At 49.8% G+C, this 121,473-nt stretch overlaps 1 protein-coding gene across 5 annotated transcripts; it reads right to left on the bottom strand.

Moving 5' to 3' along the window:
* Positions 1-12,669: 12,669 nt before the first annotated feature.
* Positions 12,670-120,486, bottom strand: CARD11 (caspase recruitment domain family member 11). 5 transcript variants are annotated; one of them, XM_068524500.1, is made up of 26 exons: positions 120,330-120,486; positions 107,894-107,962; positions 50,472-50,593; positions 42,675-42,887; positions 40,965-41,102; positions 39,573-39,898; positions 36,541-36,720; positions 35,439-35,591; positions 34,841-34,966; positions 34,086-34,283; positions 32,065-32,241; positions 31,072-31,123; positions 29,387-29,469; positions 28,243-28,343; positions 27,171-27,223; positions 24,931-25,063; positions 24,196-24,397; positions 23,642-23,768; positions 21,068-21,308; positions 20,329-20,425; positions 19,897-19,992; positions 18,243-18,378; positions 17,277-17,456; positions 16,801-16,925; positions 15,246-15,361; positions 12,670-13,347 (listed from the first exon to the last, which is right to left on the bottom strand). In XM_068524500.1, exons 3-26 carry the CDS (start codon positions 50,476-50,478, stop codon positions 13,143-13,145), a joined length of 3,465 nt encoding a protein of 1,154 aa, XP_068380601.1. In that variant the 5' UTR covers positions 50,479-50,593; positions 107,894-107,962; positions 120,330-120,486; the 3' UTR covers positions 12,670-13,142. The 5 variants fall into 5 exon arrangements, with proteins under 5 accessions (XP_068380601.1, XP_068380605.1, XP_068380602.1 ...); XM_068524504.1 differs by having other exon boundaries at positions 28,243-28,340; XM_068524501.1 differs by lacking the exon at positions 107,894-107,962.
* Positions 120,487-121,473: the final 987 nt, after the last annotated feature.

Below are 121,473 nucleotides of genomic sequence, written 5' to 3'. Positions count from 1 at the left end.
CAGAGAGTAGCAGCATGAGCCTGTCGTGGGCCCCCCGCCTTCCAGCTCCACTGAGTTCCAATGTTTCCCGTGCAGGTGCTTTCCCGGGATTTTATGAAAGAAATAGACAATGACAGGTGTGCTGAAGCCCCTCTCGCCATGTCCCTTACCCCAATCCTTTCCCTTCTCTCCCCTGAGAAAGAGCCACATTCCCCACCGGTTATTTACTTCTCCATTGCATGAATGTGTATTGTTACTGTATATTGTATGTAACCCTATATGATATACGCTGTGTTGCTTTCCAATGTCATACAGATCCATGCCCATTTGACAGTTGGAACTACTGAGACAGTTGTTCAAGTTCACACAGTTGTGAGGGGCCAGCCAGGCTCAAATCCTGTTCCTGGGGCCTTCAATAATCACGGTGGGGGGGCCCCGGAGAGAAGCTTCCCCTCCAGCCGGGCCACTCTGGGCCAGCGGTGGAGGGCACGGGATTTATCGGGACGACTTTCAGGGTCTGGGGACCTCCTGGGCAGTGCTGGGTCTCAGAGGAGGGCAGGATAGCCTGCCCGTTCTGCTCCGTGTTGTTTCCCAGAAAGTGAGACACCGATTCCTGCTCCAGGAGCCGGTGCGGGGCGTCTGCGGCCCCGGGGGTGACCAGGCGAGGCCCCCTCTCCGCAGATCCGGGGAAAGCGTCATCTTGGGAGGTTTATGTCACCAAGGACTGCAGAACTCTGGGTTGGGGGAACGGGACCCCAGCCACCCCTCCCTCTCGCTCTGATGGAAAGGTGGGCCATGGGCCCGAGGGAGAGGGTCTGCAGGAGGCTGGGTTTGCCAAGCTGGCAGCAGCCTGTTTGGGAGAATTTGAAGAGGGTGGGGCGCATTGGGGGGCAGGTGGCGGGCACAGCCTGGAGGGAACTGGGCCACTAGTGGGGCTGGGGTCCTCATGCACGTTTGTGACCTATGACTGGGGACCCAGCACCCAAGTGTGCACCACCACAGACCTGACACCCCACCCCCCAGCATGAGCAGACGTGTGTGCACACACACCCAAACAGACGTGCATGCCTGTACACGAGCACACAAACACAGAGATCACGTGCACACCCCAAACACACACACACGTCTGTGCATACCCAAACACATGTACATAAACGTGTACACACTCCCAAACACACATGTGTACACACCTACACAGCACAATGAAGCCCTTCTCACCACTAGAGGGTACTAGACGTCTTTCCAGCCTAGAAACTCATTTTGCTGAAATTGACGCACACACGCGTAGGCGCACACACACACACACACAGAGTCAAAAAAGAAAAAAAAAGAAAGAAGGGAGGACAGAAAGAAAAAGAAAAGAAAATCCTTAGAAAAATATAGCAGTTGATGGTAATTCAAGCTGCCGATGGCTATAAATCCTGCAGGCTGATCATAATAAAGCATGAATGGGGCTGTGCCACATTAACAGAGATATTTAATGCTTTCCCTCCGAGATCAATTGGCTGCTCTGAGATTTCTCCCAACACGTACACCCGCTGCCTTGGCCCCTCCTCCAGGTGTGGGGCACCCGGGCACCTCCTTCCCTACCCGCCTCCTAACTTCTTTCTGCACCACTAAGAGCCTGAGGGGCGGTGAGTAATTGCATTTCAGGTGGCAATGTCTCTGGCTCTTAGCTGGCCATCCTGCTTCCCACTTGCGACCTGAAATGGGTCCAGCAGATGTTGCCGTGTCCGGATTCCCCTGCCTGGGAGGATGCAGCCCAGGTCCCACCCGCAGCTTGCCATCTCTCCAGGAGAACCAGGACCAGCACGAGCTGTTCTTACTTGACCTGGGCTTGCAGCATAACTTTCCTCCCTCCCATCTGGTGCTCAGGGCAACGGTGAGTATCTGGGTAGTTGTTTATTTTAAGCTGTCAGGGCTCCAGGGACAGGGAAGGATGGTCTTTCTCACAGTGAGTTCTGGGCCAGGCCTCCCAGGCTCAAGCTCTGTCTGAAAGTCTGCCTTCCTTCCTGCTTAGGGGCCCCCAGCCATGCTCAAGTTCAGACACACCCTCAGGGCCACTTGTAAGGAGGCTGGAGGGGCCTCTGCTGTGGGACCCGGGCTCGGGGACCGAGCGTGCGCTCGATGGGCCCTGGTTCCGTCCTCGGCTCTTCCCCGCACGCCAGAACTCGTCTCTCTTCCCTGTACCGTGGGTACAGGACTGGCTCCCTGCCCCCATCTTGCCACCACTTCGTGGTTCCAGGCTTTGCTAGGTTTGGGGAACAGAAGGATGAAAGTGACTCAGGAGGGGGTCCCAGGGATGTGGGGAGTGGCAGAGCCAACCCCGACTGCAAACCCGGCCCGGGTCCAGGGGGTGGTCAGCACTGAAAACCGGTGCCTGTGTCGCTGAGGACAAAAATACCGCCCCTGCCGGGACGGAGGTTTACATCTCCGGAAACGCATTCACCCTTTCCGAACACTTCATGAGCACCGACTGTGTGCCAGGCATGTGACTTAGTGACCGAGAGGGCAGCCCAGGCTCTGCTGGAGTTGACGTTCTGTGTCTGTTCCTTGTGGCCGCCGCAACAAATTACCACAAACCATGGGCTTAAAACAGCAGAAATGGGTTCTCTGGATGCCACCAGTCTGAAATCAAGGCGTCTGCAGGGCTGTTCTCTCTCCAAGGCTCCAGGGGAGGATCCTTCCTGCCTCTTCCCCCTCTGGGGGCCCCCGGGCGTTCCTTGGCTTGTGGCTGCATCACCCCAATCCCTGCCTCTGTCCTCACAGGGCCGTCTTCCTTCTGTGTCCCTGTATCCAAATCTCCCTCTCGTTTCTCTTATGAGGACTCCAGTCATTGGATTAGGGCCCACCCTCAATCCAATATGACCTCCTCTTTCCTTTGTTGCATTCAGAGAAGTTCTTTGACATATAAAAATTGTATACCTCAAAGTGGCACAACTTGATGTTTCGATAGATGCATTCATTGTGAAAAGATTGCCATAATCAAGTTAAATAACTAATCCATCACCTTGCATGGTTGCCAGTCTGTGTGTGTTGTGAGAACTCTTAATTTAAGACGTATCCTCTTAGCAAACTCCTGTATACAGTGCAGTATTTTTACCCATTCTCACTGAGCTATACATTCCCAGAACTCATGCATCTTGTATAACTGAAACTGTGTGCCTCATCTTAACCTGATTACATCTGCAAAGATGCTATTTCCAAATAAGGGCATCTCCATGGGTATTGGGGGCTAGCTCCTCAACCTATCTGGGGGGACATGGAGGGTTAGAGAGGGCTGAGGGGGTGCATCCCTGGCAGAGGGAGCACGACCAGCGTGGCTGGATGTGGAAAGCAGGAGGAAGAAGTTTCCGGAAGAGGCTGGATGGGGCCGGCTGCTGGGCCAGGGTCAGTCACTCTCATCCAACCCCAGCACCTCCCAGGGGGAAGGTCTAAAGCAGGGGAATGATGTGACCCAGTTGTGTTCCAGGGAGACCCCTCCGACAGGGGTTCTGCACTTGGGTCCATGCACAGGATCCGGGTTGGGGGGGGCATGTCTGTGAGTTTTGACTGGAAAAATTACAACTTCGTTTTCCCTAACCCCTAACTGAAAGTTAGTGTTTCCTTCCACTGTGAACAGACGTGATGACCACAGGGCTGTGGGCGCAGCTCTGGGACTTGCTCACTGACAGAAACCCGGCGTCTTTGTGTCTCCTGTGGCTGTCACAGGTGACCTGAAATACCGCCATGCTCATCACAACTTTGGGATAATGACAGTGGTCCGCCCCATCACTGGATCTTCTTGTTGAATATTGTTATTTAACGCATTTACAACAAAGGCATAAATTACCAGATTATGGGTTTGCTCTTTAAATATTTTGATAACTGTATTTCAACAAAGACAGTTTCCTTTGCAAGCCTGTGCATTTTATTTTATGCATTAAAAAATGTCATTTTGAAGCTGGAGAGGGTGTGGAGAAAAGGGATCCCTCCTATACTGTTGGTGGGAATGTATATTGGTGCAGCCACTACAGAAAACAGTGTGGAGGTTCCTTAAAAAACTAAAAATAGAGTTACCATATGATCCAGCAATCCCACTCCTGGGCATATATCTGGAAAAGACAAAAACTCTCATTCGAAAAGATACATGCACCCCAATGTTTATAGCAGCACTACTTATAATAGCCAAGACATGGACGCAACCTAAGTGTCCATCAACAAATGTATGGATAAAGAAGATGTGTGTGTGTGTATACACACACACACACACACACACACACATATATATACACACACATACACACACAATGGAATATTACTCAGCCATAAAAAAGAATAAAATATTGCCATTTGCAGCAACATGGATGGACCTAGAGATTATCATACTGAGTGAAGTCAGACAAAGACAAATATTATATCATATCACTTATATGTGAAATCTAAAAAATAATACAAATGAACTTATTTACAAACAGAAACAGACTCACAGACATGGAAAACAAACTTATGGTTACCAAAGGGGAAAAGGGGGGGAGGGATAAATTAGGAGTTTGGGATTAACAAATACGTACAACTATATATAAATAGACAAACAATAAGGATATACTGTATAGCACAGGGCACTCTATTATTCAATGTCTTATAATAACCTATAATGGAAAGAAAAAAAATATAACTGAATCACTTTGCTGTACACCTGAAACTAACACAATATGGTAAATCAACTATACTTCAATTTTTAAAAATGTTATTTTGAGAGAGTCTCTGGGTTTTCAGATGCCCAAGCGTTCATGGCACAAAAATGGGTTAGAATTGCTGCTGGCCGACCAGTCAGAGGGTGATCCAGTCAGGAGGGCTGGCTGGGGGGTGAGGGCTGGAGAGAAGCAGGTTAAGCTGTGAATTGAGGCTGAGTGTTAGCCTTCCAGCTTGAGTGACTGGTGAGGGGGTGATGCCATATACGGAGCGGGAAGAGGAATAGGTTGGGGAGGGAAATGGCACATTTGTTTGGGTTTGAACATCTAATTTGGGCAAATGCCACTGGAGGAGCCAAGGGGCCCTGGCCTCACTAGACCCGCAGTTAGCAACAGCTGAGCCAGAGATGCCAAGTGGAGGGCTCCCTGTGTGAGCTTGCTTGGTCCTCACAGTGACTCCATGTGGTACATCACCCAGGTTTTATAGTCTCACTTTACAGATGACCTTCGCTGGGGTGGGTCATAGAAAGTTATCTTAGAACTCAGAAGTCTCCATTCCATCCCTGGGATGCTGCATCTCCGGCCCACAGATGCCCAAGGACCCCTCACTGTGCAGCCACACCTGAGCACACCTGTCACCGAGATGCCTGCTGTCCCCGTGCCAGGTCTTGGGCTGGGGGCACAGAAGGGGAAGAGCGGGCCTTGCTCTGGAGGAGATGAGGGCCTTTCAGTCTTGAGCTCTGTCCCTCTGTGTGTCTGTCTCTTTCTGTTTCTCTGCTCCTCTCCATCTCTCCCCACCTCCACCCCGAGGCAAACACAATTTCACAGCCTCACACCCACATTCACGTTCAGTCGGAGACACAAATGCTGGAGGAGACACGCAGCATCGGTCAAAACAAGATCAGAACCGAGCATGACATGTGATAGGAAAGAAAGAAATTCCTGTATTAGAGATTCATTTCCAGTCACCCCGACTGGCTCGGAAACTTTCAATACAATTTTTAGCCAAGCACCTGGGGTTTCGAAGCAGCCTGGGCTCAGAGGACAGTGTGAGCCCTCTGCCCCCTCATTCACCAATGGCTAATTTTAGTATCCAAACAAACCAGAAAGCCCCAAACCTCCTCTCCTCTTTCTCCTCCACGCCCCCTCCCTGCCCACCCCCTTCACAGGCAGCTGCGGCTCTGCCCACGCCCGGGAGCCCCAGACTTCCTGCCGCCTCGCCCTGCCTCGGAGGGCAAACCCCGGGGCCCAGGGACCCAGCCCGAGTGCTCTTGGGGGCAGAGGGCTTTGTTGGCGGCAGGGAGAGTTCAGGGAGTGAGGGCACTGGGTCAGCACGGATGAGTGGCCGGTGAGGGGACAGGACGGAAGGAGGCAGCCCCACCTGCATCTCGGTACCTGTGGCCTCTCCCACAGGCCCCCTCAGCACAGGGTTGGGGCATCCCTCTCTCTCTTCAGCGCTCCCTCCCGAGCACTGCAGCCTCCCTGACTTTTGTCTGACCTTGACCCCCGCCCCTAAACTGGAGCCTGATAGGAGCTCCAGGTGATCCGCACCAGGGAAGCCCCAGGCAGTTGTGACAAGCGTTTTGAGGTTTCCCTCTTCAAGCCTCAGCTCTGCCCCTTCCTGGCGGCGAAGCCCCTCCGAGCCTCAGTTTCCCCATCTATTAAATGGGATGATATTTGCCACCGGCACAGATGGGTGCCAGGCTTGGAAATGACATTCGTGAATGTGCCTGGCACACAGTAGGCGCACTGGTCCGCTGGAGGGGGTGGCACTCTTCGGCTAGTTTGGAGGGTCTTTTTTTGAGGTCAGAGGTCTAACGCCCCCAAACCAAAGGGAGCAGCAATCCCGCAGAGCTCACCCGAAGTGGTGCTCAGAGGCAGGCGCGCACGAATAATTAATGGGAGGTGATGGGGAATCGATGTGGGTGTGGGAAGGCGGCCTGCGTGGGCCATGGCGTCCCCACCCCAGGGCTGCTGCTGCATCCATCAGCAGAGCTCTGCTAACAAGAGGCCGGGGAGCTGCCTGGCACAGGGCAGCGGCTGCTGGGCCGGCCAACTGCATACCCGACCCAGCCTGCGAGGGGCGGGACTTGGCCCCTTAGGAGGAGCCCAGCCGGGCCCAGCTCCCCGGAGACCCCCACGAGCCCCGTGAACAAAAGTGGCCTCCACCTTCAGTTTACATTTAAAAAAATGTATAAAAATTCAACAACACAACTGGGCCCAGAGAAAAGTTAGCTGTGAGTGAGCCCAGGAAAGGTCACGGAGTGGGTGCGGCCATGTGCTGCCTTTTTTCTCTCTGAGCTGCATCTCTGAGCCGCCCACGTGGAAAATTATCCCTCTGGTGTCTTGCTTGGATTTTTTCTCCTCTGAAGGCTAAGGCCACAAGGGAAAGCCAGAATCACAGAGTGGGGAGCGTCTTTGGGGCTTGTGGGAGTGCCTTGGGGGCCTCCACTTATGACTCCTTTTCTGCAAATGGCAAGTCCCCCAACCCCAGCCTGCTGGTGCCCACAGCTGGTCACACCAAGGGTGGATGCCTGACGCAGCCTGGTCCAAACTCTGTAGGAACATTGGGGAACGCCTCTGTTGAATAATCAGAAGATCTGGCAAGACAGGGTCTTGCTTCTTACACGCAACCAAGCAACTGGGGGTGAGTTCCAACTGCCCCTTTTAGATGGATTATGTGTTTGCCAGTTTGCCATGGTCCCCATCTGTCCCTATTGCCTTATTCTGGCCCGCATCACTCTTGAACATCCTTGCTGGACCCTGGGAAATTCCAATGGCAATGCAATGACTTGCTTAATTGTGTGTCCATCCCAGCAGGCCGCCAGCACCCAGGCACTGGAGGCGAGGGGTGAACGAAACAGGCATGCTCTCCACCTTTGTGACGCTCACAGTTAAGACAGACAATCAACAGTCATTCCAACATGGGAAGATGAGGGTTGTGACAGGGTGTGGACCTCAGCTCAGGCCAGGGAGGGAGCCTCTCCACCTCCCAGAGGTGATGGTTCAGCTGACACCTGAAGGGTGAGTGGCGGTTAATCAGGCAGAGTGAAGGGAACAGTGTTTCAGAGAAGAGGAACAGTGTGTGTGAGGTCCCAGCGTCCAGAGGAAAAGCAAGAGGGCTGATGTGGTTGGGTGTGGTAAGTGTGGTGTGGGAGGGTCTTCTGGCCGTCCTGTGAGAGACAAGGACCACCTGGACCAGGGTGGTGGCCGGGGGAGTAAAGGGTTTAATCAGTGAGATAAGGTGACAGAGAATGCGGTGATGTGAGAGTGTGTGTGTGTGAGAGAGAGAGATGAGAGAGAGAGACAGAGAGAGAGAGAGAGAGAGAGAGAAACGGAGACAGAAACAGAGACAGGAAGACAGAGAGAGGCGAGAGAGAGAGAATGAAAACCAGGTTTCTGGCTGAGTGACCGAGTCAGGGGCGGGTGGGGTGAAGGCGTGAATTCAGTTTTAGGCCTGTGTGGACGAGTGTCTCTGAGAGGATGGGGAGGGGTCGGCCTGTACCTCGTGGAGGTGGACTGGGGTCCCAGCACCAAACTCCCCCCCCCACCCCCCGAGCCCCTGGGAGGGACCACAGTTCACAAACCGAACACACCGTTTGGCAGCAAAGAACAGCGCCAGATGTCACGGTCTTGGAACCGCCAAGTGTAACCGAGGCACGAAGGTGGTGGCGAGTCGGCCCTCCAGAAGCCAGCGGCCCCTGCGGGTCGGATGGGCCCGAACGGAAGAGTCCCAGAGCGGGGCGCCAGGCCATCAGCAGCAGAAGCCCCAGGCCACGAGGACCCGCACCGCCCGGCAGAGGGCAGTGTGGACCAGGCAAGGGAACTGCAAACCCCTCTCAGGGAAGCATGTCCTGCCGGGCCTCCGGGTAAAGGGATGCAGAGGCACAGCTGTTCCCTGGGTCATCAACGCAGGCGGCCGAGGAAATGACGGGATCCAGACAGGGGACACTAGACAGCTGTGAGAAGGAATAAGCAAAGAGCCCCCAGAAAACAGGCTTCAGTAAAAAAAATAAAATAAATAAAGGCAAGCAGAGAACAGTGTGAATAATGTGTTTTCGGTCGTGCAGCAGAGGGGGAAAAGGAGTGGGTATCGCTTGTCTGTGCATGAAAACTGTGAAAGGCACACAGACCTAAGAAAGGTGGTTTCCTGTGTGTATGGGGCGGGGAATGGGGACGGGCAGAGGTGAGAATTTTAAATGGATGGCCTTTTAGAACGTGTAGCTTTTGAACTCTGGATGTTGTATTAAAAATAGATAGAAAAATTCCAGATTAAAAACGAGGGTGAACCACGTTTCCTCGATGCCTCTCCCCTCTCTGAGGTTCCCGGTACCGTGCAGGTGACGGGTGGATGGCCTCATGTCCCCGTGTCCCACGACTGCCTGGGGACGGGCCCAGCAGGTGCTCTGCACTTGCTGCTTCTTTCAAGCTGGTCACAGCCCCTTGAGGATGGAGCTGTCCCCGGGGGCTCTCTTCTTTTCCCCAGCTACCCACAGCCCGGTGACTCCAGAAGGATGGGGGTCTCTGGGGCAGCAAGCTGGCCTGAGTGGGTGGGAGGGTGGGAGCCAGAACAGGGCGGGGTGGGGAACACTTCCTGCTGCTTTCGGTTTGGGTTCCTGGGGTTTGAAATTGAAACTAAAAGCCAAGGTTCAGCCTCAGCCGGAGCAGCCCCTTTCCCTTCTGGAGTTTGCATTTCTCCCCTTCTGGTGCCAGGCCCTCAGAGCACAGAGGCAAGGCTTTCTGGAAGTTGTTGGAACCCCTGCAGAACACTCTGGATAATAAAATGGGCTGGAGCAGGGCACTGGGAGCCGGGCCTCCCCATCAAGCGGCCATAGCGTCCTGGCTGACCTTGGCGGGACTGCCAAAGACAAACCTCGGAGAGGGAGCAAAACAGGGCTGGGAGGGGGACACCAACCCAGGCGGACACACTTACAGGAGAACAAGGCCCTCGGGTGCAATGGCTTTTGAGAGCAGCGTGACAGCACACGGCACTGGAGCTCAAAGACATTCCTTTCCTGCATTCCCACCCACCTCGCCCCCAGACTGTGGCCTGATTAGGTAGAAACCCAGGGCCTGCCCAGGTGGTATTGCTGGGCAGGAGAAGGCTGCCTAGGTCCAAGAGAGGAAATCCACATCCTCTTGATGTGATCACTGAGTGACCTGGCCCCAAACCAGACACTGCCCTGGACACCAACCACTTCCCCAGTCACTGGAAGAGCAGAGGAGAGGCACACAGATGTCACCAGGGCCCCAAACAGCACCTCTGAATTGGAAGATCCAGTTGAGAGCCTGCAGGAAGCCAATCAGCCAGGCCTGGGTGGAGTTCCAGCTATCAGCTGTGTGACCTTGGTCAAGTTATTTAACCTCTCTGAGCCCCGATTTTCTCCCGTATAACATGGAGAAGAGTTTTGGGATCAGTAAGTAGAAGAACATTTAGGAAGTGCTTGGCACAGAGTAGGAGCTCAAAAACTTGTTAATATTTGCCCAACCCAAGAGCAATTGTCCTTAATCTTTTGGGGATTACAGGACCCCTTAGGAATCTGAGAAAGCCTGGACTTTCTCCCAAGAAAAATGTAGGTCTACACATACAACATGCTTTCTGGGGCTCTGAGCTGCGTGGCTGATGCCCTTGGAGGTGGACCAAGCGTTTGTCAGTGGTGTTATCTGCCTGGCACAGCCCCACTGTGTGGCTCAGGGCAGCCTCCCGGAGTCCTCCTGGGCTGGCTCCAAAGGAAACACTGACCTTGCAGGCCCTGGTGTGGTAATTCCAGCTGCAGCCAGACTTTGCAGAGAGCTCCGCGCGCGCGCTCACCACCCAGCCCCACAGGCCCCTTTCCTTCCCAGGCCAGTCGGGAGCCCGGAGCTTGAGCAGATGCTGTCACGGGTCTCCTTTGAAATCCTCACGTGGCCTGACTCCCCGGGGTACCAAACCCCAGCCTCCCACCGCCTTCTCCTGACTTTCTTTCCTGCAGGGAGTGACCCAGGGCACGGAACTCATCCCTCACTTCCCTCCTCCCACCCCAGCTGATTAACATATATACAACCCTGCAGCCCTGTGTCCTGAAGCCTGGCTGAAACTACTTGGGAAAAAAACCCACCACATGTTCTTTAAGGTATTTTCTCCAAGCGTGGCCTGTCTTCACCCCTTCTTGTCCCACCCCCCCGCCAACCCCAATTACACGCGAGCTGCGGGTTTGGTTATTCTGCACAAGCCTGAGAGTTCTGAAGTTAAATAAATAAATATAAATAGATCAGCAGGCCTTTTACTCCGGGACTCCTTTCCAGTCACGTCTGTCCCCTTGGCTCTAAGTACTTACAAGGAAGCACGGTTTCTAAGTGGAAACACGATTGCCTGGGCTTGGGGAAAATTTACTGTTTGACTTAGAGCTCTAACAAGATGGAAGCAGAAGACCTTCCAGCTCCTGCATCTCCTCGTGTGGCAGCTTATCTGGCCCTAAATAATCACGGCTGGACCTCTGGAATCACGGCCTCTCCAGACCCAGCACATCCAGCTTGTTTCTGGGGGCCGTTTTGAAGAAAGAAGCATCGCTTACTGGCTCTTGGAGAAATTTTTTTTTTTTTTTTAAGGCATCATACTCCCAGGCAAACTCAGACCCTGTGCTGTAGAGATGGGTCTTCACAGGGAGGAGCGGACCCGACCCCCTCCTAGGAGCCCCCACCCCCAACTCACACCTCCCAGGGCTCTGTGGTGCTGATGCGATTTCTAAGAGCTGAAATGCTAGAAACTGCTACAGGATACACGCTATTGTTTTAGGATGAGGTATTTGTTAAGAGTTCTTTTATTAATAATTCATATCTTCCATATGTGGCAAAAACCTACCAGAGGGTCATCAACTCACGTCCATGGTATCTGAAACCATGAAGCAATTCAAAACTGTGTCTGTTAAGAATTGCTCGAGGCTGCAAGTAACTGAGAACCACAATAACAGCCATTTAATACAAGATAAAAATTTATTTCAGTCTCATGTAAAAGAAACCCAAGCAGCAGTCCTGGGCTCCAAAGTGTCATCAGTGACTCTGGCTTTCTGTTCCACCATCCTCTGTGCAGGGTTTCCCTCTTCAAGGGCACCTCAAGATCCAAAATGACTGTGGGAGATCCAGCCATCACGTCTGTATTTTAGGCAGGAAATGGGAGGAAGGGCTGTTTGTCTGCTTTGTCTCTACCCTAAACCTTGCCTTACATTTCCTTGATTACTCCAGCTGTCAGGGAGGCTGGGGACTATGGTCTTTTAGCTGTGCATGTGGTTTCCCAGGATACAATCAGGATTCGGTTGGTGAGAAAGGCAGCATAGACGTGGATTGTCAACGAGCAGTTGCTCCCACAACTCCCATGAACACACAGACCTAGGTCTGAACGCCAGCCTGCTACCTACCAGCTGCTGAATACTCGCCATGGTGCCAGGCTGGAGCTGGCCTGGTTTGGCTGTGCCTGTTGGGGCTGTACTCAGGAAGTTTGCATTGAGAGGGTCGAGGAGAAGAATGGTTCTAGAGCCCATAAAGCCTTTGCTGTCTGCTGTGGAGGGAGTGTGGCTCCTGGGCCGTGGGCAGTAAGCCCACCGGAGGGCCTTAGCCCCCGTGCTGCTTCCTGAACTGAAAGACGGAGCGAGGCTGCATCACGTAGGATACCTGCCCAGAGAGCCGGAGCATACGTGCGGGGAGCGGAGTCAGGAGGGCCTAGCCTGTGGCTGCAGCCGGGGGACGCACGGGTGTAGACAGCGAGACCTTCCCGGCAGCCTATGAAAGGGGGGGGGCCCTTCCCAGGGTGAGGATACAATTTATCGTCAAATCAGGACGCATCTTAGTCAGAGGGGGTGCTGTTAGTAATCAGCCTCAAACCCAGGCGTACATCAGGCCTGTCCTGGGAAAACTGGGATGCACGGTCACCCTACCTTCACCCTGCATATGACACGGGGCCTGAACTGAGCTCGCTGGGGGTGGTTTGTAGGTGAGGAAGGGTGCAAGAGCCGAAAGCCTCTGCAAACTATTAAACAATTGGTTGAAAACAAGGAATTGGAGAAATTTTAATGCAAGAAAAATAACAGCACGGCACACCTCCCCTTCTGCCTGGGAATGCGCTTATCCTGTGTCCCGAGGGCTGGGGGATGCCTGGCTTTCAGGTCCCCTCCCTACGGGCAGCACACCTATTCCACGCGTGACATTCAACTGCTGTTCCGGCTTCCAGGGGCCGCTGGCCTCCGACCTGGCTCTGTGTCCTTCGTGGGGTCCTGTCTCCCGACTCACGCCCGCAGGGCTGGCCGTCTCAGCGGGTCAGCCCTGGGTGGAGTGGACCGCTCCCTGCTCCCTCCCGACCAGCATCTGCCCCCGGGGGCCTTCCTGGAGGGCCTCCCTCAACGGGAGGACGGAGCCCCCAGGCCGTCTAGGCAGCAGGACGCCCCTCGCCCCTCGGCGCAGCCCCGCGGGATCCGGACCCCCTCCCGAGTCCCGCTGGGACTCAGCGGTGCCCCCGCCTCACAGCTGGTCCTCGTCCACCCAGACGGTCTTGCGCTGTTCGTCCCCGATCTTGTCCTTAATGACGCGGAGCAGGTCCTCCACACTGCCCCACATGTCCGCCTCCACGCTGGCGTACAGGCACGGCAGGGCCTCCAGCTCCTTCTCCTTCAGCCGGCACAGGCGCAGGAACTCCTCCTCCGTCTCGGGCCGGGCCAGCATCTTCCTGCGGGCGGGCGGAGGGCGAGGGAGACGCACAGGGGCGTGGTTTGGCTGGGCGGACCCGCGCTGCGGGACCCCCCTGTGCTGCCGCCCACCCCCCGGCCACCCCACCGACGCTGCCTTCCCTGCTTTGTTTCTCCATCGCGTCTACCACTTAGCACCTTACGCACTGTCCCCTTTTATTCTGTTCATTAGGGAATCCTAAGAGGTGGGGACTTTAAAAAAAAAAAAAAGTCTTTTTAATTGTGGTAAAAGTACACGTAAAATAAAATTTCCCGTCTTGACCACTTGTAAGTGTGCAGTTCAGCAGCGGTACGTTATTCGCAGCGATGTGCATCTCCATAACTTTCTCATCTTGCAAAACTGAAACTCTACCCATTAAACAATCACTTCCCCCTCCCTCTCTGGCACCCACCCCTCTACTTTCTGTCTCTGTGCATCTGACTCCCCCAGGGACCTCGTAGAAGTGCAAGTGCACAGTGTCTCTCCTCCTGTGTCTGGCTTGTTTCACTGAGCATCATGTCCTCAAGGTCCAGCCATGTTTCACCATGTGTCAGTTTCCTTCCTTTTTAAGGCAGAATCATATTCTCTCGTAGGGATGGACCACATTTTGTTTATCCACTTATCTGTCAGTGGACACTTGGGTTGCTTCCGCCTTTCGGCTACTGTGAATAATGCCGCTGTGAACATGGGTGTGCAAATACCTCTTGAAGACCCTGCTTTTAATTCTTTTGAGTATAGACCGAGAAGTGTGATTTCTGGATCTCATGGTAGTTCCACTCTAATTTTTAAGGAAACTCCTTACTGTTTTCCGCAGCAGCTGCACCCTTTTACTTTCCCAACCAGCAGTGCGCAAGGGCTCCAATTTCTCCCCATCTGGGCCAACACGTGTGAGTTTCTGCTTTTTGGACAGCAGCCGTCCTAGTGTGTGGGAGGTGGTGAGCTGGGGACTCTGCCCTCTTTTGCTCACTCATGGGGTCCCGGGCCTGGCACTTAACAGGCGCTCGGTAAACATTTGGGGAGAGAATGGAGTGGCCTGACCTCTCTCAGTGTCAGCTGCAGTTGTGTTGCAAGGAAGGGTGGGGATCAGAGATGGTGCCACGTGACAGGCAGGCCACGCCCCTCCCCAACCTCAGCATCACCCTGATTTCCTCTTCCTATCAAATCTCACCGCTAACCCTTCAGCAATCACACAGGCCCGACCTTGAACACGGACCCAGAATCGGGCCTTTCCTCATCGCCCGCCAGGCAGGATGTGGTCCGAGCATCGCTACCCCTCGTGTGGGTCGTCACGATGCCTGTGTCTCAACGTAGCAGCCAGCGGGGCCTTTACATCCCTTAGTAGATTAAGTCACTCCTCAAAACCGTCAGTAGCTCCCGTCTCACTCAGGAGACGTCACATCCTTCCGTGGCCGACACGGCCCGGTGTGGTCTGGACCTCCTTCGGCCCCAGGCACCTCTCACCGCTCTGCCCGGCACACTGGCCTCCTCTGGGCCATCCCCGCCTGGGGGTCTGGGTGCCAGCTGTGCCCTCTGCACCTGCCCGGCCTGGCCTCGCTGTGGTGGGTCCTGCTCCAATGCTGGCTTCCCGGACCACCTGGGTCCCAGGGCGCCCCCATCCCTCCCGGCACCCATCCTCCTGGACGTGTTTTACGTGTGTGTGTGTGTGTGTGTGTGTGTGTGTGTGTGTGTGTGTGTTACTGTCTCCGTTGCTGGAGGGGTCAGGGCCATGTCCCCCTGGACTGGGGACTGACCCTCGATAAGGATTCACTAAAGGGGTGCTCGGGGGAGGGGTGGGCCCAACACAGCCAGCTGTTCTTGGCGGGAACCCCAGAGGCTTGGTGAGGCCGGGGGAGAGGACGGCCGCTTTAGGGCCCCTGCAGGCAGGTCCCAGAGCCCTACCTGAACTTCTTGATGTTCTTCTCCGACACCCGGACGAAGAGCACGATGGGGTAGATGCGGGACTTGATCAGGTCCCTGGTGCAGCTGATCCCGGCCTCCAGTAGACAGTGCTTGTTCTGCGGACACAGTGGCCGGCGGTCGGCGGGGGCCCATTGCCTCCTCGGCCTGTGTGGGTGCCTGGGGCGGGTCCACCGGGCAGGGTCTGGCTCCACGGGACAGAGCCGGGGGCGAGACAGCCCCGCGTGCCCCCCGCTGAACCAGAGAACGACCCAGGCAGAACCCAGCCTCTGAGAGACGAGGCCCCCCGTCCGGACACCTGGCTCCCCCTGCACAGGGATGGGTGCTGGCAGAGGCCCGGCACCCAGCCCGGGGTGAATCAGGCAGTGTGCGTGAGTCTTAATAAAAACCCAAGTCAGTGCGGAGAACACCTGCTACTCTATTCTGCCTGCGGAGGCGCTCTTGGTACTAGGACGGGGGTGGAAAACACAGGGAAGGTGAGGCCGGCTGGATGGTCCCGGGAGGATGTAAGGGTTCTCAAGCACGACTCCCTGAGGCCCGAGAGCGCATCGTTTCTGAAGAAGGACGATCCCTGTTTTGTTGAAGGTGCCACTTAAACCTCTGCGCTGAAACAGAACTTGAATATAGGAAAGTGCACGTTCTCCTAAGCCTGCAGCTCAGTGGATTTTCACAAAGTGAACGTGCCGGTGGAGCCAGCACCCAGGTCCAGTGGCAGAGATGGCCAGCCCCAGGCCCCTGTGCCCCCGGTCACTGCTCCTCTGTCTCGCCAGCATAGCAACTGCGGGATTTCTAACAGCACAGATTCTTGGCTGGTAACCCCTTCGCAGCTAAAATGTTCTCAGCTCCAGCCCTGCCCACTCACTGTCTATCCGGTCCGGCTGTCACAATTCCCTAAGCTTTAATACCCAACAAACTCTGCAAGGCTGGCTGACAGCTCTGCCCGTGCCTTGATCCGTGTGACAACGCGGGAGGGGGCGGGAGTGACCGTCAGCTGGGCGGCAAATTCAGAATTTCCGGCTGGACTCCTGCTCCTGCCGTCCCCCAGGTCACCGTCCCAGACTCCGGGGCCGTGACCATCCTCGTGGGCCGAGAGCCCCGCCTTCACCCAGCCCTGGAGCGAGGAAGAACTCCACGCTCAGGGCCGGCCAGGGTCTCAAAGCCTGGCTCCAGAAGACTCCAAACTGCGTGCAGACGCCTTTTCTGCATCACTGCCAAGAACCCTTCTGATGGCCCACTTCCCCCATCTGGCGAACACGGTGCCTGTCGCCCGCTTGCTCGCTGTCTCTGGCCCCCGTTATCACAGCCAGGCGCGCACACATCCCTGAACAACGCGGACCAGAGGACCGGCACCAGGAAGCCATCAGAAATACAGGAGGTTCCAAATATAAACGCACGGCAGAGCCGCAGGACAGGGCTTGGAGATGTCAGCACACGATAGAGGGAGAGAGGAAGAAGGTTCCCCGCGGGAAGGTGACAGCATCGCCCTCTCCATGGCGCACGTGGCTCACGAGCCCTGCCAGCCTCCAGCCGGCCTCACCTTGGCCGCCACAGCCTCGATGTGGGCGGGAACGACACATTCAAAGGAGTTGGGGTTCTTCTCTCGGGAGTAGATGATGGTCTCTGTCTTCTGCTTTCTGAGGAACTCGTCTCTCGTGACAACATCTGTGGGGAGAGGGGCCAGTCCTGAGGGCAGCACCGGTGGTCTCGGGCCGACTGTCTCGTCCAGGCTCCTCCGCCCTTCTTCCTGGGCTCGCGAGAGCTGCATGTCTGACCCCTTTCTGGCCACGTTTAAGTGAATCTCGTCTCCTCCACTAGACCCCGAGGCGTCTCAATTGAGGGTAAGGTCAGGGTCACACTTTACAGTCCCCACGGCAGCCAGCCATCCACACCCTCCCATCCGCTCCTGAGCCCTTGATGCAGGAGGAGGGGGAGGAGGAGGAACAGGTCGAGGAGGGGGACGGGGAGGGGGAGAACGAGGAGGGGGAAGAGGGCAGCCTGCAGCGGGGAGCCCACCTGGCTTGCACATGGTGAACTCCATCGCGCCCCCTGAGTTGAGCAGCTTCTGGACCAGCGCCTTGGCCAGCATGGTGGGCGTGAAGAGGACGGGCCGGCGGCGCTCGCAGTGGAAGGCGCGCACCAGGCTGTAGGGGATCAGGCTGAGGTTCCTGCCGAGCTCGCTCTCGGGGTCCAGCTCTGGGAGGGGACAGGGAAGGGCTGGCACTGACTGGGGCAGGGGCAGCCCGGGTGCCCTCTCGGCTCCATGGAGCCTTGAAAACCATTTGGGAGTGGGGATGGGACACTGGGAACTAGTTCTCAAAAACCGCTGTACAAATCGATGCAAGCCAGCGGCCCAGGACGCCCTTCCGCCATCCAGGCAAGTTTACGGAGTGACCTGTGGACCGGGCTGTTTCGGGAGCTGGGCCAAAAGCGCTGAGCCAGGGAGACGGCCCTGCTCACGGGCCAGGAGGCGCCGGCAAGAAGCGTGTAACGCCCTCCAGGCGCTAAGCTGTCCAGGGAGGGCCTGGGCTGAGGCTGGGGTGGAGAGGCGCCCCTGGCCCTCGTCACCGTCAGCGCCGGGGCCAGCGTGGCCCTGGGAGGGCTGGCTCGCCGCCGGCAGGGCCTTCCACAGGGGACTGCGCACCGGGAGGCCCCTCGCTGGCTTCACGATAAACGGCAGTCGGTGTTCAGCGGGGAGAAAATCAATAAGTAAACGCTCCACGGCAAACAGCTCCAAATAACACGGGCGTCTGGGCTCAAACCAAGTACGGCGGGCGTCGGTCGGGGGAACTTGGCAGGATGCGCCCAGGCGGCTGTCAGGCCTCCTGGCCAGGGCCAGGCAGCTCCTCCCCAGGCGGTACCCTTGCTTTGGAGGGAGCAGCCGTCCCAGCCCCCCTCTCGGGGGTCCCCACGGCCCGCCCAGACCCCTGAGGCCACCGGGCGTGCGTGGGGCGGGGAGGGGCGGGGCGGTCGGCACCACACCTTCCTGCTTCTCGGTCAGGAGCTTCGTGGCGTCCAGCGAGGACCGGGCCAGGCTCCCCCGCGGGCTCCCCGAGACGATGCGCACGCGCTCGTGGCTGTTCATCCGCTTGTACTTGTTCTCGGACCTGCTGACGAACTGCGGACAGAGGGGAGCGGGTGGAGGACAGGGAACCCGGGCTCGGGAGACCCCCGTTCAGATCCGGGCTCCGCCCCGGGCGCCTGGGTCAGTCACGCCCCCTCTCAGCACAGGGGACACCTAGCAGGTGGCACACCTTCTTTAGCTGTCTGGGACGCCGTCAGCAGGCAAGTAAGCGAACAAATGCTCACACCCTCTTCCCCGGCTGGGCGTAACCTGCCAGGGGGCTGGTCCCAAGCAGGCCCTCAGTGGAGCCCCCCCTGCAATCCCACCCACATCTAGGGGATCCACGGGCACTGTGGGGCCTGGAGCGCCCTGGCTGTGGAAGACCCCTGGCCGCCCCCAAACGGCCCACCTGGCGGGGGGTGCAGGTGACTTCACCCCCTGCCTCGGCGTCCCCGAGTCTTCCGGGGGAGTGCCTGCGCCCTTCCACCATTCAGAGTTGAGTCCTGGAGGGCGGAAAGGGATGCCCAGCGGTGGACGCCTTACTCCCTGGGCTACTTTGAGACTCTCCACGCCCTCCCTCTGCGGGGAGGAAGGTCCAGGGAGCCGGGATGTCAGCCCTGCTCTGTTGTTAACCGGCCTTCGAGCAAGTCACCCAAAAACTCAGGGTTTTGGACTCATGCATGACGTGTGGGCACAAAAACGTGTGGTCTCACGTGGTCTTGCCTTCAGGGGTGCCTCGGACTTCACCAGGGTTCCCTTCCACCTCCGTAGGTGTCTTTCTGCTACCTGTTTGCCTCTGCCTGGGTTTTAGGGTCACACCGTGAACCATTTCTCTGGGTTTCCTATGTTCCAACATTAGGATGGAGCAGTGGAGTGACACACTAGCTCTGCTGGGGCCTAATTAGCACAGCGCCAACACAGGAACACCCTCGCGGGGCTACATCTTAATAGTACTCTCAGCTTTTGTCAACTGGTGATAGAGAAAAAGGCTGCACGGAATGCTTCTGAGTTTATGTGAAATCACTTCTGAACACATCACCCATGAGGCTGTTCAATGTTCCTCGTATAACGACCCATGCCAAAAAAAAAAGAAAAAAAACCTCTTAGAATCAAGTACAAGGGAAAAATTTTTCCTGGTCCCAAAGAGCTAAAACGTTTTGGCACCAGATAAGATTTAAAGATTCTGCTGGGTTTCCCTTTCTTCCCTGGCTGCTAGGATGCTCAGAAATAAATTTAATGCTCAATCTGAGGACCTGGATATCTGGAACGTTTGTTTTCCTCTCCTCACTTTTCCATTAATATTTGAGCAGCTAAGATGTTTAACTTTCTTTTAGCCCTAAGTTTGCTCAAATCTTTTATGAAAGCGAAGTTTGCTTCCAACAGGTGCAGACTGTCTACCGACCCGTCACTGTGAGGATAAAATGGGATGGGAGATGTAAGGTGCCGTGAAAAGCTGCAAGTGAGAGACAAACACGGAGCACTGCTGTTCTGATACAGCCTCTTCTCGGTAGGGAGAGGGCAGGGCTGTGGCACAACGTGGCTGAAGGTCAGCAGGCGCTCTGAGAGCTTTACCTGAAGGAGCTGGCCGAAAAGGAAACTCGCTCGTGAGAGGCGGGGGCTGACCCGGGGGTCCGCAGTGGGAAGTGGTTCTTCGGGCTGCAGGGTGTTCTGAAATCAGTTTATCAACGGTCAGACCCTCTGGCATACTGATGCCGCTGAGAACGGGAGACGGCTCCCAGCCCTGCTCCGTGCTCACGGCGGGAGAACATCCGTCGTGCATCAAAGCACTCCTGACAGGGAAGCAAGCTCAGGGGGTGAGAGGGGCCTCGGGACTTGTTCCAGCAAGGACCAGGTGGGGCTCCTTCTGGAGGGGGCGGCCCCTCCCTGAGGAGCCCGGTTCCCTGCAATCCACCATCCCACGGAGACGGATAGCTCCCACTCGGGATCCCCTCCAAAAAGGGCCCGGGAGGTGGTGTGAAGCCGGCGGGGTGCTGGGTGACCTACCCGGAGGGCCCTCAGGGTGTGGTGGGCCGTGTCCACCTCCTCCCGGCTGCCCCGGTGCATCAGGCGCTGCAGCTTGACCAGGAGGAGCTGCTGGGCTCTGGGGAGGGGAGAGGGGAGGGCGGAGCCTCAGGGGCTGGAGAGACCCCAGGGCCGAGGCTGGGGAAGCCGGCGGGGGCCTGGCCCGGGCACGGAGCTCTAGGCAGGGTGTGAGCTCTGAGCCCCAGGGATACACCAGAGAGGACTGGGCACTGAGCATCGGGGCTTGAATCCTGCCTCTGGTGCTGACTCATCGTGGTACTGGGGCAAAGTCGCCTAACTTCTCTGAGCCTCTGTTTCCTCATCTGTAAATCGGGTCTACTGACGCTGGCCTTGCAGGGCTGGCCTGGGCAGCAGAGTCAGAGCCTGTGGATGCTTTATAGATGCCCGGGGCGTCTAACCAGGGGCAGGCTGATGTTCAGCCCTTGGCGACTACTGCTATATAATTACAGAACGATGTTGGGGAGATGGGCTACGGAAGAGATGACTGTCGAACACAGGGAGCATGAACTCAGGCTCTAAGCTGTCCAGTAATGATAGAAAGACGGAGCTCTGGGATTTAGTGAAGCAACGGGATTTAAGAGAGCAACATTCCTGGGGGGCTTCAAAGAGGAGGAGGGAATGGGGGGCGGTCACTGGTCAGCAGGCAAAGGCTCCCCGCCGTGAGCCCCTCTGCTGAGCTGCATGGCCCCCTCGGCCTCACCGGCTGTAGCTGGGGATGGTGCCCATGTCCAGGTCGTGGTCCGTGAAGGGGTCGACCCGCGCACACAGCCACTCGTGCTTGTCCTGGTACATGGTGTCGCGGACGTGCACGACGTCATCGCACTTCAGGGACATGGAGCAGGCGTCCAGCTGGCTGGAGATGTTCAGGTTGAGCCGGATGTAGAAGGAGTCCCCCGACGTGATCAGGCCCTCCTCCATGTCCTTCAGCAGCTTCCGGTACCCTGTGGAAGGAGAAGACGCAAAAGCCATCGGTGAAGGGCCTCCCACTGCTGGGCTCCCCACGGATGACACCCCTGTGATGCGGTCCTCCCATCACGGGGGCGTGGTTAGGGAAACGTCTGTCCTCCCCGATGAGTGAGCCGCTGAGTTACTGATGGCTTTCTCTCTTCGTCTTGGCTGCCAAGAAGCTCAGAGAGAAATTTTGTGCCAAGTTGCAGCAAATCTAGGACCTCTGCTGCGATCTCCATGTCCCTCCCTACCGATACACAGTGCTTGTGTTTTATCATTTTTTTCTTCAATTGATAGGTAACTTACACGCAGTAAACCCCATCATCCTTAAGCATTCCACACGATGGATTTTCACAAATGTCTAGACCTGGGTAACCACCACTCAGAACCTTCCCTCATGCCCATGTCAGAACCCTGCAGTGGTAACCTCTATGCTGACCGCCAGCAGCACAGGTGAGCTCTGCCTCGCTTCATATAAGTGGAAGCAGACGGCACGTGCTCTCCAGCCAGAACGTGCCTGGCATTCACTGCACAACGTCACGCCTGTGAGATTCAACCGCAATGCTGCAACGTAGCATCGTGTGTTCTTTTTTTTTTTTGATGTGGACCGTTTTCAGAGTCCCCATTGAATGTTGCCTCTGTTTCATGTTTCGGCTCCTTGGCCACGAGGCATGTGGGATCCCAGCTCCCCAACCAGGGATCGAACCCACACCCTGCCACATTGGAAGGAGAAGTCCCAACCACTGGAAAGTCCCGTGTGTTCTTTTTCATTGCTGCAGAGTATTCCACACGGTGCTGATTTATCCTTTCCCTGGTGTGCACATTTATCCCATTTCCAGTTTTCGGCTACTATGGATACCTCTGCTATGAACACTCTCATACCTTTGTGGACGTATGTACTCATTTCTCTTGGATGTATTCACAGAAGTGGAATTACTAGGTCACTGACCGTGTATACATTTAGCTTTAGTAGATACTGCCAAATGGTTTTTCCAAAGTGGTAGGACCACGGCACACGTTTTAACCTTAGTTAACACCATTGCCCTTTAGTGTGAAACTTTATGATTCCTTTTGGAAGGAAGTGGGGCATAAAACTATGAATACAATAAATGCAGTAACTTTCAGCAAACGTCCAAGACATAAATCCATAATATAAATCCTGAAATCAGCCCCACATGCAGACAGCCATAACACAGTGGAAGCTAAAGCAGTCCTAATCACCAGGCCCAGAAACAGTTCCTCAAATGCTATTTCTCACAGGCCACACCTCACACGCCAGGGAGACTTGAGCCAGCAGGCCTGTCTGATCACCTTTCATGGAGAGACCGGGATTCCTGGTTGGGCCCTTCCCACCCACCTGGGCGGAGTTAACACCAATCACCATCTGAGCGCTCCACCAGCGGGGAGGAAAGGCCCTACAAACGGGATCCTGCCAGAGGGAACCCTCCTTCCACTGAATTCCAGACGCAGGGCTGCTGCTACACAAAGCCAGGGGGCGCTGCTCATACTGGGCTCTACGGCACTGGGGCTGGAGGGCAGGGCAGCGCCCGGAGACTTTGGGATGCCAGCCTGGCAGAGGGGAGGAGCCCGCCTGCAGGAGGAGAAGGCTGGGCCCTGTGTTTGGGGACAGAGCATCATTATCATCTTCCGCACTGACCGGGCACTGCCGGGAAGGGGCACGGGCGAGCAGGCGGCAGTGGGGAACGGCTGGAGAGAGAGTGGCTATTTATGCTCTGTTGAAACATTCATGAGCCCCTGGTGGTTAAAAATAAGATCCAGCTGCAGAGATAATCATGCAGGAAGAAACCCAGAGGTGAGAAGGAGAACTCAGAGTTTGGGAGAAGACAGACGCTGCCGAGGAGTCTGGGCCGAGAAAGAGGAGACACCGTGAGAAAGCTGCCGGGGGGCCAGATGAGAAGGGGGTGAGCCCCGGCTGTCCCGCAGCAGGCGGCCTGGCCGCGGTGTGGCTCAGTGGGCCTGCGGGTGCCGGAGCGGCCACCCCAGAGTCACTGCCTACGTCAGGGCCGGGAAGCCCGAGAGAGAAGACAAACCTCAGCCTTGCAGAGCGAGGGAGGGGCTGGCCAGGCAGGGACGTGGCCATTGGCCAGCAGTCCGCTTGTGGCTGGACGTGCCGTCTCCACCGTGAGTGGGGCAGAGGCCCGAGGCATGCCGGGGCAGGTGTGTGCCCTGCCCACGTGTGTCCCCGCGTCTGCCCTTCCCGCCCCACACCTGCCCCCTCAGTCCTCCTGGCGGGGCCGGGACTGCCCTCCTCCTGCTGAGCAGCTGAGCGAGGGGAGGGACCTCCCGCCCCGTCTGGGGTCTTCACCTTCCTGGTTGACCTTGTAGTGCAGCGTGACGGGACCACTGCACCTCTGGATGGTCCAGCGCGCCTCCTCCTTCGTGCACGTCTCCAAGGGGACGCTCTGCTTCTCGCCTTTGATGCAGCCTTCTAGCTAGATATCAAAGACACATTGTCCTGCTTGGGCTCCGCGGCGAGGCGAGCGGAGCCGCAGGGGTGAGACTGCCCCGCCGGGAATAAAAGCGCCTCTCCCCAACAAAGACCAGCTCAGCGCGCCGCTGCGGGAAGAAAGCATCGCGCCGAAATGGGGCTCACGTGCCTCCCGCCCGCCGCCCGGAGCACGTGTGCGCGCGCACGGGCTCTAGACACACGAGCAAAGAGTCGTGGAGAGAAGGGCGCGGGGAGGGGCTTCCCGAGAGGAGCTGACAGGCCCGCCCCCCGGCAGCCCCTCCTCCCGGCCGGGAATCCGCAGCTCAACGCGGGCGTCGGGGTGGGGGTTGGGGTCCCTGCGCTGTCAGCCGCGGACGCGCGGAGGAATCAGAGCTGCCGCCTCCCCCGGCCCCCAGCCCCCAGCCCCTCACCAGCAGCAGCTGGAGGCCCTCGCGGAGGCCGGCCTTCTCGGCCAGGGAGCCCGGCCTGACCGAGTGGATGAAGCTGCCGCTCGCGTTGCCCCCGAGCAGGGTGAGCTGGGACGTGAGGCTGTCGCCGCTCAGCGTGGTGTGCTGCACCGAGGGCCCGGGGCCCCGCACGTGCCCCACGGACGTGACAGACGGCCGGAAGGGTCTGGGTCGGGAGAGAAGGCGGGGTTAGGCCGCTGTCGTTAGGACTCCCGGCCGGGACGCCCGGAGAGCGGGGCCTGGGCTGCGGCGTCCCCGCGAGTCACAGCAGCAGGCACCTTAGGAGAGAGCTGGCGACCGGCTCCTGCGGTCACAGCACAGACGAGAAGCAGGGGCCCCGGGAGACACTGCCACCGTGGGCCTGAGGTCACACGCGCCCCGGCTGCTCACCGGGAAGGCCGCGTGGGCACAGCCCAGCGGGCTTCGGGGAGTCACCGGCGGGGCCCGGAGCCGGTCCGACATCGGAGTCCCGTTCCTTGCCTCTACCAGGCTGTGTGGCCCCGGGCAAGCCCCTTCCTACATGGGCCTGACTGGGGGTCGGGGCAGTGGTTTCTGACTTTGGGACACTATGATTCCCAGACTCTGATTCTAGAACACGGGTGATGCGGACGATCCCCTCTGCAGGGGATTGAGGGGTGAGCAGCCTTCCCCTCATCCCTGCCCCCCACCCCAGCCTCCCCTTTCCCGTGACCTCGGTACCTTTCTAGAGAGAACTTCCTAAACATGAGGTTGACCTGCTCCAGGTCATAGGCGTCCAGGCCCTCAGACTGGTGGGAGGAGGAGGAGGAGTGGATGGAGGGGGGTCCAAAGGAGTACCGCTCGTGACTGTCATCTGCAAAGGAGCAACGGACCCTTCAGGCCCCCGAGTGGTCGATGGAGGAGGGGGGGCGGCCCATGGACTTCCTGAGATGGCCGAGGGGGGTCAGGGCGGGCCCTCCAGCCCCTGCTCCTCCCTCTCTGCCTCCTGGGAAATCCTCCCTCCCCGGATGAGGGAGCGGCCCCAGTCAGCTGGGTCCCGGAGACCCTGGGGGGCATAGGGTCCAGTCCTGACATCCTCTCCATCAGAGTCATTCCCCCGCCTCCGGGGGGAATCTGGAAGGGGGTCGCCATTAGCAGGCACTTGTTCTGCTTTGGAATCGGGGTCCAAATTTTCACTTGGGGACCTCAGGTCTAACCACCATCTACCGGCCTCTATGGGTCTGGGGCGGAGCTGCAGGAGCATCGTCTGGACGGAGTAAGGAAGCCCCCTCTCCTCCCAGCTCAGCGGAACCCCGAGCCCCCCAGGGAAAGACGCCCACCCCACACAGCTCAGGCCGCTGGGATGGGAGATCTGCAAGCCCTGCTCTGGGCTGATAACAAAGGCTTCTCTGCAGAGAGAATTTGTCCCGACACTGCAAAACGCTTTGGACAGCTGCCCAGGATTCTCTTCCCAGCTCTCTCCTTTCCAGACTCCTTGAGTTCTTCCCATTACCCAGCCTCGATTAGGTGCCGACCTCTCTTTAACACTTGAAAGCTTCTGATGGTCCCCAATTAAGGAGAGCCACTAATCTTTCATTTTATCTGCTGGCAGCCTGAGCTGGCGGGGGGTAGAGGCAGGCTGGCGGGGGCCCTGGAACCGAGGGGGCTGGCAGACCACACCCGGAGGATTCTGAGCCTGTCTCCATGCTGCCAGCTCCACGGGGCCCGAGGACGCTGCCACCATCCCAAGGCGCCAAGCCATCTCCCGAGAAGCCGGAACCCTTCCTGTTCTTCTCTCTCCCGTCCATCCAGTCAGAAGCTCAGGTCTGGGGACTTCCCTGGTGGACCAGTGGGTAAGACCCTACTCTCCCAATGCAGGGGGCCCAGGTTTGATCCCTGGTCTGGGAACTACATCCCACATGCTGCAGCTAAGAGTCTGCACGCCGCAACTAATAGATCCCACGTTCCGCAACTAAGACCCAGTGCGGCCAAAATAAATAAATGATAAAATAAATAAATATTAAAAAAAAAAAAAAAGGCAGCAGCTCAGGTCTGCAAATCTGCATTGGTCTCCCCACTGGTTCTCAACTATGCCACCACAGTCTCTGCCACAGCAAGAACTCAGGGACACAGGTTTCTGTGTCCCATGCAGCTGTAACAGGGCCTGGTGAGGTGCAGGAACTCAACATGTGCTGGGCCTCGCGGCTGTGAGGGGCGGTGGCTGGCGGGCGCTGCGTGCACGCTTACTCCCCGGAGACGGAGCCTTCGTTTCCGGCTCTGTGTGGCAACATGCTGGGCCAAGGGAATATCCCCTCCATCACACCAGCTCTGCCCGTGGGGCGGGTTCAGGGCGACCACACCCCCTCCAGTCTCCCCAGTGCCTGCCTGCCCCACACCTACAATTTCAGGGGATGAAAACCAACCTTAACTGCCGCCCCATCTCCATCCCAGGGCCCCGGCCCCAGGCCTGCCACTCGTCTCGCTGAGGTTGGTTAACAGCTTAATTAACACCTGGCTTCTCAAGAGGTCTCCCTGCTTCCGGTCCCTCCTCCACCACACTCTGCCTTAGTCTCCCTAAGACTCTGTTTCTTCATCTGCAAAACGAGGACAACTATGGCATCTCTGAAAACAGCTGCCGAGAGTCACTGGAACTGAATCACAGTGCTTGGCTACAATCACGAGAGCTATGCTTTCTTAAAAACCCGGACCTAACTCTGCTTCTACACCCAGCATCGGGATGGTTCCGGCTGTCTGCACACCTTGGGCCGGATGCCTCAGGCGCTTCCCCGCCCAAGCCGCTCAGCGGGCGGAGGCCTGGCTTCCTTGTGCACAGACAGCCCTCTCGGAATCCACTCGGCACACGTTTCCTGAGGACCTACTGTGCGCAAGGCTTCGCCCCAGGCAGGCCCTGCTGGAGGGTCAGGACGTGGCCGACGAGGCTGCCACACCTGTGGCGCCTCTCAGATCTTCTGGGAACCTACCGTCAAGGTCTAAGGCATCGAAGCCACCGCTGTCATTGTCTTCTTCAACTGTGCTGCAAGACATAAGGGGGGGACAGGGGAGCTCTCCTGTGTGTGCAGGTGGGCAAGGGAGAGCGAAGCTTCCGGAACGTTCCGGCTGTCTGAGAGGCTTTGGTTCTGAGAGGGCAGGATGGGCGGGAGAGGAAGGTCAGCAGGTGGGTGGAGGGCTGTGGGCCATGGGAGGGCTGCACGAGGCTGGGTGCTTTGCTGGGAGGGCAGGGCGGCCCCAGAGCCTGCAGAGGCCACATGAGCTGGTGTGAGGAGAGACACGAAGACCTGGTGAGCAGAGTCCCCGACAGCCCCACCTGCTGCTTCCCACTCATTCCTCTCCCTGGACGCAGAGCGCTTAATAGCGTTTATACTCGGACGGGCTGCACCGTGTGACGGGCGCCCAAAGAGCTGAGCCTCCCTCGGACAGGACTGGACGGGGGTGAGATGTGTGTTCCAAGAGTTCTAAGCTGTCCCTGTGTGGTTCCTGCGATGCAGTAATGAGGCCCCAGCCAGGTGGCTGGCAGGACCCAAGATGGAGATCCAGCCCCGCTGGCCACTCCTTGGTCTGGCCCTTCTAGGAACCACCACCAACCTCTGACTCCGAACGTTTAAGATGCGAAGTATCTGGCTGATTGGAAACATCTGGATGCCCAGGCATATCTCAACTGTGGTTTCCACACTGGGGACACTGATGGTCTCCAAGTGGTGAGGAAAGGGGAGAGGGAGTAGGAATGAGGGGGACATTCGCCAGGGTCCCTCACTCTTTGGCAGAAAAAGCCAAGCTCTGGAACCATGGGATGGAGAAACCTGATTTCTCGGTAGCAGGGGGCAAAGTGATGTTGGTTTCATCGTTTGCTAGCTAGCTGGGCGGCCCTGGGAAAGCCATGTCCCTTCTTTGAGCCTCAGCCTCCTCATCTGTAAAATGGGCACCATCCTGCCTATATTTCAAGCTTCCCTTAAGGACTGCAGAGTTAGTTCAGGGTCGAGCGGCACAACAGGCACCAGGAAAATGTCCCACCTCCTCCTTCCACCTGTCACCCACCTCCGATGAGGCGCATCTTCCTTATAGCGTCTGACGATGGAGTCGTTTCCTGGGGGCTCGGCCATGATTGACATGATGCTGGAACGGCTTCGATGGGGCTGCTTCAAACACAAACACAGATGTGTTACGGGGAGCTAGATATTTATACGCTGCGCCTCCGCGGGCATAAATGTTATATACACACGGGCTAAATTTAACTCAGATGCGTCCCCGCCTGCTACACAGGCAGTGTGGGCCCGCAAGCCGGTTCTCAGCGGCGACCTTGGCCGGAGAAGGCTCGTGCTCGGCCTGGGGCGGCCGGAGCCACCAAGCCTGGTGCACATCTGCTCGCCCCGGGAACAGGAAGCGGGGAGGCGGGTGGGAACCCGAGAGGCGGTCCCCAGCACAGGCTGAGCCCTGTCCCCAGAGCTGCCCAGCCTTGGGCACCTGCTCTGGACGAGAAGAAGACCTTTGGGGCTGGCGGATGCCCCCACAGACAGCTTGGCTGCTGGAGGGTGGCCCTCTGAGATGAGGCCCGCTGGCTCCCGGCAAGGGCTGCCTGAAATGAGAGCCTGGGATTTCCCCTCCCAGAGCTGGGCTCAGACAGGAGTCATTCCTTATCACATCTCTCTCCTCCAGGGCCTGATGTTGGGAGCTGAGCTGACCAGCTTCCCAGGGCTTCCCCTCGGGGTTAGAATTTCTAATCCCACGCCTCCTGCTGCCTGGCCGGGAGAAGTGACACCACAGTGGCCGCGGCGACCCTGCCCGGCTCCGCGCAGCTGGGCTGGAGGGAGGCGCGTGGGTGCTTGGCAGGCCTTGCTCTGCCGCTCCGGCCCCCCCCGCCCCCCCGGCTGCTCCCCTCCAGCGGCCGGAGTCGCCAGGGGCTGAAGAGCGGCAGCAGGGTCGTCAGCCGCCTGCGCATTTCGCCGCAGCCCCGCGGAGGCCCGTCTCTTCCGCCCACCGAGTGTTAAATTGGGAAAGGAGGCGGCAAAAAGGTGTAAATACATTGTGAGGCCAGGAGACGTCAAGCAGGGCCTGGGCTGCAGCCCCGGGAGAGGAAAGCAAGTGGGCCGGGCCCGCGGGGCGGGCGAGGCCGGGGTGGGGGGGGCCTGGCCCAAGCTCCAAGCCGGAACGGGGAATGGCGCTGAGGGCCCTCCCTGCTCACCATCTTGGAGAAGGAGGTGGTGACGGGCAGCGACCTGGAGGAGCTGGGGCTGGCGTCCATGACATCTTCTTCGTGTCCCCTCCCTGTCCTCGGCGAACCGGGCAGGAGGCGCAGACGGAAGGGGCGGGGGAGAATGGGGAGGGAAGGGTCAGTGAGAGCCCCTGAGGCACTGCGCTCCTGGGGGCCGTCCTGTCCGGGGGGGCGGCCTCCTCTCCCCTCTGCTTGAGGAAGAGCCGGGTCTTTTCACCACCACGTCCCTCCCCCAACACCTGCCCAGGGCGGCCTCGTCAAGGCTGGACGATGCCCTGTCCTGAGGACCGAGGTGGGCATCCCGGCTGGCACTCCGTGTGGAACAGCGGGAACTGGGGCCGGAACATCCCCACTCAACAGGCCGACTGGGGACCGGGGCCGATGGGCGGGGTGTGCTGCCTCCCGCGCAGCCCCTGGCGCCCCTGTGCTCCTTCGAGGCTGCCTGGGGGCTTCTGCACACTCCTTTCAGCCCTCGTCTTGCTGGAGGGGAGCGGTCAGCTCCCCCATCCACAGCCCCACGCGCTGGTGCGTGTGCGTGCGTGTGCGTGTACGTGCACAGCCAGCCGCACACGTGCACCCCGGTCCGTGGCGCCCTCGAGGGGACGAACCACAGTTCCCTCCCTGGCCCAGCGCCCCACGTCAGGCAGCCGGCAAGGCTCCATCTCCGCTGCACCCCTTTCCCTCTCCTCGGCACAAACGCCCTCTCCACTTCTGCAGGCCCCAGGCCCTTTACACCTCCCTTCTGTACAAGGTCCCTAAAACACCTGGTCTAGCCACCAGGGAAGTGGCTCGGCCCCCACCCTAGGGCTCCCCTTCCCCCGGTGTCCCCACCAGGCGCAGCCCAGATCAGGACCCCTGCCTGCCCTGCTCTCCTTGGAGGGATGAAGTCCGTGAACTCGGGCCTGGCCGTCAACCTCTGCGGGCTCGTTCCCGGCACCGTCCTGCTGTGACCCCAGGAGGCAGCACAGCTTTCTGTATCACACGCTTTCCAGGCTGCATGTCCGTGTCTCTGCTTCCTGCTCCATCCCGGGGGGCCCTTCTGGAGGCCGTGCCCAGCGGCCTCAATTCTCCCTTTTCTAGGCCCCGTCTACACATGCCCTTCTTGACAGATCCTTCTCCAGCCTTCTTCCAACCGCTCTCTTGGGTGTCCAGAGCCACATTCCACCTCCTCACCAATGGCCCTGCCCGAGTACATGGGCTCTGGAAGCATCTACGTGCACCTGCCAGCACCTGGCACACAGTAGGTGCCCGGTTCACCCAGGCAAACCCTCGCTAGTCAGCTGTCGCTCCAGAGTGGCGCTGAGGATGAGTGAGAGGAATTCTGAGGACAGTGTTCCTCGGAGAACCTGGGGCTTAGGGGTGAACTGGTCTCCCACGCCGGGGACTGCCTGGCCGGAAGTCTGGGAGGGAGGCCAAGTATCGGGGCTCCAGACGGACCCACGGGGAGAGGACCTCAGATGTGACGTTTCCGTGGTCAGGGCTCCCGCCCTCTCCGATGACAGCAAACCGTAATCACCATCTGGACACCCTGCCGCCCCAGGGCCCCCGAGACCCCTCCCGGGTTAACCTTGCAGGATCGATGCCTACGATGGGAGAAACAGATGGACCGAGAGTCAGAGTGACAGACAGGAGACGGATCCGGGCGTCTCGCTAACCTTGAAAATCTGATGTTCGCTTCAGACTGATGGGGGATTTGGCTCTCTGCAGCTGAAAGGGAGGGGAGGGCAAGAAAGGAGACAGAGGACACGAATCAAACAAGGCCTGACACACACGTCACCGGCGCTAAGGAAAGAAACTGAGGCGAGCCCACGCCGCCCTCGTCACGTGGCTGCAGGAACCATGGAGGGCGCAGGATGCCCGTCTCCACGGCCGCGGCTCCCCTGGCCCAGCGCAGGCAGCTGCTGGTACAGACACGTTTGCCCCACGGGAGGCGGTGCCACGTGGCTCGGATGGTACAAGGGCCGAGAGTGGAGGTGGGGTGGTACTGTGAAGCTGAGCAGAACTGGCTACACGGCACGGGGGAATTTTCAGGAAAGGATGAGGCTTCCGGGCAGCGGCCCCGGCCACCCCTGGCATTAGGTGCTGGAGGTTCCAGGCTGGCCTCCAAGGTGCTGCCCTAGGCCTTCCCGCTCCCTGTGTGCGAGGGCGGGCACAGCAGAGGCACTGCCAGGCCCCATGAGTGAGACCGTCTCATTCACTCACTCACATTCATTCATTCCTCGGCTGATGGAGTGCACTAGGGACAGAGCAAAGCAGATAGGATAAGTGCTGTAACTCCAGCTCCATCGCAAGCCACTGACGTCAGTAAACACGCGATAGGCACTCAATACCTATTCGTTGAATAAACAAATGAATTTGGAGATAATGCTTATGTCATTCTCTCTCCTCTCTCTTAACTTGTACTACATCCGTAAGAGATGAAAGAATTAGCCAAAACAAACAAGCAAAAAGCACAAGCTGGCACGGCTTCCGTTCAGAGGGCTGACGGCGGTCAAGTCGCATCAGGGGTCTGAGACCCGCCCCAGGACCACGTGAGGCCCTGCTGCCTCCTCGCCCACCTGCAGGGGGCCCCCAGCTCCCCGGTCCCCGCCCCCACCCCAGGATGGCCCGACAAGGGCCCTGGCGCCTCCCCGGCTGCGTGCAAGCACCTGGATGCCCTTCAGGTTCATCCTGCGCTTGGGCGGGTGGTAGGGCAGGAAGTAGCGGCTGTCCTCCGGCGAATCCTCTGAGGTTGAAGAATCGTCAGCCTCCTGACCGTTGGTCCTGGGGCTGGTGTCCCCGAAGTTCTGAGAGATGATGGTCACTGGTAGGTTCCTGGGCAAACTCTGGACACAAGGAGAGGCCGTGTCCGTGACGGAGCGCGGAGGAGCAGCTGCCACGCGCAGAAACAAGCTCTGATGGCGCCATCACTCCCTCGGGCACCCAAGCTTGAAGCTCAGGATGGCCTCCTCCTCTTTCCTGACCCCCGCGTCCACTTCGATGCCAAGACCTATCATTCTAGCTCCACTCTCCTCCTCTCAAGACCCCCGCCCCCATCTCCCTCCCGCCGGGGCCCTGGCGCAGACCCTCGTACTGTGTTCTTTACAGTAGTAGACGGACTGCCTCCCAGATGGTCTTGGCCCCGTATCTGATACACCACCATCAGATCCACAATTTCTAGCCCTATGCCTAAGCTACAGATAAAAGAAATGTTGCTGAATGACTGGATAATGATACACACAGTGCCAAGTACTGTCCTAAGTGATTTATAGCCATTATCTGAAGCTGAGGTGCACGAGTATTCAGTAACTTCTGGTTGATCCCCTCAAAGCCACGTAACGCCCTCATGCTACGTTGCCTCCAAACCCAAAGCTTTTGGCCTTACTTCCCCGCACAAAATCCTTCACGTCCAAGAATAACTCACGACCAAGCTCCTTAGCCGACAGGCCCACTCTGCTCCCTCCTGCTACCTGCTCCAGCCCACCTCCTGCCGGCCCCGCCTCCCACTCCATGGATGACGGACCTGCCAACCGCGGCCTGCCGACGGCATGCCATGGGTGTCACACCTCCAGGCCTTTGCTCGTGGTGTCCCCGTGGGCTGGAATACAGCCCCATCTTTCCTCACCTAGCCAGGCGCCGTCACAGCTTTCGTTCATAAATTCAGCAGATGTTCCCCGAGGGTCCACTCTGTGCCTGGCACGATGCTACGTGTTGGACAAACAGAGGGGCCTACACGGAGCTTCTGCGTAATTACAAACTGTGGGAAATGCCCAAAAGTTGAGGGCATGACACAGAGGCTCCTGGTTTCCATTAGGAACCAGTGAAGGCCTAGCTGAGGAAGTTGACACTTCAGCCAACCCCAGAAGAGGGGTCAGAACTTGGCCAGGTGAAGTCCGGGGACAGCACTCCAAATGGAGGTCCCGAGGCTGGCTTCTCCTGCAGGGAGTCTTTCCCGGAACCCTGACAGAATGGAGGCCTCCTCCCCTGGACGCCTACGGCACCCCTTCGACGCGTAATTTACAACATTTGCGTTGGAATGTCACGCTCCTGGATCTGCGTCCAGCACTAGATCTGAGTCCTCTGGGCGAGGGGCTGGGAGGGTGGGTCTTATCCTGGTTTCCCCAGGTCACTGACTAGCGATGCCCTCAGGCAAGTTACTCAGCTGCTTGTTTCTGGATTCTACCCTTGGCAAAGGAAGACAGCGATCTTACTGTCCTGGCGGGCAGTCCCGTGGCACAGAAGGCACTTAGCACAGTACCTGCAGACAACGGCACCCAAGCCCACAGCTACGAGAGTGATAGTACCATCTGCCTTCACCATGGCATCGTTCACTTCGGAGTGCCTGGGGCCCTGCTGTGACACGTGCTTGAACTTCGTATCGAGATAAATGACGGTTTCCTTATTGACCCTACTGACTTTAATGGAAGTGGGGCATCTTACACCCGATGACCGTCCAGAGGGGCTTAAGGAAACCCAGCGGCAGGCTAACGGCCGCGGAAGCGACTTGCCCGAGATCACCCGGCCAGCAAGCGGCCAGGCCAGGGTTTTGTCCCGCCTCTCCTAGCTTCAAAATGAGCGGCTTCTACTCATCACGACCCAGACACACGACGGTTCAGGGGCACGGCTGTGCTGGGCGTGGGAGGGAAGGGTGCGCTTCCTCGCGGGGGCCCACGCGCCCGGCCAGCCCCACCTGCTCGAGGCTGCCACTGTCCTTGGAGAGGCGCCGGAGCTTGCTCTCCAGGTTCACGATGCAGGCTTCCCGCCGGACCATCTCGATCCTCATCTCGTCATTCCTCTCCTCCAGCTCGCGGATCTGTTTCCTGTACTTGTCCTTTTCGATTAAGCACTGGGAGTACTGGGTCTGTGCCTCGTCCCGGGAATGGAAGGCCTGCCCGGGAGGAGGCGGAGGAGAAGGCCGCTTGGCTCTTCGCCCCGACACTCCCAAGTCAGGCCCAGACGCCCGCCCCCCAGCCCCCGGGTCAGCCACACGGCCTCCGGCCCTTTTCTGGACCCTGGCCCTTGGGCGTTTCAGCCGATACCATCCTTAGCAACACGCCACAGCCCCCGTCTGTGCAGCCCCGGCTGTGTCTCTTGGAGCCCACCCTCCGCCCTAGCGAGTGGCGCTACTATTATTATCATTATTCCCATTTCACAGACGAGGCTTCCAGGGAGTGGCAGCTTGCCCGCAGCCACGCGTCTGAAGGGTGACAGGGTCTGGACCTGGCCCTCTCACTCTAAAGCCCAGGCCACTGGGGTCCAGCTCAGGCCCCCAGGCTAGTCAAATGAACTGGGATAGAACTCATTCTGGGAACGGAAGCAGGAAAGATGGATTCACGCGTGATTCCGGCAGAGTTAAGGACACTGCCCTGGACACAACATCCTGCTGGACCCCACGGCTCGGAGCCCGCGGGCCTGCGGCGCAGCGGCCCCGGGGCAGGCCCGTACCTGGTCCCGCTCCCGCTCCACCTCCTCCAGCTGCAGCATGACGGTGTTCATGCGGTGCTTGTACATCTCGCAGTCCTTCCCCAGCGTCGAGCACTTCAGCTCCAGGTCCTCCCTCTCCTCCAGGTACTGCGAGCACAGGGAGAAATCAACACACGCGTCAGGCCGTCAGCACATCGGGGCCGAGAGCCATTTTCCAGCTGTGTCTTCCCAGAGCCGGCCGGCCCCTCCCCACAGGGCCTGACCTTCTGAGAGTCAGCTCTCTGACCAGGAGGGACCAAGGTAAAAGGCCAGTCCATCAACGGAGATTTGCTGTGGACCTACTATGTGCCAGGGAATGAGCGGGAGACAGGGCGGACGCCACGTGTGCCCTCCTGTGGCCTTCAGCCAGGGGGCAAGACAGGTGCCGTGCTGACGCTTAGTAATTCACAAGTAACTGCAGGTGCTGACGCACCGGGAATTTACACCAGGGGTCAGACCTGGTCCCTGGAAGAGAGTGTGGGCTCTGCAGGTTCCACTAACACACATCAGTGCACAGGGGCTCCCGGCCCGAGGGTGCCAGCTGGGTGGGTGCTGCCCCGACCGCCCATGGGGGTCCCACCTTGTCCCTCAGCTCCTCCGCCTGGCGGACCTCCTCCTGCAGGTTGTAGATCTTGTTGACAAGCTCCTGTCGGTCCTCCAGGGCCTCCTTGCGGTCATGCTCTAGGATGTCCAGGATGGCCTTGTCCGAATCTGGCAGGCTGCGCTTCCCGGCCTGGGCGGGTGGCGGGTGCGGAAGGGGGGAACGTTTAACGGTGCTGGGGGCAGGGGAAGGGCAGGGAGCATGGGGCCCGGGAAGGCGGCAGACAAAATCGCCAGCGACACACTGAGCAAGCAGACGGTTTTGTGCCAGGGAAGCAGAGAGAGGCAAGAGTCGCTGTCTCTTGGGGTCCTTAAGCAGCTTATTATTTATGAATTTTATCACCTGGAAAGAAGCATAAAACCCACTTCTGCTCAGAACTATCCCGATGCCTATTGTTCTGCCCTAGCTCTTATCAGAGCTCAGAGGAACAGTTGCTGCTTTTCCACACACTGCACAGGTGACGACAAAATGAGGGCTGATCTACCTTCCGGATGCCTCCCCTGAAATATCAATTAATCTCTCTGACTAAACCGGGACTCGTCCTCTGCTCTGAACCTGAGCCTTCCACGCCATGCAGCCAATCCTGGGGGCCTGGGGGAATCATTCTGCAGGAAGGGGCGGGTGCCTTTTTTCTTTCCCTGCAGGTGTATTTTGGGATATTACTTCTCTGTACCCACAGATGATTCTGTGATGGCAAAGGTGGGGAGGCTCTTGAAGATTTAACAAATCACACAGAGCTGAGAGTTGAGTTTCTTGGAATCTTTAAGGCAAGAAGATTTCTCGGATGTACTTTTCTCACAGCACCCAGGGCAGTGATTTTGTGTGAGTGGTGATTTTCACGGAGTGATTCAGCCAAGGGAACACCGTCACAAGTTTCATCTCACATAATGTCGTGTCTCTGAGAAGTGGGTGGTGTGGTCACCCCCGCTGACAGAGGAGGGACTAAGGTGCCCAAGGACGACATGAATTCTCTGTGGTCCTGCGGTCAGCAGGTGGTGGCTTTGGGACTCACGGCCAGGCAGGCATGTCCGTCCCCGGCCCTCGTCCTCCCTCCCGCCCACTGTGCCGCGCGGGCCCTCACCTGGATGATGGACTGCAGCTCCTGGATCTTGGTCTTCAGCATCTCATTCTCCCGCTCCAGCTCCAGAACTTGCTCCCTCTTGGGCCGGTTCTCGATGTCGTTCTTTAGTTTCAGCGACTGGTTCCTCTCCAGCTTGCATTCCTCCTCCATCTTATTCAATCGATGCTTGAGCTGGTCGATCTGAAACACCCACAGGGTGCCGAGGGGAGAACGCAGTTGGCAGGAAACGTTCAGAAAAGGCAGTGCGCCTCCCAGATCCTACTGGACTTCCAGCATGACCGGTGCTCTGCCCCCCTCTCTCCTTCCTCCAGTTGGCGACAGAGAAGGCCTCAAAGAAACCTCTTCCAGTGAAACAAACCACCCCCCTCCTTGTTGAGGAAGAGGTCCTGATCCATTAATTTAGAATAGTTCTAAAGCAGTTATGTCCCCTGGAAGACTCCCTCAGGCAATTTTTTGGGGTGGAACAGATTACAGACTAGGATAAAAGGTACCCAACCTGGTGTTTCCCTGAGGTATGTTATCCATTTTAAAGGTCTTTTAGGATGGGTTTCAAACTCTGAGCCTCAGAAGTCAAGATTCCCTGAAGAACCTTCGTGTTATCGAAGGGAGCAAAGAGATGGGGAGGGGGGAGATCCGGGCCCCACCCTGACTTCACACCCCAGAGTAGTTCTGCATGCACATGTTTTGGCCTCTTGTGTTTCACACAAGATTTTAGTTGAACAAATGGCATTGCTGCCATTGACAGGATCTCTGGCCTAAAGGACCTGCCCAGACTTAGTGTGTAAGAAAGAGTGGCTTCCTGGAGGAGAAGGCAGTTACTACCCCTGGAAATGGGACAACTTCTCCAGTTGTGCTGAGCTTCACCCAGGAAGCAGCTTCTTAAACCTCTGTGACTTAGCCTGTCTGCTTCCCCAAACTGATCAGCCTTGGCAAAACACCTAGAATAAGAAGATTGTTTTCAAGGTCTGCAAGGAAGAGGGCACCAAATGGGTGAGTGTCCTTTTTCAATTCTAGGCTTATGGGGGGAACATCTCAAGAAATCTGGCAGGTAGAGGGTGGTGGCTTTAGCAAGCAAGGGACCTCGGCTGGACGCCTGTGGTCTGAGGGAAGGAACAAAGGAATGCAGGGAAGCAGCCTGGGCCTGAGAAATGGCCTAGGACTCAGCTGGCCAGACGTTCCTTCAAGTTCTAGATATGGTTTCTCACTGTTACTATATGGCCAGAAAAACATAAAACAGGAGAAAGTTCTAGGAGAGAAAGTTTTAAAGCCCCGCCACAGGTTAACACCTCCAAATCTTAGATGAGACAGCACAGAAACCCTGCTTCTTGGTCACGCAAAAAAAAAAAAAAAAAAAAAAAAATCCTCCTCAGAGTCTTGGACGATGAACCCAAGTGACCTGTTCTGGGTCTAGATCCCCAGTCCCATCCAAGTGGACACAAAGTGGGTGCTTACTAGGTCAGCCATCTTGCCAAAGACATATTTCAGTATCTCAGCAATCCTAGAGCGTAGGTATTATTTTCATTTCCATGTAATTGGCATTTACAAATGAGGAAACTGAGGCCAAGAACTAACTAAGTGGTAAAGCCAGAAGCCAGAAGTCAGATTTGAACTCAAATCCAAAGGATTTAAAAGCTTCTGCTCTTTGCCTGCTAAGCCACTGACTCAATTCACCTGAATTCTAGTGGACTGTTTACTGATCTGTCTGGTTCAACTAAATTGTGAGTGACCTGAGCACAAATCAGGTTATTTACGCCTATGTCCCCCACAGTGCTTAGCACCGTTCCTTACACATGGCAGGTGCTTAATAAATATTCTGAGAGTCTATTTTCCACCCAGCAGCCAGAGTGATCCTTCTAGATATACATCAGTTGTCACTCGCAGCTCTCAATCCCTCAGTGGCTTCCATCACTACTGGAATAAATTCCAAAGTTCTTACCAAGCCCCCAGGATCTGGACCCTGGCCATCTCCCGCTTGCTCATGTGGCTCCAGCCCCACTGGCTCTCCTGCTGTTTCTCAAGAACACCGAGCATGGCCCCTACCTGGGGCCTTTGCACTCGCTCTTTGCTCTTCCCCTGAGACTTGCATGGCTGGCTCCTCCCTTTCCTCAGATCTCTGCTCCTGTGTCTGCTTCTCGGGAACGCTTCCTGACCATCCTATTTACAACAGCACCCCTCACGCGCTATCCCTAAACTCTTTTCTCCCTCTTCTTAATAGCGCTTATTACTACCAGCTACTGATGCATTTTTTTCTTGTTAGAATGTGAGCTCCATGACAGCAGGGCTTTGGTTTTGAGTTACGTATCCCTGGAAAAGAGCCTGGTGCAAGGCAGTGCACGATAAAAGGAATGAACGAGTTAAGCCAATTCCTTTCTCCATCTCCCTTTTGCAGGTGAACTCATTAATGACGTCTATCATTTGGCTACTGGATTGTTCATTGATAAGTGACTATTCCACTGTGTCATGTTAAGCTTTGTGGATACAGCTGTGAAGGGCAGAGTCCTGGCCTCAAGGATCTCATGAATCCACAGGCCAGGTGCTGTGCCCACCTCCTCGCTGATTTTCCCGAGGGCCATAGAGCTGGGCAGGCCCCTTAATCCTCCATCTTCCCCCCCACCCAGCACAGGTGCAGGGCCCATGTGCTCGGCCCATGTGCGCATCTCTGGTTCAGGCGCCTGGTGGGTCCTCCTTCCGGAGCAAGAGGGAAGCTCCACCGGGTCCAGGTGCGCAAGTCTGCACATGGGCACAATGGCCCAGAGGGCTCCTGCGCAGGACGTCAAGCTCGCTGGGTCTGTGTGCACCTGTGCACACATGCGCAGCGGCTCTGGGCACTAAACTGCGGCGCCAAGCCTCACTGGCTTGGCGTGCGCATGCGCACAGTGGATCTAGGCCCCCAGAACTCCTGTGTCCTCCTTCCTCCCTCACCTGGCCAAGTGTTAAACCCTGCCCTTGCCTGCCTGGTGGTCTCTGCCCCAGTGGCCTTCACGTCCCCCTCACTCACTTTGGCCCAGCAGCCGCCGCCACGTGCCCCTCACCTCGAGTTGCAGGTCTCGGCTCCGCATGACCGCCATGTTCTTCTCTTCGCTGAGCTGGGCGTAGCGCATGGCCAAGCTGTAGTTGTCGTCCTTCACCTTGACCAGCTCGTCGTTGTAGCTGTCCCGCTCCTCCTTCATCTTGTAGTACCGGTCCTGGAAGGTCAGCAGCTCCACCTGTGTCAGCGTCAGCTGCTTCTTCTCGTCCTCCAGCTGTCGCGACTTGGCCAGCAGCTCACATCGCTGCAGGTCTTTGGCCTTCATCTGCTGCTGCAGCTTGATGACCTCGTTCATCAGGAAGTGTGTGAGGCCCTCGTGGCCCTCCTCCACTGTGGAGAGGGGGCACCCAGTCAGGCCTGAGGACTGGGGAGGGGAAGAAGGGGGTTCCAGACGTGGGGCAGGTGTCATTCGTTCACTCATTCACTCAGCAACGTTTTACTGAGCTCTTACTACCCATTAGGCACCGGGGATTCAGGGTGCGCAAGACAGCATTGGTCCCGGTAGAGCTTATGTCTGGTAAGGGAGACAGACATTAAAAAAGCAAGTGATCACACACAAATATAACTACAGATTGAGAGGACTGCACAAAGTAAAGGCTATGAGAGTGTGTAACGGGGTGGGGAGGACCAGATCCAGCTGAGTGGACAGAGGCATTAGAGAAGGCTCCTGATGGATGAGCTCAAGTATTGAGGAGAGAAAACACATTCTAGGAACATTGCCAAGGTCCTATGGGAAGGGAAGAGGAACCTGGCACATTTCAGAAACTGAAGGAAGACCAAAGTGGCTGGAGCTTAGAGAGAGGGAGAGGCAGAAAGGTGAGGCTGGGGGTATCATCAGGGGCTGGACCATGTAGGGTCCTTGTGGGCTGCACTGGGGTCTTTAGATGGAAACAATGGAAAGCCACTGAAAGGTTTTAAGTAGCGGAGGGTAACATGAGGAGTAGAGAACTCATTGGATCAGAGCAGGAATGGATATAAAGAGCTGATAGGATTGTATGGGTCTTGACTAGGATAGTGGTGTATATGGAAAAAAGACTGATTTAAGAATATTTAGGAAGGAAAATTAAGATGAGATGACCATGGGCTTTGGTTCATGGGATACTGGCAGGAGGGTAGGCAGGGCAAGGACAAGATCCAGAGGGTAGGGGGAGTTCCACCCCACCAACATTCATGGGGGATGTTCAGTAAACACCCACTTCTCTTGGCTCTTGATTCAGTTTGTTCCTCTGTCACCTACATTTCATCATCAGGCAGAAATAAGTGGTTGACAGTTCATAAGTGCCACTGGGGCACTGTCCTGATGTCACAGATCCGTAACCTTAGAACTGTCCCACCACTGGACACACACACACCCCCCTCCCATCACAGTCCGAATGCTGATGGTAAAGCCACTTACCCACAATGGTGGAGAATCTACGAGTGGGTTCCTTTCCAGTCACCAGTTTGTACAATTCTGGGTAGTAAAATTCCAGACTCTCCAAGAAGACCACATAGCCCCTTTGCCCCTTCGTATGTAGAATGTCCAGCAGTCGGCCTAGAGGAAAGGCCAAATCACTCAAGTGGGCAGGAGCGTACACGTCTGATTGGATGCAAGTCTCCAAATCCAGTCTTATGCTGGGCTCACATCCGTCAGGACACTCTTAAGAAGATAGTCTCACCACATCCTGTCACTCCTGAGTTATATCTTACAGTCCAGATAATGTAAATCAAAGTGCCAGGCCCTCAGCTGGGATTGTGAGTGTTAGTTTCCTTTCTCCAAAAGACTGGTAGAACCAGAGCAGCCATAGGAAACCAACAGTCTTAAAGAGCTTCCCAACTGACCAGGGCTAAAATTAACCATACAGGCATCAGCGCATCTGTGATTGAAGGAGGACGGATGTACAGCAGTGGTTACAGAATAATATATGGTTCTCTGGGATTCAGACCAGGAAGATAAGCATTTGGGTGGGGAGCTAGGAAAAGTCACAGGAAGCAGGAATAGCTCCATGTTCTTCGATGGGATTATCACATAGTCTGGAAACATTTTTAATCTAAGTGTAATTTCCTTGGCAGTTTTCAATTTTTATCCTACTGGTTCCACTTATTGTTTACCTTTCTTGCCCCTTCCTTAAACATTTTATTTTCAGCTGTTTCTTCCCTTGAGGTCCTAAAACTCAATCCTTCCCCTAGGGTAGACATAATAAATAAATTTCATCTTGTGTCAACTGATTGTTTGTCAAAGCTGCCTGGAGCACTGTGTTGAGAGGGATTCTAAAGTTACATCCAAGCTCAGTAGGAAAACACGCTGTGATGAGTGATGTTTGTCACGTATGCAAAAGAGAGTCATAGCATATGAGCTACTTATCACCAGTCATACTGTGGGTAAGTGAGTTTCAAACCTCTTAAACTGTGAGCCACAGAAAGAAATGTATTTTACATTGTGACCGCATGCTTACACACAAAGACATATTTTGCTACAAACATATGTGTGAATACACACACAGATGTATATAAAACCAAAACAACGTTCACAAACCACACTCACTACCTACCTTTAATGAATGTGAGAAAGTGTCATGGACCCCTAGGCAGTCTGGAAAAGCCTATGGACCCTTTATCAGAATAACATTTTCAAACAGATAAAATGCATTGGATTACAAAGGGAATCAATTATAATAAGATACAGTTAACAAATATTAAATTTGTGACTCAGTAATAAATGTGCTTCTTTATTAATGCATTAAATAACCCAATCTCTTGGCAGGTCTAATGACTACTATAATTTCAAGGGAGAGATGAGTGTAAATGATATTTTGGAAATCTGTAATAGCTGTAATGTGATAAGAAGATATCTGTAATGTTTACTGTGGACAAAGACACAAGTATTGCTAATCATTGTGATTTGTTGCCTACCTGCATCCATAATTGAAGGGAATGCTAAGTCTTAGGTTGGTAAAATAAAGATGTAATTTCCCCCTGTCCAAGTTAATAGACCCTCTCTACCGCATGGACAGTTTGGTGGGGGACCAGGGGTGGGTAGAGGGGTCTGTGGACTCTAGTTAAACATCCCTGACTGAGAGAAACTTCATTTTGCTACAGCTAACGGTAAGTTATTTCCCGAGGTTACCTGCCCGGTTGATCTTGGACGGCAACATGGGAGCGTTAAGCACTTCATCTTCATCTTGTTCGTCAATGACCTTGCACTGGCGCAGGTAGGGGGTGAGCTTGGCTGGGTTGATATAGCGACTCAGCATGTGCCGGTTGCACTCCACGTTCTCCCACAAGGCGTCCTCCTCATCCTTCAGTGTCTCCATATAGTCATCCATCTCTGGCGCTCCTCCTTTTAGACAGAAACCCCAACAAGGTTAATAAAAGAGCCTCACTGGAATAGCTCTATAAACTCTGGAGAGATCTCCAGTATCCACTGTGAAGTGAAAAAAAAATAGAGAAAAGCATATATAGTCTTACTTTTATTTGAGAAAGGAAGGGATATGAATAGACATATATTTCTTTAGGTACTGAACACAAACAATGGACGGATAAGCCATAAAATTAAAAAAAAAATTATAGGGAGAGAGGGAGAATTCTGTAGTTGGAGTATATCCTTTCCTTCCAAGTTTTTATATCTTACTAAGAATTTATATTTCCATAAACAATATATGCTATACTTTTTGTTTTACAGTTTCACATAGATGGCATCATACTATATGCTTTCCTGTTTCCTTTTTCAACTTGCTTTTTTCTCTCTGCATTTACTGAGATGTATCTAGATTGATACATACAGACCTAATTCATTCATTTTTAAAAACAGCTTTGTTGAGATATAATTCATGTACCATACAATTCACCTTTTAAAAGTGTACAATTCAATGCTTTTTAGTATATTCACAGAGTTGTACAACCATCAGCACAATTAATTTTAGAACATTTTCATCACCCCCCCCAAAGAAACTTCATACCCTTTAGTAGTCACTCCCCATTTCCCTCCAATACCTGCTCCTCCAACCTTAGGCAACCACTAGTCTTATTTCCTGTCTCTGTAGACTTGGCTGTTCTGGACTTTTCACTTAAAAGGGATTGTATAACATGTGGTCTTTTGTGACTGGCTTCTTTTCAAGGTTCATCCATGCGGTATGTAGCATGTTTCAGTATTTCTTTTTATTGAAGAATACTTTTTCATTGTATGGATATATCACATCTTGTTTATTCATCCACTGATGACTTTGGGTTGTTTGGTTGTCATGAATTATGCTACTATGAAGATTCATGTACACATTTTTTTGTCAACACATGTTTTTATTTCCCTTGAGCAGATATGCAGAAATGGAACTGATGAGCCACGTGGTAACTCTATGTTTAACATTTTGAGGAACTGCTAAACTGTTTCCCAAAGTGGCTGCGCCATTTTACATTCCTGCTAGCAATGTACGAGGTTCTAATTGTCAACAATTATTCTTGTCCATCTTTTTTAGTACAGCCATCTGAATGGGTGGGAAGTGGTATTTCATTGTGGTTTTGATTTGTATTTCCCTACTGACTAATGATGTTGAGCATCTCTTCATGTGCACATTGGCCATTTGTGCATTGAGAAATGCCTATTCAAATCCTCTGCCCATTTTTAAATTGGATCTTTGTCTTTAATATGGAATTTTTATGTGTTCTGGATACAAGTCAGATATATGATTTGCACATATTTTCTCCTATTCTGTTGGTTACCCTTTCACTTTCTTAAAGGTATCATTTGTAGCACAAAAGTTTTTAATTTTGATGTAGTCCAATTTCTTTTTTCACTTGTGCTTTTGGTGTGTATCTAAGAAACCATTACTTAATTCAAGGTTATAAAAATTTACTTCTATTTATTTTTCTAAGAGTTTTATACTTTTAGCTCTCACATTTAGGCCTATGATGCATTTTGAATTAATTTTTGTGTATGGTGTGAGGTAAGGGTCCAACTGTTTTTTACATGTGGATATTCAGTTGTTCCAGCACAATTTGTTGAAAAGATTCTTCTTTCCCTATTGAATGGTCTTGGCACCTTTGTCAAAAATCAATTTACCATAAATGTGAGTGTTCATTTCTGGACTCTCAATTCTATTCCATTGACCTACATGTCTATCCTTATGCCAGTACCACACTGTCTTCATTACTGTAAATGTGCAGTAAGTTTTGAAATTGGGAAGTATGAGTCTTCCAACCTTGTTCTTCCCATTTCAGACTGTTTTGGCTATTCAGGTCCCCTTGCAATTCCGTATGAATTTTAGGGATCAACTAGTCAATACTTGCAAAAAAAAGTAGTTGGGATTTTGATAGTGAATCTGTTGAATATGTAGATCAATTTGAACAGTATTACTACCTAACAATTAAGTGTCATGCTCCAAGAATATGGGATGTGTTTCTATTAATTTAGATCTTCTTTAATTTCTTTCAGCAATGTGTTGTAGTTTTTCAGTGTACACTTCTTTTGCTAAATTTATTCCTAAGTATTTTATTCTTTTTGATGGCATTGTAAATGTGAACTGTATTCTTAATTTTATTTGTTGAATAAAATTCATTGTTAACATATGGATATGCAATAAATGACTTTTGTATATTGCTCTTCCATCCAGCAAATTTACTGAAATCATTTATTAGTTCTAATAGTTTGTTAGTGGATTCCTTATGATAGGATTTTTTCTATATGATTTTCCTATATGTAAGATAATGTCATCTGCAATTACATTGTTTTACTTCTGTCTTTTCAATCTGGATGCCTTTTCTTTTCTTTCCTTCTCTCTTTTTTTCCCCTCTAATTTCCCAGGCTAGAACTTCTAACACAATGTTACATAGAAGGGGCAAGAATGGACATCCTTTTCTTGATCACAGGGGAAAAAGCATTCAGTTTTCACTGTGAAGTATGATGTTACCTGGTTAAGTGTGTGTGTGTTTCAGACGTTCTTTATCAGGCTGAGGAAACTCCCTGAGTATTTTTGTCACAAAAGGATGTCTGATTTTGTCAGATGGTTTTTCTGCATCCAACTACCATATAGTTTTTAGTTTTGATTCTATTAATATATTACATTAATTTTCAGGTATTAAACAAACCTTGCATTCTTGCTATGAATCCCAGTTAATTATGGACTTGTTGGATTTGGTTTGCTAGTATATTTTTGAGCATTTTGGCATCCATACCTTATGAGAGATGTTAGTCAGTAGTTTTCTTTCCTCGTGATGTCTGACTGGTTTTGACATCAGGGTAAATTTTGCCTCCTAGAATAAATTGGGAAGTGTTTCTTCCTCTTCTATTTTTTTTGGAGAGTTTATGAAGAATTGGCATACTTTTTGTCTTTTGTTTGGTAGAGGTCACCAAGGCAGGCTTTTCTTGGTAGTTCGGTTTTTAACTACTAATTCTTTACTTGTTGTAGGTTCCTGTTTTTCTTGAGTAAGTTTCAGTAATTTGTGTCTTTCTAGGAATTCATCCATTTCATGTAAGTTACCTAATTTTATTGGAAACAGCTGTTCATATTATGCCTTTATTTTTATTTTGCCTTTTATTTCTGTAAGGTTGGTAGTAATGTCCCTTCTTTTATTTCTGATTCTAGTCACTTGGATCATCTCTCGTTTTCTCTTGGTCAGTCTAGCTAAGGGTTTGCCAATTTTGTTGAAATTTCAAAGAACCAACTTTTGGTTTCACTGATTTTCTCTATTGCTCTTCTCTTCTCTAACTCATTTATTTTTGTCCTAATAGTATTACTTCCTTCCTTATGCTTGCTTCAGTTTTAGTTTGCTCTTCTTTTTCTAGTTTCATAAAGTGGAAGGTTAGGTTACCGATTTGAGATCTTTTAAAAATATGAACATTTATAGCTATAAATTCCCTTCTGAGCACTGCTTTAGTGACACCACTTAAGTTTCAGTATGTTGCATTTTCATTTCCGTTTGTCTCAAAGTAAATATTCTATTTTCTTGTGTGATTTCTTTGACCTATTGGTTATTTAGAAGTGCGATGTTTAATTTCCCGTATTTGTTAACTTTCCAAATTACTTTGTTATTGATTTTTAATTTAATTCCATTGTGGTTGGAAAACATACTTTGGATCACTTCAATCCTTTTAAACTTACTGAAGTTTGTTTTATGGACCAGCATATGGAGAACATTCCAGGTGGGTGCTTGAGAAGAGTATGTATTCTGCTGTTAGGTGGCATGTACTATAGACAAGTCCAAGTTCAAGTCTCCTATTTCCTTGTTGATCTTCTGTCTATTGTTCTATCCATTATTGAAAGTAGAGTATTAAAAATCTCCAAGTGTCTATTATTGTTGAATTTTACATTTTTCCCTTCAATTCTGTCAGTTTTTGCTTCATGTATTTTGAGGCTCTGTTGTTTGGGTTAAGTTATACTTATAACTGTTATAACTTCCTGGTGGTTGACACTTTTATCATTATGAAATCTCTTCTTTATTTCTAGTAACACTTTTGTTTGAACATCTATTTTGTCTGATATAAGCCACTCTAGCTCTTTTATGATTCTTTTTAGCATAGTCTATGTTTCCATCCTTTTACTTTCAACCTCTTTGTACCTTTGGATGTAAGGTTTTTCTCCTGTAGATAGTATACATGTGATCTTGTTGTTTCAAGCTAATCTGGCAATCCCTTAATTTCTATTGGTTTATTCATTTTTAACTGTTGGATGTATTATTCCATTGCAAGAATATACCATAATTTATTTCTTCATTTCCCTATAATGGATATTTAATTTCCCCCCAGTTTTTTACTTGAAAATTTAGCACTATTTATAATAGGAAAAAAATGTAGACAATCCAAACATTCTTCAGCAGATACTCCATGATCCTTTTGCACTATAGAATAACATTTTGAAAGGATGTAGTGACATAAAAAGATCCCAAGACATCGTTTATTTAAAAAAGTAAAGGGAGGGAGGGAGACGAAAGAGGGAAGAGATATGGGGATATATGTGTATGTATAGCTGATTCACTTTGTTACAAAGCAGAAACTAACGCACCATTGTAAAGCAATTACACTCCAATAAAGATGTTAAAAAAATAAAAATAAAAAAGTAAATACGTACACACATACATGTGGTATAATTTAAAAATATATTTGGTCTTTGCCCCGGGTTCCCAGCACGGATTGTAATCTCCAGAGTGACGAGGGTGTGAATGCTTTTTGTATGGTAACAAGATAACTCTTGGGTAAGGGGCCCCTAGTAGCTTTAGGATGGGAGCTGAATGCCAGAAGAACCAGGCAAGTGATTAGAAGGTTGTAACTTTCAGCCCCACATTCCTGCCTCAGGGGAGGTGAGAGAGGCTAGAGGTTGAACTCAATCACCAACAGAGAATGATTTAATCAATCACACACGTAATAGCACCTTGATGAAAATCCCTCAACGATGAGGGGCAAAGAGCTTCCAAGTTTCTGAATTCAAGCACATGCTGGGCGAGTGGCTCATCTCAACTCCATGGGAACAGAGGCTCCTGTGCTTGGGACCCTTCCTGACCTCCTCATATGTGTTTTCATTTGTATCCTTTAAAATCATTATAGTAAGTATAGTGTTTTCCTGAGTTCTGTGAGCCATTCCAGCAAATTACTGCACCTGGCGAGGAGGCTGTGGGAGACCCTGATTTAGAGCTGCTCAGTCAGAGGGCAGGTGGCCCTGGGTTTGGGGCCGGCATCCGAGCCGGGGGCAGGCTTGTGGGATTGAGCCCTTAGCCTGTGGCATCTTTGCTGCCTCTGGACAGTTAGTGTCAGAAGTGAACTGGATTGCTGGACACCCAGTTGGTGTCAGAGAACTGGTGGATGTGTGAAAAAAATGACACGTATTTGGTGTCAAGAAAACACTATACCTTTGGTGTCAGAAAAAATATCACAACACAGTATAAAATCATTCATGTAATGCAACGCCTGTAATTATATAGGTAGGGGTGTGTGTGTGTGTGTGTGTGTGAAAGAGAGAGGGGAGAGAGAAATAGGGAGAGGGGAGGGGAGGGAAAGAAGGAGGGAGGGGAAAAGTTTGAGAGGATCTGATTATACTGATTCTATCTAAGAAGAGGGAGGAATTCTGAGGTTACTGGCCAGGAGGACTTGGACGTTACCTATACTGTTTTAGTGTTTACAACACACACACGTGTCAATGTATTATGTGTATAGTTTGAAAAAGGAGAAAAAGAAAAATGAACAAAGATGACAGCCAAGTCTAGGGAAATCGATACGCCAATACCTAATATCTGCCTTCCTGCTCACGTCCTCAGATGGCCACAGCCCTGATATCCTGTCTGTACCAAATAAACCCTCCAGCCACAGCCGAGTGACCTGATCCAAAGAGGACCAATCCCGAGGCTGGTTGCACTAGCCCAATCCCTTGACCTGGGAATTTCCCATAGGCCAAAGAGACAGTGGGGCGGGTGAATGTGCTGTGGGGAATTAGCTAGGAGGTGGCATCAGGGTGGCCACAGTGGAGGCTAGAACTTGGCCACAGTAAAGCAGAGCCCCAGGCAGGTCGAGGCTATGGAGGCGGAGGGAGCTGGTCTGCCAGGCGGAGCTGCAGTGAGACCCCGAGGGCCCCTGAGAAGTGGCAAGAGTCCTCTCTCTGGGCGTATAACTCTACTTCCCAGTCCTGTAAGTCTTGGCCACGTGTGATGTCTGGTCCTTACTACAGACCTTCGAGAATCTCCCCATTAATTTGAGCTGGAGACTCGTGCATGAATATTCAACAGAGGCACCGTGTATCCAAAAAGCCTGGACACCATACAGACGTCCCGACACAAGTAGAGGGGGTAAATAATGTGCGTATTCAACGATGGCGTACCCTACAGCAGGGCAGGGGAAAAGAACTACGGCTTCGTGCGTCAACACGGACGGACCTCGGGGAGGTGACGCTGAGTGTAAAAGAAAGTCGCGAAAGATTACGTGCGATAGGGGAGCGCCCACGAAATTTCCCAAACATACGCAACTCAGCTATATGGTTGAGGATATACTGCAAAACTGTACTGAAGAGCGGGGGTCTGATAAACGTCAGAAGGGTGAGGGCAGCAGGACGGCTGTGACATGGAGGGACACATAGGTGACCTGGGTGATCCTGGAAATACTGCCTCAGCTGGGGACACGTGTGTCCATTTTACTGTTCTTTGTTTCATAGATACACGTATACATTTTTATGTGTGTGTGTGTATAAATACGTATGAAATATTTCATGGGCAGGAACTCTGGATAGTGTAGCTAGGCTCAAAAGAAAAAAAAAAAAGAAAAAAAAAACCACCTTGACCACAATTTCAAATGTATTTCTCTTCTCAGACGCTTCCCTGTAACTCAGCCTGACTCGGCCCCATCACCTGGAGGAACCTGGATGAAACATCTGCTCGGAAACACACTCTTAGACACCGAGGCCCTGAGCTTTAACAGCCTATCAGGCTGGACAGTCCTCCCTCCCCTCAACTGTAGCCAGAGTTGATGGCAACTCGGACAGTACCCTCAGCAGCGTCTGGCTCGGTCTTGAGTCAAACCCTAGACCACATCTGTCTTTCTACACACAGCCAGAAAAAGCAGGTTCAAGGCTCCTGGGCCACATTCTACAGGAAGGGCTATTTTGCTCAAGTTTTTACAGGCCAAGGAGGCTACCTGCCCGTGGACAAACTCCATGGCAGCTGCTGGTCTCACGTCCCTCCGCCATTCGTTGGAAACATGGACCGTGTGGCCCCAGCTGCTGCTATGATACAGTTCAGCATCTCCGTCTTGACCTCCGAGCTGACCCCCACGCCAGCCCCCACGGTCGCATCTCGCCTGACGGTCTCTGATTCTCCACCAGGTGCCCGCTTGCTCAGAACCTGCTTCCTGCACCTCCCTCTGCCTGGAACCCTCCCCTCCCCGCTCCCCTGGCAAGTCTCAGGTGACCTCGCTTTCTATTTATTTTACATAAAGTAGACACACGTGAAGTACCTGGCATAGAGTCGGCACTCAATAGACAAGAGGTGACTTTTATTCTTTTTACTCCTTCTGGCTGGGGCTGGTCCTTCCCTGAGCCAGTTTCCTTCTGGATGTGGAGGTGTGATGGGCAGGATCTGTAAGAGGAAAGATAATATGACTTGAAACAAGGCCACAGGTTGGAGAGAGAGAACCATTCAAGCGGCGAAGGGGCCCGCTGCTTTGGAAGCAAAGGCCACACAATCCCAGGGCCCGCATCTCTTCAGGTGACGGGGACGCAGTGGACCACGGCCTGGAGCTGCTGGGGGAGACGGGCTTTTGTTCCCACCGATGGACAGCGGGAAGGCCACTGGCCCCAGGTCCCAAGACTCTGGGAGTGGAGAGAAGGCCACATGGTAACTGTGGGGCTGCCCGTGGCCGGGTGGAAGGTCGTTAGAAGTCTTTGATGGAAGCATCTGCAGAGTGGAGACGTTCTAATCAGCTACTAATTCATCAGGCCAAAAGCAGCAAACCACACTCCTGAGTCCAGAAGCGCTCCCTTCACTGTGAATGACGTCTCAGCTCTGCTCGCCGTGGCTTTGGGCAGGAACGCGCCGTCACTTGCCCAGGGCGGCGTTCCTTATGGTGACTGACAAGGCCGTCATGCCCAGCCAGTCGCTCCAGGAGCCCGGCTGGGACTGTGGGTTTTGAGGGAGCGGGCCAGCTCTCCTTCTGGAGAAAGGGCGGTAGAGGAGGGGGCAGGGGGAGGGGGAGGCGCAGACCCTGAGAAGGTGAGGATGGGACGACACCGGTGTTCTTTTTTTTTAAATGTTTTTTTTTTTTTTTTAGTGGTTTGAGAGATGGCAATTGTATTTATTTATTTATTTATTTTTGGCTGCGTTGGGTCTTCGTTGCTGCGCGCGGGCTTTCTCTAGTTGCGGCGAGCGGGGGCTACTCTTCGTTGCGGTGTGCAGGACTTCTCATTGCGGTGGCTTCTCTTGTTGCGGAGCACGGGCTCTAGGTGTGTGGGCTTCAGTAGTCGTGGCACGCGGGCTCAGTAGTTGCGGCTCGTGGGCTCTAGAGCGCAGGCTCAGTAGCTGTGGGGCACGTGCTTAGTTGCTCCGCGGCATGTGAGATCTTCCCGGACCAGGGCTCGAACCCGGGTGCCCTGCATTGGCAGGAGGATTCTTAACCAGTGCGCCACCAGGGAAGTCCCCGACACCTGTCTTGGCAGCTGCCAGGGTCCTTTGGTGGGGGCTCCAGACGGCTGCTCCAAACCCACAGCTCCACTCAGGGGTGATGGGGACCCTGGGATGCCATCGTTTAATCAGAAACTTGTTGGGTTTTGGCTTTGAGGATTAATCATAGATGACACCAGATCTCCCAGGGCTGACAGCAGCTCTTCTTGTTGGGTGTCAGCTTGGATAGGAGTCAGCTGTCTCAGACCCTCAGCCCCTCAGCCCCGGGGAGGTGGCAGTGACATGCTTCTCTAGAGGACACTGTCTTCTTGGTCTCCTCGGCTGTGGGGCCCCGGGCGAGGGCTGGGGGAGCAGGAAATCTATGGGCAGGCCAGGTGCCCTAGCCAAGATCGGCAGGGCCGTCCTCAGCCCAACAAACCAAGGCCCAGGGAGGCCCAGGGAAATGATACTTCTCTGTATTTGCATTAAACAAAGAAGAATGCATTTGCATTTTTCCTCTTTTATAATCAGAAGAAGAAGCTTTAAGAAAATTCATAGTAGGAGAGGTTTTAATTGCAGGAAAGGGGAAGCAGGTTTGTACTACCCGATGATGTGTCAATGTAGTTTGGGAAAACTGAGGCACAAGACACCCAGTAATGAGGCTGAACTTTCTATTTCTGCCCTTTGAATTTTGAGTTCACCCTCGAAAACTTGGTCCTAAGGTCGGGGAAAATGTATCGGCTACGTCTCCTGAGCGATTGACTCATAGGTACGACATTCAACTGGTGGAAACATCATCCCTGTGTTTATAGACGACTTAGTCTGCCAGGCATTTGGCTAAGCCTAACTGCTCAAGAACTCTTTGAGACAGGTGGTTTTATCACCACCACCACCACCATCATCACCGTCGTCACCGTCATCACCACAGTATAGCCAAGAAAATCAAACCTGGGAGAGGTTCAAAGTCATATGATTAGCATGGAAGGCTGGATTTGGACTTAATCACTACCATACAGCCCCTAGAATTGCCTTTTTTTTTTAAGAGTTTACCTTTTAAATGACTCTAACCAGCAAGTGTATGTACAAAGTCTCCCTGAAATATCACTTTAACACACAAACTTAAGACAGAACTAAAACCAAGTTCTAAGATGGCAGATATTGGCTCAGGGTTCAAAAGAATAACTCCTGCTTCTCAAAAGAGGAGTCAATTGCTTGGTGAGTTATGAGCTCCCCGTCATTGGTGTTATTCAAGCACAGTCAGCCAGTGATTATTCACGTTCCAGGGAAGCCCATTATGCAAGCAGAACTTGCATGCACAGTTTTTGTTCCCTCCCACATAAGAATAAACAGAGAGGCAAGGGGCACTTAATGTTTAAGCAAAGTCTCCACATGAAAGGAAGAGATCGAAAGAGACAAACTGATACAGGGAAACGGCAGAAAGCAGACAGTGCACAGAATAAGAGAAAACGGAAAAAACACAATCCAATAATTAAAATCCATTAAGAGATTAGATAAGATATTGCAGTCATAAAACAATAGTAGGGTGCTTTGACAAGGGAGCAAAGGACAAGAAAGAGTTCTTCATGATTAAAATAAAGTAGCCGAAGTTTATAATCGATAGAAAGTTTGGAAGATAAAGTTGAGGAAATCGCCCTGAAAGTTAACAAAAAAGTTAAGAGACGGAAAATAAGAAAGGAGGGAAATGAAGTCAATTTAGGAGGTCTAATATCCAATAAATAGAAATCATGCAGAAATTATGCTTCCTTTCCTGTGTATCTTGTGGGGATACAATATCAATTATAGGACGAAATTATCAGAGAAAATAGTATTAGAGGATTCTTCAAATGTAAAAACATGAGTCTTCAGTTTTATTTATTTTTTATTTATTATTATTATTTTTAAAAATATTTATTTAGTTGCACCAGGTCTTAGTTGCGGCAGGCGGGCTCTTAGCTGCAGCATGTGGGCTCCTTAGTTGAGGCTCCAGGGCTCCTTAGTTGTGGCATGTGAACTCTTAGTTGTGGCACGCATGTGGGATCTAGTTCCCTGACCAGGGATCGAAACCGGGCCCCCTGCATTGGAAGCGCGGAGTCTTAACCACTGCGCCACCAGGAAAAGTCCCGAGTCTTCAGTTTTAAAGGGTCCTTTGAGTGCTCAGTACACTCAGTGGAAAATAACCTTCTCAGAATATCATTCTGAAATTTCAGGGCGCCCGGGAGTAAGAGAAGACCCTAAAATCCTCCTGGGAGAAAGCATCAGGTCATGTGCAAAGGACTAGAAGTAAGTTTGGCATCAGATCTTTCAATGGTAATGCTGGAAGCTGGGTGATGCCTTCACATTTCCAATGGAAGAGACTTCTAAACCTAGGATTCTATACCTACACAAACTATTACGTGTGAAAAGAGCATGATGCTATTTTCAGAAAAGTGAGGACTCTAAACATTTAGATCCCACGTACCCTTTCTTAGGAAGCTACTTCAGGCTATGCTCCAGTAAAATGAGGGAATAAAACAAGAAAGAAGAAGGTATGAAGGCCAGGAAACAGAGCAGCAAGGAAAGTTGCAGGATGCGAGGGATGCAGTAAAAAGTAGCCGGCCAAGATTCTGGCAGGATCATGGAGGGCCCACTAGATGCAGACTGCCAGGGGGAAAATAATGAACCATTATCTGATATATTTCATAATTTAGAAAATATTATTGTTAGGCAAATGACAGGTCTGAGAATCAGAAAAAAATTGAGGATAGGTACATTAAAAAAACCTCAGCAAGTGAAAAAAAAAAAGAGAGGCGATATTAACTTTGGAAAAAACAAAAAGATAGGAAAGGAAACATAATCTCAGCATACAACTTGCCTCAACACGAACAATATTTACCTGGTCACGATAATGTAACAGGTAAAACTGATCTAAATGTACCAAGATGATGGCGGGCGGTGGCGGGAGGGGCGGAGTGCATGGAGTGGGGAACTAGGAAAAGGGAGCTAAATTATCATCCACCTAAAGGCGTGTCAATAAATAATGTCTTAAAACCGACATATTGATAAATAGCAACGTAAGCATATTATTTAGAAATAAGGAGGTAAATAACAGAAGAAAACAACATGGAGAAAAAGAGAAGTAGCTGCCTCTGGGGATCAGGGCTGGGGATGAATGTTTTTCATGACAAGCCTACTTTACGTTTTTTTTTTTTTCTACTTTACTTTTAATCTCTGCATGATGTATGTATTATTATGGTAAAAAAAAAATTACCTATGTCAATAGTTGGAACCATTTAAGGCATATTTCAGTATAAAGAATCAATCAGTTACCTCCATTCTCTGAACACGTACTATATTCTACTTTTTGTAAAACTTGTCAGACAGCTCACCCCTTCCTAAACCAGAAGCGCTGACTATGTGCTGGGCACGTCACAGATGCTGCCTCGCTTAACACTCACAGGAGCCTGATAAGGTCGGTTTTAGGATTCCCGTTTTATGACGAGGAGGTCAGATCAGAGAGTTAAATAACGGGGTGAGATCCCACAGCCACTAAGTGGCAGAGCAGAGATTCCAAGTCAACCCTCACCGACTCAGCATGACCTGGTCTAAAATTCGCCATCATCACAGCTAACACTGACAAAGCATAGCATGTAATCTAACTGATCAGATTCCTTGCTTCCTGGGCTCCGTATCTTTCTCTTTTTTTGCTTTATTCCCTCATTTTGCCGGAGCATATCCTCTAATAGCTGTCTAGGAAAAGGGACATGGTAGTTGCTATAAGCAGACACTGGGCTAAATGCTCCATGTGGATTACCTCGTTTACTACAACAACCCTATGAGGTAGATACCACTACTGTCCCCAACTTATGGAAGAGGAAGTGGGTTCAGAGGGGTTCAGCTACCTGTCACATGTCTGCTTCATCTTTGCATCCCCCCCTCACTCCCGCCTCCCCAGTAAAATTCAGCACGGGGTCTGACTCTTAGGAGGTGCTCAATATATATTTGTTGGGTGAATAAATAAAAGTCAGAACCTGAATAAAATAAACAAGGAGGCTGCAATGACTTCAGATCCAGGGAGTGCCAAGCCCTTTGGAAATGAGCTGTCTCTATGGGACAGACATCTCTCCTCTCCGCGGGCTGCCCCAGCGCAAAAGCTCTGGAATAAGAAGGGGGTCAACCATCAGTTAGATAAATGCGTCTCCGGTTAATTGATCTGTCTGGATGATTGGAGTGAGAGGCTTGAGATGGAGGGTTTAATTATTCCAATGAAACCTCCACTTAATTGAAAGGACTTCTGGCATAAAAACGGGTGAAAAATTATTGAGAAGGATGATCTACTGCCTGTGAGAACAGGCTGGAGATGCCGGTACACACCAGCAATGTCTACTGTGTTTACAGCTCTGACATGAAAGCTTAGTGGGAAAGAACCAGATGCAGCCCTTCCTGTGTGTCTCCTGCCCTACAATCCGTTTCATTCCTACAAAAAGGGCACTTAGAGAAGCAGCTAGAAAATTCCTCCTGCAAAATTCTTCTCTGGAACCCGTTAACTTTTTAACCTCTGTCTATCTCAGCTCATTCAACTGAAATATTGGGATGATAATATTTTCCATGAATTAACATGTGTATAGTAATCAGAAGAGCTTCGCTGATACATATTTTGAAAGCAGCAATTATCATTTTAAATTCACAGTGTAGTGGCAGACACTGCCAGCTGCCGACCCAATATCCATTCCCTCTTACTTATCAACAGAGCCCCAATTTTGTTTGGAGCATTACTGTACCCACCTTAAAAAAAAAACCAAAACTGTATTTCTAGCTTCCCTTGCAGCTAGAATTGTGGGTGTGTGACACAATTCTGGCCAATGAGATGTAAGTGGAAGTTTCTGGGTGAGACATCTAGGAAGGATCTGTAGAGGAGGAGGAATCAGGTGAGAAGCACCTTTTGTTTGTCCCTGTCTTCCTACATGGAATGTGGATGCAATGCTTGGAAGAAGAGCAGCAATCTTGTGAGCATGAAGACAAAGTCCACACTCTAAGTATGGCTGCATAGGATGCTTCACGGACTTTGGGTCCAAGCTAATCTTTGAGTTCTTGGTTCATGAGAAGAATAAAATCCCTAGTATGTATAAAACTGTGATTTTGTTTCTATAACTTGCAACCAAAAATCATCCCAGCAGATACACATTACAAACAAGATCTAAGCCTTTTGAGAAAATCACGTTGGTCCCAGCCACACACTCTTAAGCCCTACAATCTGAGCAACTTTCTTATCTATTTGTTCCTGTTCCTTTTTTTCTAGATACAAAATCAGAGTAAGCAATCAATAAGGACTAAGTACTGCCCATGTACAAAGGCCTGCAGGGGACAGAAACAAACAGCATGACTCTGAGGGAGATGGGGCACTGCCCAGGAAGTGATAACTAACACCACACCACTGTCCAACGCATACGCCGGATGATTTATCCTGCCCGCTGGGTCCTGCCTCAAATCCGGAGCCGTGCCCCTCACTTTTCAGCCAATCTCTGGTCATGTCTCCAGCCTCCATCACATCCACTGGAATCCATCTCTTCTCTTTACTCCTCTTTATTCCACATGCACCCCTCCCCCCAACTCGAGTTACAGCCAAACTTCTCAGCCATCATCCGAGGCATGTCCGGCCCCTCAGCCTAGGGCACCGCCCACCACCCCCGGGACATCTCCTTGGGCACCAGGCCACCAGGTAATATTTCCACCTGACACTCCTCAAGGTGCTCCACTCATCCACTTCCAGGTGACCCGGGCAAAGGGCCAATGGTTTCTGTGGCATGAAAATGTCTCAACTTGATAGCTTTTGGGAAAAGAGGAAGCATCTTTGGGTAGTCAGGATTTGGGGGTGGTTGGGGGACATGGCAAACACCAGCCCTCCCCCTCCCCAGGCCCTGCCACATATCCAGACATCTCCTGTAGTGGCTTCTGACTTGCACCCATCAGGGCAGAGAAGTTTGGAAGGGCGTACACCTCGTGCATGACCAAAGGACATTGCTCCCCCCCTCCCCCCCCTCCAGCTCTCATTTTTCTACCACTACTGCAGAGAAGCTTTTGTGAAAAGCAGAATTAGGAATGACAGACTTAAATTGTTCTGAAATGTGTATCAATTTATCACATTGGCTCTTTACAAGCATTCGCTCCGTCTAGATTCCAAAGCTGCGCACACAGCAAACTGACAGCTCCGATGGTCTCCGTGAGCCGTGGCTGGACACCCCTTTGCCAAACCCAAAGCCCAGCGTGAGGTCATCCTCTCTCATTCCCGGAAGGGCAGCTTTGCTCCGGGCCAGCCCTGATGGTAATGAAACACTGTTTTCTCCTGCGGGTGCCTTCCAGGCCTGGTCAGCAAGCCCGCCTTGGCCACGGGGGATGTCAAGTCACCGAGACCACCAGTTGGTTCCCATTCTGGAGCCCTCTGTGCTTTCAAAGAGAGACCGCTGGCTTCATCTAAGCTAAATTCTAGCATAGGAGAGGTGGGTGGAAACCATGAGTTCCTTTCCCGGTTGGGGTCTGGGTGAGGCAGTTTGGAAGGGACAAAACTGGACATGGGGCAGGCACAGCCCTAAACGTGGGCACTGACACAAAGTCCTGCTCCTGGGAGTCTGGGGGCTGGCACGAGAGTGTGGGGTGAGCCCAGCGGCCCCGAGAATCTTCTAAGTGAAAAGGTTGGGTCCTTGCGTTTCGTAGGAAAGGTCACCAGCGTCATCAAAGAAGAAGCCCACTCTTAGAGCAGCCAAAAATGAGAGTTGGCAGTTTCTGTGGGAGCCACGTGCAGACTTAAACCTCCCCCTTTATCTCCTGCTTGTCTCACCTGGCTGCACAGGAATCCCATGGGAGCCTGGGACAAGGTTAAAAAAGGAAACCAGGCGGGGGCCCAAGGCCTTTGGACGTCTACGGGGGCACGTCTGCAGTTTGGTAACGAGGACACGTCAGAGTAGACTTGAAGCAGGAGACTGGGAGCCTCACTCATTCAGCCATCCATCCACTCATCCATCCATCCACTCATCCATCCATCCACTCATCCATCCATCCATCCATCCACACACCCATCCATCCACCCACCCATTGGATTCAACAAGCATTACTAGCAGAGAACGACAGAAGAGTAGGAAAAAGAGACTATGAGGAGGTTCAGGAGAAAAGAAAATAAGGACAAGTGAGGATAAGACACAAGTGACACATTTAGGGATGTTCAGAGCAGAGCAAAGGAGGCAGAAAAAGAAACTTGAAAGAACAAAGGTAAGAAAGCCTCGCAGATTCATCGGAAGAAGAGGTGACAGAAAGATGGGAGCAGTGACTGGTGAAGAAGGGAAAGGACAGGGAGCCTGGACCACAGCCGGGCCTGGCCCTTATTTTAAAGGTGAGCATTAGCTCTGAAAATGCAAATCAGAGGCACAGTGCAGTGCGCTGGGGGAGGGCTGGGGAAATGCAGGTCGGTCGAGTTACCCCCTGCAGCTCAGACGGAGTTATCTCCAGGGCCCAGAGCTGCATCCTTTGAGGACTCGGGGCGAACAGGCTGCACCCAGAACAAGCTCTCTCCCTTCTGCGTTTATAAGGCACACTGAAAATTTACTTAGGATCGATACGGCGATCAATTTAAAACGCATTTCTAGTCGTGGGGCCGTCTATTTTTTGAAATGTCACGGGGACAGGTAAACACAGTAATACCGCTAAACACATTTCCATGTGTTTGAACACAATGCTCCCGATGACTTCAATCAACTAGGCTAGGATCTAGAAAAAGGCACATTCCAGGTTTTCTTATATGGCCACAGGGTGGTCGTATTGGAGGGTGGGGTGTTTCTGATTCTCCCATCACCATCCGGGGAGAATACCAACTGCTGAAATCAGGGAGGTCACCCTGGCCGCAGCAGGGAAGCCAAGGAGGAGGCCTGAGGCTCTGGCTGTCCCTGGCTGCACGGGGCTGCCAGAGCCTCTTTCTAGAAAAGCCTTTGGGGCCGGTCAAAACGCCGGTGCAGGAAGCAGCAGACCAGGCTTTTATGTAGATCTCAGACTTCCGCGAACACCCCGAGGTGTGCAAGGCTTGAGGTCAGAACTGTACTTTCTCAGACCTCAGTCCCCTGGGCAGATTTCCGGGCAGCAGAAGAAAGCAAAGCAGGAGGTGGTGAAGGCTGGGGGAGAGTGATTCTGTGAAGACTCCTTCCGCTGTCGGCTTAGAGAGTTGGCGGACTGAGGTTCCAAGTGAAGCACCTCCCCGCCCCGCCCCCCCCCCCCCCCACAACAAGATGTAACTCCTGCCCTCCAGAGGTTAAAATACATTGTGTTTGTGGGTGGGAAGTGACATGGATTTCCCCACTCCCCCGTGAAAAAAAAAGATGGGGGCTGTGGGAGAAGGACTGCAGGAATTCTACTCTAATCAAACAAAAAGAATCAAACCAAAACTTTGCATCAAGAGAGAAAACCAGCAGCTTCTGCTTCCCTGTGTTCTAGAGGAAAGGATATGGTCCTGGATCCTGCCATTTTTTCAGCTGTGTGGCCTCGAGCATGTTGCTTAACCTCTCTGGGCCCCCATTAATCATTCTGTAAAATTGGACACGGAGCACCTACATCTTAGGGTTGCTGCAGTGCACACAGGGAGGCACTTAATCAATTATCACTTAGTCCACCCTTTCGGAAGCCCGTGGCAAACTCAAGATGGAGAGAAGTCTCTGCCTTGGCGTTCTGTATAATTACCTCCACACCAAACAGACTTTAGAGAAAAACTTTATAAAGGTCTGTCCTCAACCCTTCTGTCTGGGCTTCTGATTTGCGACTCTCCCACCTGGTGTTGTGAGAATCTGTCTACCATATTGCTTACGATCCTCTGGGCAGGACCATCTCCTGCTTCCTTGTACGCCCCGTGGTCTAGCAAGTTATCTTTCACAAATAGGCGTTTACTATTTATAAAGTGATTGATTTCCAATGGATAAGTGCTGGCTCTCTTGTTATAGTTTCCGCTCTTCACTGGATGAGACCTTTCTCTCGGTGGCTGTGGGGAGGGTTTTCACATGACAGCTGGCTGACAGGATCGTATGCCCTTCAGTCATACCCAACTGGTTTTGCTGTGCCTGCAATTCAGATCTAAGCGCCAATCTATCTTGTAGTCTCAGTCAGTCGTGGGCTGGAAGTCTAGAATACCCATCCCTCAGACAGAGAAAGACAAATACCATATGATATCGCTTACATGGGGAATCTGAAAAAAAAGGGTACAAATGAACTTATCTACAACACAGAAATAGAGTTACAGATGTAGAAAACAAACTCATGGTTACCAGGGGGTGGGAGGGGAGGGATAAACTGGGAGACTGGGTTTGACATATACACACTACTACATATAAAACAGATAACTAATAAGGACTTACTGGAGAGCACAGGGAACTCTACTCAATACCCTGTAATGGCCTGTACGGGAAAAGAACCAAAAAAGAGTGGATACACGTATGTGTATGACTGATTCACTCTGCTGTACGCCTGAAACTAACACAACATTGTAAAGCAACCACACTCTAGTAAAACAATAAGTAAATAAAATAGAATACCCATCCCTTCAGCTTCTGACCTACAGGGACAGAGACATCTTGTCACGAACCATCTCCACCGGGTGACACGCAGAAACGCCCACGCGGGTCCTCCATTCTGTTGGGGAGAGAGAACCCTCCACCTGCCTTCCCTCTCCCCAACACATCGCGTCAGCGTTACGGCAACCACCGGTTTTTTGCAATGTGCTCCTTCCGTGGGGCACTCCTGGAGTCTGAGGCACCTGCTGCATTTTCAAGGAGACCCAGTTCTAGCCACTGGGGCGCTGGGGTTCCGTCTGTGGAATCCTAATTCTTTGAAAACGAATAATCCGACACCAGCCGGCATTTTGGGGAGTCGGCCTCACGCGTCACCCCTCACTGTGGGAGGTGACAGGAAGTTGACAGAAACCGCGTCCCCAGCGGACCTTCGGAAGAAACACTACTGGACCCCAGGCACAGGGCCTGCTGTGCCATGGCTGCCTGACACCCCGTGGGCACTGGCTCCAGACCTGAGGAGGGCACAGAGTGACTCAGGAACAAAATCCCCGGCGGACGGAGCGGGCAGATCTAAGATGAGGCTGCTGGAGGGCGAAGAGCTGGCGGGCCTGCCCTCCACGAGACCGCGGAGTGCGCTGGCACCTCAGCTAGGACGACTCCAGACCGTGCGGCCCTGCCTCCCGGCAGGGAACGGACAATCGAGACGCCGCTGATGGAAAACTGCAGAACACAGCAGCGAGTTTTAGTTTGTAACTGGGCAGGAAAACAAGAGAGGCGCCTCACTACCCAGCACACCCGCGGGTTCGGAAAAGGACTCACAGGCCAGCTGCGAAGAGCGACTACGACCGTCTCCCAATCCTTCTGGGACCGATGGCCCAGCCTGGGGCGGCTCCAGACGCCTGATTTTTTCTATTTCCACTTCATCTCTGCGTCTTGCGGCAGCATCCTCGTTTACTGGAGGCATTTTTAGAAGAATACAGTGCTCTCTTTGCCACTGCTATTACAACAGTAAGCGTTTCCCTGCGAGGAAAGTGAAATCCAGACCTGATTTTCTATCCTGAGATGCTCTGCCAAAGAGATGGCAAGGGAGTAGCCTAGTTCTAACGCACTCGTGGAGCACCCGCTACGTTGGGAGCGAAACAGGCTTGCGCGTTCCATTAGGCGGCAGGCTTGGGAGAGGGAGGGGGAGGGGGAGAGGGGGAGAGGGAGGGGGAGAGGGAGAGAGGGAGGGGGGGAGGGAGAGAGGGGGGAGGGAGGGAGGGAGGGGGTTGGGAGAGGGGGAGGGGGGGAGGGAGAGGGGGAGGGGGAGAGGGAGAGGGGGAGGGGGAGAGGGAGGGGGAGAGGGAGAGAGGGAGGGGGAGAGGGAGAGAGGGAGGGCGGAGGGGGGAGGGGGAGGGGGAGGGAGGGGGAGGTGGGGGAGGTGGAAGAGAGACTCAGAAAGGGTCTGTCTCCCTACTCAAAATTAACTCTGAAATACACGGCTCTCTCACGGAACGGGGCCCCCCTCCCTTGCTTCCACCCCTGCGGCCCCACATTTCAATGGGCTACCCCTTCGGGCAATCAAGGGCTGGCTGTAATTAACCGTTACAATGTCCTCAGGAGCACAGCCGAACCGCAGCTCGGAAAGGCTGGCCAGAGCTGCACCTTCCTCCCCCGTGCCCCTCAAGGGGGCGGCTCGGAGCTGTCACGGCCACAGGAGGGAACCGCCCTGGGGGTGGGCGGGGGCCACGGGCCAAGTTCCCGCTTCTCCCACGTCCCTCTGCCCAGCCCCCATGCCAGTCCTGCCAGCCACGAACCCTCAGCACCAGAGACCCCATAAACACAAACATATCTTCTACACACAGTGGAATACTATTAGGCCGTGAAAAAGGAACGAAGTACTGACCCACGCTGCAACACGGACGAAAACATCGAAAGCATTATGCTGAGCGAGAGAAGCCAGACTCCAAAGGCCACGTATTGTAAGATTCCGTTGATACGAAATGTGCCGAACAGGGAAATCCACGCAGACACAAATCCACCGACTGGCGGTGGCCAGGGGCTGCGGTGGAAGAACGGAGGGGGTGACCGCTGGCGGGTATGGGGTTTTATTTGGGGGTGACGAGAATGGTTTGGAACTAGACGGAAGTGGCAGCTGCACGACACTGTGAATGTGCCAAACACCAAGGAACTGTTCACTTTAAAACGGTGAATTTTGATATGCAAATGTCACCTCAAATCAAATCACATCGCGTCAATAAAAACAGCTACGATGGGTCGCCAACCAAGACTAACCCGAACCCTTCAAACCATCAATTCTGATGAATAAGTCAGGAAATTGCGGCCGGGGGGAGGGGACACCCCGGCGGGGAGGGGAGTCGGGGAGTCACGTGCTCGTCGCGTCTCTCTCCGCCGGCTTTTAAACCTCCGGTTCCGGATTCGACTGGGAATCCAGCGAGAGGCTCCTGAGGGCCTCGGTGTCCAGGAAACGGCGAGAGAGAAGAGGGGGCAGCAGAGGGAGGTGGGGCGAGGCTTAGAGGTTGGCTGACAGAGAAAAGGGAACCGGAACCCAGACCTTTATTTAGTACCCGCAGGTGCGGGGCCGAGAAAAGGGCAGAGAAATGAAGCAAGGCGCCGCCGTGAAGGGAGGAGTGTTGGGGGCCGGGCGCCGGGAGGGCTGGGGAGAAGGGGAAGCCAGGAAGGACTGCCCCTGTCTCTGCATCCCTGTCAGTCACATCCCTCCTCTGGAAGCTCCCCAGCGCCTCCCACGTGAACTGAGCAATTTCCTGTAATCCGGCTCACCTGTTTTGAAGCCACACGCGAGCTCGAAACCTACAAATACCGAGACTCACATTTTCCACGTAGCCGTGCGAGATCAGGGGAGTCAGGAAGAGAAGACAACGTCGCAAAACGTCTCCAAACACGCGGACTTTCCTTCTGAGGAAGGCTGGTGTCCACCGCCTCTCTTTGAATGGTCTGCTGTGACAAGGTGTCTGTCTTTGATGGAACTTGTCGGGGTTGGAGGCTGGTGGGCGTTTCTTTTGTCACTTTCTCTGCCACCAGGCACCAGCAAATATGAGCCCGTGTTTTTCTGATGTTGTATCCTTCCCACACAGTTGGGATGGAAATAACTTGACCCAGTCTCTGAAAGTAACAGTGATAGGAATGCGGGAATCTTTACGCTCAGAGATCAGCTCTAGCTTCTTGCCATGTAAGCGAAAGCTTATGAATCAAGGTGCAAACTGGAAAGACTTTTTTTTTGGCATGTACCAAATGACACAATCACCAGTAATTAAGGCACCCATCAAAACGGCACCCAGACACTGTAGCCGGTTACTGACTTGAGGCTGTTAGGGATGTTGGTAGCAAGGGAGTCGGGGGACCCCGCTGCGTTTGTGATCGTTGAACGAGTCCACGCAGGAAGCCAGGCTTGTGAGCCAGCCCAGGCTTCACCGGCAGGCGGTGACATGTCTGCGCAGGACGCCCCCACGACCCAGCTGACTTCTTCAAACCAGTGACGTCAGTTTGATTCCCCCCTGCACTCCCCCCCCCAGCCCCCGCCCCCGCCCGAAAACTAGACTCCGGTCTCTGATAAGCAAAAGACCCCCAGGGACTGCTGCAAAAGTTTCTTCAGCCTCCCAGAACTCACTGGATTCCTGAAGCATGTCGCTAGGAAATGAGGAACCTTCTCAGATGCCTCCAAGAGGTACTGCAGGGGCGACGTCCCCCTGGGAGCCTGGTCCTTCTGCCTGCTTGGTAAGCCGTTCGCCCCGCACTGCGCCCTTCCTCCCCGGATTCTGGATCACACGTCTCCTGCCTGGCCTAGCTCGGCAATCTCTCTCTCTCTCTCTCATGCCATTTTGCTTGCGGGCAGGGCCTGGGCCTGCGCTAGCTGTTGTACAACGTTTAGCAACAGGCTTGTTTCTCTGTGTACGGAACCTCAATAAACCTCGGAGGAACTGACTGAAAGGTGCTCCCCGGGGAGGGCAGGAACCCCAGAGAGAGCAAGGCTGTGGGGCTGCGAGCTGCCGATAAAGGCAAGGGCCCCAGCTTCTGGGAACAGATGCACACACACTTCCCCTCCACCCAGCTGGGCTGCGGGCATCTGACTCCTTCAACAGGAACACACGCTGGGCACCCGCCCCCACTCCTGGGCCCTCTGCACCGTCCTCCCTCAGAAGAAAGTTAGTTAAAAAAAACCAGCACGTAAAAATGAGAGCGTTCTGGTCCAAATCGGTCATCAGGCATTTACTGAAAGTCTTCTCTGGGCTCCAGTCCACGCTCTGTGCAATCAAAGCTACAGCATAAAATAGCTGCCCCAGCACCCGCTGTCGAGTCTCCCGTGTTGTTTAGGAAATTAAGATGGTAAAAGAACACGCGTGGAGCCATGAGCGCTCAGGCTTCAGACGAGAGCACGACCGATCGGCGGGGGTGGGGTGGGGTGGGGTGGGGTGGCGGGCTCCACGGCAGCCCCCAGACCTGCCCCAGAAGACGCTCCCTGACCGAGGATGTGGATTCACCAGCTGCGCGCACATGCGTCAGAGTAAAGAGGACCAGCCGGTTGGAAAGTATACTCACATGTTTGCAAACTAGCTCGGCCTCAGGTCTGCCTAGGGGGTCTCTCCGTGGTCCTCTCAAATTCCCTCTCCTCCAGCACAGTGGCTGCCAGGCCCCCAGAAAGCGCTGATGCTACAGGGAGCAGCGGCCCCCCCGGAAGCTGGCGCAACACCCCACTCACAGGCTGCCTCTGTTTTTAGCAGGGGCAGAGGTGTGGGCCGGGGTGGGCTGCCATACTTCCCTTTTTATTTTTGTTCTGAGCAGAGGCTGTGGGTGACTTTCTGCAGAGGCGGAGGCTGGGAGAAGAGGAGGAAACTGTGGTCTCTCCGGCAGGGGGCGCGCTGCAGAGAGCGGGAGCCGTGTCCGCCGTGGGGGAAGGTGAGGATGGGAGGGCAGGAGCTCAGCCCCGCCCATCCTGCTGCCCCGCAGCTCTGCCGGCCCTCACCCCGGAGACCACGGTCCTGACTTTGAACTGCACCGAAGAGGAAGGCCAGCTGATGGAAGTGCGGGGCCTAGAACACTCCGGGGAGGACGCTCCAGTGGGCCTCACGCGGGGCTTCCCAGAGCCAAATACACCATCACCCTCTTTTCTCCTCCAACATCTCGTACTCCCCTGCCCGCATCCGCCTTGGCCACTGACCCAGCTCCTCTGACAACCGTGTCTTCTCTCTGTCCAATCCAGCTGGACCTCCACCGCGAGCTGCAGCAGGGCTGGGACCACCCCACCCACCACGGGCAGGCCCTGCAGTATAGATGCCTGGAGGAGCACGGGTTGGCAAACGCTCAGCGAGAGCGCAAGTTAGATTGAGGTGACGGGTGACAGTCGCCTGCCTGCCTGGCCTGTCCGAGCATCCTGCACCAGTAGGTGATCCCTAAAGGTTGGCCCTTCCCCTTTCCTAGAAGCCTGCGAGGCCCCTCTGGTCCCACACAGCTAGACAGGAGCTTCTCACGCTGTTCTCCGCGGCCCTACACAACAGAGCCCAGACCTACCAGCTCTGCCTAATTCCTCTATTTCCCAGTCTGTAGCCTTTCTGTTCCCTTTCCTTTTCTTAAAAATTGCAGTATGACCAGTAAGCCGCATGCATCTTAAATTTAATGAGTTTTGCAAAGAAGACACCCCGTCACCAAGACCCCAATCAAGAAACAGGGCACGGCCACCACGCGAGCAAGTGCCTTCACGGCCCTTTTCATCCTATTCCCCACGCCCACCCCAGAGGCAACCACGACTGTGCTTTCTCAGTTTTACCTTTTCTGGACCTCAGGAAAATGGATCAGCACGGCCAGCTCTCTCTAGGGTCTGGCTTGTCCCTTTCTGTCCACTGATGTGTGGACCACGGTGTATCCATTTATCTGCTGACGGACATTTAGGTTGTTGGCCCGATTTGTCTATTGGGACATTGCTGTACGCATCTTCGCGGGGGCACACGTTGTCATGTCTTCTGCTGGGTCGTCTGGGAGGTGCACGCTGAACTCTGTAATAAGTCCCCACTCTGTTTCCCGAAGAAGTGGCCCTGTCACCCTGCCTTCCCACCACCGGTTGCTGGCAGGTGGGTGTCTGGTGAGAGACCCCTTCCTGGTTCACAGGCGGCCGCCTTCTTGCTCTGTCCTCACGTTTCCTGAGCTCGCGGAGGGCAGGGGAGCTCTGCTGTCTCTTCTTCTTCTAAGATCACTAATCCCATCACGAGGGTCCCCCCCCCAGACCTCAAATAACCCTCATCCCTCCCGAAGGCCCCGCCCCCAAGTACCATCCCATTGTGGGTTTGGGCTTCAACATGTGAACTCGGGGGCCCAGCGTTCAGCCCACAGCCCGTGAGAAGCGGCGGGAAGTGCTGCCGGTTTGGCTCCGCACGGGACGCGGGGGGACTCGCTGTACCTCCCGTGGGCTCAGGGCCCCCTCGTTACCTGCTGTGCTGTAGGCATCACCGGGACTTTGTCAACGGAGTGACGCCTCCCTGAGCCAATCAATGGGAGGGAAGCACAGCGTGAAGATTCAATCTTACACGGTCCGAGCCCACACTAATGGAGTTGCAGAGCTGGTAGGGTTCTCGGGGGCCGTCTCAGCCACCAGCACCGCCTCGCACACGCTAGGGAACGGAAGGGGCCAAGGTGACACGAAGGACTGGCCGAATTACAACCCTGCGAGAACGGCTCCGCGCCTGCTGGGCCCTCCGTCGTGTTCTCTCCTGCCGCGCACCCCAGTGGGACAGGGCCCTCTGCCCTCCGTGTTGCAGAAGACGGGCTGCAGGTGGAGGCGTCGAACGCCGGGCCTGGGACCCCCAAAGGGGTGCGGGGGGGAGGAGGGACTGACGGTGGTCTTCACAGCCCGGCACACTGACCTTCCATCACCCCCCCACCCCCACCCCCACCCTCCTCTTCTCCCCTCGGAGAAGGCTGATCCTTCCAAGCTCGGGCAGGACAGGCAGCAAGGATGACATCGCCAAAGGCAAGCGGAGGGAAGCTGCCCAGTCTTGGGGGAGATTTCAGGGCAAAGGACGTGCAGCCATGTTCCTGGGGGGGCGGCCAGATGCCCTCGAAGTCCCTTCCAACTCTGGGATTCTGAAACACGCCCCGTCAGGGAGACCAAACATAGATGGCAGAATTTTTCCACAACTGGGTGAGGAGATCCCCGCTGGGCTCGTCAAGGGCCCACAAAAGGGATGAAGCCAACATCCAAGGGCCCAAGGAGCTGAATTCTTCCAGGCAGAGGGGTTACTCGAGGCCACAGGGTGCCCAGAGACCCCTCGGAGAAGCAGCAGTAACCAAGTCACATGTGAAAGGAAGTGGCATTGAGAGTTTCCTGCACACACACCTGGGGAGGTTCGAGTCTGAGCTTGTGGGTGATGATTTTTCTAGTATGGCGAGAACAGAAAAGAACAAAAACAGCTGGCTCTGCAGTAGAAAACTGCCTCACGGGAGCTCGGTGACCCCGGAGACGGAACACAGCCGACGTGGACCGACGGCTTCGGTGTAGGGTCCTCGTCCCAGAGCCCCGTCTTTCCCGCTGGCGGTCCCGCCGAGGCCCAGTTCTGCCCAAGGACTTGGGTTCAGCCTCCTCCCCGCGCTGTTTGCTTATTTATCTCCGCCTTGAAACCGTGGTCCTGAACAGCACAGGCCCTTCACTGCTGACTCAGTTGCTGGAGCCAAAACTCATAAAATCCTATTTCGGAAAGGTCCAATGATTTTATTTTCTGATCATAAATATGAACTTTAATTAGCAGCTTGCTAATTAGCAGTTGCCGTGGAAACAGAGAGGGGAAGAGAGCATATCCCGTGTAAAACAGAGCTGGCCTCCCGTTAACTCTGGCCTCTCCCTCTGCCCCTCACCCCCTGCAAGGCCTGGAGAGCAGAGAGGCCGTCTCGGCCGGAAAGGACGGGGGCCAGGAGCTCACTCAGGCAGAGGACTGGATGTGGCCGTGGGCTCAGATGTCTCCTCCTTGGGTTGGTGAGAAGTTCCCGGGCACGCTGGCCCGGTCAGAGGCCCGCCTCTGTCTGCCCGGCAGAAGGAAGGGGCTGGGAAGAAAGTGGAGTCTTTGCCAAGAAGCTGAAGGAAAAGCCACTAGAGCTTTGAAAGAGCTCAGTGACTCTCCTTGATGCTCAACACTGGTGGGTGAGTGACTTCATGGTGCCCACACTTCACAAAACACGCCAGACCCGACACCCACCCCGTTCCTCCAACTGCCCCTCCTCGGTTCCTCTATAAATAGGAACCCATAAATAATGTATAAACAATTTATCTACAAAACGGGAATAATAATGCCCACAGCTGGCAGAATTTTAGTGATGATTAAACACGTTTCTAAAGCACCTGCCTGGAATATAGTAGATGCTCAATTAATGGGAGCTTTCATCATTATCATCCGTGTACGAGTTCATTAGTTAAACCCAAAGTCGAGAACTTACTAACATCTGACGCCCTATTAAGAAGAAATGGACTATTGCAAGTATTATCCAAGAAGCTGAGGTTAAAACGCGATTGTTAATTTCCTAAACATGATGGGGAAAGAACCCAGTCCGTATGGTTGGTGGTGAAACGATGCTAACATCAACAAAAGTGTGTTCTGCATTACAGTGCCTAAAATCCAAGCATGTGTGGATGGTGTGACATGTGCCCTTTACAGGACACGGGAGCAGGTGCACGAACTCCCAAACACGAATACCTGTTAGATGTGAGAAAGGGCCACACCCTCTCCTGATGGAGTCTGCAGCATCAAACTTTGGACCTCATCTGTACTCAAGGCACATGAGATTACACTCTACAAAAAAGTTTATGGCAGGAGGTAAGAGAGTTTGAGGGTTGTTCCCTTCCTTCCTTTTTTCTTTCTTTTTTTTAAAAATGGAAGATTATTGCCATTCTGCTGGCATTTGGGTTCCTGAACAAGTAAGAAGAGCATGTGTTTTTGGCTCCTTGTGGCTCTATGGGGAATTCTCCTAGGGTCACGGCTGAGATTTCTGGGATGCCTGATGCCCCTCCCGTATAACTGTCAGCCCCAACAGGTGCAGGCAACTTCAAGGGTGAAATGTTACAGATAAACGAAGTTTGTGTAAATCCAACCCTCCTCTGTCCACTTACTGGGTTTAGCACCGGGGTCTCCCCTGTGCCACAAGCATCAGCTGATTCCTCGGGGAGGAGCTTCCCTGGGTGAGCCCTGGCTCACAGATTCAAAGTCCTCACTAACGGGAGTGTTGTCTGCGGGCCCACAGCCTCAGCACCACCTGGAGCTTGCTGGACCTGCAGTGTTCCAGGCCTCACCTTGGACCTTCTCAGTCAGAGCTTGCACTTTAACAAGCTCTCCCGGTGGTTGACAGAAGCACTGCTCTCATTCCTCACTGTTGGCAGAGACATCGGTTGTTGACTTAGCTGCTCACCCCCTTCTAAGCTCCTAGAACCTTCTAGACACATGCTGGTCTCTCCTGGCTCACACCCTGCCTGGTCTTTGATGGTGCTTCCCATTTTGGCTCTACACACTCAAGATCCTTGGGGGTAACCGAGCCCCAAGTTGGACCAGGTCTTCATACTTCATCCTGCAGTGCCCCTCACTTTGTTTTGGCCTAACTAGTGGGCCCCAGATCCCTGGACACGCTGACACTTCAACGGTACGTTAACTCCACTCCTGACTGACAGCTCCACCTGGAAGCAACTTCCAGGACAGGCTTGAGGGCTCCGCTGCCCATCACCTAGCTCTGCTTTCAACAGTCATTTTCCAATCTCTTAAATGGGTTAAGGAAGAACACTGTTTACTTGCAGCTAGCCCTTCTGTAAAGTGTGAAGGCTTCTGCAAAGTAAGAATTACGCCTCACAATTATTTCCTAAAATAATTTAGATTTCCTAAAAATCTAATATTTCATACAACGAGACCTACTTCATTGCCAATCTTTTATGATAGCCTCTTATCTGGTCTGGTGAATTCAGCTCAGTTGTGAGGTCTGTGGAAAGTAACATGTTATGAACAACAGTGAAAACACTGAACAATTATAAAATGGAACAACATATTTGAAACAACCGTTTGTAGACATTGAACAACAGGGGGCTCAGGATGACCCTGATGGAAGGTAAATTGATGGGTAAGCCTCGTGATCACTGGCTTTTTGCCTGGATGCACTTTACATACCACGGGGCAGAGGGGTGGAGCCCAAACTGAGGTGACAGTCCAGAGTACAGGGCTGCTGAGGTCTGCAATTTGGGAGGAGGGGTACCAAGAGGAGGGAAGTACACGGAGAAATAGTGTTTGGCTAAATACTAAACTGCACATGTGCAAGTAAGACTCCATGAGCTGAGCAGAGAACAAGTACCAAGAGGCTGTGAACCGAGAGATTTCATATGACACAAGACAGACAAATGCTGGGGTTGCAATTAGCCAGGCTTGGAAGACCTCACTGGGTCACCTGAGAATTCAGAGACCTAGAAAGTCCATGCCTGAAGAGCAGGGCTACTCTAACTCCAGAACACGGACCACTCTAGATGTAACCAACAAAGTTTAAAAGTAAGTTCCAAAAGAATCAAGCCTATTCACACATAACTATTTGCCAGATCAAAATTTATCACAACTTATGGGCAACAAAATCCAGAAACTTGGCATCCACAATGACCAGAATTCAATAAAAAATTTTTGCTATACATGTGCATAAGCCAACAAATTACAAGGAGAAAAACCAGTCAATAGAAATGGACCCAGAAGTTACAGAAATGTTGAACTTTGCATACAAAGACCTTAAAACAGCTACTATAAGTATGTCAAAGATTTAACGGAAATATGAACGGAATAAGGAAAAAGATGTGAAATAAGAAATAACCAGATGGAAATTCTAGACCTAAAAGTTAGAATATATGAATTACAAATTCAATAGATGGGCTTAACAACCATTTGGACACTGCAGAAGAAAAAAATCAGTGAAATTGAAAAAAGGGCAATAGAAACTACACACCTAAGGCATGGGGCGGGGAAAGACTAAAAAGGATGAGCAGGAAATCAGTGAATTGAGGAATAATATCAAGTGGTGTCTAACATTCATGTAGTTAGAGTCCTAGAAGGGGAGGAAAAAGAGAAATCGTGGAAGAAAAATCATTTAATTTTTTTCCCCAAATTTAATGAAAAACATCAACCCACAGATCCAAGAAATTCAATGAAGTCTAAGCAAAATAAACATGAAATGATACATATCATAAACTGGTGAAAATTAAATATAAAAATAAAATCTTAAAAGCAGACAGAGGAAAAAAGACACATTACATACAGTGAAATAGGGATAAAAATACTGGTCACTCCTCATAATAAACAATGTCAGAAAGAAGACAATGGAACCACGTCTTTAAACTGCCGAAACAAAAGGCCACCTTGGAATTCTTTATCCAGCGCAATACCTTGCAAAAGTAAGATGACATAATAAAGGCTCTTTGTTTGATAAATCAGAAGCTGAAAAAAATCCATCATCAGCAGACCTGCAGTATAAGGAATGTTAAATGATATTTTTCAGAGTGAAGGAACATGAAGCCAGATGGAAACTTGGATCTGCACAAAGGACTGAAGAGCGCCAAGATGGTGAGTAAAGATAAAATTTCTTCCATTTGCAATTTCTTAAAAACATAATTAATGGCTTAAAGCAAAACTAACAGCAATCTACTGTGCAGTTTATAACATACGTAGAAATAAAATACATGACAATCAATAATCGCACAAGGGATGAGAGAGGGTTAAGTGAACGTATACTGCCATAAGTCTTGACACTATATGCGAAGCGATGTAATATTAATACAAGTTAGGCAGTGGTAAGTTAAAGGTGCATTGTATAAAAACCATAGGGCAACTGCACACGTACACAAATAAAACAAAGAAATAGGCTAGCAAACAAGTCAACAGAGGAGATAAGATGAGATATCAAAAAAGACCTCGATTCATCCAAAGGCAGGCAGAAAAGGAGGAACAAATAAAACAAAGAATGGACGCATCAAAACGGCAACACTTAGATGGTAAATGGAAATGGATTAAACACTTCAGTTAAACGGGCAGCGATTATCAGAGTGGATTAAAACATTATTCAGCTACATGCTGTTTATAAGAGACTCACTTTAAATATAAAGACACAGATAAAGTAAACTATGGAAGCACTATTCATAACAACTGCAAGGGATACATTAACACCAGAAAAGCAGACTTCAGGGAAAAGAGTATTTTCAGAGACAAAGAAGGACATTTTATTGTGACAATGGAGTCAATTCACAAGAAACTATAACAATGCTGAATGCACCTAATTACAGAGCTTCAAAACACACAAGGCGAAAATGGATAAAATGGCAAGAATTAGATAAATCCACAGTGACAGTTGTAGATTTCAACATTCTTCTCTCAGTAATTGTTAGGACAGGTAGATAAAAATTAAGAATATAGAAGATTTGAACAACACCAGCAACCAACTTGAACTAACTGACAGTTACAAAACACTCCAGCTAACAACTGCCGGATACCGGCAGAATACATATGCTTTTCAAGTGAATATGGGACAGCCACCAAGACTCCTGGTTGGGCCATAAAATGAGTTTCAGTAACTTTAAAGGGATAAAAGTTGTATAAAATATGTTCTCTGACAAAAGGGAATTAAATCAGAAACTGATAATTAAATGTCAGTATCTGGGAAAATCCCTAGATATTTGGAGATTAAATGATACAGTCCTAAATAACCCGTTGATCAAAGAAACCAAAAGGAAAACTTGAATATGTTTTGAACTGAATACAAATAAAAACAAAATATCAAACTTTCTAGCATGCAGCTAAAGCAATGCTTTTAGGGAAATTTATAATTGTATATGCTAATATTAGAAAAGAAGAATGATTTAAAATGAATCATCTAAGTTTCTACATTAAGAGGCCTGAAAAGCCAAAGTAGGTAGAGAAAAGAGGTAATAAAGATAAGAGTGGAAGACAATAAAATAGAAAACATAAGAGCAATGTGGAAAAACCAGTGAAATCAAAAGCTCTGAAAAGATCAGCAGAACTGATAAACCTCTAGCTAGACTGATTGAAAAACAGAGAAAACAAAATCACCAATATCAGAAATGAGAGACGAGCTATAGCTACAGATCCGCCAGGGATTGAGAGGATATTATGGAAATATCATGAAAAACCTTATGACCATAAATTCTACAACACTGATGATAAGCACAGAAATTACTCAAAAGACACAAATTCTCAAAATTGACCTAAGAAGAAATAGAAAAATCTGAGTTAGCCCTTTTTCTGTTAAAGAAGTTGAAGTTATTATCAGAAATCCTTCCACAAAGAAAGCTCTAGACTCATATGGCTTCACTGGTGAATTCTATCAAACATTTAAGGAAGAAATAACACCAATTTTACATGAACTCTTACATAAAATAGAGGGAGAAGAAATACTTCCCATCTCATTTTATGTGGCCAACATTATGCTGATTCCAAAATCAAACAAAGGCATTACAGGAAAAGAGAAGTATGACCAGTACCCCTCATAAAGACAGATGCAAAAAAATCCTTCACATAATTTCAGCACAAAATTTCAGAAGTATAGAGAAAAGATTATACATATGACCAAGTGGGACTGATTCCAGGAACGCAAGACTGGTTCAACATTCGAAAAGCAACCAATAGAATTCATCATATTAAGAGAATAAAGAAGAAAACAACATGATTATTTCAATAGATGCAGAAATCATTTGGCAAAACTCAACATCTATTCATATTTATTAAAAACTCCCAGCAAAATGGAATAGATTGCCCTCAACCTGATAACAACTATCCTCATACTGTGTGATGAAAGGCTAAATGCTTTTCCTCTAAGATTCGGAATGAAACAAGGATATTCATGCTAAGCACTTATACTCAACACTGTACTAGGATTTCTAGATAGTGCAATAAGGCAAGAAAAAGAATTAAAGGGAACAAAGATTGGAAAGCGAGATGTAAAACTGTCATTATTTGTAGACAACATGATTGTGTGTGGAAAAGTAATCCAAAGGAATCTATAAAAAAGAAACCTCCTATCAGAATCAGTAATCATCAGTAACTACTAATTATCATACACTAATTTAGCAAGGACACAGGATACAAGGTCAATATACAAAAATTTTTAAAAACATAATACCAAAAAAAATACTGAGGATTTAAATATAATGAAAGAGGTGTAAAATATCTACCTTGAAAACTACAAAGAATTGCTTAAAAAAGTTAAAGAAGCCCTAAATCAAACGGAGGGATAGATCATGTTCATGGATTGGAAGACTCCTCAATATTACTGCCAGTTAGGTCCAAATTGACCTAGAACTTCAATAAATTCCAATCAAATATCAACAAGATTTTTTGGTATAGTATAAACAAATTCCAATATTTATATAGAAATGAAAGAGACTTTGATAGCTAGAACAATTTTGAAAAAAAAATTGGAGGAATACATGTTAATATATGTATTAATTATATATATTTACATATATTATATTATCATTTATATATTATAAATATTTTATATATAAATATAAGTACCCATTTCAAGGTTTACTGTAAAACTACAGTCATCAAGACAGTGTGGTCTTTGTGTAAAGATAAGTAATAAATCAATGAAACAGAAGAGTGAGTCCAGAAATCGATCTACAGCTATATAGTCAATTAATTTTTGACAAAGTCACCAAAACAATTCAAAGGTGCCAGGAAAGTCTTTTCAATAGTTGGTGCTGTAACAACTGGATATCCATTTCATGGGAAAAAATAAACCTCAACTCCGATGTCACACAGGACACTAACATTAATTCAAAGTAGATCACAGATTTAAACATAAAATCCAAAATTACAATGTTTCTAGAAGGAAGAAGAAGACCACCTTTACAACCTTGAGGTAGGCAAAGATTTCCTAGACAAGAGCCAGAAAGTACTAAATACAAAACTGAAAAAAAAAAAAAAGAATAAATTGGACTCATCAAAACAGAAAAACTTAAAAAATGAAAAACTGCTCATCAAAAACACTAGTAAGGGGCTTCCCTGGTGGCGCAGTGGTTGAGAATCTGCCTGCTAATGCAGGGGACATGGGTTCGAGCCCTGGTCTGGGAAGATCCCACATGCCGCGGAGCAACTGGGCCCGTGAGCCACAACTACTGAGCCTGCGCGTCTGGAGCCTGTGCTCCGCAACAAGAGAGGCCGCGATAGCGAGAGGCCCGCGCACCGCGATGAAGAGTGGCCCCCGCTCGCCGCAACTAGAGAAAGCCCTCGCACAGAAACAAAGACCCAACACAGCTATAAATAAATAAATAAATTAATTAATTAATTAAAAAAAAATCTGAACTCCCAATTATTAAAAAAAAAACCAAAACATTAGTAAGAAAATGAACAGGTCAGTCATAGAAGAAATATTCACAATATAAATATTTGATAAAGGACTTGTACCCACAACATATAAAGAATATCTCAAATAAAAACTAAAAGCAACAAGTTAATAAAAAGAGGACAAAAGACTTGAATGAGCACTTCAGAAGGGAAGAAACACAAATGGCTAATAAGCACATGAAGACGAGCTCAAGATCATTAGTCATCAGGGAAGTGCAAATTAGAATGAGATACCCCCAAACAACCAGCGGAATGGCTAAAACTTTTAAACTGATGACATCAAACGCGGTGAGGACGCGGAGCAACTGGAACTCTAAACACAGCTGGTGGGGCTGTGAAATAGTACAGCCACTTCAGAACATAATTTGGCAGTTCTCATAAAATCAAACATACATCTGTTAAGTCTGCAGGAAAGAGGAGTGGGCTGTGCCGGGGAGAAGCCCCCATCCACAGAGAGAGAGCCAAAGGCTGGGCCTTTTGCTCTGGTCAGAGTTGCCTTTACCTTTTCTCTTTGAAGGAGTTAAGGCCATTTGCTTTCGCCATAGAGGAATTAACCTTCGCAGGGTGAATAATTGCTCCTCAGCTGGGGAACCTCCTGCAGGTTTGGCTGCAGAGCTGGTTCTCAGTAAACCTGCCCTGACACACCCCAACACCCCGCCCCTCTTCCTTCTCCAGGCAGGAGAGCCCCCGTTCTATCCACCAAGTACTCAAGAGTCCTTATGTCTCTTTAATCTTGTCCCATCAAGACCCTCTCTCAGGAAAGGCATGGAGAGGGGAGACTCAGAGCTACCAGTTGCCTTCTCCAGGTGGAACGGGCTCACACCACCCCAGGATGCAGATATTCCTGTGCACATTAATTCACATGGATTCCCTGCCCAAGTAACATAGTGGGCACTGGCCAGGCCCCATCCCCGCTCAGGTACGTCTGGCTCAGCAGCTGGTCATCTCTTCTATGAACACCTGTTCCGGAACCATGAAAATAGCTATGCCTGACTGAGGGTTTTCAAACATCAAGGACCTGAGTGTGTGTGTTGGTGGGGGAGGGGCAGAACTTTTCCGGAAAAGGAGGGGCCTCAAAAACAGAACGCTGTTTACACAGGAGAAAACGTATGTGTAAAGGGTTGAGCTGCAATGGTGTCCACACGTGAATGCCAGACAGAGCTCAGAAGTCTGCAAGAATGTTTAAAGATGCCCCCCTTAAACATGCTGAGTTCTCTGTTGGTAACTGTATTGGTCAGCTCACCCTGGACTGGGCAGCTTAGACAACAGATACTGATTTTCTTACAGTTCTGGAGGCTGGAAGTCCAAGGTCAAGGTGCCAGCAGGGTTCTTTTCTGGGCAGGCCTCTCTTAGCTTGCAGACGGCTGTTCCCACTGTGTCCTCACATGGCCTTTTCTCTGGGTGCATTTACCCCTGGTGTCTTTTCCTCTTCTCATAAGGATGCCAGCCCTGCTGGATCAGGGTCCCACCATTATGACCTCATTTAACCCTAACTGCCTCCTCAAAGGCCTCCTCTCCACATACAGTCATGTTGGAGCTTAGGGCATGAATGTATGAATTTAGGGAGGGACACAATTCAGCCCCTAAGCAGTAACTAAACATCCCTCCTCTTCCCCCAACATGACGGGATGTATGAACCGAAATAGACTTCTTTTTTAAACAAAGGAGACTTCACTGATGACACCCAAATGAACACAGTCCTTTAAGACAGTCTTTCCAACAACGCTGCAACTGCTCAACAAATTTGATGGAAACTCCTTTGAAACGCTCTCAGTGAGTTTACAAGCTACAGTCCTAAAGCTTGAAAAACAATCGCAAAAGGAGAGGACTCCAATCATTTTGTGTGTGTGACATCATCCCTGGAAAAGGTATAGAGCCCACACAGCAGCCGTGCCAAAGTATTTTAGCCATGCCTCTGCTGTTGTGTCCACTTGGCAGACTCCTACACACCCGTCAGGGCCCAGAGCCACCACTGCCTGAACCCCCCCAGCAGCAGTGTGGCTCCCTCCCTCGTGTCTCCCAAAACGCAACTTTCAGAACAGCGTTTGTCACATCAGGTTGTACTCTGCTCACGTGCCTTCTCCGTTCAAGGATCTGCCCTTGAGGCAGGAGACCCTTCTTTTCACCAGTGGAACCAAGGCCTTCATCGATCATCTGCCTTCCCTTCCCTGTCCCACTTCCCTGCTCTGTGATCCCAGTTCAAATCCTTGTCTCACAGACCACTTTGAAGGAACCCAGATGACGTCATGGTCTGGAACGGTAGACAGAGCTGTGGGCAGGTGAAGTTGAGCTCAAATCCCAGCTCCAACAAAGGCTCATTGGATGCAAACCAAACAACACACACAAAGTCCCACCCCCAAACCTTAAACCAGGCAGATGGACACGCACCCTTTCTCAGGGAGAACAAAGTCGGGAAGCCCAGAAGCTCCCTGCAGCCCAACCCGCGTGGGAGGGAGGAGCAAAGCCCTGGGCTGGTGCAGGTGGGCAGAACTAGCCGAAGTTTGATGCCACGTCTTATTGGGGGCTTGTGTTAACTCAGTCAGTCCTGAGACCAGCAGGCCCCTGGCAGGGAAGGCAACTGCTGCCGCCTCCCTGTGCCGTGAAAAACAAGCTTCCCAGAGCGGAGACATCCCCCATGGCCGCTCCTGGGGGCTCTGTCTAGGAACAGGATGATGGTCTAGGCCCTGGGCTCTGAGCTCACACTGTAAAGTGAAAAGATGGAGTTATTTTTGTTCCCATGCAAAATCAAGCTGACAGGGTCTACTTTTCCCCAAGGAAAGATCAGGAGGGAAGTTTGAACTTGGAACTGTAGAAAGAGCTCCGTGCTGGATCCCAGTTCTATTAATGGCTACTTGTGGCACTTTTAAAATATGACCCCCAATTCTCTGCCATTCTTCCCATCAACAGGTGGGGCCTATATCTCCTCCCTTGGATCTGGGTTCTGCCAACTCCTTGATCCATACAAAAAAGTGGAGGGATGCACAGCCAGGGCCTGGACCCAGGCAGTAAGAAACTGGCGGCTCGCACGGCCTGTGTCTTGGGACACTCACTCTGAACAGCCAGCCACCATGCTATGAGGGGGCTGAAGCAGCCGGGGAGAGGCCCCCTGGAGAGGAAGGGAGGTTCCCAGCCCTCAGACCCAGCTCCCAGCCCGCGGCCATGGAGCGCGCTATCTTGGTTCCCCAAACTTCTGGCACGTGGAGCAGACACGCTTTTCCAGCCAAGCTCAGCCCACGATGCAGATTCGTGAGCGAAATAAATTATCACTGTGGTTTCAAGTCATTCAGTTTTGGAGTGGTTTTTATGCAACAGCACTTAACCAGAACACCAACTCTGTGGCCTCGGGCAGATGCTTCACTTCTCCAGACCTCAGCGTCCTCAATGGTAAAGACAGCAGGATTCAAAGCCTTCCAGCGTACCTTTCAGCTCCAATAGTCAATGCATTCTTTGAACGTGAATAATCTTTTTCCTGGTTTTATCATAAAACAGAACACCCTTTCTCCAGTTCACTAAAAAATTCCTTATATGTACAAGAACACTTGTGTCAGGGCTTCTCAAACGTTAAGGTCTAATTGTCTCGCCCAGGGATCTTGTCGGATGCAGACTCTAATACAGGAGGCCAGAGGTGGGGCCTGGGAATTGGCATTTTAATGCACCGCTGGACCACTGATAGCATTTTGAGTTGGCAAGGCCTTTGTCCCTTTGTCACCAACAGCAGTCATTAGACACGGGACTAAACACATAAAGGCAGGATCTCATTTAATCCCTATGACAGTGCTATGAGGAAGGTTTTACAATCATTTGCACTTGACAGACTGGAGACCCGACGTCTGGAGAGGCCAGGTGACTTGTCCGAGGTCACAGTTAGTGAGCAGTGTGGCCACGGTCTGAACCTAGGTCAGCTCACAGACGCACATTCCCCCGGCTGCCCTCTTTTCAACACCAGGTGACATGAGATTAACCATTTTTTTGGGTTTAATCTCCCCTCTTCGTGCCTGCAGCTAGCCAGCTGGGATGAAAATCTATCACGGAAGGACAGAAGTAGGGACGTGGAAACACGTCAAGAATAACAAAACAGAGTTAACAAAGATAGAGGTGACTTTTTCAGGTTTCCTATCCCCAGCTGTGATTAATTTACAGCTTTTTACATGCTAATGTTTTCCTGCCTTCTGCCAGTAATAAATAACCAATATGCTTTAATACCTAGTTATTATTCATCCCTTTCAGATATTTGGATTTTGATTCTTTGCTGCAGTTCAATCACATTGAATTTCTTTAACCAGGACAGCTCCATTAAGAGTCCCCTCCAAGGACATCCTGGCAGGGCGGTGGCAGTAATGGATAATGGTGACAAGGGAGAGTGGGGAGCTGAGACAGGAAATGTTAGTGGCCGTGAGGAAAAGAAGGGGAAACCGTACTAAAAAACACCACCAAATTACATTTAAGTAACGTTAAGGTTATGACACAGACCAATAAAACCAAGAAACTCAGAGTTATGGCTGACGCGCCATTCGTAATGCGCCTTCCTTGCCTTTGCTGTTCCTGCAACAGAAACGTGGGACCACTTCATCACCGTCCTGAAGTGGAGGTTCCCCTCTTACACTGGAATGAGTGGACAAAGGCTCGCCAACCCTGTGTATTTCAGGAAGTTCCCTGGAGCTTTCTCCATCTACACTTCCTCAAAGTGTTTTTCAAGCAACAAAGGCCAAACCCTACAACCCAAGGCTGGTTAGAAGAACAATTTCCTTCTGAAGAAGTTGTCCTTTGCCCGAGGACTCCAGAACTCTCTGGCCATCTTGTCCTTTGTCAACACACGACAACTCACATTCTTTGGGGCCCACTGAGGACCAGACAGGACAAGCTCCATTCTGCCCTGCGGCCACTTTTAGAATGCAAGCATCACGCCTCTGGGCCCTGGTGTGGCCACCTGGGTGGGCCCTCATTTGTCAGTCCTCTGCCTTTTCAGGCCTGCCTCCTCCCTTCATTACAGAACAAGGAGTCTGTCCCTGAGGGGAAGCCCTTCTTAACTTTCTGAAATCCATTTGGTATCTGGAACCACTTCCAGAATAATGTTTTTAAATACATGAAAGAACATACAGAGGATTACAAATTAGTATATTGAAACAGAGTTATCAAATACTTTAATAATTGTGAATTTTTAATATGTGTGCCTCCTTATTAAGGCATGAAATAATATCTAGCACTGAGGCCTAACAACTGCCCCGATTTTGAAATAGGGATAGACAAACAATATCCTGAGGTATCTGCAAAAACCGTAATGGGATATGAAAGAAAATATTTGTGATTTCTGTGGGCGACAAAGATAAAAGTGCCTCTGATACTACTATGGCTTGTCACCTGAATTCATAATTGAAGGAAATGGCATATTTTCGTTAGAGTTAGCGAAAATAAAGATGTAATTTCTTCCATCCAAGTTCACGGGCCTCCTGAATTCTATCCGTGGATCCCTAGGGGGGCCTTTGACTTCCAGGTTAAGAAATCCTGCCCCAGGGGTCCCACTCCTCCCACTCCCTTGTAAGCACTCATAGAACCACCTGTCTTCCCTGCAGGAGCCCAAAGGGCAGGAACCCCATCTGTCTTATTCAAAGCGGGCACTGATGCCTGGCAACGTGCCCGGCATCTTTGCAGATGCAGGAGAAATACCGATGAGCAATGACTTGGGTACAACTTTTCTTTGCATCTGTACAGCTTCCTGGTGGCTCCATGAGAAAGGTGATGAACCCTGGGTCTTCCCATTTGCCTCTGTGAGGATTCATCCAATCAACACACGATTCATATGTTTGTTTATTTTAATTGAGCTCTAATTCACATGTCATAATTCACCGTTTCAAGTGTATGATTCAGTGCATTTTCATCTATTCACAAGGCTGTGCGACCATCACTACCATCTGATTCCAGAACACTGTCACCACCCCCAAAGGAAACCCCATACCCATCAGTAGTCACTCCCCATTCCTTCTCTCCTCCAGCCCCTGGCAGCTACTAATCTGCTTTCTGTCTCTATGGATTCCCTCTGTGGACATATCACATCAGTGCAATCCTACAATACGTGGCCTTTGGCATCTGGCTTCTTGTACTTAGTGTAATGTTTTCCAAGTCCATCCATACTGTAGCACACATCAGCACCGCATCCTTGTTATGGCTGAATAGTATTCCACTGTGTGAATGGACCACAGTGTGCTTGTCCATCCATCTGTTGATGGACATTTGGATTGTTAACAAACACTTATTTTGCACAACATGTACCAAATGGGAACTCAAGGCAGGCGGGGTCCCTGCCCTCGCTGGGTCAGAACAGCAGGCTCTGAGGCCAGACCCCTGGGTGGGGATCCCTCAGTTTCCCCATCTGTAAAATGGGATGGTGGTGGTGAGGCTTTAGAAAGTGAATACCTGTGAAAAAAGACTTAGAGCAGTGCTTGGCACATCGTGTGTTTGGGGAACAGACACAATAAATTGCAACAGTTAGTGTGATTAATGCCAGGAAAGAAACAAACAGGTGCTGACAGAGGTGCAGGCACTTAGATGAGGTCAGGGAGGCCTGTGTCAGTCTTAATTCAAGACCCAAATGGTGAGGAGGAACCAACTAAATGAAACATCAGGGGGCCAGAGATCCTGGCACAAAGATACAGAATAAAAGGGCCTGCAGTAGTCCAGGACAGCGGTGTCCAATAGGAAGACGTCGGCCAGGAATGCAAGCCACAGATGTCATCTTAAATTTTCTTATCAGCCGCGTTAAAGAAAGTAAAAAAAACTAGGTAAAATTAATTTTAAACAACATATTGTATTTTACCTAATATAACCGAAATATGATCATTTGGACATGTGATCAGTATAAAAAACACTGATGAGATCTTCTGCATCCTTTTTCTTTTTCATCCTAAGACTTTGAAACCCGGAGTGTATTCACACGTACAGCACATCTCGGTTTGGACAGAACATATTCAAGTGCCCGACAGCCTCGCTGGGGAGCAGCCCCCGTGCTGGACGGCACAGAGGGAGGACCTGTCGGAGGGTGAGTGGGGCTGGAGTGCTGGGACCACACGGAGAGGAGGCGTGATGTGTCATCAAAATGGGTGGCAGGGCCAGGTCAGGGGGGCCCTGAGCGTCTTGGGAAGGACCCTGGAGAAGCTATTGGAGGGTTTCGGGTCTGAGAGTGACAGGATGTGGCCTGCATTTGAAACAGATTGAAGAGGCTCAGGTGGGGAACAGACTCTGGGGAGACAAGAATGGAGGAGGGGGGACAGCCTGGGAGGCAGAGGATGATGGTTACCTTGGACGTCGGATGTTGGCAGTGGACATGGAAGGGCTGACCGTTTCCATGGAGGAGAAGGACCTTATTAAGGTACCGGATGGTGTGCACACACAAGAGGTTACTGCTGTTGCCACCCCGAAGGTTTCCTGTTACTGGAGACCACGTCCGTTTCACTCACCTCTGTCTCCCTAGTGCCTGGCCCAGACCTCATTAAACAGTCACCGAGTGCTGGCAGAGTCCTACCTGCTTCTGAGCCCCCAGTCATATGGAGGCCGTATGCACTGAAACAGATTGCACGAGCTTCCCCAGGTGGTCTGCTGTTCTCCTGCCTAACTAATCATCACAGCCTGGCCTATTAATAATGAATCTTTGCCTGAAGGGCCTCTCACTAGCCGTAATCCAGTGTCACATCAGCTCCATGATGTGTTTTTGGTAAGAACGCAAAGTCAGGAAGGGAACAGGAAAGGATGCCTCCAGGATGCCTCCAATCTGCCCCAGAAGGCACTGGGACCTCCTCTTCCCCACTCCCCAAATCACTTCTTCTCCAACTGGGGTCCCTATGGGGAGAGGCCACATCCAAGGACTCCAGGTCCCAGGCCATCACGAGCTTTCTGCAGGCTGCTATGGAGATGGGATGTCTGGTCCCCACGGGGACAGGACATTCACAGAGTTGCCGGGTGAATGTGTGTTATGGGTTAAGGGGCTGCGAGACCCGGGACCAGCTGGAGTGGAGATTTCAAAGCTCCAAACGGTCTGGGAAAGAAACTGCAAGAGAGGCCAAAAGAGGAGAAACAGCTGAGATCACCTGCTGGGAGCAGGCACAGCCGAGGGCAGCATCCTTGGGCGTTTTGAGGATAACCGACGGCCAAACTCCAGCCAGCTAAAGAAATCAGACGCTGACTGCAAAGCACAAGTATGGGCTGGGAGAGAGATGAGCAGCTCCCTCGACGTCCCAGCCTGCCATGAAGACCCCACAGGCCTTCCCACATAAGGACTCATGCCGGCTAATCTCAACTGTTGCTTCTGCAGCTGTCTACGGTGTGCTTTAACATGCCTAGTGCCATGCTAGGTCTCTTTTGGCAGGAAAATTTGACCACAGAGAGGAAAGTGAAATCTCCAGAAAGAGACCAGGAAGCTGGTGATGCTTTCGTGGGGTCACCTTCCCCTTGGGGTGTAGGGCTCAGTTTTGAGGAATTTAATACTTTCCCCTTCGTTCTGGGTCATCTGGACCACTGGACTCTTATGGGGCCGACTCATAAACACTAATTTATTTTTATTATCATTATACGTGGTCATTTTCCCCTAGGGGAGCACAACACAGTGGGCTTCGGAGTGAGGCAGGCCTGGGTCTGAACCTGGCTCTGCTGCTTGTTAGCTGAGTGAGTGGGGAAAAGGGCTTCAACTCCCCGAGCCTCGAAGGTGCTGCCCGTAAAATGGGAGCGAGGACAGTGTATGAGCTTCACAGGATGGCTGCAAGGAGTAAACGGATAACGTGTAGGAAGAGCTTAGCTCAGGTCCTGCCACGTGGAAACTCAGCAACACGTTTACTCTGTCAACACATCCTTCTGAGGACCTACTATGTGCCAGCACTTTGCTTGGCACTAAGTTTACAGTGGTGAGTAAAATAGTGTGATTCGTGCCTTCATGGAGCTTACGGTCCAGTGGTGGTGCACTAGCATGAAAGAAATAAGCCCATCTTAAGAAACTGTGATAAGAGATCAGAAGGAAGTAAACTGAATGTTATGCCAGAGAGAGGATAAAGGAGGGGGGTACCTGCCCAATGGACAAGTTCAAATGAGAGCAAAGAAAGGAAGGTTTCAGGGTCAGGACGTCCCTCAAAGTGTGTTTAGCCAAAAAAAAAAAAAAAAAAAAAAGGGCAAGGAGTCCAGTATGTGATATGGTCCAACTGATTGGAAACCTGGGTTACTGCAGGACTTTTCAAAGCCTTTGCGTGTGACTCTCCCCGAGGGAGGCGCAGCATTCAGCCTTCCCCAAGCTGTCTGACCGTGGAATCTCTGTTTCATGAGACAACTCACAGGGCTAGCGTTGTGCGGCAAACACTCTGAGAAACACCATCTCGGGACACGCATCGATCAACCTGATGAACTCAGGTCCTCCCCAGGCCTTTCTGCGTCTGTTTGGGAAGTGGGAACTTGTCAGTAGCCTCAGGCCATGGCCTCCCCAGGGCAGCTCAGGTACAAAGCACGTGGCCAATTCTTACTCTTAGGTAAGAGTGCCCCGCTTCTGTTATGGCGCCGTACTGATAATGGACAGGCTCAGTGCATGACATCACCTTGCATTCAGTTACAACTTGGCTTGGTGCTTGTTGGGGAGGTGGGGGAAGGAGCCAGTCACTCCAGCAAGCCAGCTCAATTGACCTTTTAGGTGGGTGACCCCCGCTGGGGATCACCTCGTTCATTTTACCTCAGTTCCTGTCAGGTGGAATTTCCGAGGATGGCATTTTCTGAACCTCTTCCCAAATCGTGAGGAAGCATGTGCAACGCAGAGGCCTGGGCCTGGAGACAGACAGTCCAACAAACTCCACTATAACCAGCTGGGTAACTTATGCAAGGTATTTCCCCATCTATAAAATCGAAATCATAACATCTCCAGGACCGTGGTGTGGTGAATTAAATAATTAATTAATACTAATACTAATATTAATACTAATACTCAGAAAGCGTAGGCTGCCCTGGCTTCCATGTCAGAATGAGTGTGTGTGCATAACTCTACATCACCCCCACCCCAGGAAATGACATCAATACCCTTCCCCACGAAACTCATTCTCCATCTGGGAAGGCAAACCAACACACCAGAGCAACCGGGAAACAGCAAGACAATTTCATGCTAATCTGCTAGGATTAACAACCAGTACAGTCCGATGGTAGCTTCTGACTAATTTTTCATGATAACCTTGAAGGTAAGATAATAGAATTTGGATCGACTGTTTTTCCTGATAGGTGAACTCACAAGCTGTTGAACTAGCATTACCTAAAGGGTACTGACAACAGCTCTGTCTTTATAAATGTTTGTTGAATAAATAAATAAACCTTGGGCAAGGTCTCAAGCGGTGACACCAAAGAGCTCATTTCTAGCCCCATTGTGTTCAACATTTTTGCCAATGATGGGAGTGGAGACATAAAGGAGAATCTTATCAGTTCTGCAGGTCACACAGAGTTGGAAGAGATAGTTAATATGATAAATGCTCTCATCAATATTCAAAGAGATTTGACAGCCAAGACTATAAGGCCCAAACCACAAGATGGAATTCAACAGAAATAGATGTACAGTGCTGAATTTTGCCCTGAAAAAGTGTACAAGGCCAGGATAAGGGAGATTTGGCATGGCAGAGACTTGTGACACAAAAAGAAAAAAAGAAACAAGAAACATCCTGGGCTCTTTGGATTAACTTAATGTTCAAAGTGACACAATAATGTAAAACGGGTACTTAAAAAATAATGTAAGATTGTATGAAGAAGGAAAATTCTGTACATGATGGAATGTCTCCCTTTCCTCCCATCCCTAACCCAATGGATGAGAAATTATGAAGAATCTCTTGATAACTAGAAGACTGAACGAGAAAACGTAAGTCCAAATGGCAGCAGAAAAGGTCACTTCCAAGCTTGAAAGTGCCAGATACAGCAGTGGCCCTAGGGTGACGAGTTAGAACCCAGCCCAGGGCAGGAGCCGCCACGCTGGCTGACCCGCTGCAAACCCCTCCACCTCCCATGGCCAGGCAGCAAACCTTGGGGCCATCTTCCCGCAGGTGAGAGCTGTGACTATGGGCTTGGGGGTCAGAGAGGCAAGGCAGTATCTGGGGTAAGGGATAGGGTGTGCAGGTAAAACCCAGGAGGAACAGGCGGCCTCAGAGCCAAGAAACGGCGTTCTTGAAGCATCTCTCCCCACAACACACCTGGGATCATGTCTCACACAAAGGCTGCAGTGAACAGATGCAGCCATGGCAGACAGCTTATAGAGAACAAATGTCCAATGTAAATATAGTCCCCTCACCAAGAAACACCAGACGTTCAAGGCAAGTCAACACCATGACAGAGGAACAACCATGTGCGACAAACAGCCTGCACCAGGGAAGTGGTTCACAGAGCCAGCACAACAAATCACTAGATCACGCACACTTAACGTCCCCAGAAAGATGCAAGCAATATGGGCTCAGCCAATGCAGATTGAATGGAGAAAGAACACTGGAACAAAAGCCAGCAGGTGGACTGAATTTGCAGAATGGATACAGCCCATAACCGACTTGCTGAGCTGGAAGACTGAACTGAGGAATTCTCCCAGGATCCAGAAAAAAAAAAAAAAAAAAAGGCTGGACAGAATGAAAGAAAAGTCAAGAGAATGGAATCCCAGACGTTCCAACATTTCTCCTATAGGTGATTCAGAAGGGGAAAATGAAAAGAATGGAGAAGATAAACTCAAAGACATTCTAAGAAAAAAAATTGCCAGAATTGAAAAAAGCTTAAAAGGACACACAAAAGTGCAGGCAAGATGCCGAGAGAGAAGACCACGTCTATTCACATTGTGATGAAGTTTCAGAACACAAGGCTCACAAGGAAAAGTCCTAAAAGCTGGAAGAGATATACTGCCTACAAAGAAATAGAATAAGATCAACTAATTGGCAATACCAGATACAAGAAGATAATGGGGGCATTATCCTTAAAGTTCTGAGGAAAAATGATGTTTAAACTAGCATCTATATTCTGCTAAACAATGACTCAAGTATAAAATAGGGAAAAAACATATTTTTCACATATCCAAGGACTCAAAATATTTACCATCCACATACCTTTTTTAATTAAACAATCACCAAATGATGCACATTAGTAAGGAGGAAAGAAATTCCAAGGGGAAAAAATAGGATATAAGAAACAATGGTACCTGCCCGATATGATGTGAATTGTGTCCCCCAAATTTACATGCTGACAGCCAAACCCCCTGTACCTCAGGATGTAAGTGTATTTGAAGATAAGGTCTTTAAAGAGGTGATTAAGTTAAAATGAGGCCGTTAGGATGGGGTCCTAATAAGGATGGCAAAAGATATTCCATCCAAATAGTAACCAAAGAGAGCTGGGGTGACTGTACTAATATCAAACAAAATAGATTCTAAGTTAAAAATGTTACAAGAGACAAAGAAGGATTTTATATATTGATCAATGGGTCAATCAATTGATTAAATATGTTATAAACACATATGCATCTAACAACAAGCCCCCAAAATATATGAAGCAAAAATTGACAGGATTAAGGGGAGAAATATAAGCTCTACAGTAATAGTTGGAGACTTCAGTAACCCACTTTTAATAATGAATAGAACAACTAGACAGATGATCAATAAGAAACAATGGTGAGCAAACAGTTACAGGAAAAAGTAGATCAAAGAGAACTTGATTTATTTCGCAAAAGGGAAGAAGCTTAAAAAAAACCTTTGAGAAAAAAAAATCACAAGATAAGGTATTAAGAATAAGTCCAATGCATCAAAAATTACAACAAATATAAAAGGGTTAACAAGAAAATTGAGAGGGAAAACATTAAAAGGGACAAAGGAGATTTTATGTTACTAAGAGGAACTATCAACTATCATGAATGTTTATGTGCCTCACAACATGGCTCTGAAGCACATAAAGCAAAACTGAGAGAAATACAAGAAGAAATTGGCAAAGACACTGTCACAGTAAGAGACTTCATAAAGCCCCTAAGAAGGGGACCAATAAGCATGGTTATAGAGGATTCAAAATAATTAAGATGTTTGCTCCTAATGGACCTACAGAACTCTGTACCCAACAAACAGGGAAGACAAATTCTTCTCAAATACATGTGGAAATTTTACAAAAATTCACCATGTATTAGCCACAAAAAATTCAAGCAATAATGAAAAGCAGAAATAACATGTGGCATATTTGCTGATGAAAATGTAAAATTTTTTTTAAAATTGCAGAATACCATCTCCAATCTATACACCAAAGAAATATAAAAACATAAATTAAAAGTTATTTTTAAAGGAACAATAAGGAGATCATAAACTGCTAGAATATAAGAGTTCAGTAGGGTGGCTAAATACAAGTTAACTTGTATCTCTCCAGATATTAAAACATATTGAGAAACAATAGGCTATAGTGGTACAGAAACAGATAATTGGATCGATGAACAAAAGCCTGGTAAACAACTCACCTATGTGTAGAAATTTAGTGCATGATCAGGGTAACGTTTTAAATCAACACAGAGGTAAAAGGAGTATTCAATAACTGTTGGGATAATCTGCTAACAACTTGGAGAAAATTAAATTCCTACTTTGACCCTTTGCAGGAATAAGTTGCAGATAGATCAATGACTTAAAAATTAAATAATGAATTCCAAAAGTTTTATAGGAAACAAAATTTAAAATATGCTTATAACCTTGGGATAAGAAAGGCCTTCCTAAACAAGGCATAATATGCTAATGTCATTTGGGAAAAGATTGATGAATGTGAGTACATCATAATTTAAAACTTCTGTGTGATGGAAAATAGTGCAACAAAGTTAATGCATAAGCTGTGTTCTAGGAAAACATCTGTAATATGTGAAATAAAGGTTAATGTGCAGAACGACAATAAGAAAAAGACAAGGAATATGGTAGAAAAGGAAATTAGGAAAATGAACCAGCAAGTTATAGAGTTTTATGTGATCAATAAACATGAAGCAATACTTTGGCTCAGGAATAATAGAGGAAAAATTTGAAACAATAAGATTTCATTCTGCACCTGAGTTTTGTCAGCTATAAAACAGGAACAATAAAAAAAACCCCACCTCAAAAGATTGTTATGGGATTAAATGAGTCAATATATACAAGCAAAGCTCTTGGGGCAGTGCCTGGAACATAATCAACAATCTATAGGCATTAGCTATGATTACCTTTAGCACACTGCAGCAATCTGGGCAGCAAAAAATTTCAATTTTGGTAAAATTAAGTTCTGGCAAGAGTGTGAGGAAAAAAATACTCTCACATTGTCTTGGTGAGAATATAAGTTGGTCCAGCCAATTTCTGTGGGCAATTTGGCAACATCCATTAAGACACACAATACATGTACCCTATACCTGGCAATTCCATGTTGGCACCTAAGCTAGAGAAACATTCACCTCTCTGCACAGGAGGCATGTGCAGACAAGGAAGAGCAAAGACTGGAAAAATTCCTAAATGCCCATCAATAGAGGGCTGATTACATTAAACATAATGCTTTTATGCTGCAGAAGACCTTGCAGGTGTCAAAAAGAATGAGGTGGCACTTACACTAGCATGGAAAGATCTATAAGATGTATTTTTAAGTGAAGAAAACAAGTTGCAGAACAATAAGTATTGTATGACGCTACTTCGCAAAACAAAAACCACTAAACTAAAACATGTATTTCTGTAGCTACATACACATGCCTAGAGAGAGGTCTGGAAGGTGCCACACCAGACTGACAGCCCTCCTCAGGCTGTGTACCAGCACTGATGATATGCTTGTAAAGGAAAACCTAAGAGCTTTGTCTACATTACTTGAAAAATTTAAAAGAATGTTTTCATGTACGAGTTTTTAGAAAAAAAAAAAATATATATATATATATAAAACCCAAACAACAATGCAATCTTGGCTACTTCATAACAGTGGGAGTAGAGTGCCCAGGTCCTAAGAGATAACAGCCCCACTGTGTGTTGGGAGGTTAGAAAACATCTGGAGTTCTGTGTCCAGTCTGAGCATCATGCTCTATCAGAATACTTCCCAATATGCCCAGGACGACACTGGCTTATGCCTATTGCCCTGGTGTAATTATTAACAGTGCCTCTTCTTAGTCTTAAGAGTAAGCTTGATTTAAAGGAGATCCAAAAAAAAAACAAAAAACAAAAAAACAAAAAACCCAAAACAACAAAAAACAACCAAAACTCAAAATAAAAAACTTAGGTAAAAATCTCCCCAAACAGGAACAGGATCTATTTACTGAACAAACACTGATGAAAGAAATCAAAGACGGCCTTAATAAAGGGGGAGATATACCATGTTCATGGATTTTAAAACTTGACATGGACAAGATGTAAATTCTCGCCGAACTGATCTACAGATTTAACCCAATTTCAATAAAAATCACAGCAGGACTTTTCGTAGATAAAGACAAGCTGATTTTAAAAACTTATATGGAAAGGCAAAGAAACTAGAATAATCAAAAAGATTTTGAAAACCTGATTTTGAAACTACTATAAAGTTATAGTCATCAACAGAGTATTGGTGAAAGTATAGACACATAGATCAAAAGAACAGAAGAGAGTTCAGAAATTAAACCCACAGAAACATGCCCAAATGATTTTTGACAAAAGTTCAAAAGCTACTCAATAGAGGAAAGACAGTCTTTTCAATAAATGGTGATGGAATAACTGACAGCCCTATGCAAAACAATTAACTTCAACAGATACCTTACCCCTTATATAAAAATTAACTCAAAACTGATCACATGTTTAAATATAAAACATCCAACTATAAAACTTTTAGAAGAAAACAAAAAATATTTGTGAGAATGGGTTAGACAAAGAATTCTTAGACAAGATACCAAAAGCACAGTACATGGAAGGAAAAATCGACAAATTGGACTTCTTGGAAATTAAAAAGTTTGCTCTGCAAAAGACACTATTAAAAGAATGAAAATACAAGCTACAGATTGGTAGAAAATTTTTGCATATCACCTTTCAGACAAAGGACTTGATCCAGAACACAAAAGGAACTCTCAGAAGTCACCACTGAGAAAACAACCCAGTTTTAAAATGGTCAAAAGACTTAGACATTTTATCGAAAAGGATATATGAATGCCAAATAAGCACATGATAAGACATCAGTATTGTTAGCCATTAGGGAAATGCAAGTTAAAACCATGATGAGATATTGATACCACGACACCCCTCTCTGCATCCTTAAAATAAAAATCACTGACAGTACCAAGTACCTGTGAAGACGTGAAGCCAAATCGAACTCTCACACGTTGCTAATGGGACTGAAAACTGGCACATACAAGCCACTTCGGAAAACTGTTTAGGCAGTTTCTTATAAAGTTAAATATAAATTTACCCAGCAATCCCACTCTTAGATATTTCACCCTAGAAAAATGAAGACTTATGTTCCCACAAAATCCTGTACACGGATGTTTATAATAGCTCTCTATAATTACCAAAATGGAAGCTACCCCAGTATCCACCAATGAGTGAACAAACATGGTACATCCATACCATGGATACTACTCAGCAATAAAAAGGAACAAATTATTGATACACACGATAACATGGATGAATCTCAAAGGCATTATGCTGAATGAATGAAGCTAGTCTCGAAAGGCTACATACCGAATAATTCCATTTATACAATACTCTTAAAAAAGAGAAAACTATAGCGTCAGAACCCATCAGTGGTTGCCAGGGTTGCGATGAGGGAAGAGTGGACTGCAAAGGAACAGCTTCAGGGAGTTATTTGGGGTGATGGAGCTGTTCTGAATCTGAATTGTGGTGGTGGTCACTTGAATCCATATATGGGACAAAGTTCATAGAACTACACACTAAAGGGAGTCAATCCTCTACACGTTAGTTAAGACGAAAAGTGTCCTGGTTTGGACAGTAAGTTATAAGGTCACCCTAACTACCCAGGAGAAGATGGAGTTGGTGACTAACGTGAAAACCCAAACAAGGACAGTGGAGGGACTTGGGATCACAAATACCAACAATGACTAACCTTGTTCTCGGGTGCTTTGTGCCAGGCGTGGCCCTGAGCCCCACAGAGCTGACCGTCTTACTTAAATGTGTCTGATAGATCCCGATGACACCCCCATTTCACAGAAGAGGAACCAGAGCTAAGAGAGAAGTTGGGAATTTGCCCACTGTCACAGAGCTCCTGTTGGCAGAGGCCAGATTTAAACCGAAACTGTCCAGCCCCAAAGTTGAAAAAACATAGCCACTGCATCATGCTGCTTCTCTGCCTGCCGTTGCTGGGAAACCAAAGGCTAAAATAAGAACTGGTAATGTTCCACACGACTGTTGAACAGGGGAGGGAAGGAGGGAAAGGAGGAGAGGGCCACCCTCCCACACCTGAATGCTTGTCATCTGCCTGGGCCCCTTCTCCTCATCAGGTGTCACCTCGCATACATCACGGGTCACTAGGTAGGGAGACCGTCGGGGACACCCTACAGTGTCTTCCTGCATCCCCTACAAGGTTGGACTGGATCAAAGTTCCTTCCAGCTCTAAGAATCCACGGTTTCTTCCTTCTTATGGAGGTGAAATTCACACAACATAAAATTAACCATTTTCAGTGTACAATTTAGTGGCATTTCATAAATTCACAATGCTGTGCAACCATTATCTTTACCTAATTCCAAGCATTTCATCACCCCTACAGGAGACCCCAAACCCATTCAGCAGTCAGGTCCTCCCCCCAGCCCTTGCCAGCCACTAATCTGCTTTCTGTCTCTTTGGAGTTGTCAATTCTGGACATTTCATATAAGTGGGATCCTACAATAAGTGGTCTTTTGTGTCTGGCTTCTTTCACTGAGCGTAAGGGTTTCTCCTCATTGTAGCTTGTGTCATTGCAACATCCCTTTGTATGGCTGAATAACAGCTTTACCACACTTTGTTTATCCATTCAACTGCTAATGTGTATTTAGGTTATTTCCACCGTTTGGCTTCTCCACTATTTTGTGAATAGTGTTGCTATGAACATCCGTGTGCAGGATTTGTTTGAAAACCTGTTTTCGTTTCTTTTGGGTACCTACCTAGGAGTGGAATTGCTGGGTCACATCGTAATTCTGTGTTTAACCTTTTGAGGAACTGCCAGACTTTTTCACAGCGCCTGCACCACTTTACGTTCCCACCATGATTTCTTTTTCAATCACAAAATGCAATGGAAATTCAGAGAAGGTAGGCAGCAGTGCTGAGGAAAAGCCACAACAGGTTTCATGGGGCTTAAGTGAGGCACACGACAGGTGGGCTCTGCACCGGCTGATGGCAGAGCAGGTGGTAAGGAGGGCAGGGAGCACCCGGGGGCGGAGCTGCAGGTGGGAGCAGGCGGGGCCTGCGTCTGGGCGACCAGCTGGGCTGAGTGCATGCACTGAGTCTAGAAAGCTTACTTGACTGGTGGTCTGAGGGCCCTCCAGCAGAGGTGGCCTCGGGCATGTGTCACCAGTGCCCCTTTGCCTCTGAGTGGATAATGGGAAGTCTGCAATAAGAGGCAGACAGGCCTGGAGGGAGGGCGGTGGGCCTCGTAACGAGGTCATTCTTTTGTCCTGACCCCTCAGCGCAGAAGCAGGGCACCCAGAGCTGTCATCTGCTTCCAAATGTCATAAAAGAGACGTGTCACTTGGGGATGATACCAAACTAGATTTCGTGTGCGACTGAACCAGGGAATTAGGCAGCTCCCGCTTCCTCTCTCTCTGACTTTAAAATGAACTCCCAGAAGCTCCCACAGAGGGTCGGGCAAGCCAATTTAAAAAAAATTAGCTCGGCACGATGCCCACCGAGGTTCTCCATAATACTGGGAATGGCAGCGGGGGCTGAGGGGACGGCCTGAACCTTAAATGCTTCTCCTGCAGCCAACCCTCCCGCTCTGCTCTGGGGACCCGAGGGCTGTAGATATGTGAGAAAGATCTCCGCTGAGCCCAGGGGCTGCACTGCGGCCAGCTGCGGTATTTAACGTTGCACCATGATTTCTGGCGCCCAGGGCGGGTGTCTGTGTCCTGACCTCCTCTTTTTAGAAGGACACCAGTCCTATTGGATTAGGACCCACCCTAGTGACCTCATTTTACATTAATCACCTCTGTAAAGCCCCAGCTCCACCTACAGTCAGAGGTACTCACCGTTAGAACTTGAACATGAATTTGGGGAGGGGACACAATTCAGCCCATAGCACTCCCCCCGCTCAGGGGCCTTCGGCATGGAGTGGCTCCCAGGCCAGCCCCCTCCTCACCTGGCTGAGTCAGGTGACTCTGCGTGTGCAGCAGGTTCCACACTCTGATTCCAGAGCCTGCCCAGGGAAGTAATTAAGGGCACTGAGACTCTGATACTTAAAATACCAACATTAGGCACTGACACACCGCAGGCTGCATCCAGGAATCTCAAACCACTCTCATAGCACCATTAGTTAAAACTCACAGAATCTCGGTGGAACTTGAGGTGACTCATCCACCTGGCAGACGAGAAAGCAATGGTCCTGGAGAACGGAACTCTCAGAGTGCCCGTCTTCCACTTAGTAACGTTAGGGCACGTTAAGGCCTGGTTCTTAGAAACAGGTAAAGCTAGGATGCGGCGTTAGAAGGATATGGAATGTCAGGCGGCCAGAGTCTTGTTCTACCTGAGGGGCCAGGGTGACCCAACTCACATCACCCAAGACGCCCCTCCACCTTTGAGATCAAACAAGGCCACCGAGGGCAAGGCCAGAGTGTCTGGGGAGAAGGACCATGAGGGAATGGAGTTCGACGGCACCTTGTCTCGTGTTTCTTCCCATCTGTCCTGGGTTCCCCTGCGGCTCCTGGATCAAGGGATGGAGTTCAGTGGGATGACATTATCACCTGAGGCCTGAGCTTGGCCAGCAAAACACTGGGAGCTTCAACTGAACCCAAGATCCCAGGAAAACAAAGTTCTGGGGCTTTTATGACAAGTCCAGGCGTCTGACTCCAAAACAATAAAGTGCTAGTGTAACAGCGTGTAATTTACATTAAATGTGCAGGAATCTACTCTTTGCCCTCCGGGGCTGTTTCTGATTTTCCAGAATGTTCTCCCAGATCCAGGCTGAGAATGTCTTAAGGTCAAGGGCCGTTTCTCACCACCTCTGCCTCTCCTGGGTATACCTTAGTATCTCCTGTGAAGCTTTTACAGTACCAAGTTCAGAGCCCAGCCCCAAATAAGGATGTGACTAGCCCTGGTGTTGCCCAGGCAGGGTCAGCTCGGGAAGCTGCTTCTAACTTCCAGGCGGAGACCGTCTGCACCTAAGCTGCCGGCTTTCTCAGGGACCCAAGGTGGAGAAGGGCAGGGAGCCAGGATGGGAGGAGGAGCAGGAAGGGGGAGGGGCCCAGGTGAGACCCTCGGTGCCAACCAGTGTCTCTCCAAGTTCACTGCACGGAGGAATCACCTGGGGCTCTTTTTTTAAAAATTTATTTTATTGAAGTATAGCTGACATGCAATGTTGTGTTAATTTCTACTGTACAGCAAAGTGCTTCAGTTATACATATATACCTTCTTTTTCATATTCTTTTCCATTATGGTTTATCCCAGGAAATTGAATATGGTTCCCTCTACTATACAGTAGGACCTTGTTGTTTATCCATTCTATATATAATAGTTTTTTTTTTAATTTGCCTTCCCAGTTATTGTTTTCTTTCTTTCTTTTTTTTTTTTTTTTGACCGCACCATGCAGCATGCAGGACACCTTAGTTCCCCGACCAGGGATCGAACATGCACCCCCTGCATTGGAAGCACGGGGTCTTAACCACTGGACCGCCAGGGAAGTCCCTCACCTGGGGCTCTTGAAATGATTCAGAAAGTCTGGGGTGGGGTCTAGGAGCCTGGATTTCTAACGAGAATCCAAGAGACATCAGAGCCGCTGGTCTAATGACCACATTTTTGAGAAGAGAAAGGAGCACCAGAGGAGTTGTCAGTAAATACAGAGAAAAACATTACTTAAAATGCTTTTAGGACGTCCCTGGTGTCCAGTGGGTAAGACTCCACGCTTCCACTGCAGGGGGCACGGGTTCCATCCCTGGTTGGGGAACTAAGATCTCGCACGTTTCGCGGCACGGCCAAAAAAAATGAAAAATGCTTTTAGCTGAATTTCCAGTTAAATGCATACACATTTCTCTCTGCTCTCTCCTGAAACTGCACCAGTTCAACAGTAAAGAAATGTGTGTGGGGGTGTGTGTGTGTATCTTCGCATGGTCGTAGAGAATGGAGAAGACCACAGCAGATGAGAGATGTCAGCAAAATTTTGGAAAATGGAAAGCAGAAAGGGACTACTATTTTGGGGAAAATTATGTGGTCTAAAAGCACTTCCACCATAATATAGCTAAAATGCCAGATAAAATACTTTAAAATATTTATTAAAGTGCACAACTGACCTGGCAAGACACTAAGAGAAGTCCTCAGGGGCAGAAAGTGAATCGGCTGCAGAAGTCCAGAGAAGTTAGGGAGGGAACAGGTGCTCAGGCTGCCCCGAAGCCCTCTCCTAATAAGCCCAGGTGAACCGATCAGGGCCAGATCGCAATGAGGAGTCAGACCAGAGACCCTGGCCTACGGCATGGGACCCCTCAAGGGCTGCATTCCTCGAGAAGTGATGAATTACACAACCCACAGACGGAGACAGCGAGGAAACCCATCTGTCTCAGCCTTAGCTGAGTGGAGGGGAAAGTCTTCTCTCTGAATTTGCAGCCACTGCTTTCCATGTGGCTTGAGGACCTTAATTCACCTGACTTCATGGACCAAATAGCACCAAGCTGAGGATTTAATTTAAATCACCCCATACTCTTGTGCTGCTGGTGGAAATATAAGTTAGTATGACCATTTTGGAAAACTGTGAGTATTAAAGCAGAAGTATCCTGTGGATGCCCACCACCCTTAGTTCCATTCCTACGTATGAATCTGAAAGGAAGGCATGGTATGTTCCCACAACACGTGCACAGGATGTCTGTGGAAGCACCGTCATCATCCCCCAAGTGGGAACCACTCAGTGCTCACCAGCCATAGAGAGATAACCAAAATGGAATATTATACAACAAAGCAAAATGAACCCTGCCGCTCACGCATCTACCTGGATGAACCTCACTGATATATGCTAAGTGAAAGAGGCCAGGTGCGAAAAAAGAGCACAGACTGGATGATTCTATTTACGTGAAAACAGGCAAAACTATGCTCAGGACAGTGGTGACCTTTGAGGGGAAGAAGTAACTTGAAGGAGAAAGAGGGAATTCTGTAGTTCTGATCACTTTCTGTTTCTTGGTCACAAAAGCTGTTCACTAATGATTTGTATTTTTTTGTATGTATGTTATAGTTCAATAAAGTGTTCACATTAAACAAACAGTGATCCCTTCATACTACACCTAGTCATCGGCAGAACAGACCCACGTCATCTTTGGGGGGAGTAAACCCTCAGTCGGACTTCCAAATTTTCCTGTAAAGTTTCAAAGAACGTGAGCTCACGATTTTAAGGAAATCGTAAAATGAAACAAAGTCCAATAACCAATAGTTAGCAGGACAGCAAATGCAGCATCAGATACATGAGGAATTCAGATATTAGAAGCTGATCAAACACAGAATATAGAATTATGATATTTAATATGTTTAAATAAATAAAAAAGAGAACCAAAACATAAAAAGTAAATAACCGCTCAAAATAAACAGGCAGACTTCTAAAAGAACCAAACAGAATTAGAAATGAAAAACTATAATCACTGAAATTAAAAACTTTATGACTAAAATGGTTAGAGATGAAATGATGTGGAATTTGGGATTTGCTTTAAAGCAATCCTGTGAGGGGAGAAGTGGTGGGGTGTAAAGATATACAGGAAGGGACTTCCCTAGTGGCGCAGTGGATAAGACTCAGCGCTCCCAATGTAGCAGGCCTGGGTTCGGTCCCTGGTTGGGGAACTAGATCCCTCAGGCATGCTGAGTTCGCATACCACAACCAAGGAGCCCTGGAGCTGCAACTAAGGAGCCGCCTGCCACAACTAAGACCTGGTGCAACCAAATAAATAAATAAATAAGTATTAAAAAAAAAGATATACAGGAAGAAGGGCCATGTGTGGATAATTACTGAATTTGGACAATGGGAAAAGGGAGGGGGTTCCTTATTTGAATCTCTCTATTTTGTATGTTTGAAATTGTCCTTAGTCATGTGGTTTTTAAAGTCCTCAAAGGATGGTTAAACAGCAGAATAGATACACCTGAGGTGAGAATTAGTCAACAAAAAAATAGATGTGGAAATATTACTTGGCCACTAAAAAAATGAAATATTGCCATTTGCAGCAACATGGATGAACATAGAAAATATTATACTTAGTGAAGTCAGACAGAGAAAGACAAATACTATATGATATCACTTATATGTGAAATCTAAAAAATAACACAAATGAATCTATACACAAAACAGAAACAAACTCACAGACATAGAAAACAAACTTACAGTTACCAAAGGGAAGAGGGAGGAGGGAAGGGACAAATTAGGAGTATGGGATTAACAGATACATACTACTATCCAAAAATAGATAAGCAACAAGGATTTACTTTTATATGCACTGGGAAACGAAAAAACTCATATGACTTGCTTTACTGAGGTGGTCTGGAAGCAAACCTGCAGCATCTCCAAGGTGTGCCTGTGTAGTCGTTTCAGTAAAAAAAAAACACAGGTGTAGAGAAAGCACTTGATAAAATTTGACATGCATTCCTGATAAAATATATTGGCGAACTACGAATGGAAAGGAAATAAACATTCTTACCTAATTAAATATATCCACAAAAATCCTCTAGCAAACACAATACTTAAAGGAGAAGCTTTGAAAGCTCTTCCTTCAAGACTGAGGCCAAAGCATAGATGCTCACAATTACTGCTCTTATTCAATGCTTTACTGGGGATGCCAACCAGCACAGTAAAAAAATAAATGAACAAAAGAAAAAGAAACAAAGGATCTAAGAAATGGAAAAAAAGAAAAAACTGTCATAATTCACAAATGATATTATCTACATAGAAAAATGAAAAAAATCTAGAGATGATCAGAATGTTAAAAAGAGTTTAGTATAGTTATGAATCCAAGGTTAAATATGAAAAAGATCAACTGTGTTTCTCTACATTAGTAACAACATAAATGCAAAGTTTTAAAAGATATTCGTTATAATAGCAGTAAAAAACCAAAAGATATTAGGAATAAGTTGAACAAAAACTAAGCAAGACCTTTATAGAGAAAATTTTAAAGCTTTACTGGAAGACATTATAGAGGACCTTTAAAAATGGGAAGACAAACCAAGTTCACAGATGAAAAAACTTATTATCATAAAGATGCCAGTCCCCCCTAAATTGATCTACAAATTTAATACAATTGAAATCCCAACAGAGTGGTTAATAGAACACGAGAAGTTGGATCTCAAGTATATAAGGAGAAGCAAAGGACCAAAAGAGTCGAGACACATCTGACAAAGAACGTGGTCAAGTAGACTGGTAGAGCTAATGTAAAGCGGTAAGTGGTGAGGATGGTAGCTGTTCCTGAAATTCCATTCTCTTTTTCTCTGGGTGCATGGACTGAGTTCTTCTCAATGCAATGTGAACAAAAGTACTGTGCTTTGCTTCTGGGCCAGGTCCATACTAAACCTCCCATATGTGCACCTTTCTGCCCTATTCTTTCTGCTGCCCGGATGCAAGCAACACCGTAGCCTAGGCATTGTGGGGCACATGATGGAAAGAGCCTGGGTGCCTGAAGCACTGCGTGGAGGAGAGCTATCCTGCTGACCTGAAAGCCACCCTGATTTTACATAAGAAAAAATATATACATCTCTTGCTCTTTAAGACCTTGGTATCTGGGGGTCTATTTGTTACGCAGTGTAGCCGACCCTAACGAATATCTTACAGTAATGAAGACAGCTTGGTATTGACCTCTGGTTTCAGCTACAACATGTAAAGAGCTTGAAAGTTATCATTTCCATCCTTACAAGAAAAAGCTGGACAAACTGAAAATCAACAATTTTCTTGGACCCATCAGAGAACTAAGGTCACAGGACAAATGGCCACCCTGAAAGCCCGAGAGATGGGGACATCTAGAGGCATACAGCAAATGAGATCTACTTATAGGGAGAAGAATTTGCTGGAGCCATAAACAGGTAGGAACACTTAAATGGTGATTTTGATGAATTGCTGGAGGCTGAGTGAGGACTAGCGTGAAAGTGAAAAACTGGAGGGGACACAGGCTTAGGAGGCCACCACACTTTTTTGGGTTTACCCCTAGGAACCCCTCCAGGTTTTCATGGTGAGGATCCCAGAAAGACCCCCTGGTGTCTCTGGCAGAGGGAGGGGAAGAGGAACCACTGTGAAGTAGACCCAGAGCCTTAGTCATAACAAAGTCCAGGGGAGAGGACTTGGCCAGATGTAATTCAGAAGCCTTAACCCACCCAGGGGAAGAAGTTCCTCCCTTCTCTGGACCCCTCCAGCCTTCCTGTCTCACCAAAGCGGGAGGGGAGACCATAGTCAACAGAATCAGGCTTCAAGGAGACAGACTGGGAATGCTGCACCTGGGGAGGGAGTGGCGGGCAGGGGCAGAGGGAAAAACCACATCACCGGAGAATCCCTCGTGAACGCCTCAGCCCCAAAACACAGCCCACGAAAAGACTGAAATTTTGTCGTCGATTATAGACCATTCCCCTCCCCCCACAGCAACAGGGCTCCAGTACCACGGTGGTTACAGCCACAAGAGCTGAAAAAACCAGACTCTCTTTAAGGAGGAGAACAGAGGGAAGCCCAGGGTCAAGAAGGGAGACACAAGCACGGGTACTTGAGGAGCTGAAGCTTCTGGCACCTACAGCTGCAAAAAATACCAAACGGAGCCCAAAGCTTGGCCAGATTAACAGATACCCTCACACTTAAAGCCCTAACGCCCTCTTTGCCTCAGTTCCTATTACCCAACACAGCACGTATGTCTCTCAATAAGAAAGCACAAGGTATGCCAAAAGGCAAGAGAAAATACATTTTGAAGTGACAACCAAGAAAAAATCCATTTTGAAGTAACAAAGCAGTGATCAGAACCTGACTCAGATATGACACAAATACTGGAATTACTCTAGACAGAGAACTTAAAATAAATATGATTAATAGGTTGAGGGCGCTAATGGAAAAACTGGACACCATGCAGAAGGGTAACGTAAGCAGAGAGAAGGAAGCTCTTAGGGAGAATCAAAAACACAGTGTCAGAAATAAAGTGTCTTTGACGGGCTCATTGGTAGACTGGATGTGGCCAAGGAAAAAAATCAGCGAGCTTGAGTATAGGTCAATACAACTTCCAAACTGAAATGTAAAGAGAAAAAAGAATGAAAAGAAAACAGGGCAGAATAAGCAAGAGTTATCGGATGATATCAAAAGTGTAGTATAATGTGATGAGCAGAGGGAGAAGCGAAAGAGAAGAAAGCAAAACAAACAGTTGAATTAATAATGGCCAAGAACGTTACTAATAGTTGAATTAATAATGGATCTGTAACCAAACCACACAGATCCAGGAAGTTCAGAGAATACCAAGCAGGGTAAATAACAAGAAAAACACACCTGGGCACATTAGATCCAAACTGCAGAAATCCAAAGATGAACAGAAAATCCTGAAAGAAGCCAGAGAGGGGGAAAACACCTTTCCTATGAAGAGATAACGATAAGAATCACAGTGGGCTCCATATCAGAAATCATGCAAGCAAGAAGGGAGTGGGGTGAAATACTTCAAGTATTAAGAGAGAAAAGACGACCAGCTCAGAAGTCAATTTCCAGCGAAATCGTCCTCAAACGTGAAGGAGAAATGAAGACTTTCTCAGATAAACAAACATGGAAGAAATTTATGGCCAACAGGCTTGCCCTGCAAGACGTGTTAAAAGAGGATCTTCGGGCAGAAGAAAAACAACATAAAGAAAGGAAGGGCATTGGCGCAGGAATAAATAAAAGTCAAATAACATCTTTTCTTTTCTTTGTTTGGCCCCGCCCATTGGCTTGCGGGATCTTAGTTCCCTGACCAGGGATGGAACCCTGGCCACCACGGCAGTGAAAGCATCGAGTCCTAACCACTGGACCGCCAGGGATTTCCTTATTTTTCTTATTCTTAATTGATCTACAAGATTACTGTTTTTTAAAGTCATCATCGTAACAACATATCTCGTAACTGATGGTGGATGGTGAGTGAAATGACGGACAACAATCTCAGAGGGTCGGGAGGCAGGAACTGGGAACACTGGGTTATAAGGTGCCTGGCTCTACATGGGAAACCATCCAGTGTCATTTCAAGGGGGACGTGGATTAGTCAAAAATGTATTTTCTTAACTACAGGGCAACCACTAACAACAACTTAACAAGAAGTACAATTGATATGCTGAGAGGGGTAAAATGGGATCATGAAATGCTCATTTAAAACCTGAGAAGGCAGAAAACAAAGGGGGAAAAAGATAGCCTGGTATTTTATTTTTTTTTGGCGAAAGACAAATAGATCTAAGGAACAGAAATGTGAGCTCAGATTTAGAGCCAGGGATATAATGCAGGAGAAACTCGCCACCGCAGGTCAGAGGGGAAGGGATGGGGCTGGGATAGCCCTTTGGAAATTAATTTAATTTAACTTAACACATTTAATTGGATTTCAAACCACTCACAAAAATAAATTCCACAGACTGAGATATGAAGCCTTTTTGTTAGTATTCTTTATAATATATGTATATATTCTTTTGTTTGATTTTTTAAAAAAAGAAATTTAATTTATAATGTAAAAATGTCTAATGTGAGTAGAGAAGGAGAAAACCTAAGTGCTTAATGGTAGAAGAGCTGGAAGGAACAAAAGCCAATTTGCTCTGCAGAATCCCAGAAAAGCCCAGAAAATAGAGGTACCTTGGACCACAGAAGGCGGACAACCAGGGTGGGATTAACACCAGGAGGACGGGCTGAAGATATGTAAAAGGGGCAGTTAAACCCCCAGACTCTCTCCCCAGCTCTGGCAGAAGGAACGTTTACTCACGGGAAAACCGGACTCCAGTGTGAGGGATAAGGGGTCATCCAAAAAGTAGGTGATTAAAATGTCGGAGGAGTGGGGAGGGGTGGGCTGGAGAACTGCTATTTTTTTAATTATGAGCCACGTGGAAGTATTTGATATTTTAAAGCAATACATATAGTACATAAAGATAAAAATTAAACTTAAAAAAAAAAAGAGAAGTTAAAAAAAAAAACACAACAAACCAAAAATTATGGTCTCTCTGGACTTGGTCGTTAGGATGGCTTTCTCCATGCTGGTCCAGGGCACAGACCAGGAAGCACTGCCCCAGGAGCCCAAGCCTCCCCAACGGCAAATCTTGTCCCTCAGCTTTGCAGGACAACAGCGGGGCCAGGTCTCCAGGAGAGGCGGTGGTCCAGGGAGTAGAGGATGCTCCTGTAATGACTTCAAACTTTCTTCCCAACTTTGTCTTTCTCTTCTCTTTCATTTTTTCCCCAAACTCAATAATCTATCATTTACCTTGCCTTGCTTCAGGCGATGTCATTAATAACAATAGAAAAAGCATTTTTCACTTGTCACCTTTCTTCAAAGGAACTCAGATTGTCTCTAAACTTTAAAGTGCATACAAAGTACCTAGGGATTTTGTTAAAATGCAGATTCTAATCCAGCCGGCCTGGGGTGGGGCCCGAGAGTCTGCATTTCTAACCAGCTCTCAGGTGAGGTTGATGCTGCTCGCCCATGGACCAAAAGGACATAAAGCAACTTTATGGGGTGATGGAAATCTTCTACATCTTGCCTGTGGTTGTGGTCACATGGGTATATACTTTTATCAAAATTCCGTGGACTGTGTACTTAAAATGGGTTTTATTGTACGTACGTTATCCTTTATTAAAGGAAAAATCCATTCTAGATGGGTTATAGATCTAAACGTGAAAGATGAAACGATAAAGCTTTTAGGAGGAAACACACACTCTGGGGTAGGCATATCTTTCTTTCTTTTTTGTTTTTTTGAACCACACATATAATTTTAATTTTTAAGTAGCCACATTAAAAAATGTAATGAAACTGGATAAACTAATAAGGCATATCTTTCTTAAACAGGACTCAAAAAAGAGTGAACCATGATGGAAAAACCCACACGAGCTGGACTACATTAAAATTAAAAACTTCTGTTCATCAGCAGACTCTAATAAGAGAGCGAAAGGGCAAGCTATAAACTGAAGGAAGATATCTGCAATACGTTTATCTGACAAAGGACTCCTCATATATAAAGAACTGCTCCAATTCAATAAGAAAAAGACACGACAACAGAAAAGTGGGCAAAACTCTAACAGACACTTCACAGAGGAGGACAGCCAAAATGGCCGATCAATACATGAAAAGGCACTCGGCCCAGCCACAAGTGAGACGCAAATTAAAACTGCACAATGCTTTGTTTTGACTGCACACCCACTGGAATGGCTAAATGAAGAGACAGACAATGCTGTGTGAGAAAAGAGGTGGAGCAACTGGAACGCTCTTCCACTACTGATGGGGTGTAGTTTGCAACAACGTTCTTGGAAAACTATTTGGTTGTATTTATTAGAGCTGAATATAAACATAGTCTAAGATCCAGCAAATCCACTCTTGGGTGGAAATACAAGCCCAGGTCTCCAAAAGGTAAGTGTAAGAGTGCTCAGAGCAGCCGCATTCATGATGTCCTCAAATTGGAAACAACTCAGTGATCCATCAGTGGTAGTCTCGATAAAATGTGCAACAGTCATAAAACAGACTCTTGCTGGCAATAAAAACATGAAAGAACTACTGCCACCTGCAACAATGTGGATGCATCCAGGGTTATCAGATAAAATACAGGGCGCTGAGTTAGATTTGTATCTTGAATAACCAATCATTTTGAAGAACGTGCATGTCCCGTGCAGTATTTGGGACAGACTTATACTAAAAATTACTATGCTATGAAAAGCCATTATTGTTTTTCATTAAAATATTATTTTTCAGCTGGTCACGTTCTGTTTCTTGATCTGGGTACTGGGGACACTGTGCATTCACTTTGCGAAAATCCGTCGTGCTGCACACTTAGGATGTGTGCACGCCTCCTGCACGAATGTCATGCATCCACAAAGTTTACTTAAAGACACAGCTCATCCTGGCCCACGTCCCATCAGAGGGGGCCCTCCGTGCCTCTTGCCCCCCGTCTCCCATCTGTTCTCCGCACCGCTGTGTGTGACCTTTCGAAACTGCACATCCATCCTGGCTCCCAGTCACGGCTCAGTCGCCCCAGTATCTGGTGCTCACCCACTGGACAGCATCTGCCCCCTCAGCAAGGCATCCGGGGGCTCTCGGTGGCCCCTCCTCCCCTGTCCCCACATCTTCCCGTCTTTTTGCCAACACTGACACTCATCACACCTCCACAGCTGGGCACGTGCGGTTTCTCTCCTTTGAGGGCCCTTCCCACGTCTCTGCCTGGCAAAAGCCTCGTTATTTTCCAAGTCTCATTTCAGCTTCTATCAGCCCTGGGGGTCTCTGTCTCCCTGGGCAGACCCGGGTGCCCCTCTCTCTCCCACACGTCTTCAATGCGTGCCTCCTTTATCTTGCAACTGACTGTCTCCTCACCTGAGTACAGGCTTATTGGGGTGAGGACCCCGCCCTTAGATCTGTTTATCCCTGGCACCTAGTGGAGTGCCCGGGAGTGGCAGGCACTGGGTACTCGTTAAGGGATGAATAAAAGGATAATGGTAGTAATGGATGTTAACGAACGGGGATCAGGCAAGGGATGTAAGCAAATGGCTCATGCTAGATTATAGGTTTGTCAGGGGCCCTTCTGAACTTTCTCCAGGGCATCCTGCTAACGAGCATGGCACACCTGTATCACGAGTGTGCACCTGTCCCAACCGTGCCTCCCTGGATGTCTTGCCTGCCTCATGGCACTTGGGAGGTGGTATCTCATCTAACTTCCTGTGGGAAGGGTGCCGTCTTATCCCCACTTCACCAATGACTTCAGCGACTTGTCCAAGGTCGCCTGCTGGGAGAGGGAGAGCTCACGCGCACTGCACCCATTAGTCTGTGGATAACACCAGGCACTGAATCACTGAAATGCCTCACGGAGCAGAAAAGGCAAGGCAGGAAGTGTCAGTGCCCACTCTGCCTTGGGCAGCTCTGTGACTCAGGTAGCCTTTCTGGTCCCTCTCAAATCAGTCTCCGTGGGTGGCCAGCCCCTCTCCCGTGGAATGGCCCGTGGGGAAGGGACATCACCCTAAACCCCCAAACACAGCACTCAGCCCTGTCCAGAGACTCTCAACTGCTGCCTGAGATTTTCAGGTTTTAAGCAAAACAAAAATCTGATTCACTGTTTCCAGTCCTACAGGAAACTCAAGTCCTTTATTTTTCTGCCCCTTAAAAAAAAAAAAAAGAAAAAAGAAATCAAACCTTTATGTCTTAGAAGAGTTCTGAATGCTTCTCATTTCACACCGCGCCGAACACTGTTCACGACAAAGGCTGCAGGAGGGAAGAAGGAAATGAGACGCGCTCGTCAATAAATAAGAGCCTGAGCAAAGAAACCAGCTCAGAACACACCACTGGCAAGAAGAAATGCCCCAAAGCTTTGCTTACACCAAATAATGTAAGAACAGATGGCTCCCCTGGGTCTCTGGGACAAGTTAATGCACACAGGAAGCTGCAAACAGACTCTCTTTGGGATTTTGGCAGAAAACACGGGGCATTAACAACATTCAAGGTGAAAGAGGGGAGAATTGTAGATTGAGGGAAGGGATGCTTTTTTCATCAGGTAACAAAAATAGCTGTATCTGGATATCTCCCCTGGATTCCCGCAGGCTGCAGGGCAGGTGCCTGCTCCAGAAATTAACCAGAGCTGTGCTCAGCAGTGCTCCGGGGAGACCCACCGCACCCAACTGCCCAACCGGAGAATTAATTTAATTCCAGACACTTGGATAATACAGATGAACCCTTGAGGGAGACAAAAATTTACTTTGGGAAGATTTTTCCCCACCTGTTGTGCAGAAGTGTCACAAAGTGGTGGGGTGATGGTGGGAGGGTAAGACGGTGCTGAGTAGCTGAAAGGCTCTGGAGAAGGCTTCCTGGTTTCACCTGCCCCGGGGGCTGTGAAAGATGCTGAGATCGTCCAAGCACAGAAAGATCACCCCCACACCCAACATCCATACTAATCCCCTTTCTCATCATCACCAGGGAAATCCAAATGGCACTGTCTTGCCCGAGGTGGGGGGCAGGGGCAAAATGAAAGCAAAGGCTTCTTGCCCAGCCCTAGAAGACGGTTCAGAGGAAGGCATGACTAACACAAATCATGACCAGGGAGGTCAGTTAATAACAACGAAACCTTACATTTATATAACGTTCTGTTATTTTCCAAGCAATTTTTCACCCACTATCTCACACGCTCCTCAGAGCAATTTTGTGTGGTAGGAAGGCAGGGATTATTTATCTCCACCTCGCTTGCGAAGAAACAAAATCTTGGGACAGTGAAGTGATTTGCTCAAGGTCAGGGCGCGATCACAGATTTTTAAAGCTGGAAGGGTTCTTGGTGGTGAGGAGCCAGGGCAGGGATGACTAATGGGGGGCACCCGGGCTCCAATTGTCAGTTTCACACCCACAGCAGACATGGGCAATCGATCACAGAACTCTCTTCCGCGGAGCTGGCCCTCAAGGTGAAACCCATTTGCCGTCCCCGGCCCCATCTCCTGTCTCACTTCACTTATGAGGAAACTGAGCCCAGAGCAGAGAAGGGACTTGGCCAAGACGGCCCAATGGGTTAGTGGCCCAGAACCCGAATCTCACCCCTGCCTTCTGAGCCCTGGGTTCTCTCCAGCACATCATGCTGTGCCCCAACTGTTAGGGGTACAAGTCCCCTGAAAGATGCACCAACAAGGCATGGGAATGACATTCTTTGTGACCGAGCCAGAACACTTGGGTTTTCTGTGCTGAGCAAGTGGACACATTCCTATTTCTAAGAGAGGAATCAAAGACCACCCCAAGGTTTCAAAGCCTGAGCACTTAGCAGGATGGAAGAGAGGACTTAGGGATGCGAAAATCAGAAGTTTGGTTTTGGATCAACTCCATGTCCGGGTAGTCAAGACCACTGGCTACTGAAGTGCACAGTTCAGGAGGGGAGGCCTGGCAGGAGGTATAAACTTGGGAGTCATGAACACAGAGGTGGCTTTGAAGCCATGAGACTAGATGAGACCATCCAGGAAGGAGTGCAGAGGGAGAAGAGGCCGAGGCCCTTTGACCTCAGAGGTCAAGGGACACAGAAGAATCAGAAAAGAGAGACTAGGAAGGAGTGGCCAGGAAGGCGGGAGAAACCAAGAGAGGGAACCCACGCCACATTCCGAGGAGGAGAGGTAGACAGACTGAGCTAATGCCCCTGAGGACTAAGAGTGGACCTGGACTTGGGGACTCTGGGGGCAGAAGTCTGACTGAAGTGGGTCCAGGACAGAATGCGGGGACAGGAAATGGGGACAGACGGTGTAGACAACACTTTCAAAGAGACCGTCTGTAAAGGTGTGATGGCTGAGTTGCATCCCCCCAAATGCATATGCTGAATCCCTAGCCCCACTACCTGTAGTTGGAGATACAGCCTTTAAGGAGTGACTGAGTTAACGTGAGACCGTTAGGGTGAGCCCTAATCCAGGGGGGCTGGTGTCCTTGTAAGAAGAGGAGGTTGGACACACAGAGAGACACCAGGGGTGCACGCACACAGAGGGCTGACCACGTGAGGACACAGCTAGAAGGCGGCCACCTACAAGTCAAGGAGAGAAGCCTCAGGAGACACCAGCCCTGCCCACACCTTGATCGCGGACTTCCAGCCTCCAGAACTGGGAGAATAAACTTCAATTGTTTAACCCCCCTTCCCCCGCGCCGCTCCCCGGTCGGCAGTACTCTGTTACAGCAGCCCCGACAGACTAACAGAAAAGGGGTACAGAGCAAGGCAGTGACAGCTACAAGGCAATATGAAATCAAAGCAGGTTTGGGTTTTTTTCTTTAAAGATGGGGGGAACTGCAGCATATTTGTACTCTGGTCGGAATGATCCTTGGAGAGAAGGAAAAAAGTTGATGATACTGGAGAAAAAGGAGACAACCGCTATAGAAGCATCTCTGCCATGTACAAGGTGGCTCTGGTGCCTGCGTGGAGGCAGGACCAGGCGGGTGGAGGAGGAGGCCGGGGGCCTGGAGAGGCCGGGGGCCACGGGAGGCCGGGGGCGGCTGGTGGGTTGAAGGACGAAGGATGGTCATCAGCTTAGGGCACGGGAACCTCTTGGGCCCAGGTAGTCCGACATAAATGGTTGGGTTTCAAAAGCATATTTTTAAATCAGTTAAGAAAGATACAACATTATACAGAATTTCTATACAAAACTGAGGGGGAAGGAGATTGACCCATTCCTTGGGGACAGCCCTCTGCTTTGCTGTAGTCGGGTGGTCTCCCCTACTCGGAGCAGTTATAGGAAACCACCCTCTCCTTCCTAGGCCCACCTTCCTTTACAGCCTAAAACCTCCCCAAACTCAGAATGCCTGCGTCTCCAGGGCCCCGTGACAGAACCTTCTCTAAGAGTACAGAAGACACGATTTTTGAGGATGGAGAACTCCCACAAGGAATTGGGAATCGCCATGCGTCTCTGCCTCCCACCCGCAAACCGGCATGGCCGTGGCCTCAGCTCCCCAGGCGCCACGGAACTTCACAGGTTGATTTTGAAAAGCATCTGAGAACTGAAGCCAGGAGACTCGGAGAGAAGTGCAAGGTATCATGATTATTCAACCGCACACTCCCCCACACCCCCCGAACCAGCCACACTTGAATCCCTTTTCAAAAAGGCCATTTCTTCTTAGGAAAGTTCAGTGAATGACCGAATCCTTACTCAGAGGCAGGGAACGAAGCAGTAATGTCAATAAAACGCAGTTTTACTTCGTATCAGCATTCATCCACTGAAATAACGATTGGCTAAACCTCCAGTAATGCCGGCACAAGGTTTCTGTTTGCCCTCAGATGAAAAAAAAGTGGGTCAAAAAAAAAAAAAAAAAAGTGGGTCACCAAGACTTCTGCAAGAGTCTTCACAGCAGCTCTCACAATAGCCCCAAACTGCACACAATGCGCGTGTTCATCAGCGGTAGGATGGATACATAAATCGTGGTAGATGCTCACAGTGCAACACTATACAGCAAGGAAAAAACCCCGATGGCGGCTACACACATGGATGAATCAAGTTGGAGACACAAGAGCACACTCTGTGTGATGCCATTTACGTGACATTCAAGGACAGGCAAAAGGGGTGGGGGGCTTAGCAACCGGGCAGGAGCATGAGACCCCTACCCCCTGGAGGCCTGGGAAGGACCCGTGTCTCGATCTGGATGATGGGCTACGTGGGTGGGTGTGAAACCTCCCCCATAGTGCACTTCAGATTTGGGACGTGTACTGTGTGTGTGCTATGCCTTAATTTAAAACAAATCCTTTTTTTTTTTTTTTTAACCAATCAGTTTTGCCTTTCCACAGGAGCACGGAGGCCCTGTGATTTCTCTTACTGGGACACAACTGAAATCAGAAGTCACTGTGAGAGGAACTCTCTTCCTGCAACCCAGCAGGTTGGGAATCAGGACAGCTAAGACTAAGCGGGACAGCAGTTCATGGGGACCACCCTTGCTGTTCTCTTCCGAACCTGGCTTTTCCTTCTTGTTTTCTTAATCAGAATGATAACAGTTGCTCAGGGTTAATTTAAACAAAGAAAAGAAAAGGACTCAAAATGAATACTAGAGGAGAAGACTCAAATCAATAGAATTAGAAATGAAAAAGGAGAAGTAACAACTGACACTGCAGAAATACAAAGGATCATGAGAGATTACTACAAGCAACTATAGGCCAATAAAATGGACAACCTGGAAGAAATGGACAAATTCTTAGAAATGCACAACCTTCCGAGACTGAACCAGGAAGGAAGAGGAAATATGAACAGACCAATCACAAGCACTGAAATTGAAACTGTGATTAAAAATCTTCCAACACACAAAAGACCAGGACCAGATGGCTTTACAGGCGAATTCTATCAAACATTTAGAGAAGAGCTAACACCTATCCTTCTCAAACTCTTCCAAAATATAACAGAGGGAGGAACACTCCCAAACTCGTTCTACGAGGCCAACATCGCTCTGATACCAAAACCAGAGAAAGATGTCACAAAGAAAGAAAACTACAGGCCAATATTACTGATGAACATAGATGCAAAAATCCTCAACAAAATACTAGCAAACAGAATCCAACAGCACATTAAAAGGATCATACACTATGATCAAGTGGGGTTTATCCAAGGAATGCAAGGCTTCTTCAATATATGCAAATCAATCAACGTGATACACCATATTAACAAACTGAAGGAGAAAAACCATATGATCATCTCAATCGATGCAGAGAAAGCTTTCGACAAAATTCAACACCCATTTATGATAAAAACCCTCCAGAAAGTAGGCACAGAGGGAACTTTCCTCAACATAATAAAGGCCATATATGACAAACCCACAGCCAACATCGTCCCCAATGGTGAAAAACTGAAACCATTTCCACTAAGATCAGGAACAAGACAAGGTTGCCCACTCTCACCACTATTATTCAACATAGTTTTGGAAGTTTTAGCCACAGCAATCAGAGAAGAAAAAGAAATAAAAGGAATCCAAATTGGAAAAGAAGAAGTAAAGCTGTCACTGTTTGCAGATGACATGATACTATACATAGAGAATCCTAAAGATGCTACCAGAAAACTACTAGCGCTAATCAATGAATTTGGTAAAATAGTAGGATACAAAATTAATGCACAGAAATCTCTTGCATTCCTACACACTAATGATGAAAAATCTGAACGTGAAATTAAGAAAACACTCCCATTTACCATTGCAACAAAAAGAATAAAATATCTAGGAATAAACCTACCTAAGGAGACAAAAGACCTGTATGCAGAAAATTATAAGACACTGGTGAAAAAAATTAAAGATGATACAAATAGATGGAGAGATATACTATGTTCTTGGATTGGAAGAATCAACATTGTGAAAAATGACTCTACTACCCAAAGCAATCTACAGATTCAATGCAATCCCTATCAAACTACCACTGGCATTTTTCACAGAACTAGAACAAAAAATTTCACAATTTGTATGGAAACACAAAAGACCCCGAATAGCCAAAGCAATCTTGAGTAAGAAAAACGGAGCTGGAGGAATCAGGCTCCCTGACTTCAGACTATACTACAAAGCTACAGTAATCAAGACAGTATGGTACTGGCACAAAAACAGAAATATAGGTCAATGGAACAGGATAGAAAGCCCAGAGATAAACCCACGCACATATGGTCACCTTATCTTTGATAAAGGAGGCAAGAATATACAGTGGAGAAAAGACAGCCCCTTCAATAAGTGGTGCTGGGAAAACTGAACAGCTACATGTAAAAGAATGAAATTAGAACACTCCCTAACACCATACACAAAAATAAACTCAAAATGGATTAAAGACCTAAATGTAAGGCCAGACACCATCAAACTCTTAGAGGAAAACATAGGCAGAACACTCTATGACATAAATCACAGCAAGATCCTTTTTGACCCACCTCCTAGAGAAATGGAAATAAAAACAAAACTAAACAAATGGGACCTAATGAAACTTAAAAGCTTTTGCACAGCAAAGGAAAACATAAGACCAAAAGACAACCCTCAGAATGGGAGAAAATATTTGCAAATGAAGCAACTGACAAAGGATTAATCTCCAAAATTTACAAGCAGTTCATGCAGCTCAATATTAAAAAAACAAACAACCCAATCCAAAAATGGGCAGAAGACCTAAATAGACATTTCTCCAAAGAAGATATACAGATTGCCAACAGACACATGAAAGAATGCTCAACATCATTAATCATTAGAGAAATGCAAATCAAAACTACCATGAGATATCATCTCACACCGGTCAGAATGGCCATCATCAAAAAATCTACAAACAATAAATGCTGGAGAGGGTGTGGAGAAAAGGGAACCCTCTTGCACTGTTGGTGGGAATGTAAATTGATACAGCCACTATGGAGAACAGTATGGATGTTCCTTAAAAAACTAAAAATAGAACTACCATATGACCCAGCAATCCCACTACTAGGCATATACCCTGAGAAAACCATAATTCAAAAAGAGTCATGTACCAAAATGTTCATTGCAGCTCTATTTACAACAGCCAGGACATGGAAGCAACCGAAGTGTCCATCAACAGATGAATGGCTAAAGAAGATGTGGCACATATATACAATGGAATATTACTCAGCCATAAAAAGGAATGAAACTGAGTTATTTGCAGTGAGGTGGATGGACCTAGAGACTGTCTTACAGAGTGAAGTAAGTCAGAAAGAGAAAAACAAATACCATATGCTAACACATATATATGGAATCTAAAAAACAAACAAACAAACAAAAAATGGTCATGAAGAACCTAGGGGCAAGACGGGAATAAAGACGCAGACCTCCTAGAGAATGGACTTGAGGACACAGGGAGGGGGAAGGGTAAGCTGGGACAAAGTGAGAGAGTGGCATGGACATATATACACTACCAAATGTAAAACTGAGAGCCAGTGGGAAGCAGCCGCATAGCACAGGGAGATCAGCTCGGTGCTTTGTGACCACCTAGTGGAGTGGGATAGGGAAGTTGGGAGGGAGGGAGATGCAAGAGGGAAGAGATATGGGGACATATGTATATGTATAACTGATTCACTTTGTTATAAAGCAGAAACTAACACACCATTGTAAAGCAATTATACTCCAATAAAGATGTTAAAAAAAAAATACTAGAATTTTCCCCTTCGTCCACCCAGCCACCATTCCCCAGATGTCCTACTAGAGCAGTTTCTTATAGGTGCTAGTGCTTTCTTCCAGAAACTCCCTCTATGCCCCTGTCTCATTAATGGCCTCACAGAATTCCACTGGATGGATGGATCTTGCTTTTGAGGAGCATTTGTGTGGTTTCAAGTTTTTTCCCATTAAAAACAATGCTACAAATTAACATCAGCGTGCACAAAAAGATGGACAAGTCTATCTGTGAGATAATTCTTAGAAGTGGAATTCTTGGGTTGATTCACTTATCATGCTGGTACATATTGTCAAATCCACAGCGTATTAGACTACCTGCTTCTCGTTTCTCTCACCAATATGACGTTTTATCAAATGTTTTGATCTTTGCCAGTCGGACAGTGAAAAAAAGGCATGTCTCTGTTGTATTACTTCGCATTTATTCATTGTAAATTGATTGGTCTGTTCATATTCTGTTTGTTCACATCCTTTAAGCATTTTTCTCTTGGGTGGAGTTCCCTAATTCTGGAGTCAGCAAACTGCAGTGGAGGGCCCACCCCTGCACTGCCCCTCCTGCCCCACTGGCCAAATCCGGCCACATGGCAAGGACAGAGCAGAGCCGTTTCCACAGGGACCTTCTGGCTCTCAGAGCCTCAGGTATTTACTATCTGGACCTTTACAGAAGAAGTGTGCCGATTCCTGCATCTCACCGATTTCTTTTGAGAGTTCTCTGTAAATTAAGGAAATAGCTCTCTCAGATAAATTCAGTTTTGCATCAAATTCATCACTCTATTCTACCTCCTACCCCCACCTCTGTCAAAAATAACCAAGGCAGAAGTACACCTTTAAAAGCAGAGCACTCTCATTTGGAAACACTTTGGTCTATGTTAATTTAGGGGTGGTACTTTCATTTTACACACGTGGCCATTGAGGCTCAGAGCCACCGGTGACTTTCCCGAGGTCACATAGCTAGTACGTGGCAGAGCTGGGGCAGACGCCCTTTCTGCCTGGCTCCAGAAGTCCGTAGATCTTTCCACCTGGAGGAACCTGCCTCTCAGGGGACGGGTCCAGCACCGGGGGATGGCGCTGACTCTACAGAGTCTGACAGGTGTTGCTGTGGTACCTGCAGGATTTGTGAGGTATGTGGACAGAGCCTGGGGCCCCGCTTTGTCACCGCCACACTCGAATATGAGGACATACATTCCAGAGTTGGACTTGGGGTGAGAAGGAAGGTTACACCCCTGACACAGAAACCACCCGGGGAGGATGGAGCCCTTGCTCTGGCTCACCCACTTGTGAGGAGCTGGGAGGACCAGAGGACCGTGACATAAGAGGTGAGTCGGGGGAGCTTGACTGCGGGACTGGACCAGCGAAGACGGAGCGCTTTTGCCAGAGGCAGGAGCAGGGACCCTTCGTTACCCCGCGGCACTGGCCCATTACACCAATCTGACAGCGACCGTTACAGTCTCAGAGCCCTGAACAAATCACAACCAAAAAGGTTACCCCCCCTGGAAATAGTCACCCCCTTAAAACCATTGACCCACAAGCAGGAGCTGCTCAAGGAGACTTTGGGGGAAGGTGTACGGGGTGTGTTCCTTGCATGTGAAGTGCACAGGTCATGCTCTTCCCATGCGCCGTGGCACGGGTGAGGAGGCTGGCACCTGGGAATCTGCCAATCTAATTTTTCTTTAGCAGAAAAGCGGTTTTCAGGGGCTTCCTTGATAGTTGTCTTTTCCTTTTCTTTCTGTTCCCGTATTTAAATCAATTCAAAATGCTCCAGACCTCCTGGATAATGCAGTACAACTACAGGGTAGATTTCCTTCAATCCTCTCGGCTGCCCTGGAAGATTAGGACTGCAGAGCAGGAGACTAAGAAAGGAAGTCCACCCGGCGCGGGGTGGGGAAACCCGCACTCCAGCCCCAGGTCCGGACCTAAGCGTCCATCCTCTCTCATCCTCCCCGGATCTCAGGAATAACAGCAACGGGAAGAGTATGGCACGTCTCGAGTTTTCTCATTTTATGCTTGGTGTAACTGACAAGACTGAAAATAATCAGTATTAATATCCTGATTTCACTGGGGAGAGATGACTCCCAGAGAGCTGAAGGGATGACAGGCCGGCCCAGGTGGGCAGTCACGGCTGGACGCTGCGTCTGGGCCATAGCCCGAGGCTCCTTCCCACCCCCCGCCTCGGCCTCCGACCCAGAAGGCGGACCGTGGACCTCCTGAGGCCTTTCCCCCTTGATCTGACCTCTTTTTAACCCAAGTTTCACAGATCTGGTCACACTCTGCGTTGGGGTGGTCATCTGGGCATTCTGGCCCTCGCGGGACTTCACCATCGCCCCGATTACCAGGAGGCACTCACTGTCTTCAAGGCCAAATGTGGGGACAAGGCAAGAGAGGACGGAAGGCAGTTTTAAACTGATGGGAGGAGCTCTGTTTATCAGCATCTGGTGTCCCTTTTCACCATAATCACCTGCGCACTGGGACTCGATTTGGCCCTTCTCGCATGAAGTGCTATAATCAGCAAACCAGGTACCGCAAGGCTTCCATTGGAAAGGTGGAGAAACGCATGTCGGAAAGTGGAGAAGTTATTTGGGATGTTGCCCCACCAGCACAATCTCAGCCTGGAACCTTCCACTGACTGCTGGGCTCTCTGAGTCCCACCATCGCCCACACTCGCCTCTCGCCATCCTTCCTTCCCTCAATCCTTTCCTCTAGTTTGAGTCTCTGCCACGCTCTGGTCATGGCAACACGACTGTAGGGCCTGAACTATTTAGGGGAGGATGTCTGGGTCTCTCGTTCCTTCTGTGTGTCCCCGATGGTAGCTGGTACCGTCACCCAGACAGTGTCACCCAGACAGTGCCCACTGAGTGATTCAAACAAGGGCCACCACCTTTAGAAGAAGAGTTAGGTTTACAAGTCATTTTAAAAGATCACATAGGGACTTCCCTGGTGGCGCAGTGGATACGAATCCGCCTGCCAATGCAGGGTACACGGGTTCGATCCCTGGTCCGGGAGGATCCCACATACCGCGGAGCAACTAAGCCCATGCGCCACAACTACTGAGCCTGCGCTCTAGAGCCCGCGAGCCACAACTACTGAAGCCAGCGCGCTTAGAGTCCGGGCTCTGCAACAAGAGAAGCCACCGCAAGGAGAAGCCTGCACACTGCAACGAAAACCCAACACAGCCAAAAATAGATAAAATTAAATCTTTAAAAAAATAAAAAATAAGTAAAAGATCACATAAAGGATTAATGGATAAACAAACTGTGGTCCATCCATGCGATGGAATATTATTCAGCCTTAAAAAGGAAGGAAATTCTGACAACTGCTACAACATGGGTGAACCTTGAGGACGTTATGCTCAGTGAAATAGGCCAGACACAAAAGAACAAATACTGCAGGATTCCACTTACATGGCGTCCCTAGAGGAGTCAAATTCATAGAGACAGAAAGTAGAAGGGTGGTTTCCAGGGGCTGGAGAAGGGGATGGGGAGTTGTTTAATGGTGACAGAGTTTCAGTTTGGGAGGATGGAAAGTCCTGGAGATGGATGGTGGTGATGGTTGTACAACAATGTGAATGTACTTAATACCCCTGAACTACACACTTCAAAGTGGTTAAGATGGTAAATTTTATGTCATGTGTATTTTACCACAATTTAAAAAAAAAATCACACAAAGGAACATTTGTACACAGAGTCAGGACTGTAGGGGCTGGTGGGGCTAACAGACTTCCTTTTCGATATGGGTGCTAATAAAATGCACAGACATCCAGACAATTTTGCTGGGATGTGATGAGGCTGAGTCAGTCCCAGGCTCCCTTTGCCCCCTGATCAGCCCCGGCCCACAGCGGGGACCATCATTTCTTTACAGCTGCCTGGGGGTTAGAGAGAAGTGGAGACACAGGGCAAGGACAGAAGTGGAACACTGTAGCTAAATTCCTGTCCTCGCATTAACCTACGGCTCGGGACTTCCGGCACCCAATAACCACAGAGGAGTCACCCAATAATTGTCCAGTGATGGACCAACGTTTCTTTCCTTCCTTGGGAGGCTGGTAGCCTTACACTTTCAGGAGAGGTGGTAAATGTCAGGAGAAATTTTTTCCTACCACAAATCAAAGGTTTGGGGGCAGGCTGGGCAGAGGTGGGTTTGGTCCACAAGACCAGGTTTGTGGGGATGGTCCTTTGCTGACACGCTCCAGACCAGGTGCCAGGAAGCTGGGAGCTCAGACGCACATACCCGTCAAGCTGGCCCTGCTCCCTGCACCAGAACTGTCTCCCTGGGGCCCCTCCAACTGTGCTCTGAACTCTGAAGGGACAGAGAAGCCCTCTCGTTTCCCTGCGCCGAGAGTTCAGGAGACCACGGGGGCCCCTTCCAGCCTGGGCAGTGTCCTGGGGTGGGGACTTCAGGCACGAGGCCACTGGGACCTCATCCTGGCTTTGCGGGGAGCCTGGGCCCCTCCTGGTTCCACACTCTCCCCATGGGAGGGGCTGTCCTTCCCCCTGCCCTGCCCTCCCCTCCCCTCCCCTCCCAGGGGCTCCACCTTCTCGGGAGCCGCCGAGTCAGGCCCGGCTGTGGTCTGGAAACTTCCTGTCCTTTCAGGTCTTAGAAAAGTTCTTTTCCTCTTTCTGGGACAGGGGCACCGAGGGGCGCCCTGCCGGGCCGGCCCCCCCCCCCTTTCATCCCTTTCTTCTCTGAGGGGCTGGGGACTTTGCCAGGCGGGGCCACCCAGAGACAGACGGTCCGAGAGGAACTCGGAGGCGGGATACGGGGAGATGGAAAGTGGAGATAAAGTTTTCCAAAGGCAGGCGGGGAGAGGGAGATAGAGATGGAGCCAGAGGGGAAAGGGGGAAAGAGATGGTGAGAGAGGGATGGCGGTCCGGCAGCGCGGGACCAGCAAAGCGAGCCCCTCCAGACCCCCGCACGGCGCCCCGACTCAGCGCCGCCCGCCGAGGACCCCGGGCCCCCCGCGTCCCCCCTCCCCACGACCGCGCCGCCCCCGTGTCCCCACCCCCGCGTCCGCCGCGCCTACCTGGGCCGCTCATGCTCCGCGCAGGCCGCCGTCTTCCCCCCGGGGCCCCGGCCCTCGGTCCCCGCCGCCCGGACCGTGCGAGGGGCGCAGCCGGCCCAGGGGCTGCAGGGCCGGTAGGGGGCCGCGCGCCACCCGGGCAGCAGTCCGGAGGCCAAAGGAGGCAAAAGAGAGAAAAAAGGAGAGAAAGTGTGTCACAGGCTGGAAGGGGGAGGGAAATGCAAAACCCGACAGGAAATGAGACTAAAAAAAATGCAAAAGGTTCGAAAAAGAGGTAAGGAAGAGGGGGAGGGGGAGGGGCGGGGCCTGCGTCCCGGCCGCGGGGAGGGCGGGGAGGGCGGGGAGCGCGGCGAGCGGACGGGGCGGGAGCGCCGGGCCCGGGGCCGCGAGGCCCCGACCCGGGCCGCAGTCCCCAGCCGGCTCCGACACCGACGCCCCCGAGCCCGGCCCAGAGCCCGGAGCGGCCGTGGGAAGGGACACCGCCTTGAAGGCGCTCCCGGCTCTGCGTGGGACGGAGGTTGCAGCAGCTGCCCTCTCTGAGGAATCGGCCCCGTTTTGAAGAACTCCCGGAGGCGTCACTGCGACCTGCGGGGGAGGCTTTTCCCACATAGAAGTGGGAAGCAAGGGATCCTGCGGCCTTGGGCACCCCCAGGGCTCTTCTCTCCCGCAGCCTCTGTTCTGGAAGCTTCCTGGGGCTTGCCTGGCGGTCAGCACACCTCCGAGGGCCGCACTCACCCCTCCTTGACCCTTGATGGTGACAGAGTCTGTCACCCCACTGCCTCTGGCCCTCCGCACCCACCCTCCCCCGCCCGGTGCTCTCAGACTCAACACCTGTAGGGGAAATTGTGACTTCTGGATGTCATCGGTTTAATAATTTGGCCCCAAAGCTGCGGCCCAGGCCCCTGGGTGTGTTACTCTCTCACAGGGCTGCAAGGGGGGGAAGGTCCCAAGGGTTTTTCTGAATCATGAACTTAAAAATCTGGGCCAACCAGGCACATCCAGAGAACTTTGGGTTCTGCGCATGTACCGGTTTCCCCAGCCCCTGCACCTCTCCTTCTACTCTGCCTCAGTGACCCCTGACTTCTGTCCCTCCCGCACCCCCCCCCCATTACAGCTGGAGAACATTCCCTCCTGTTTCGTGTTGTAA

Source organism: Eschrichtius robustus, chromosome 16, assembly GCF_028021215.1.
Source record: "Eschrichtius robustus isolate mEscRob2 chromosome 16, mEscRob2.pri, whole genome shotgun sequence".
Lineage (NCBI taxonomy): Eukaryota > Metazoa > Chordata > Mammalia > Artiodactyla > Eschrichtiidae > Eschrichtius > Eschrichtius robustus.
The sequence above is the reverse complement of the archived record's forward strand: the minus strand, read 5'-3'. Positions and strand labels throughout refer to the sequence as shown.

Coding starts and splice junctions, on each gene's coding strand:
- CARD11 (XM_068524500.1), bottom strand. Junction 41,103..42,674: donor GTCCAAGATCAACCGGGCAG/GTAACCTCGGGA, acceptor CCTTTCCTCTAG/GCCGACTGCTGGACATTCTA. Junction 18,379..19,896: donor TTTTCGGCCAGCTCCTTCAG/GTAAAGCTCTCA, acceptor CTCTGTCCGCAG/TTCGTCAGCAGGTCCGAGAA.